The 144,179-nt window shown below is 38.2% G+C and overlaps 4 protein-coding genes across 8 annotated transcripts in view; 2 read left to right on the plus strand and 2 right to left on the minus strand.

The window, feature by feature from the left end:
* Positions 1-9,297: 9,297 nt before the first annotated feature.
* Positions 9,298-11,577, minus strand: MARS2 (methionyl-tRNA synthetase 2, mitochondrial). The gene has a single exon (XM_057745904.1). It carries the CDS (start codon positions 11,545-11,547, stop codon positions 9,766-9,768), a length of 1,782 nt encoding a protein of 593 aa, XP_057601887.1. The 5' UTR covers positions 11,548-11,577; the 3' UTR covers positions 9,298-9,765.
* Positions 11,578-19,946: 8,369 nt separating this feature from the next.
* On the plus strand, positions 19,947-83,384 carry RFTN2 (raftlin family member 2). 2 transcript variants are annotated; one of them, XM_057747110.1, is made up of 9 exons: positions 19,947-20,536; positions 34,515-34,698; positions 36,297-36,411; positions 40,512-40,791; positions 43,372-43,575; positions 50,789-50,910; positions 52,108-52,211; positions 70,602-70,680; positions 81,942-83,384. In XM_057747110.1, the coding sequence occupies exons 1-9, from the start codon at positions 20,398-20,400 to the stop codon at positions 82,212-82,214; spliced, it is 1,500 nt and encodes a 499-aa protein (XP_057603093.1). In that variant the 5' UTR covers positions 19,947-20,397; the 3' UTR covers positions 82,215-83,384. The 2 variants fall into 2 exon arrangements, with proteins under 2 accessions (XP_057603093.1, XP_057603094.1); XM_057747111.1 differs by lacking the exon at positions 52,108-52,211 and having other exon boundaries at positions 81,942-82,198.
* Positions 83,385-100,704: 17,320 nt separating this feature from the next.
* Positions 100,705-140,590, minus strand: LOC130858171 (MOB-like protein phocein). Of its 3 annotated transcripts, XM_057744157.1 has the most exons (9): positions 140,298-140,590; positions 139,533-139,697; positions 123,668-123,730; positions 117,502-117,602; positions 114,206-114,248; positions 113,927-114,013; positions 104,364-104,443; positions 102,891-103,002; positions 100,705-102,758 (listed from the first exon to the last, which is right to left on the minus strand). In XM_057744157.1, exons 1-9 carry the CDS (start codon positions 140,298-140,300, stop codon positions 102,627-102,629), a joined length of 786 nt encoding a protein of 261 aa, XP_057600140.1. In that variant the 5' UTR covers positions 140,301-140,590; the 3' UTR covers positions 100,705-102,626. The 3 variants fall into 3 exon arrangements, with proteins under 3 accessions (XP_057600140.1, XP_057600138.1, XP_057600139.1); XM_057744155.1 differs by lacking the exons at positions 139,533-139,697; positions 140,298-140,590 and adding an exon at positions 127,906-128,043; XM_057744156.1 differs by lacking the exons at positions 100,705-102,758; positions 102,891-103,002; positions 104,364-104,443; ... (2 more) ...; positions 117,502-117,602; positions 123,668-123,730 and adding exons at positions 138,270-138,518; positions 138,598-138,687 and having other exon boundaries at positions 140,298-140,538.
* Positions 140,563-144,179, plus strand: part of HSPD1 (heat shock protein family D (Hsp60) member 1) — a 10,097-nt gene continuing 6,480 nt past the window's right edge. The window contains exons 1-4 of one of the 2 annotated variants that reach the window (XM_057744154.1): positions 140,563-140,577; positions 141,888-142,063; positions 142,930-143,182; positions 143,684-143,766. In XM_057744154.1, the coding sequence (XP_057600137.1) occupies positions 141,890-142,063; positions 142,930-143,182; positions 143,684-143,766 (510 nt within the window). In that variant the 5' untranslated portion in view covers positions 140,563-140,577; positions 141,888-141,889. Of the gene's footprint in view, positions 140,578-140,819; positions 140,958-141,887; positions 142,064-142,929; positions 143,183-143,683; positions 143,767-144,179 lie in introns of those variants that run through there. The other variant, XM_057744153.1, reaches the window with a different exon arrangement.

A 144,179-nucleotide genomic window follows, 5' to 3' on the forward strand; every position in this document is an offset into this window, starting at 1 on the left:
ACTTTGACTAAATAAAACTTAACCATAACGTATATTTCACCTTTTAAATACAAAGCTTGATTGTCTGCTCTTACAGAACTGGAAAAGTTTATCATTAAAAAAAACACCACATGAGTAGAACTTTTTAAATTAAAAATGACCATGCCAACTTTTCTTTAAATGCTGCCTGTTTAATATATATCCCAACTTTCTTCTGCAAAACCATTATATACATAAGATTGGGCTAATAATAAAGAATAAAAATTGTTACATAAATAAGCAATATTTAAATTGACTACATGGAAATTTATTATAGCATTTATTAAAATTTGATTGCACAATGCTAGGAGTCTTATTTTTTTCACTGTTTTAATTTCATGTCCACTCAAAGAACTAGAGTTGGTTTGCACTTCTGTTAGGAAAGAATAAGAATTATATATTTTTAAAAATTATATACTAAAACTTTCTTATAATATTAGAAAGATAACCCAATTATAACTTGAGTTAATTTTTTTTAACCCTGTCTCATAAAGAATAATGAACTATCCACTGATGTATATATTTTCGAAGTATATCACCAAAATGTTTCTGGGCTAAAATATTTATATTGAGGAATAAAATGTAACAGCACAATTATATAATAAATAATATAAAGAATATTCTGGCACATCCAAAGGCTAATCCATCTATTCAGAATATTTTATTTTGCTATATTAATTTTGAAAGTAGCATGCTGTATGTCATGGTCCAATGTTCTATAATTAGAACCCTAGTCAAAAAGATCATGAAACAATCTTAACACTTCACCTGTCTGGTGTTTTCAGTATACATTTTAATCCCATATTTATAATTCAAGCTTATTCAGTATATACTATGGCATTTTTGTTCTAAAACTTTTACAAATTTCTAGAGTCCAAGAATAATTGCATTTTGCTTCAAAAAGAATTTACACTGATGTTTTCCTTAGCTAATATATTGTAGGCAATTGTGCTCTTTACCAAAATGTTTTGATGTACTTCCACAGTACATTCATTCAATTCTGTAGAGATTATATTACTTCATTTTTCTCTCTAGATATAAAATACAGAAAAAATGGAGGGAGTATGAAAGTTAATTAACATACCCAAAAAAACCTGTTCTGCTTACATTGTGATGTTTTCCTCTTATTGTATTGCTAATATATCCATGATAGCAAAAACAGCTTTAATGACTATAAGAGATCAATGTTTTAGCTTTTAATTATCAAGGTCTTTAATATTACAAGTCATGATATAAAAATGAACAAAGATGAGACTAAACCCTCATGCTTAGCCTCATATAGTTCTGAAACAACCAAAGGAAATGTTTAATTAATATAAAAAGCATTACCTAAAAAAAGCATATCTTTTCTTTTCCTTTGGTGTTTTGGAGAAAACATCTAAAGGAAAATAATTTTAAAGTATGTATACACTAAAAATTTGAGATTATTTTTAATACTTTCAACGTGATCCTTGCTAATCATATTTAGGATCTTTGTTTTTAACATATCTAACTATGGTACCAAAGCAAAGAAAGCTACACAATATCCACTTATATAACATATTTTTAGCAACACATAAAAGAAACTTCCTAAAATCCTTACTAGTATCTGAGCTATTGTGTAAACTATTTTTTAAAAGATACTAATAGAAAGAAGATACTAATAGATATAAATTTTTCCTGCCCTATACATACCCATATACTGACTAGTAAAGTCAACCTTAGGATTATTTTATTCAGACAGTATCCAATTGTTTGTGAGAACAGCTCTCAATAAAATAACACATTTAATATCCTAATGTCTGTGCTAAAGGAAAAATGAAAATAAACTCAGCAACAATCCTGTGTTTACCAAATACATTTTTATGCCTGTGCCCTAGCTATGTGTCTATCTTTAAAGAATGACTTGTTTAAAACTCAAGCTCAGATTCACCTACCCTCACATATTGAATATTTATAACATCTACCTCTACAAACTTACCAATAATGGGTTTTGATAACTTGGTTGAACTTGGCTAGCCCCCTTCACACTACACTAGATGTTAAACAATAAGTTTTCACTATTTTCCTTTGCTTTTCTGTCTGAGATTAGGTTGATTTCCTAAACACTTAGCTACACAGTTATATATTTATATTGGTTTTTGTGCCCCAGAACTGATAGCTTCACTTTTAGATGGTCTCCATGGATTATGGAAAAAGGAGGAAGCACTGTATATACTCTCCTTAGGCTAGAAAACTAATTTTATGACATTAGTTACATCCAAAAATGTTTTATTAAAAATTTGTTATGAATTAACTACCTTCTAGAAGCTGATTTTTATGTGGACAACATTTTAATAAGAAAAAACTTTATTCTTTGAGGATTATTAACTAATAGACTTTTTTAAAATTGGGTCAATGTCATAACGAACATTAAAAATACTTCCTTTATATTCAGCAAAAAACACTCCTTACAAATATTAAAATGGTGTAAAAATCCAACCATCAGCTTTCATGCAATTAACCACACACATTTTCAATAATACATTTTATTTTAGTACTTAACAGTTTTCTTCTATAATACCAAAATGGGCTTCTTACACATTGTAACTTGATTTATTTAATTACATTCCAGTAATGAGTTGTAAAATGAAACTGAACTCAGGACTAAAAACTTTTGCTTTTTAAAAATGTAGGGAGTTTCCATAAAGTAATTTTTATAGAAATTTAAATATAAAAAGTTAATGCAATAATTTCAATTTACCAGGATTGAAGATTCTTTGTTTTAGTTAAGCCTTTATAAATTCCTTTAGTAAGTGATTTTTAAAGGTAATCTTTAAAATGCTATAGGTACGATATTTTTTATAATACATCAGTCTGATTCTATTAGCAAGTCCTAATCTACCATGCAAAAAATACTGGAAACATACCCATCATGCCTTGCTAACTATGGGATTGTATAGCTTGAATTTAAACAGTTCTGAAGAAATTATTTACAACACAAAGATGTAGATGTTCTTAGCTTCGAAGTTAGCAAGGACTTTAATACTTCTGATATATTTTTTAAAATACAATTTAGATGATAGCTAAGAGACCTATATACACATAGGTTTCATCCTGAACTTCTTCAAGTGTAGAAGAAGTCATATCTGATATATGTCATATGTGAATTATCCAATTATCCAATTGTGGCATTTTAGCTAACAAGGTGGTACTTGCTTTGGTAATAACTGGAGTCAAGGGCATTTAAACTGGTTCCTGCAAGCTTGTTAGGAAAGAGGTCATAAGAATATAGTAATAAATGTTCAGTAAACTCATAGAACTTAAACTGTGAGTCTTTTTATAAGTTTATTTGTATTAAAACTGTATGTATGAAATGAAAAAGTTTCAGTATTTACGACCTCTAATAAAATTCTCTGGCTTTGTTACTATAATAGTTAATTCAAATAAAACTTTTGAATATTGGTATGTTTTCATGTTTTGAGATAAATGTATAAAGTATTAATTAGTAAAATGTTATTTTTAAATACTTAGATTCATGAATTTATGACAACATACCTTCACTTAGAGAATTGTTGGATTCAAAAATTTGGAACATTTCTGAAAATAAGAAAAAAAATCTTAAGAAAAAAGAAAAATAGAGACTATAGAGTTATTAAAATTTTTAACAATTTACACTAACACATAAGCAAGCTCAGTTATAAAGGAAACTACTGAAAGCAAAAAAAATATATTTCATGATATGGTAAGTATTTTTTCTAAGTTTCTTTTTGGGCACTCATATGTTTCATAATCTAGCTATCAAGAACTAACTCCTTGTCTTGAAACACTCAGTAATGTATTTGAATTAAGTGTTCTTATTTAGACTTTTCATTTTCCGATCTTTGGATCTGATTTTACTACTTCCTCTTCCCCACAACACAGTGCCCTCAGTATACACTCAGGGATTGTCGTGGTGTTGGTGGTAAGGATGCTGCTGAGGCTCTGGCACTAAAACAAGTTTGAGTCTGGGCTCTCCTGTTTTATAAGCTGTATAATCTTAGCCAAGTTACTTAATCTCTCTGTGTCTCAATTTCTTATCAGTTAAACAGAGTTAGAAGAATACTTCATAGGGTTGATGGAAAAAGTAAATGAGAGAACACAAATAAGGAACACAGAATTGGTTGTCCTCTCGCTTCACCTTCACCAACTACTGAACTAACAATTAGAAAATCTGGCAAAATTATGGCCTTGGGATCCCTTCCCTGTTAATAATCTAAAGAGGACTCAATGAACAAGTATATTTGCTGACATTTCTATTCAAAAAGCAAGTTATTATTTTCATAGAAGCATGCATGGAAAAAGACAAGGTTTTAAAGTCACAAAATCTTACCTGCTATAAATTTTTCATTTTTTTCTACCCTTGGCAGTGGTGATACACTTGGTAGTAACCTGAAATGCTAATGTCTAGCTTAGTAAGTTAGTAATTTTTACTTTCTCATTGTCTGGTTTCCCTGAACTCACAAATAGCAGTTTCATTTCTTTCCAAACTTGAACATTTCTTGTCATTTTCAATTTTAACTTTTTATATTTTGAGGCTGTTGTTAGATTATACAAGTTTAATTGTTATAACTTATTGATACATTATTCCTTTTATAGTCTCACTTCATCTTTAGTAATGGTTTTCCCCTCAAAATAGATGTCTACTCTTAATATTATGATACCAGCTCTCTTTTGGTTAATATATGCCTAGTGTTTCTTCATGTCTTATTTTCTGTTATGTTTAAGTATAAACCTTTTAACTACATATAGCTAACTTTTAAAATTTAAGCTTGAATGTTGTTATTTTTGACAGAAAGTCCATCCTGTGATATTTTGTTTTACTATAATTACTGATGTATTTAGTTCTGCCATCTTAATATGGGTTTTGTTTTACCATATTTTTCATTTTTCTTTGCCCTTTTTTTTCGCCTTCCTATCTTCTCTTGGATTGAGTTCTTTAACATTTCATCTGGCTAAGAAGAAATACATTCTAGTTGTATTATTTTAGTGATTAATGAAATTGTGTAACATGCTTGTTAACTTTTTATTTTTAATATTTATAGCCTTTTAACCAGTACACATTTCTAGACTAATTCAAAGGAAGTCAGATTACTGAAACTATCGTATTTAATGTTCTCCAGAGTAAAGTTTATTACCCTTTTAAAAATATTTTAATCAGGAAAAAATATGTAATCAGTCATATTTTTATTGATTATACTGAATAGAACAATGATTCCAATCTGAACAGTCAATCATAAACTAGTTTTTGAAGGTTCATCTTTCCATTCAATCCCACAAACCAGTGACTGTCAACCAATGAGGGGTTATATGTACAGGGCATGGCCTTAAGAGTGGTAGCATAGGGAGGTTAGTACCATTTTACCTATACCATACACTAAGAAAACTGGCATCATCCATTTGCAGTTATTCCTAGAACTGTCCTTCCAGCTTACCCAGTGAGTCTTCCAGGCCCTCTGTAGATGTTTCATCCAAAAATCCTTAATGACTTGAAGGCAGAGCTCATCTCTCCTTGGAGTTATTTTCTTCTTGCAGATCGTACATTTGGTTTTCTGAAACATCCTGACATCTCATACCATCCCGTTCTTAAGTGAGGAGCTGTGAACCTGAAAATCTATGGTGAGTAAACTGTGTCATTAGACCAAATGGGAGTGAAATACAGTTCATAGCCAAGGATGGAACTTCTATACTATAGTCTCACCTTACTTTGGTGAAGATCCAAGTAAGCCTGAAGCTCCCAATAGCTATTCGTGAGAAGAGGCACAGTAGAGAGTGTATTATTTGTAGTTGTCAAGGCCACAGGAATATCCTCTGGGTGTACACCTCTTCCCAATCCCCTTTATTCATCATGGAAATTTAAGCAGAAACTGATCAATGTGATATAATCTTAAGCAAGGTATTTTAAATATGGTCAACTATTTCGTTAGATGGTTCCCCTTAATTCAGAGGATCTATACTGGGTAAACCAGGACTGCCTAAAAACTAAGAAGTCAATTTCACCTCTAAGCTGGTTAGTCCCTTCCCCTCAACTCAAAGTAGTTCTTGATGATAGAAGAAAGCAGCTTAGGCTGGGCTTCTCCTATCCTATGTCTCAAAAAAGAATAAGACCCTCTTCTTGAAAGGTTAAAATCCCCACTAATTTACCTTAATTAACTTGGCTATTACTGTTCTGGCCCTTCCAGCAATATTAACCTCCAAATTTAGTGTTTTCCTATTGATAGAAGTTAACCAATCCTATCCAAAGCTCCTCCAAGAAGGGGCAGGGCCAGCTGTGTTGTGCTGAAATGACATATTTCACACTGTCTTAGTTTTTTGCAAGGGGCTCCAAGGCTTTGTTCTAGAACTGATCCCCCCAACTTGTACTCTTGGTTACCTCAACCTGTGCCTTAGCTTCCCCCGAGCTCTCCGAACTAGTTAACTTTTGCAGCAAAAATAAACACATGACTGCCAGTAGGTCCACACCTGATACTATTCATTCTGGCAAAAGATGAGGACAAGGATCCATCAAGGTTTACAGCATCCCAGACCTCACCAGCAAGAACAATTGTACTACATCTGGTAGAACTATGGATAGGGGGAACTGCCTCCAGGAGGCAATTATAGATTTTCATACAGTAGCTTTACGGACCAAGTCTTAGTTTAAGAGGCATGGCTGCTTCCCCACTGTAACTCAAGGTTACACTAATGCAGGCTGACACTGCAGCTACACACTCAGGTGAAGCAGTCACAGAGCCAGGAAACCATCCCTTCTATAATGCCCAAGGAGTAATCTATTGAATGGTTAGTACTGCCACCTGCTACCCAAGCTACTTCATGATTATAAGTTATCCTAGTTGGAGGCCCACAACCTGACCGACTACTCGCTTTACTTCAGTATTAGAACCTCACAGCCCATGTCCCAGCTTAGGCCTTCTTGAGTGCTTCAACTTAATATTTATCAGGCTCTTCTCAGCCCCCACAGAGTCACAGAGGTACTTAAGAAAAATGAGGTCTACTTCCAGAATAAATGTGAGATTTCAATGTAAATGTTTCTTGTTCCTGCCTATTCTTGACCTCCATATAGCCCATAGGTCTTCTCACTTATGAGATGCCTAATCCATGAGTTCACTTGTGGAACAGCCCTCTAATATACCATGGTGCCACATATGCATTGCCCACAACTTCTTGCATGGCTTCACAGTAGACTAGTCTGCCGGGTTGACAGCTTATTATTACTTTAACACGACATTCCATGAACACCTGTTAAGTACTCTAGCACCTCCTGCAGCACTGCCTCCAAGAATACCCAAAAATGAATATTTGACAGCCTTAGGGTAGTATTTGGAAGAAACTTCCTTTCTGGTCAAGGAATCCACAAGATGCCAGATAAGGTGTTATCAGTTCTGGAACAGTGGAATTTTTCCATGTCTACCATCTTCCAAGTTTATCATTTTCTCCCACAAGTGGCTAGGATATCTTCTCTTGGAAGTGCATACCTGCCAGTTTTAAGTTTCATCTATCCTCCACTTGCCATTCTTAAACTGCTGGATCAGACTGAACACATCAGCTCGGTACCCAAAGAATATTTGCTTTACCTGTTTTGCCCCCTACAGAGAATCTATATCACCACAGAATAAGTCATATCCAACTTACCACACTTCTTCACTCAAAATATCCTGTCTTCTGTAATAATTATGCCCTGTCCTCTTTGATTCCCCTGTTTTTCTGTGTCCTCCAGTACCACAAATACTCTGGTAGAAGTTTAGTGCCTACACAAATGACAGACTGCACAAAAGGAACTCCATTAACACCCAGCAAGCCAAGGTCCAGGGTACTGACCAGCATTAGGCCATAGGAAAGATCACTAAAGTGGAAGGCACTGTCCCTCTGTTCATGATAGGAACTGTAAGACTGTTATAATGGCACTTTGAAGGCAGAGGTTATCAACACTGGTTTTCCAAGTGTGTTTTCCTTCATCCATATAAACACATCCCATCTATTTAACTACTCTGCTGTCCAGCCCTAAGAGATAGTACACTCCATCCTAGGTCCCAGTAACCTATCCTAGTAATCCCACCAGGTAACTGGAATATGTCATATGGAAAGCCCAGGATTCCATTATAAAGAATAAGGAGGACCTAAAGGAACACTGGTAGAAATGGTCCTTCCACCTTTAGAATGCCTTCAAGGATTCTTTTCTAAACAATGTTTCCAAGCAACCGGAAACTCTCTCGCCACACAAATTGATAAACAGAAATTGGAGCTGAAGGGTAGCACCCAGAATAAATCTGGGGGAACTACTAGCACAATAGTTTACCTCATAGTGAGTGCTCTCTGCTTGCTACCATGCTTAGAATGGATATCTCAAGGCAAGTTCTCATTTTAAACTTTGCCCTAGGTGTCCAATCACCTATGAGATATAATGCTGGCTTACTATGTTGTGGTTATTGTATAAATTGATATCTTAACGTCTTCTCTGTGATGTTCTCTTATGGAGCCTTGAAGAGATCCCTAAATCCAGTTTGAGATTCCTGGAGCATTGATCATTTCCTCCCTTCACAATCACCTTCAACAAATGCAACAGAACAGATCTGAATAAGGTACTTAGAAACTTTTAAACTTTAATAACTTAAAGGAGCAAAAGAAATAATTAGTAAAAACTACTTGAAAGTAAATGGATTAACATTTATAATAGCTATTCCACAATTTCTGTATTGTATTATAGATCCTGACTGACCAAAAGAAATCAGATAACTTATGTATGTAGATAACAAAATTAAGACCAAGAAATATAAAGAAAACACTGCCCTTTTGAACTATCTACAGATTTTTTAAGTCACACCTGTAAACCTAATGTTTAATTAAAGTTTAAAAAAATGTTAACATACCAAGTACCCCAATACAGCTTTATAATTATCACAGTCCAAACAAACATGATACCTTTACTTATTAGCTTACTAAACATTTAATAATGTCCTTTTTCAGTAGTCTGAAAAAAACTGAGGATTCTGATCTTTTTATTGCTTACTGTAAAACAGCAGTGGTTGCAGTTATCCTTATTTTAAGAAAAGCAATAAAATTTTTTTCTTTAAATTTAAATTATTTAAAATTAGGAAGCAGAAAACTTACTCTATTCTGAAACCTCAATGTTTAAGTAATTAAATGTATGAGACTAGAGCCATCTACTGGTTAAAGCGTAATGTTACAAACACAACTACTGGACTATTAACTAGCAAAGAAGGGAGTCACAGTTGTTAAGAACTGAAAATCTAAACATGGGCAAAAATCATGTAGTCTGGGACACTGGTTTTTAAAGGTTTAATAAAACAATCTCTTTTTAACAGGAGACCCAACATATATAACAAAGTAAAAGCTGAGGTAGGGGGCCTCCAACCCCCACTCTCATTAATTTGCACAGCAGAGGCCAGGCCAATGAAAAACAAGCCATGAGAGGTAGTATGGGCAAATAACTGTGGTTTGGACCGGAGGCACAATGAGAAGGAATAGTATCAGCAAAGTTGTCTCCTACCCATCTTTTCCCTAGAGACATCTTAGAGACACTGGGGTGCAAAGGACAGTGGTTAATGGACACAGAGGACTGAAGAGTAGAGAGTAGGCTCCTGAAAAGCTTCAGACCTCTTTTCACAGGGACATTACTTATGTGCTCATTTGATGCAACAGTTTAGAAAGCATTAGTATAACTTTCCTGAAAATACAAAATAAGAAAATAACACATTTGCTTTTTACCACAAGCTAATAAGAACTGAGTTTCTAGGTCTTATGGGCTTTTACCAGCCAGGCCCTGGACTGGTCCAGTCTTGGAAACAAGACCCCAGTTTCAGGTCCCAGCCTCCTCCCTTCAAAAGGGCATGGATGTCCATAGAATCGCGGCAAGAAATGGAGCTCTCCAAGGCCCCTCTCTGTGGCAGAGACCCCCAACCTAGATAGCAGCTTGTCAGCTAGGTTTGGGGTGACAGGCTGGAGCAAAGTTCCAAAGACTCGCAAACATTCCAAGGCCACATGAAGCACAGTACCCAGCCAAGGAGCATCCACTGGGCTCTCCCAGTTCAACTTCCATGGTGCATGCCTTTGGACAAAGCCATTAGTTTGCCGGACACAGCTGGACACTGCCTCCAGAGCCTTATAGATCTGAAAGTTATCATAGTGGTCTGCAACCTGCTTGGGCAAAGTGGCCACTGCGCTCACCAGAGCATAGTCCTCTGCCTGAGCACGACCTGATGGCCCCGGCAACCCTGGCTCCCTGGGAAAGCAGGTAGTGCAAAAAGCCGGATAGGTCCCAGAAGGATTTATTCTGTTGGCAGTGCATCGGTTCAAGAGACCTCCCAAAGCATCTGCCAGCTCGGAATCCAATAACTTAACCACCTTTTCATCATAGTAATCACAGTCCCAGTTGGGGACACCCTGCCGAAGAAGAAAGTACCGGAAGCCATCCACAGTATAGCGGTCAAGGCAAGTCCTGGGATCCACCACGTTGCCCAAGCTCTTAGACATCTTTTGACCACAAACCGTCCAGTGGGAATGGACATAGATACGATGTGGTGGGCTCATGCCGGCCCCTAAAAGGAGGGCAGGCCAATAGATAGCATGGAATTTGAGAATGTCCTTGCCTATGATATGAGAGGTGGTCGGCCACCAAGATTTGAACTCAGAGTCTGGGTAGCCAATTACAGTAAGGTAGTTGACCAAGGCATCCAGCCATACGTAGATGGTCTGCGAATCGTCCCCAGGCACCGGAATACCCCAGTGCAAGTGGCTACTCCTTCGAGAGACGGATAAGTCCGGCAACTCCTCCTCCAACCACTGAAGGACTGCATGATGGAATGGCTCCGGGGTGATGACCTGAGGGTCGCCCCGCAGCCACCGCTGGAGCGGCTCCCGGAACTGGGAAAGCCTGAAAATGTAGTTTTCTTCCTTGGTCCAAGAGACGGGATGCCCACTCTCGAGAGACACAGGACACAAATCCCCCGACGGGCCGGGCTGCCTGGTGACCTTGGCTTCAGGCAGGAAGCACTCATCGGAGGCGCAATACCAACCTTCATAGACCCCCTTGTAGAGAAGACCCCGAGCCTCCAGCACTCCCCAGAAATGCTGCACAGCCACCTGGTGCCGGGCCTCGGTGGTGCGGATGAAGTCGGTAGAGGAGATGTCAGCCTCCCGGAAAAGCTGCTGGAACTGGGCAGAGACTCTGTCGCACAGCTCGGACGGTGCCAAGCCCGTAGCGGCTGCTGCCTGCTGAATCTTCAGGCCGTGCTCATCGGTACCAGTGGAGAATCGCGTGGCGGCGGCGCTGGGAACTCGGAGGCGATGGTGTCGGCACAGGGCGTCCGCCAGGAGCGCCGAGTACAGGTGCCCGATGTGCGGCGCCGCGTTCACGTAGAAAATGGGTGTGGTGAAGTAGGCGCGCGCGTCGCGAGTACCGTCGCGGACACCGAGAGAGCCCGAACTGTAGTGGCGTAGGCTAAAGTCCTCCAGGAGCCAGACCCTACTCGCCCCCGTGCGTCCCAGCAGCCGAAAGGCAGGAATTCGCAGCATGGTGCCGGCCCAGCTGAAGCGGCGGAGGGGGCGTTCTGGAAGCACGTGTGAGGGGCGCATGCGCAGCCGGGCCGCACCTCCGCTTCCGGCCGGAAAGCCAATGAAGGCTGGCCCCGAGCGCCGGCCCTCTGCGCCCCGCCCGTGCTCCTCCCTCTGCCTGCTTCGCATACATAGGTCGCGAATTGTGGGAGCATGCGAAAAAGATAGCTTAGAGGAGCTGCGTGCAGGAGAAGTTATGACGTAGATAAATCTTTATGTTTCTGTAACATACTGCGTGTCCTGCTTTGGGTTGTAATTTTATATTTATGGATCTGGTTTTCTTTCTCCAGGCGGAGTTGCTTGTGGGCAAGAATGTTATATTCAGGCATTTTTCAGACACCAATCAGTGGCTGGCACTTTGCAGGACTATGCCCTCTACATGGGCCCTGGTCAGCGTAGGGATCTGAAATAGCACATGCATTTCCTCTCAGAACCTAGTGGGCACAATAAATCCAGAAAGGAGGAGGGAGAAGGGAAGGAAGAAAAATAGTGACCTAAAGCACTTGAGGGAAAGAGAAGAACTGAAAAAGTAAGAGAAATCTTTTTCTCCAAACGCAGTGTTTGTTAAATCAAGGAAGGAAGTAGGCTTGTGATGTGCCCGGTCTTTGCAAAGATTATTGAGATCCAGAAAACTAGAATGCAGTATGTTGTCACTGTGCACCTAAGGAAAAAACCATCTTCAAATTTATTTCTCAACATAGTTGTTAGTAATATTCTTTTAAAAGGGTCTTGAGGTTCTTCTAGAGAAGTGTTTTTCAAGTTTGCCTTTAGTAAGGGAACCCTAGCTCTTTTCAAAAAGGATGCCTCGGGATCCCAGAATTGGATTAATATTAATCCTTGCTTGTTAATATATGCTCATCTTTGGTCTATAACTGGCCTTCCCCCCACCCCCATTTAATTTAATAATAAAATAACTTTATTAATTTAATAATAACGTTTAATAAAATGGAATGGAACACCTGTGAACCCACAAGCCAACCTAAGAGCTAGAAGTGGTTCTCTAAATGTGGTCCCAGAAGAGCAGCGTTAGCAGCACGTGGAACCTTGTTAGAAATGCATATTCTTAGGCCCCACACTCCCTGCCTGAATCAAAAACTCTGCGGGTGGTACTCAGCAGTCTAGGTTTTAATGAGTTTTCTGGATTCTGATACACACTTAAAGTTTGAGAACCTCTGAACTAGGAGATTACCAGTGATTTAAATCTATGTGCTCTTTCTCCTTGTCTTCCTGTCTTCCTCCAAGAGGTAATCATTTTCCTGAGTTTTGTACTTTTGTACTTATGTTATTACATATACTGTATGTCTAAGCAACATGTTCTTTAATTTTGCTTGTATTAAACATTCTAAAAAAGGATATCATGGGAATTTGCTGGCAGTCCAGTGGTTAGGACTTGGCACTTTCAATGCAGTGGCCTGGGTTCAGTCCCTCGTTGGGGAACTAAGATCACAGAAGCCACTTGGTGCAGCAAAATATATATACGTACATATATATATATATCATACTACACGTAGTAGATTCATCATGTTTTTGCCTGTAACTCTAGGTAATTCATTTTGGCTGCCGCATAATAATTTATGAATTGAGACATATAGTAAGTTAGATCTGACTTCTGTGGTGATGCAGAAAGTAGACCAATCAAATGTTCTGTAGGAGTTACAATAGATACAACAAATATCTTTTGGGTGCTTAGTTGATGTGCTGTTTGATCCAGCAGTTCAGGAAGGGCAAGAGAAGGACTGGTAAAACTTGAAACTGGAAGGTATGTACGGTACCTTCCAGGACTAGGAGACAAATCCAGGCTAAGTATCTGAGAAATCCGGTTCTCCAGAAATTTTTTTTGCTCCCCCTATTCTTTTTTCCCCTTGTCCATAGAATCAACTCTTCAACATACAAACATACTATTTTTTCTCCCATCTTAAAAAGAAAAAATTCTCAATCTCCACTACTGCTCCATTCCATTCCTTCTCTTGATAGCAGAGCTCCTTAAAAGAAGCGGCTGATAATGCACATTTGAGTGATTCAAGTTTTTTGCCCTTAGAAACAGTACTGCTATTAACTTTCTCATCTATATATATCTTTGGTACTTAATATGCTAAAGTTTCTCATGGGTATACACCTAGGAGTTCAATCATAGAAGATGTGAAAGTTCAATTTCACAAGATAATGTTGTTTTCCAACATGATTAAACAAATTTACATTCCCATCATGATATACCCTTAAAGAGGTCTCCCTAATTCCTGATATCATCTATTTCTTAATTTTTTGCCAATCAACTAAATATAAAATGAGTTATCTCACTAATGTTCATAGAAACACTGGTCTCAATAGCCAAAAGGTAGAAACAACCCAAACATCTATCATCTGATGACTAGATAAACAAATGTGATGTATCCATGCAGTGGAATATTATTCAGCCATACAAAGTACTGAATGAAATACTGATAAATGCCACCACGTAGATAAATCTTTAAAAGTAATCAGACACAAAACACGTGTTAGATTCCATTTATATGAACTATTCAGAATAGGCAAATGCATGGAAACACAAAGGATATAAGTGGTTGCCAGGGGCTGTAGGAAGGTTGGAATGGAGAGTGAATGCTTGAAGGATATGAGTTTTCTTTTGGGGGTAATAAAATTCTAGAGCTAGATAATGATGATCATTGTACAACATTGTGAATGTACAGTTGACCCTTGAACAACATGGGTTTATCCACTTATATGCAGATTTTTTCAATAAATACACGCTACACAATCCACTGTTGGTTGAATCCGCAGATGCAGAACTACTGTCACAGAGGGCTGACTGTAAAGTTATACTCGAATTTTCCACCTTGTGGAGGGTCTGTGCTCTTAACCCCCACATTGTTCAAGGGTCAACTGTACTTAATGCCACTGAATTGTACACTTTAAAATAGTTAAAATGGTAAATTATATATTATATGTATTTTACTACAATAAAATATTATCTCACTGTCGTCTTGATTTGCATTTCTCTAAATAGAAGTAAACTTGAGCATCTCTTCATATATTTATTAACTACGTATGTTTCTTTACCTGTGAAGTGCCTATTTATATTTTGTGTCTATTTTTCTATTGGCTTGTCTTTTTATTTACTATATAAAGAACTAATCTCTCCTCATTCTTTTTCAGAAATATCTTAGACATTTTTGGTCGTTTTATCTTCCACATAAATATTAAAATCAACTTGACAAACTCCATGCAAAAAAAAAAGCCTGTTGGGGTTAAGGTCACCATTGCATTAAATCTATAGCTCATGACAGGTGTTAAGGGCTGAAGAGGGAGATATACTTAAAATATTAAGTGTTCCTAAAAATGACTATGCATATTGCTCCATATACTTAAGTCTCCCTTAATGCTGTTAAAGTTTTATAATTCTCTAAGTACAAGTCTGGCTTATGTTTTGGTAGATTTATTCCTAGAAACTGCATAGTTTATCAATAATGTAAATGGTGTCCTTTTCTAAAAATTATGATTTCCTTAATTGTCTGTTACTGGTATATGAAACTGATAAAATCTTAAGATATTCTGTTTGAAGAAAGAGTGGCATGAGGACCCAGAGCCCTGCCTGCTCAGCCTCCCCTTGTGATCAAAGCCTACTCTCTTCACCAGAGTTGGCACCTCTTTGGAATCAGAGGGCTCTGTCATATGTAGTTTGAAAACTTCTGATCTAGAAGAATAAATAGTTAAGAATAGTCAATATGTTTTAAAGAATAATAATATTGTGAACTGCTGGACATTGAAAGATTATAAAGCCATAAAAAAATTTTAATATGTAATGCTGAGAAGCCCAACTATAGAACAAAAATGGAAAGACAAAATATAATTCGTAGTCTGTATAACTATTAAGTATGTGATGAGTGTGGCATTTCTAATCATTAAAGAAAGAATGACTTTTTCAATAAGTAGTGCTTTCAATGTCATTAATTACTTAGGAAATTTCACTACATTATGAAACTAACAGTACATTCAATAGTTAAAACTCAGTGTTGGTCTGCTAGCTTGTGAATTCTGGAGAGCATAAACTGGCTTTTTCATCTTTGTGTCCACGTAGTTCCTTACTAGTAGGCACTCCATAAAACTGTTGAATTTATTTTTTTTTTTGGATCAGGGCCACATAAAATAGATTGGATTTAAAAATTACTATTAGGCAAAAATTTTTCTCTGTAGGGAATGGGTTGAATGATACATATTATCTCTTAGAAGCTTTAAGACTTGGGTGAACTCAAGTGTCCCAAACTTGAGTGTTACTGTGAGAATAATTTGCTGCCAATCATGGAGAATGTTTTCATAAGGTTCATTTATTCATTCAAGGACTAAGTGAGCCCATACTAGGATATAGACAAGAACTGATAATACATCTCCATCATATCCAGCCACTGAAGAGTGTGCACTTGGGAAACCCCCTTTACAATACAGAACTGAAAGCTGTCCCTGAAATCTACAACTGGCAGCAAATATAAATCAATACAGAAAAAAATGACCCATGAAAATATTTATTCCAAAAATGTATCCTAATTCCTGTAAGTTCTCAATATATGACAAGCCTGAGGGTACACGATTGGGAAAAGATTATCAATGAAAACAAATGTGGTTGTGACAGTTGGATATGGGGCAGGGGAAGAACTGACTTAGATCCGTTTCTTACCATTTGTATTACAGTTGCCAGATACATCAGAGTTAAGCAAGAAGTAAGGGTGTGATGAACACGTTGAGCACAGATTTTTTTTTATAAATTTGTGTATTTATTTATTTATTGGCTGTGTTGGGTCTTCGTTGCTGCGCACAGGCTTTCTCTAGTTATGGTAAGCGGGAACTACTCTTCGTTGTAGGATGTGCTGGCTTCTCATTGCGGGGTGGCTTCTCTTGTTGCGGAGCACAGACTCTAGGCCCGCAGGCTTCAGTAGTTGTGGCTTGCGGGCTCTAGAGCACAGGCTCAGTAGATGTGATACAGGGGCTTAGTTGCTCCATGGCATGTGGGATCTTCCCAGACCAGGGATTGAACCTGTGTCCCCTGCATTGGCAGGCAGATTCTTAACCACTGCACCAGCAGGGAAGTCCCATGGAGCACAGATTTTTAAGACAGTGACGACTATTCTGTATGATACTATGATGGTGGATATATGTCAAAATATATTTGCCAAAACCCATAGAAGGTACAACACCAGGAATGAATCCTAATGTAAACTATGGACTCTGGGTGATAATGATGTGTTAATGAAGTTTCATTGATCGTAACAAATGCACCACAGTGGTGCTGGATGTTAGTGGAAGGTTGTGGGTGAGTGAGGATAAGGGGCTATATGAGAAATTTCTGTACTTCCCGCTCAATTTTGCTGTAAACCTAATATTATTCTAAAATACCAAGTTTATTTACCTAAAAATGAAATTAAAAAAAACAGAAGACAAAACAAAAAAAAAAACAGAAAACAGATATTTGTTTCAAATGGAGAAATATATTATTGAAGAAATGTAAATTTTTTCTTAAGTACAAGTTGGAGGCACAGAAAATTTTTTGACTAAAAGGATTTGTCTAAAAATGTACAAGCATTAAAGAGGTATGGAGCAAATATATGTGATAACTAAAAAAAGCTTATTGCCCAAAATCCAGTTTTAAAGAAAAAAAAAATCTGAGACTTCCCTGTTGGTCCAGTGGTTAAGACTCCACACTTCCAAGGCAGGGGGCAAGAGTTCTATCCCTGGTAGGGGAGCTAAGATCCCACCTGCCTTGTGGTGCGGACAAAACAAAAAGAAAAACAAAACTAAGGTCAATACCTTAAACAGTTTATGGCCAACCACATATTTATTTAAATAATGTAAATGAGTTATTTACTCATTAGAATACATTTTCTCTGCTTATTACTTTCTGATTTCCTTGTATGTAAACTATTTCCTTTGACCATTTGTGAAGTAGAATCTAAGTATTTAGGAAATAATCCAAAGAGGGGAAAAAAGTAATCTTTACAAAATGCTTCACCATGAAACTTTGAAAATAGCCAAAATGCTGCTTATTAAACATAATATTAATACAATGAAATCCCATATAATTGTTAAAATAGAAGGAATGTGTGCCATATTGACATGGAAATATGTTTCGAAACGTCATTAAGGGTCAAATAAAATTTTATTTTGTTGGACTTTTGGAGAGAAAAGTGATTAAGTGATGGCTCAGTTGTGAACTAAAGGAAATGCATTCCTTTTACTAGAGATGAAAGAAATTCTTTTAGGACATAATGATGCATCCTATTCATTCATTTGTTCAGTCGTCAACCCAACTGGACTACTGCAATACTCTCCTGAATGACTGGTCTCCCCCCATTGTTGCTCCTGTCAAGACCATCTTCCTCAAAGTAGCCATAGGGACCCATCAAAAACACAAACTTCTGTCACTTGCCTATTTCAAACTCCTCCTTTGATTTTCCCGTTTGATTATTTGATTCTCCTTTGTTGCCTACAAAATAAAGTCAAAATTCCCTTTGTGCAGCATATAAAACCCATTACAACTGGCTCTTGCCTCCCTTACAGTTTAGTCTTCTTTCAAATTTTATGTTCTAGTAATTCTCAGCTGTTTCATGTTCCTTCAAGTTTATGCCGTACTGTTTCATGATTCCATAACATTGCTCATGCTTTTCCTTTTTCCTGGCACATGCTCCCCACCTTTATCTATCTTATGTGTATTCATCCCTCAAGACAGCTCAGATATCATCCTCCAAGCTGAGTTAGAGGCCCCTTCCAGGGTTTCTATAGCATCCTATGCATACTTCTATCTTAGCAGATACCAAATCAAGTTGAAATTTGTATAAGTCTATCTTCCCCATTAAGCCTTCAGTTTCTTTAGGGCAGAGGCCATGTTTAGTTAGCTTGTGTACCCAGCCAGCATCTAATTTAGTGCCTGGAATATGGCAGGCACTTAATAAATATAATGAGTATTTAATAAATAATCTTCCAGGCACTGCAGTAAGAACTAGTGAACTTCAAATATTCTATTTCTGCCATCCAGGAGCTCACAGCAAAAGAGGACATGAAAAATGACAGACATGGAAGCACTGGAAATAGTCAAATGAGTCACACTAGGTCAAGAGTCTGCTGTCTTTTTAGCCAAATTTACCTAAAAATTGCTTACCACCAACTGTGTTCATCCTTGAGAATGGACTATGGAATTTTCCTCTGTTAAAAGACACTTCAAAAGTAAACTATTTAAAGACAAGGAGGCAGAAGGAAGAGACAAGAGGTCATGGTGATCTACAAACTAAACAATCCATCCCCTTTTGAGAGTTTTCATGTGTACTCTAATGTAATTGAAAAATCTTTTCAGGCTTGTGTTCTATAAAATCTGAAATGTGAGCAAGGTTTATTTTGTAAACAACGGGAATGGTGGCAGAATCACTTTCTTTCTATTAATATTCTCAGCCCTGTCTTTATAATGTAAGCACATTAACAAATTTATTTTATGCTATTCGCCAGGCATAATGTTAAGATATGAGATAAGATTATCTCATTCAACCTTCATAACAAGCCTATGAGGTAAGTACTATTATTAACTCCATTTTATAGGGGAGGAAATTGAAACTTGAACAGGTCCAGTAACTTGCCCAAGATCATGTCTCTAGTAAGCATTAGAAGCAGTATTTGAACCCAGGCTGTCTGATTCCAGGGCTCACGGCTTTGATGAGTACACCATCCTACCTGACTTGTAAATGGTAAAATACAATAAACACTCATTACAGTTGTTCCATTGTAAATTGTTCCTGACCTCAGGTAAACAGCAACTTATAAGACTGAATGAATCAAGTTGTCAGTTTTGCTGTTGGGTTTTGTTTGTTTGTTTGTTTGTTTGTGTTAGTTAAGGATACTCTGGGACCTGTGGAAGTGTTAGTTGCTATTAACATACGCCTCTAATACTAGAGTATTTTAAACTTTATAAATGGGGAAACTATCCACATTACTCTTTTCTTTGCAATTAAAGTCTTTTTATTATGATATTTAATGTAAACATTTTACATGCGGCAGTTTAACTAGTACATTTTTCCAGCAAAAGAAAAATCATTCATGTGGAAAGAAAAAAGTGCTATCTAAAGACTAAAAGCGGGATTTTTTTTAAACTTTAACTTTCCTCCTTTTAGACTCCAGAAATAGTTTCCTGACTTCCTTTCTGGAAATGATTTTTGTTTCCAACTGTGTTAAGAATCCTTTTTTTTTTCTCATTCTCTCTCTCTCTCTCTCTCTCTCTCTCTCTTCTTTTGCTTTCTTGGTAATAGCAGGGAGGAAGGAGGGGGTGGGCACAGGAAAGAGGGAAAAGAGAAAACAGAAAAAGAGTTGCACGCCACTATGTCTGAATATAGACTCTACTTGTAGATAATTCCATCTGATTTGCAGTTTTGCCTTTTTATTTCCGTTTTTGGACACCTCCTTTATCATCCAGCCAACTGGGATAGACAAAGCACTGTTGGTGCCCTGAGCGACAGAACTCTGGTAGGGGGCTGGCTGTAAATTGACGTGGCATGGAAATTCTCCGCTAAGTTGTAGCAGCTTGCATGTTTCTCCTAAGATCAAGCCCAGCCTTCCGGAGCTGTAGCTTAATCATCATGGGTTCAACGACTTTACAGAAAAATGGATAGAAAAAGTCTTCAGCTCCTTTCTTTGGACTCAAATGTTTTCTTTTGGAGTATCTATGGTTTAGCTGAAAAAATCAAAGCAGTTAAGTCTGTAACTTTCCTTTTGCAGTTTAAACAACAGAATTTGCTGGTCTCCCTCCCCTATCCTGCAATTTAATTCCTTTCAGATTTTGCCATGGGGTGCGGACTTAGAAAGCTAGAAGACCCTGATGATAGCAGCCCTGGAAAAATATTTTCTACCCTGAAGAGACCGCAAGTGGAAACAAAGACAGAATTTGCTTACGAATATGTATTGCTGGATTTTACTTTACAAGGTACCTTTTGCTTCTTTTTTATTTGTTAAATGAAAGATTTCAAAGATAAGGAACTACTAGTTTTTTAAAGTGTTGGTTTGTGGATTTTTAAACTGTTCATAATCAGATTCTACAATCAATCTAACAATAATGCTTTGTTTCTTAATTACATTCTGAAAGATTTTTGTTCTGTTTGTTTTTTGTAAATCTGGCTCATATGTACTTTATAAAATTAGAAAAACTGCTTGGAAATAGTCCTTTCATTTTTAAATCAAATGCTTATTTGTAGGATGAAAAATGAAAAATATTCGCTTTCCAAGCCAAATAGCTGTAGACTTAATGACAGTTTGTGTTTTGAAAAAGATCTGAAAGGCACAAGAAGATAGCATATAGGAAATATTACTTGCATCATGTGGAAGAGTATTTGCTAAGACAATTCTAAGATTTCCAACTGTGTTCAGTGGTGTGGTTGTGCTAGTCATTTGATATTTTTGACCAAACTAATCTTGAATTTTGAAAATACAGTAAAAAGGGGGGAAAAAAAGATAGTCTTCTGTAAGATGCTTCCTTTGCTTGGTGCCCTGTCCCTAACAGAGAAACTCCCTGTTCCAGAAAGTTGGAAACACAAATAAACAAGCCCAGATGGCAGCCCTGTGCAAGGAAAGAGGCAGCTCGACTTCACAAATACTTTACATCACTTCTTTTAGAAACTTTACTGTACAATCACATTAGTAAAACTGAGTTTTTAAAAAGCAGAACTATATCTTTAATTACAGAGTACTAAAAATGAAAATTAGAGTGTGTCTTGCTTGCTGTTAGAATTTCCAGATATCAGTATTTTAAGTTCTTATTACAAAGTTATGCTTTTAATTCTAATAAGCCATGCATTTTATCAGTTAATAGAAAGTTTATACTAAGATTATCATGTTGGATATTAATTTCTTTTCAACTTAAATACAAATTCTCCAGTTTTTGGTTTGCTCTGTGAACAGTGCATCTTTGTGCAAGAAGCAAGAGCAGCCCATTTTTCTTTGTCAAAAACTGAGCTAGTCAGCAAGCAAACTCCCTTCCAGAGACATACGCAAAGTCTATATATATACTTTTAACATATTTACATTTCCATTTTTACCTAAGGCTAAGATTCCCCAAGGGGAAAATGTCAATAGTCTTAATTTTCTTTTTAATTGTGAGAGTTAAAAGTAAATTAAGATAATGGTGATAATCAGAGAAGTAACCACTCAAATGAATTTTTTCTATACTTTCTCAAAAACCATCATTTGAGAAAATATTTGTGATGTGGTGCTATGTTTTCTTCTTTGATTGTCCTTGTCAATTATCTTTTAGGACTAGTTTTTGTAAATCGACAGGATGCAAATACATATTTTCCTTAACCTCAAAAATCTTCTCTATTCATAAAGTTTAGTCCAGAGCCGTTTTGATCTGCACTTTAAGATTTGCTGCACAATCCCCATAGGTTTTAAAGTAACTTGAATTTTTTTTTTCTGATTTATTTCCTCCCAACAATGTTAGCAATCTCAAACAAATTTGTATAAATGCAACCATCCTTGAATCAGAAAGATCTACACCTTTCTTCAGAAGTCATTTTGGTTTTGTTATTATCAGAAGCCCTTCTCTCTGTGAAAGGAGTAAAATTTCTACCTTCCATCTAGGTGTTTGGAGGAGGTCATAGAGTATTACACTAAAAAGTGTAAGTATGGGCCTAGTTTGCAAATGTTAACGTGTTAAGCAGGCACATATTTTAAAGTTGCACCTGGTGCCTATTCCATCCAGGCGCCTAGTCTCCTGGTGTCCCTTTTCTCTCCGATACTTCCACATGTTGTTTGTTTTGTTTTGTTTTTTTCTTTGTCTTTGCCTTTGCCTCTGCCTCAGAAGCCAAGACTCTGTATCAGCTCAGCTCCACAAACCACCTTCCTCTATTCTGTTGTCTCCGACTCCCACCTATTCCTCCAGTATATAGATAAGTGAGTCACATGGGGATTAAAACATGCCAGCCTTTTTCATTTAGCCCTGGCCATTCTCACCTGGGGTTGCTGTGAGGACTACTGAACAGTGGCCTTTCAGAGGCCACGTGCAGTGAACAACCTTTCAGGAAACAAAATGGTCTAGTGACAGCTGTGTATGCTCATGAAGAGTCTGTCTCTTACCTTGTTTTCCTCTGTTTTTCCAAACAGAGGACATGGGACAGAGAGTCAAGTCCCATTGATGCAAGAGAAGACCCTTTGAAATTTCCAGTGCCCTGTGTTATGGCAGCTATAATTATCTTGAACAATTTGTTTATGTTCCATTTAGTTCCATTCTGTGTGTGTGTGTGCACGTGCGCACACGCGCGTGTGCCTTTCCCACACTTTTTTGGGGGGTGGGGGAGCGAGGGGGACTTTGATCCATTATTTATATATCTCTATGGGAGAAATGATAGCCTAATCATTAAGCACATAAGGCTCTGAAGTCAAGTTCCTGCGTTCTGAATCTAGGCTCTTTCTCTCAGTAACTTGGCAAGTTTATAAATTTTGCTGTACCTCAGTTTCCTCATATATAAAATGAGGGTTCTGATGCTGCTTACATAGTAGAGTTATTTTAAGGATTAAAGGAGATTATACAAAATAATCTCCTTGAAAAGGTACCTGGCACTTAGTAAGCACTTAATAAAAGTTAACTATTACCCCTCCTGGCTTTATACCAGGTCTACCAACTGCACTAGTGAGATTTCAGCACAATTTTTGTGGTAAATTTTCTGGATTGTTGTATAGTAATCTATACCTGTGTACTTATGAGAGTGTGTGTCAGTATATGAGTGCGTTATAGAATTTCTTAGTGGAAAGTTAAATTAACTCTGCAAATGATCTGGAAGGGTTGCTTTACCTTCTTGTGCAATCTCAGAAAACAATCTGAATAACCATAGCCTCAAGGGTTTTTAGAGTGTGTATAGCCTTATGATTAAAAAGAAATTTCTACAATATTAAAAACCAAACAGAAGGACAGATGGTAGCTTCCTTATTTGACTTTCTAATAGAATCATATAAAACACATTGAGTAAAATTTTCCTGGCCCCTAGCTTGCTTTCTTATTATGAGAACAAGAAACTCTCATGGTCTTTTATTATCACTGTTACATTAATAAATACATTGATGTATGAATTCTGTAGAAGATGTTGATAAGTAGTGAAAATATAGAAAGGAATAAGACATAGTTTCTACCCTGCAGTATTTCGTATTCTAATTTTCAAACTGGACAAGATCATGAACTCCTCAAGGTCAGGAGCTATGCCACATCCACCTTTGCATTGCTGTGTTTTGTGCAGTGTTTGGCACATGACCGATGGCCAGTAAGTTGTGTTGAAGTAATGAATGAAAAATTACAGTACAAGATACAAGAGGTGTCAGGAAAAGGAAAACTCAATTTTGAATAGGATAAGTTGGAATTCAAATTAGGACTTTAACTGACCCTGAAGAAAAAAATGGGGCTTAGATAATCAAAAAAGATTAAGACATTGAGGTACTTTCAGGGCTTTTGAATAGAGAAGTGAGCTAAGGGGGGATTTAAAGGAGAAAAGCAGAAAATAAGATTGGAAATAAATGGAGTATAGAATGCTCTGACTTGGCTAAGGAATAGCTGTAAAGAATTTTGAACAAGTAATTGATAGATACAGAGAAGTATTTTTAGAAGATTAATGTGAGATTGCAGTGGAGAGAGATGGAAGTGAGGAGAAAAGTTAGAAGACTGCTCGTAGTGGTCAAGGCTGATGACAGTGAGGACCTGCGATAATGACAGGATGCAAGGGGCACATGTAACAGACACTACCAAGGAGGAACTTAGCCTGTGGCTGGCTGGATATGAAGGGACAGAAAGAATGAGGAATCCAGGATGAATTCCCAGTTCTGAGCCTGAGTAACTGTGGAAATAACGATGCCTCTTACAGCAGGAGGGGCATCCCACAGGGAGTCAGTTGGTGAAACAGCAATTCCATCCAAGCACGTTGCATGTGATGTGGCAGTGGAACTTCCTGGCAGAGAGAGTTACAGGTGTACGGCTGGACATGATGACTTCCAGAAGGAATTGAAGTAAAGCCTTAAAGAGGAGAACATGGGCAGAGCATAAGTGTCTTGGGCTGAGTCATCAGACATATTAGGCATATTTAGGACAACTCAACAAAAATGACAAAGAATAAGGACAATTGCAACCGTACAGCATCAGAGAACACAAGGAAAGGGAGGGTTTCAAAAAGCAAGAAATGGTCAATAATTTTTTAATAAGGTGATTTTTTAAATAAATTTATTTATTTATTTATTTATTTATTGACTGTGGTGGGTCTTCGTTGCTGCACTCAGGCTTTCTCTAGTTGCGGCAAGTGGGGCCTACTCTTCATAACTGTACACTGGCTTTTCATTGCGGTGGCTGCTTTTGTTGTGGAGCACAGGCTCTAGGCTCTTGGGCTTCAGTAGTTATGGCACATGGGCTCAGTAGTCGTGGCTCACGGGCTCTAGAGCACAGACTCAGTAGTTGTGGCGCACAGACTTAGTTGCTCTGTGGCATGTGGGATCTCCCCAAACCAGGGCTCGAACCTGTGTTCCCTACATTGGCAGGCGGATTCTTAACACTGAGCCACCAGGGAAGTCTTTGGTCAGTAATTTTAAATACTAGAGAACTTTGAAGAAGAATGAAGATACAGCACTGAAGGGAATGCATTTAAAAATCACCAAGAGATGAATAAAGTATCAGAAATGAGGGAAGGAAGGAAAGAAAAAAGGTCAGTCCAGCTAAATTTTCTATGCCCACCTGAATCTAATAAGTTCTTGAGTATTTCCTCAAGCAGTCAAAAGATTTTCAAATGTAAAGTGCTATATAAAAAGAAATTTATAATAAAGATGACTAAATTTACTCAAGCATTAACATAATCTCTGTCATGGTGCCTGGCCCAAATTCCTACCAGCTGAGAAAGCTAGGACTTCTCTTATGTTTGAAATAGTGAGATATTTTGCTTTAGAAAAATGGTAAAACCTCACAATCTCAGACTGTTGTGGGAGAGAAAGATCCCATTCTGTCCTGGGGGAGGAGGGAATCTCTAATAATAGCATACAGTTGACTTGCTTAAATAAATATTGATGTTGGGAGAAAATACATTTCTGTTGGCAATCTACATTATATTGGTGGCTTTTTTCTTATATCTGGGTGGACATTTGTTTTGTTTTTTTTAATTTTTATTGGAGTATAGTTGCTTTACAATGTGTTAATTTCTACTGTACAGCAAAGTGAATCAGCTATCGTATATATATCCCCTCTTTTTTTGGATTTCCTTCCCACTTAGGTCACTACAGAGCATTGAGTAGAGTTCCCTGTGCTATACAGTAGGTTCTCATTAGTTATCTATTTTACACAGTGTCAATAGTGTATATATGTCTATCACAATCTCCCAATTCAGCTATTTATTCTTTGAACTAACACTTACTTGGGACTTCCCTAGTGGCACAGTGTTTAAGAATCTGCCTGCCAAAATAGAGACACAGATCTAGAGAACAAACATATGGACACCAAATTGGGGGGCGGGGGGGGTTGGGGTGGGATGAATTGAGAGATTGGGATTGCCATATACACATTACTAATAAGAAAAAAAATATCAAATTGTACACTTTAAATATATGCAGTTTATTGTATGTCAGTTGTATCTCAATAAAAGTTCTTAAAAAAAGAGAGAGAGAGAATCTACCTGCCAGTGCAGGGGACACAGCTTCAATCCCTGGTCCAGGAAGCCCACATGCAGTAGAGCAACTAAGCCCGTGCACCACAAATACTGAGCCCGCATGCCACAACTACAGAAACCTGCACACGCTAGGGCTCACGTGCCACAACTACTGAGCCCACGTGCTGTAACTACTGAAGCCCGAGAGCCTAGAGCCTTGCTCTGGAACAAGAGAAGCCACTGCACTGAGAAGCTCGCGCACCACAAAGAAGAGTAGCCCCCACTCACCACAACAAGAGAAAGCCCGCGCACAGCAACGAAGACCTAACATAGCCAAAAATAAAATAAAAACACTTAATGAGCACCTACTGAGCTCAGAATGAGTATACAGAGTTAAGTAAAGCCTAGTCCTTGATTTCTGCAAACCTGCACTCTAGGGAGCATCCTGCTGAGGCGCCCTGATGAGTAATCATCCACTTACAGTGCAGATTCTATGCGGTGATACAGGCTTTGTTAGAAGACTGAGGGTTATAGAAGCAGAAAGAAGATCACCTCCACCTGATTGGCAGGATCCAGAAAGACTCCTTAAAAGAAGTGCCACCTCATCTGACCTAAAGAAGGAGTAGGGGCTTCCTAGGTGGCACAGTGGTTAAGAATCCGCCTGTCAATGCAGAGGACTCTGGTTCGATCCCTGCTCCAGGAAGATCCCACATGCAGCAGAGCAACTAAGCCCACACGCCAAAAAAACAATAAATAAAAAAAATAAAGAAGGAGTGGGACTTAGACAAAGATTTGTATCCAGAATGTATAAAATACAACTGAAAATCAAAAAGGAAACGACAGCCCAATAGAAAAATGGACAAGGAACTTGCACAGGTAGCTGATGAAATAGGAAATCCAAATGGTCAATAAACATATGAAACTGTGCTCAGCCTCATTAGTAATCGGGAAAAAAATGCATGTTAAAACCACAGTGAAAAACCAGTACAAATCATCCAAAATGGTTAAAATGTCAAAAGATTGCTAATACCAGGTGTTGGTAAATTGGTACAACCATTTCAAAAAAAACAAAAAATGCTTTGTCATTATCTAGTTAGCGAAGATACATATACCCAGTGGAAGCGTGTGCTTCCGTGCACCACATACGAGCATGTTGATAGAAGTGCTGTTTGTAATAGCCCCAAAAGTGTGAACAACTCGGAAATCCATGAACAAGAGACTGGGAAAATAAATTGTGGTAAACTCATACAATGCAACACTATACTGCAGAAGTCAGCCAACTTATTCTGAAAAGGGCCGGATAGTAATATTTTAGGCCTTGTGAGCCATGTGGTCTCTATCGCTACCACTGAGCTCTACCAATGTAGAACCAACATACCATATGCACCAAAATAGGCTGTAGGCATTACTTTGCTGTCCTCTACTATACTGCAATGAAGACAAACTACAACTACACAGGCTGCACAAGATGAATCTCATGAGCTTAATGTTCAGCGAAAGAAAATAGACACAAATGTACATACTATATGATTCCGTTCATATAAAGCTCCAAAAATTGGCAAAACTGAACTACAGTGTTTACTTGCATTCTTGCATAGTAAACTAAAAAGAAGAGCAAGAAAGTGAGGACCATAAAAGTCAAGGTGTTAAAAAAAAAAAAAAAGTCAAGGTAGCACAGAGCAGGAGAGGGGGGTTGTGATGGAAAAAGGCAGAAAGGGAGGCTTCTGCAGTGCCCGCCATTTTCTGATTTTTGAATGGATGGTGGTTACCAAATGTTGGCAATTTTAAGTATGTTTTGTGCACTCTTTTTGTATGTTACATTTCCACCCCCACACAAGATTTTTTTAAAGGTTAAAAAAAAGGCTGAGTAAGAAGCGGGGATGAGGCAAACAAGACTGAAAGATGAGATGTACAGACTCAGAAAAGGCTGAAAGGCAAGATGTACAGACTCAGAAAGAAGAGAAAATTTTATGGTTTTTCTGGGGACTACAAGTAAACAGAACAGGTTGAGCACAGCACATGAAGGAAGCAGCAGTGAAACACAGGCTGCAGGAGTTTTTAATGGTCATACTTTGATCTTTTGCATATCTGCCTGTAATTATGACTATGTAGTTCCTTGGAGTTTGAGTGTATTTCAAAACTACAATTGTATTACTTCAATTAAATATATTAATGAGTGACTACAAAGATGGCAGCTTTTATTGAAAACATAAAAGTTATGTAAATTTGGATATTATTTATATAATAATCTTTCTAAGTAATTTAAAACATTTTGATAAATAGAGGAATCCAGATATTCCTTTTAATATCTGTACATTAGATCGCTTAACAATTTATAGTAGTCAAAAGCTTTAGCACAGCTCATGTCTGAAATACCTACCAATCTTCAGAAGTAAATTGGTGGAAAGAACATTCACAAATTCTGAATTAACAATAATGCAAATCAATGAAGTTTTACTTTCCTGTAGGTGCTAGGACGTACTGGCTTTGGAGTCATTCTGTCTGGTTCAACTACAGCCTTACCGCTCACTAACAATTTGGGCAAGTTATCAAATCTCTCTCTTCCTGAGTTTCCTCATCTGAGAATAATGATAATATCTACCTTGTAGAGTTTTTGTAAGGGCTAATTAAGATTAGGCATGTAAAGCACTTCACGTAGTACCTGGCACAGAATATGTACTTGGTATATGTTACTTATTATTCTTTACTATAATTGCTAGATATAATATGGAGTTGACAGTCTGTTCCCGTTTGAAAATGTGGTAAAATTGCTTGCCAGTTTTAGTACAACATTTTTATCTGAGGAAACAATGTTTCATAAATATTTAAAAAATACATACCAATCTTCAGAAGTAAATTGGTGGAAAGAACATATATATGTCTTGGACTATTTTCATAGAGTTACATCATCAGAGCAAAGCTTTTGGCATTGAACAAGTTCTTAGCTTTTTACTAGAATGTGAATTTTTTTTCTGTTTTTAAAATTTGGTCTTTGTCTATGAAGCTTTTAAGCAAAGGACCATAAAAAATTTCTATTGATATTTTATTTCAGAAACTATAAGGATAAATGATAGAATGTTGCTTAACCTTCAGCATGTTTCAATTTTAATCAGAAAAATCCACTCTGCATGTGTAGTTTTCAAAGCAACTACAAAATACTTTCCTTCACCAGTTCTTCACAATAGCCTTGTAAGGTATAACAAAGCTTTTACAAATCATGTAGCATTGATTGAACAGCAACCAACCCCACCCATTAATGCTGTCAACAACACCATTTGTTCCTTCTCCTGAGGAACTGAGAAGGAACTGGCAGTGGCTGGGGAGCTAAGAGGAGCGAGATGGCTTGCAGCTGCTGCTAACTGCCTGTGCTGTTCAATTCTAGCCAAAACGACCACACCTCCCCCTTAATTTCCTGTGTTTAAAAAGTAATAGAGTCTCTGATATTACTGCCCCAGTATAAGGACATCAAATCAAAGGCTTGGCTTCAAACACTAAGCCTATCGTAGAGACATAATTATTCTCTGTGGTGAGCACTGATGAAAATGCCTCACTCTGTGTGCACAGCTCACCCCTTCCTCACATCTCTGAGCTGAATCAGGCTGCCAGTCTCCTTTCAGCACAGTTTAAAACATTATTAAGAGCTGAGGGGATTACATGAAAGGAAGTTCTCAACAAAATTCCCAGATTTATTTCTCCTTTCCTTGCTCCTGGGTTTACCTTTCTTGAATGACACTGGCATGTTTGAAGTAAGTCACAATGTAGGATAAGAAGGACGATTTGTGGATAGAGTTAACCCCAGCCCTCCTATCACCATCATCCTCCTGTCTACACTAATGAGGAAGATGTGGATCACTTTCTGCATGCCAGGATGCTGAACACTGTCTAAGGTGGTTTCGGTGGCCTGGCCTGGACGTGGGCCGGCTCTGGTCTGCAGAATCCCTGGGGTGATCCAGAGGAGAAGTTGAAGACCAACGAGGGCATGGGCCATATTCAGCCTTTAGACAGGTCTCACTTGGTATATGTAGTGTTAAGATATTTGAATTAACTGTCACTTAAAAATTGGTAGATATTACATAAGAATCTGGATTTGAGGATTTTCTTAAAAAATAAAAGATCCAGCAACACCAGGCCCACATGCCCACATGGCAGCATGGGGCCAGGGCTGCTGTACTCTTGGATGAAGTATTAAGTCTTCCCCAGGTCTCTCCTTCAGCACAGCCCCTTTCTTTGTTTTATCAGCCTGATACCTTTGGACATTTGATTCTGGGACTCAGTATAGTAGATCATTGTGAGTTAGGGACCCTGATCTGGAGTGCGACCTGGGGACACCTAATCTACAGGGTGAGTTAGGGACCTGAGATCTAGAGCATGAGTTAGGGGCCTCTAATATCGAATTCTACAGATGGGGAGCCAGGCTGGGCTTTTGGAACAAATCCAGATCTCTACAATGATCTGCCTGGAGATTTTTTTAAGCCAACACTGACTTATCTCTGAGGACAACTTCATTCCAAACTATCTTTTCTGAGCTGGGCCACCAACAAATAGGTACATTGCTGATATTTTAGTGTTTGCTTTGTACCAGGCCCTGGGCTCATGTTTTACAGTTCTATTGAAGCAACTCTATGAAGTTAATACTATTATTTGTCCCTGTGTCAGAGTGGTAACTTGTTCCAGATCTAGTAAATGGCATGAGTTGAGCCCAGGCGATTCGCTTCCAGATCCTAATGCGCTTAGTGAGAACAGTGTGCTGCCTCTCTTTCCAAGGCGGGGGACTTTATTTAACAAAGCAACCAACAGCTGTATAGCACATGCTACATGCCGGATACTTTCTAGGACAAATATAAATTTATTTAATCCTAACAACCCTATAGAGTAGACTCTATTATTATTCTCACCTTGCAGATGAGGAAACCGAGGCACATGGGTGCAAAGTACCTTGCCAGGCTAGTAAGTGACAGAGCTGGAATTTGCATGCAGGCAATCTGGTCCTAGAGTCTTTTTTTTTTTTCTTTTCTTTTTTTTTGGCTTGTGGGATCTTAGTTCCCCAACCAGGGATCGAACCCCAGCCCTCAGCAGTGAAAGCTTGGAGTCCTAACCACTAGATCGGCAGGGAATTCCCCCCCGGAGTCTATTTCCTAAACTACTGCTCCATGAGCACCCTGGAGCTCTGTTTATTGACTATGTTAATGTTACGACCAATTTTTCATTCAGTTGGTCCTTTAACAAGTATTTTTTAAGCACTTACTGTAATTGTCATGTCTATGCTGAGTGCTATTTATCAAAAGACACAGACCTCCAAATAGAAGAATATGCACATTTGAGATAGTTGAATAATTAATGTAAAGCACTGGGCCCAAAATGACATGATCTTTTACAAAAACTTATGTTTAGATATGCTTTTTAGTATTGATGTACAATTTTTTTTCTCCCTTTGTAACTTTCCTGGATTTCTCAGTTTGTCATTCCTCCCAAAACCTGTGTGTGCGTGTGTGTGTATTTGTGTGTTTCATGCATTAACATTTCTTTTGTATTGAACTCAAGACAATAACCTTACTTTATTGAGAGTGCAAGAGGATGCAGATTAGACCAGAAAAGCTGGATTTGTTCCATTGACACAAAATTTCTCTGACATCACCAGAAAACAAAGTGTTCCTTAGAAATACATTCTCTATCTGAACAGGAACCTCTTTAAGCATCAGTGTCATTCTGTTATAGCTATCTTCTTGGTGATTGTATTAACATGTTACAAAATTCTGTCTTTGAAAACCTTGTTCTGAAACAGTGGAATGGAGGCAGTGATCTAATTATCATTATCAACTGGACCAATGAAGTGTAGAAAGTCCTTTAAGTGACCTCAGATTGTAAAGTTTTTACGGTTCTATTATCTAGTTTTATAATTCATTTTATTCCCTCTGATGTCATCTGTCCCCCTTACTACCATTACTGTGTCTCTGCTACTTCTATCCCAGTAGGGGTTTCAAGCCTCTATCAAAAGACTTAGCACCAGACATGAGATGCTTTTAAGTCATACACACGGGTGGGGGGGACTCGAGGGAGGGTGGGGGGGGGAGTTGAGGGAGGGAGGGAATATGGGGATATGTGTATAAAAACAGATGATTGAACTTGGTGTACCCCCCAAAAAATAACAAATAAATTTTAAAAAAAGGTTATACACACAAACACAGAATTAATAACGTTGACTCTTATAGTCAGAAAGCCGTGCCCTTTTCAGTTCTTTTTAAGCCTTCCAATCAATTTGGAGTTATTATGTCTTTAATACCTCTCTGACTAATTCTCCCTTTCAATAAAGAGAGAGCAGAGCTGTGGCTCAGTCCGTGGTAGAAAACAGTATCCAGCTAGAATCCAATAAGTACTTTCTTTTTGTTGTATTTATTCATATGTAAGTTTCTAGTCATGGTTAGTGATTCTGGTTTTATGCTCTTAAGGAATTCTCAGTCTAACAACAGAGACAAACACATAAACAAGTAACTATAGTACAGATTAATAAGGGAACTAGTATAATGCACAGCACAGAGAAAGGAATGATTAACTCAACTTGGGGAGCAGGAAAGGAAATGAAGTTCTGGCAGCATGAAACAGTATGCCAGGTTCAGGGACTCCAGTAGTTCAGTCCTGCCAAAGCAAGACGTACAAGAAAAAGGATGACAAGAGTGAAGCCTGAATAAGTAGACAGAGGCCAGGCTAGGAAGACTCTTTTCTATCCTGCATTTCCATTTTCTACAATAAGCCATGAGATCCATTAAAAGGTGTAAATTTTCTTTAAAATTTTGTAGGATTAGTATATAGTTCTAAAAATAAGTTTAGGCTATGTTTCATTCCTTAGTCTTAACAGTTTATTCTATTTTATAGTTTTTTTAGTTCCTTTATTTGAAAATCAGGGTTTGTAGTTAAGATACTAAAAAAGTAAAACCAAATGAATCACAGAGTGATTGCCACACAACAAGGCAGAACTGGGTCATTTTGCAATGAAATCCAGATGTTTCTTCCAAGCCCAGGATCATTCTCTTTGTTTTTATTCCTATTCATAATGATGAAAATATATTGTAGATTAGTTTAAATCCAAAAGAGGATGAAAATTTGAGTAAATGGATTCATCTTGGTTTATATAACTTTTCTTTGAATGCTTTGTTTTCATTTGAGAAGTTGGCGTGATTCACCACGTGAATCCAAGTGGTGGATTTCTGTTCCATCATGTGGATATTAATGTAAGAGGAGGTGGGGATTTCCTCTGACCCTTCTTCCTTGTCTGCTTCCTGTGTTTGTGCAATTAACAGCAGCTCTTTGCTGGACAGCACTAACCACACTGACAGAAGGCCAACAGCCAGCACTGCCCCTACCTGGAGTTAATTTCATATGTTTCGTTATTCAAGAGATAGCAAAATTGCAGCTCTATTTATGTGTATTAATTCTTGGTTGTTTTCCAGAAAATGAGAAATATTGTCACAGAAAATGAAGCTGTTTTTAAAATTAATACTGCTAGAACATTCATTTTCCCATATAACACACCCTTTTCCTTTTACTGAAAACTGTACAGATTGTACTATACTGTAGTTTCTACAGGTTTGCCCTGATTCAAAGGAATGTTTCAACTGCATATCAATTTTGCATTTAAATTTCCTCTACATTTAGAATTCTTACTTTTACCAAGAAGAACTTCTAGATGCCTTTAATTTTTCAGTTTCTTTACTCAAGTGTTTATATAAGTTCCATAAGAAACCATATTTTTAGTTTCCCAGAGAAACTTAAAACACGATGTTTTTGAAATGTAATTGGAAATAAGAAAGCACTTGGCAATTCTTGCTTAACAAATGTCATTTCTCCCATTTTTAATGTTTAGATTTGTATGAATATCATGCTTAAGAAATTATGCATCTCATCTTGTTCAAACAATTGGCTCTTCAACTTAATATTGTTTCTCTTATGCATGCCTTTAGTATCTATTAATGGAAATATAGTCACTCAATATTTATTAATGGGAATAAAGTCACTTTTAGGACTTTATGAAGTCCTAAAAAATAAAACTGCCTTATTTGAAAAAAATATATATAAGGCATTGTATTTCTACTTTAAGACACATTGGTGATACTATACGTCTGCCAGCTCCTAAGACTACTTTTGGTGTTTCTGAAATTAACTTAGAAAATATATAGTACCTGCTAGTTTAACTTTGAGATTAAATCATATGGATGTTTCTTATTCATTAGTACTATCATATGTAGTTAGAAATAATGTATAATTCAACTTTATGAATGTACAAATGTCTGTTTGCATTTGATATTTCAGCTTCACCAAACCCAGAAGTCATCAAGATAAATTCACTTCTGGATATAGTAACAAAAGTGGAAGACTACTATCTTAAAGGATATATTGTCGGGGCTATTCATCCTGTTATACAACCTGTGGGGCAGCAAAAACACCTGCCTGCAAGTTACCTATACAGGGTGGTACTATCACGCTTGAAATTAAGGTAAGCCTGGTGCTCAAGGAAACTGTCATGCTAAGAAGCTGCTGAGAGAGACAGCTTTCTTTGGCTAAAAGAAAAGAAAGTTTGAACAAAGTGATGGAGAATAAAGGATAATTAGGGGTTTTGGTTTAAGGCACATTTTCTGGAGGTTGAACCTGGATTGGGAGAAGGAAACTTAAATCTCCTCCCTTAAAACTAGTCATAGATTTAGCCCCTTGCAGACAAACAGGTCCTAGGTAAGGATGTCAGTGAACAAAGGGAAAGGAAAATAGACTCAAGAAGCACCTGAAAGCTCCTATAGCAGCTTCAGCAGATGCGGGAGTATCAATTAGCTACATCTTATCACTAGGCTAAAAGAACTGACTGAACAAGTCCACTTTCACTGAGCATTTTTTTTAACCGTCCTATATTGTTTTATTAGTAGTGGCAAGAGAGACTATCTCCAACTTCCAAAACTTTTACAGCAAAAAGGCCTACATGCCAAGTTCTCACAAACTGGATAGATCTCTTATCAGCTTTTTCCAAAAAATAGGATGGAAAATTCATCCATTTTAGGTCTTTCTTAACTTTTTTAATAGCTGCTTTTCCAAACAATACTACAAACATTTTTGCCGACCAAGCTTGTACATTTGAAAGTAATCAAAATCCTGTTGCTTCTTCCAATGAAGAACGAAAATAACCAAAAAAAAAAAGAAAGAAAATAACCAGACCAATGTCTTTGATTAACATATTAAATTTTCTTTACACAGCTCTTCAACTATATCAAAATCATCTCAAAGACCATAGTGAAAACTGTGTTTTATCTTTATAGCAATGGACTAATAATCACTTTAACTGTGAAAGGGCTAAGCAGAGAAGGGAAAATAAAATAAGAGGAAAAGAGAGAAAACAGGAAAATTGCGGGGGCGGGGAGGGGGGAAGAACTTTAAAAAATCCCAGATGTGCTTTTTAGGGACCCTGTCTGCTACTGAGTAACTAACTGCCCACTTATACTCTTATACACGTCTGAGAGGGCATGTACACAAGCAGCTTTCACCATGACAGGGCACCTCATCAGATATTTACTAATTCAAGCATTACTAAGTAAATATGCCATTTACCACACATTTGCAACACATGTCATAATTACAAGTCTTATAAACCATTATAAATTATTTTTCTCTTTACCATTACTTCAAATAGATTTAGCAGTACACTGCCAAGGCTAAGAATAAGCAAGTGGTGAAGATCAGAAAAGAAGAAAAAGAAAAGAGACAGGACAATATTTATCTGCACTTAAATAGGATTGTTACTTGTGCTTTTGTACAATAATGAGTTATAACAGTGATCTAAAATCATTTCTCATAACTTATCAAAACAACAGATGTGGATTTCTTCTTCCATGTTAAATTAGAAATTTAATTAAGGAAATCTAAATAATTTGAAGTTATTGTGTTTTTCTGATATTTTTACATAAGAAGACAGCCATTGGGGTTGAAATAACAAAGAAAAAGGATTGCCTTGACCTTATTCGTGAGTTGCTCACTCATTTTCACATGAGCATATTAGCTAAAAATCAGCAGTTGACTCGCTCCCAACCATAAACATATTTTCTGTTACAGCACGAAGCATTCAACAGCACCCAGTGGACAAAGACGCCCAAGGCTTGTGATTGAGGAATGTCCTCTAACTTATGAGACACAAACAAATGATGTAGCAAAAGAACTGATAGAAAAGGTACTAAAAGTGTACATTTTTTTCACGAGTTATTGACAAATATTTCATATTTCTTTTTCATCAGTTTCCTTTCCTACTTTAAAAAGAACAGGAAAATGATACATGATTTAGTCTACCAGAATTTAAAACAAATTGAAGCACATGTACCAAATTGTAGAGTTAAAAACAGAAATACAGACCAGTGAAACAGAATGAAAATGCCAGAAATAAATATATATACATATAAGAACTTCCATAACAAACCTGATGAAATAAAGTAGGGGAACAACCATTAGTTAGCAAGTGCTGCTGGGCAAATGGGCAATTGTTCTGTAGAAAACAGACTTCATATATTTCACGTGAGATAAAGAGTTAATTTTTTTCAAGTGCAAAAAATCTGAAAGAAAATGAAAGAGTGGACGTATTTAATTATGAATAGATTGAGGAATTTGAGTTTAAATGAAAGTTTAAATATAAATATAAGATATATACTAGGAAAAAAAAAGAATGGGCTGGGGGGGAATCCACAACAAATGTGTCTTACGGAAGTTTCGTTTTCAGAATATACATGAAATGAATGCAAGCGCGTGAAAGTATATTCACTCTTGAATGCACAGACAGAACCCATGGACAGAAAATACAAAAAGAAACACAAATAATGAAGAGACATTTGGCAAAGTGTTCAACCTAATAATTTTTAATGTAAATAAAAACTGAGAAGTAATACCTCACCAGTATTAACTGAGAAAGTAAATGGAACATATTCAGTGTTGGAAAGACCTTTAAGACAACAATCATATACATTCATATACAATGCAATTGGTATTGTCATAAATTAGTACAGTGTTTCTGAATACCAATTTGGTAATAAGAATCATGTCTTGTTTTATTGTCTGACCCAGTAATTTCCTTTTTAGGAATCTATTCGAAGAAATTAATTGAAAAAGAAAAAATCATGTTTATACAAAGATATTTTAATCAACAGTGAGTAGGGGCCAAATTCTCAACAATTGGAAAACTAAGAAGGAAGCAATGGTCTGTCAATAAGACAGGATATTTTATGGGCATTGAACATGACAACTATGTTGACTGTTGAGAGAAAAAATTCTATTCAATATAACTCAATTGAACCTTAGATGTAAAATTGAACACTATATGTATATTGATTAAAACCAAGAAAAAGAATTGTACTTTCATAAGTATTCTAAATTGACAGGATTTGATGGTGAAAGTGAGTTTTTTTTTTAATTTTAGTTGCATTGACATATGTATAATGTTTAGCTTCTGCTTAAATGAATACAGCGAAAAACCTAAGGCATTTCCTGTCAAATAAGAAACTGTGAAATTTGTTCACTGTTTCTATTGTTGTTTCCAAGCTTTAAATGGCTGTGTTTAAGATTATCTGTGGTTTGTGTTTGGTCAGTTATAACTGACGATGATATCTCCCCTTTAGATATAAAGTCACCATTTAGTAAAGTTTTTCAGAAACAGTCTTTGAAAGTAGATTTTTATAAACAAGGTACACATATTATTTACTACTACTATTCTGGGAAAAAAAATTTTTTTCTGGGAATAAATCCACTACAGACACAAAAATGTAACTGCTAATTTAGTCTTAATAGATCATCATGAGGGCCCTTGTTTTGCTTTTGACTTCCTGGACACAGTTAAAGATCTCTTTAAACAGGAAAGTACTGTTATTTCAGCCATTAGAGTAATGGTGTTATTTTATGAAGAGAAAAGCTTCAGGAAAAATAGCACGTGAAATATTTGAACATTGCCCCGTGTATGAACAAGAGCAATAGATGAGTGCCAAATATTATTTTTGAACGACTGCCTTATATAAAGAGTTGATTATTAAACAGCCACACTTTAAGTCATTTTAACATTATATCAATGTTTGCTCTTTTTTAAATTTAGATTTACAAGTGTTTTCCCCAGGATTTTTAAATAAAAATAACATTAAAAGTATCAATCTTCCAACTTAAAAAACAGAAAAGACAATAATACTCTATATGATACCAGACTTTTCCAGATAAAGTAATAAAGTCTTCTGCACTTTTTCACCCAAATCAACAAATAAGACCTAGAGAGAGCAGTGACGATAAATTTACAGGTTTCTACCTGCCTCCTTACCACCTCCTTCTTCTCTCCCATGACACCTGATATAAAGGACAATTTATGGTTATTTTTGAGGCTTCTTGGGGTGTCACAATCTTAATGTGTTTATTGATAGGAGTAAATGACATTGTGTCAGCAGCTTTTGTCCTAGCTCCGTATACCTACACCCTCTGTTTGTCTCAGAGTTCCCTCCTCGTCGGGCCAGAGCTGAGTTACAGTCACCCCCTTCAATTACACATTGCTGTGTGGTTTCACCCTGCTTCTTCCTGGCCTTTTTCTTTCCATTTTATTTCTGACTATAGATGTTTCCACTGGCAACCTCCATCATAACTTTTTCTTCCCCTCCCAGGTAAATTTAAAACACTTAAAATGTTTAAAACAGTGGCAGCTATTTACAATAGCCAGGACATGGAAGCAACCTAAATGCCCATCAACAGATGAACAGATAAAGAAGATGTGGCACATATATACAATGGAATATTACTCAGCCATAAAAAGGAATGAAATGGAGCTATATGTAATGAGATGGATAGACCTAGAGACTGTCATACAGAGTGAAGTAAGCCAGAAAGAGAAAAACAAATACCGTATGTTAATTCATATATACGGAATCTAAAAAAAAAAAAATGGTACTGATGAACCCAGTGACAGGGCAAGAATAAGGATGAAGATGCAGAGAATGGACTGGAGGACATGGGGTGGGGGGAGCTAGGGGCGAAGGGGAATCTGGGACGAAGTGAGAGTAGCATAGACATATATACACTACCAACTGTAAAATAGATAGCTAGTGGGAAATTGCTGTATAACAAAGGGAGGTCAGCTCGATGATGGGTGATGCCTTAGAGGACCAGGACAGGGAGGGAGGGAGGGAGTTACAGGAGGAACAAGATATGGGGATATATGTATAAATACAGCTGATTCACTTTGGTGTACCTCAAAAGCTGGTACAAGAGTGTAAACAATTATATTCCAATAAAGAGCTTAAAAAGAGAAAAAAAAAAAAAGAAATGAGATAATAATGATAATATCTTCCATACTGTTATGAAGGTTGTATAAAATAATAAAAATAAAGTTTATATAAAGAAAAAAAACAATAGCTGTATAAAAGATGTTGCTATTTCTCCATTTTAACTTATTTAACAAGTACTTATAGAGCACCTATAGGTACAAAACACTGCAATACCAAAATGAGTAAGATAGTGCCTGCTCTGAAAAAAACTATCAGTTTAACACAGAAGAAAGACATGGACACAAAAAGAACAAAGAAATGATGCAAAAGCAGAGAAAAAGAAAAATGCTGAGCATGAAAATAACCACTCTTCAGATCTCAAATGATTTCACTGTCATTATGTCATGTGCTTCTGAACCCTATTCTTTAACTAATAGGATTCAATCTAATCATGGGTATTTGGCCCAGAAAGAAGACAATAGCATCAAGATATAGGCAGATCAGAAAGCTTCTTAAGAGTGGTAGTATTAATTGGGCTTATGCATTATACACACACACTTGTCAAGAATTAGTCTTTTAACATTTTTCTTTATCCACATCAAGCAAACAAGGCTGTATGTTTTCTGCTTTTAAATTAATGTCTCTTCTTTTTTAATTAAATGTATTTGATAATGTTATTTTTGAGAATTTCTTAGAATAGTTTTAAATTTTGCTTCAACTGGAGAAACCATTGTTAACAGGGCTGCAAAAATCATGCTGTAGATTATTAGTTCTTCCCAAATAGTAACCTTTCAGAGAAAATATAATTCTTGTTTTCACAATTTCTAAAGTGTATTAGTTCTGTTTGAAGAAATCAGGATAATAGTGTGAGATGGTCTGAGGACTGGTGCTGTATTAGAGGTCATTAATTTGTTTATGAATGGGCCTTTAATTACTGGTCGATTTACACCTTTTCTAATGGATTTCCTTAATAAGCCTAAAGTTTAATTGGTAAAGCAATCAATGCAAATGAAGTTTATGTTTTGTTCTACAATCTCTTTTTAAACCTCAGATTAATGTAGCTGCTAAAAGAGGAATGAAATTTGTTGGATTCATATCACAACACTATCTACCACTTAAATTCTGCAATGGCACCAACCATGATGGAGATACAGAATCAACACTACATGTGAGACACAGTTCAGAGGAAAACTGTAAAAGTTGGAATGAAGGAACGTTAAGTGGGCAATCATCTGAAAGTGGAATTGAGGAAGAACTACATCATGAAAGTGGAAAGTGTCAAATGGAACGAGATGGCAGCCCCAATTCCTCTAAATCAACAAAGGGAGAAGGTAATAGACAAGATGAGTAGAAATGGGATGTCAGTTTAAATTTAGCAAAAAGTATGTTTTTGAGGGTCTTTTAACACATTTGAGGCAAATTAAATCTCTAAAGATTATAAAGATGAATAAAGTATAAACTTGTTATGATTCTTTTTAATTATTACAGCTGGAATAAGGTAGGGCAGCTTTCCAAATAGTTATCCCTGGCGTGGTCATGCAATGCCATCCACATGATGACACTTTGTGTTGAAAATTGGTTCCCATTTAGTCGTACACCAACTCCTCTGTAAAATGGAAACTGTGCATGTGTACCAAAAAAGTGATTCTGTAAAGAAAGCCGTTCTGATTTATGTTTCTTCCTATAAACAGTGTGTGAGAATTTTAGTTTAGGCCTTTCCCACTTCGTGGATGGCTTTCACCTTTGAAGTTAATTGGCTTTCTTTGATCACCAATTAGAATATTAAAATGCACATCACGATGAAACAATTAATATAACAATAGTGCCTGCATTCTTAACTAATTTTAAACAATACTTTTATTCTTCTTTGCAGCTAGCAAGTCTTCCCAAGAAATTGAGAGTATTTTTTAATGTACTTTGGACTGTTCTAAGTTTTATGATACATTTACGGGCATGCTTTAAAAAGCACTAATAGAGAAAATCAAAGACCATGTACACCTTAGAGTTAAGAGTCTACAGCCAGACTGCCTAAGTGTCTTTATAGTAAGGGTGTTGTTGTGAGAAGTAGACACAAGATGTCTACAAAGTGCTTAGGCTGGTGCCCTGCACAGAATAGACTATTAAGTTAGCTACTATTAACTGATTCTTTGATCAGTGTTGGTGCTAAGGCCACACACACTGGTGGCATCAGTTTTCTGGGTTGTGGTGAGATTGCTCAATATTCATGCATGGCAGGGACCCACTGGACCATGGTCAGCACAGCCTCCTTAAGAAAGGACTCAGAGCATTTCCCAACTCATCATCTCACCACCTCACCACCACCAACATCCTTCCATTTTTTTACCAGTTCCCTAGCTAACAACAACCCTGATTTTCCTGCAGCGTGAAAAATTTAGGAATGTTAAGAGTGAACAAGAGTTGTTGGAGCTGTGGTCAGAGAGCTACCCACTATATTCCACCCACAGCTACGTTTAAACTCCTGCTGGTTCCCATCCTGACTCTGATTAGATCAGGTGTCTAGTCCTAATCTTTTAAGTTCCAAATCCAATATTTGACTTAATTATCAGTCTTTAGATTCTGCTTTCTATTTAGTTGATTTTAAGACCCTATGCTTTTTGCAGATTCAGTGCCACTAGAAAAGCAGTGATCTAAAATAGACTAGATCTTTCTATGATATCATGTAATTTCTTTTTTCTTCCTAGTTTCTATATTAAAGAAAAACTGATGCTTACACTGTCGCAATACATGTATTACTATGTTTTACGATGAATGTTACTGATTCCACATTCTGTTGTGAGAAAAAAAATTCTGAGATTTGAAGTAAGGACATTGGAATGAATTACTCTGTGTCCGCTCTAGTTCACCTTTCAGGATATTTCCACTTTTCTTTTCATCTCTTGTATAATTCTATACACTGTAGAAAATTGATAATAATGCAAATGATTCTTGCCCATTAAAATAAAAATGATTTCTGTTAAAAAAAAAAAACCTATGCTTTTTGATAACTTTTCTATGGCAGTGATTGGTTCTTAACTTTTGGTGCAGGGGAGTGGGAGTGAGTGATCGTGGTGGGGGACCGGGGAATACACATACAAAAGACCTCTTGGAGAGTCTGGTGAAATCCATGGAGACTCACCCAAAAAAACACGCATAACACACATACCCCTAATACTCTCTCTGTGATACAAGTGGTGTTAGACTTCCTAAAACACAACCATAGATGTGGGTGCATAGACCCCCAAGTTAAGAATTGCTAACTTATAGTAAAGTATATGATCCAGCAGTTTCATGTCTAAGTATGCAGTCTGGAGTCACTCTCACATATGTGTCCAATGAATGATGTTTATAATAACAAAAATTTGGAAATAATGTATATGTCCATCAACAGGAGGAAAGTAAACTAGAATGCTATGTAGCAGTTAAACTAAATGAATCAGATCTATATGTAGTAATTACACTTCAAAAGCATAATGTTGAACAAGAAAATCAACTTACAGATTGATACATACAGTATAATACCATTTTTAAAAACTTTTTAAACTGCAAAACGTTGTTTTTAAACTGCAAAATATCTTTTATATGTAAAGAAATATGTATTAAAAGAATAAAAGAACTTGCATAAGAATGATAAACACCAAATTCATTACAGTAGCAACTTCTGGAGAATAGGATTAGGGGAGATATAGCATGAACCTCAACTACATCCATTTCTCATTTCCTTGAAAAAAATCTGAACCACACATGGTCCAATGTTAGTTAACATTTGATAAAGCTGAGTGGTGGGTAATTTTATTATGCTTGTTTATATGCTTGAAATAGCTCATGATTAATTTTAAAAAAAGATTTTAGGAATCTTTTCAATAAAATTATAGTTTTCCCCTTTTTTCTTCCTTCTGAACACCTATCCTCAGATAACAAGTTGTATACAGTCTTCAACGTTTTTGATGATGAATCAACCTGCTGGACCTATCAGGAAGGCATCCTGTCAATGAAAGTAACAAGAAAAGGCGCTGTCGTTAGCACACTTGATGCCGATTGGCTGGAATTAACTACATTTTATTATAAACAAGGCTTGTCTTTAATTGATTCTTTTGTATGCTGGGAAACATCTAAAGGTAAGTTTTATATTATGATATGTTGATATCTAAAGAATATGACTTGTGGAAATGTTTTTGCCTCTCAAATTCAGTGGCTAAAAGGTCAGATATTATTCCTAAGAAAATAGATTTTAATTATTACACAACTATGAAGCTTTAATTTAAAAGTTTAACCATCCTGTGTGGTACTATCATAATGTAATGTTTGCTGTTGGGTTGTGACTATCAGGAATAGACAAACCACTGTGATCAACTAGTAGGATTTTCCAAATAAAATGTACTATAGCAGCACAATCAGAAGGCTTATGATGGCATTTGACAATTACTGTCCAAATTTATTACACAAGCCCAATTTTGGACACTACCTAACATGTCCTCCAGTTCAAACCTGACTTCTTCTAAAATTTGTATACAAAAATAAACTTTGGTTCAGAAAATGACATTGACCTACATTTACTCATGCCTTCCCCTTATCTTTCATTTTTAACCATCTTCTTTTAGTTACAATGGGATATATAATCATTTATTTCTATCACAAAAACAAACAAAACTTTCCAAAAATTTTTTCTAAGGAAAGTGTTTCTTGAAAGAGATTAGTGCTAAAAGAAAAGAAAAAAGATAGTAAGGAGACTGGAACGATGCATTAGGAAGGATGGAGGTTATGAAAATCAGGATAGTTAGGGACCATGACTCAATGAGGTTAGAGGAAGGAATAAAAAGCAAATAAGAGGAGATCTCAATAAACCTTATTATTATAAAAACATCCTAGTGATACCTTAACTAATACAACTAAAGACTTTGGATGATTATTTAAAATTATCGAGTCATGTTCCAATAGGTCCCTTTAGCTAGCAACCAAGAGTAAGGATCTAGCTCATTGGAGCATCCAAAAATACAGCACCTCGCGTAGTGCTTGGCACTTAGCAAGTGCTCAGTAAATATTTATTAGTATTTTTGGCTATTGGGAACTTCTTCCAAGTTGATCTTTTATGGAAACAGCCAGACCTGATATGAAGCGCATGGACTTTAGGATCAGACAGACCAAGGTTTAAGTCCTGTGTCCTCTACTCAGAGCTGTGTGACCTGGGCAAGTGAGTTGAGCTCACTGAGCCTCAGTTTCCTAAGAGGGGGATAAAAACGCTCCTACTAACTGTTGTGAGAATTTAATAAGATATAGTATGTACAAAGTGACTCCCACAGTGCCTCACCCAACTGTCAGAGTTCATTTTCTTGGGTTGGTTTTTTTCTCCTGTCACTTGCTAGATGCACTTACAGTACTTTTAGTATCAATCATCTATTTGGAGGTCAGTTTATACTTCATCTCTCTCTCTCTCTCTCTCTTTCTCTCTCTCTCTCACTTTCTCTTCTCTCCAAAGAGTCCAAATTAGAGCCATTCAAAAAAAGGGAGGTGGGGGGTCGGGGTGGGGAATTCCCTGGCGGTCCAGTGGTTAGGACTCTGCACTTTCACTGCTGTGGACCCGGGTTCAGTCCCTGGTCGGGAAACTAGGATCTCACAAGCTGTAAGGCACAGGCAAACAAAAAAGCCATTTCAAATTGTGGATTGTAACTAACTGCTGAAGGAAAGACAAAAAAAAAAAAAAAAATCTTCTTTTCACAATGTCTTTCAGGCATCCCTGCCTTGGGCCTTGCCTAATGAAAATAAAATTAGCCACAGCAGTTGCCAGCCAAAGGCTCTGTAGGGCTTTTGTTCTTAAAGCCTTAGAAGTTATTTAGAGAGCCCGGGGGAAAGTCTCTCCCTCTCAGCAGCTCTGGAATGTCTCATTAGTTGTTTCGCAGTGCAGGCCATGCCAAGCCCTAACGAGCCACGGTCTGTAAGTTCTGGCACTTGGGTGTGTCACTCGGGACTTTCCTGGGAGTACACAGGGAAGCTGTGGAGGGGAAATTGTGACCAATGCCCGTGTCACTGTGAGAAGCAAGTCAGAGGAAGCAGGGCTGAATTGGTGGCTTTGTTCTGGGCTATCTGATGACTGACATCTAAAGCACATCAGGGACAATGGCATATTTTGTTTTGTCTTGCTTCCATCCTCTTCCAAAATATTGTCAAAAGTCAACCCACCATGAGGAATGGAAGTACAAAACCAGACATTGCTCAGAAATTTAAATATATTACTCCACAAATCTCATTCTATAAATCTCATTTTATAAAATTTTCCAGAAACAGAGAGAGAGGGAAAAAAAACTTTGAAAAGTTTTCTCCTTCAGGAAAATCATGGTGGAGAAGTTGTGAGTTCTGTGAAATTCCTCTTCACTGCCCTTTCCCACCCACTTTCAAAGCCTTTTCTGCTTTAAAAGGCACCCAGGGACCCTCTTGTTCCCGTGGACTGAGGGTTCTCACTGCAATGACCTCCTGTTCCTGATTTTCTCCAGCATTGCCCGGCCTTCACCAAAGTGGTCTGCGGCTAGATTCTGTGCACACTTACAAACACCTCCAAGTGAACCCAGGGGAGCCTACAAGAGCTTACCCAATAGAAACAAAATACTTTATTCTGCCAGAACAGGTAGAGATCCAGGGGTCAGATGACATGGATGAGGCAGGCAGTTTTGCCAGCTGATACAAAACACACACACACACACACACACACACACACACACACACACCCCTTGAGGTTCTCACACTTGAGTAGCCTACCAATGCCCCCATCACCCTCAGAGCATAGCCTCTTCCCATCTTTAGTATACCCGCATCTGAAGGCTACATTTTCATTTTTTGTGAGTTCTTTTCAGACTTCGATCGATACTCATTTCCATCTGTTCATCCCTACAGAAGTGCTTGTGTGGAGTTGGCGGGGGAGGTGTATCAGAATGAGGAGTAGGGTAGAGCAATGACACTGGAACATGTATGTATTCATTTCACATACATGTACGCGTATATGCCAGGTCCTAGGCCGGGCACGAGGGGTTTACACTGAGGAGCGAAACGGACGTCTCCCCTACGCTCACAAAGCTAGCCACGGGGTGGTCCACTGCGGGGGGACAGGTCCGACCCCTGGTCAGGGAACTAAGATCCTGCATGCCGCACAGGGCGAGGCCAAAAAAAAAAAGCCACGTGACATCAGGCAGCAACAGGCATCAAAACATATATACCTAATTTTAAAACTGAGAAGTGTGTGTGATATTACCCAGCAGGATACTGTAATGAGAGAAACAAGGAAGAACCAGCGTGGTCAGGAGGTCCCTTCTGACAGGGTGACAATCACACTGAGACTGGAAGGCTGGAGAGGGCTGGTGTTCAGGAGCCAGAGGAAACGCCTCCAAATGTACGAAACCCTAGGACGGGAGAGAGGAACTGGGAAAGGGTCTGTGTCGCTGGAGCAGGGCATACAAGAGAGAATGGCTCCCGACAGGGTGGGAGAGGTGAGCAGTAGCCACGCCGCCTAGATCTTACAATATAAAGTAATGCAACAGGTGCAAACACGTATTGGTACTTACTCTATGCTGGTATTGTTCTAAGCACTTCACATTTATTAACTCATCTAATCCCCGCAGCAACCCCATGAGGTAGGTATGACTATTCCCCTTCTATAGACGGGAAACCAAGGTACAGAGATTTTAAATCATGTGCTCCTGTTCATGCAGCTAGAAGGACTGGGAGGTAGGTGGAGTGTGTGCTCATAACCAGTTTGCCATCCTGCCAGGATTTTTATTCCAAGTCATTCATTGGAGATTTAAAGGAGGAGTTATGACCTGACCTACATTTTAAAAATAACTTATTTGGCCTCACTTTTGGAACTGGATCATGGAGGGCGAGTGTGGAAGTGAGGGGGCTGTTAAGAGGCTGTTGCAGGGATCCAGAGAGATGGTGGTGGATGGGCAGCGATACACAGGCTGAGATGCATTCTGGAGACTGAAAGCTCATGAACGAGATACAGAAAAAGAGTTCCCATATGTGCCTGCCCTCCGTTTCTCAAGGTGGTCCCAGGCCCACCCTCTGGGCAGTTTAATGCCAAAAATGACAGTTGGACACCGAATACTAAAGTGGAATATTTCCTCACATTTACAGAAATGGCAATGTCATATCTAGCTGAAATGACGGTGTAAGATCACACTTCCAGACAAGTAAACAATTCCCTGAAATTCTTTAAGCTTGTGCTTCTCAAACCAGGGTCAGGGTACCCTAGGGGTATGAGGTTTGTGCCAAGGAGTACAAAACTTCACACAATAAACGTCTTCCTAGAGTGTCAATATTACTTTAAGATTGGGAGTAAGGGAGGGCAGAAGAGAGAACATTGCTTTTTCACGTCATATGAACATACTTGAAAAGAATGCAAAATTTGCATGGGGTTTTAAAATATAACATTAGACTTTAAAGGAACCTTATGCTTGCCAAAATTCACTTTGAACTGTATCTGGAACCCATCCTTCAGTGGTACAAGTGTACTTACCTTTGCTATTGATGGTATTTGTCCAAAAAAAAAATTGAGAAGCAGTGGGTCGGACCATTGCTCTGTAACTTTCTCATATTATGCACACACAGAAAATAGTGATATTGTAGGGCACGTGGGTATAAGCGGAAAAGCTGCTCTGGGCAGGAGGGGGCGCCCTGTGCCTTAGCACACCCGTTCTGAGCACACCGGTGGGCCAAGGCACACAGGGTGGGAAGTGGTGAGATATGCGATATTAAGAGATGACTCAGTTCAGGACAGATATTAAGTAATTGTTCAGAATTATCACCTTACCCCAATACCTGGAAGATTTAACATGCCAAGCACCCAAATGGTCACTCCCCATGAAGCCTTCCCTGCCACCCTCCCTAGCTGCCACTTCTGTTAGGGAGAATTTCTCAAGAGATAGAAGTACCCCCTCTTGGGGAAAGTATCATTCTTCTGTGGCTCTGAGGGCTGGCATGGTCCCTAAGAAAGCTAGCCAGGGAACTTGGGGAGCTCTAATGTGGGAAGGAAGGTCTTTTGTTTTTAGCTGAAGTATAAAATAAACATAGTAAGGTGCATTAATCTTATGTGTACAGGTGAATAGAACACAAATGTTCGAGATATAGAACATTTCCTTTTATGTCAATTATATCTCAAAAAAGCTGCGGGGAAAAAAAGAAAGATACAGAACATTTCTAAAATCCCAGAAGGACTCCTCATGGCTCTTCCCAGTCAATATCCTCCCACGCAGACAGAAGCATTATTTTAACTCCCAGCACCATAGATTAACTTTTTAAACTTATTTATTTATTAATTTTTGGCTGTGTTGGGTCTTCTTTGCTGCACATGGGCCTTCTCTAGTTGCGGCGTGGTATGTGGGCTTCTCATTGCAGTGGCTTCTCTTGTTGTGGAGCACGGGCTCTAGGTGCGTGGGCTTCAGTAGTTGTGGCACACGGGCTCAATAGCTGTGGCACATGGGCTTAGTTGCTCCTCGGCATGTGGGATCTTCCTGGAGCAGGGATCAAACCCGTGTCCCCTGCATTGGCAGGCGGATTCTTAGCCACTGCACCACTTAGAAAGTCCCCACCATAGATTAATTTTGCCTGTTTTTGAACTTCATGTAGGTTGACATATACAGTATGTATTCTTTCTCATCTCACTTCTTTTGCTCAACATAACTTCTCTGAAATTCATCCATATTGTTGCATACCAGTGAGTCTTTCTTTTTTATTCTTGGTAGTATTACAGTGTATGAGTCTACCATACTTTCATTCTTTTAAACCAAAAGAAGTTTAGAAGTACTACAGAATCTCAATACTGAGAACAAGAAAACAGACACAAAGCCACAAAACCCACAGTTATCCAATTACATAATCCTAAAGTGAATAAGAAGCAGATTACAAGTAACTACATAATTATCACAGTATATAATTATTTTTAAAATTCATACCCCCTTTCTAAAAAAGGACTTGAAGCAAATATACAATTTTAAAGATGGTCTTGTGATGCTCTAAACTTACAATCAAAAACAGATTTAATTCCACTGGTCACTTTGGTATGACAGTAGACAAGTACATTTAAAGGAAGTGGAACATATGCTGTAATTAGAAAAACAATTCCAACAAGTAAATTAAACTTTAGTGGGTTGTTGGGAACCGCTCTGAAAAATGTAAATTCTTCATGATATTCTGCCCTAACTATAACTGATGTAAAAATAATAATAGTGATTTTCTCCTAAAGATTATAACCCATTAATAAAATAAAAACTAAAGATTACATTTAAATTACTTTTGTCATTTTTATCTTTAAGCTTAATAGATCTTTTGAAAACTTTGTAGGTTATTATTTAGATAACTCTCAACCAGGGAAACGTTGATGTGACATTGTGCTGTATAAAACCAAAATATTTAACCAGCACATGACCATGGGAAAATTGTCTCCTATTGCAAAATAGGAGACAAAAGAACTTCCATAAAATCAGTTTAGTTTTGGCCAGCTGTTATTGTCAGCTATTCAAAAAAACGTCAAAGAGACCCTCCCTTAAAACTTCCTTCCCAGCAGGAATTCTTTTGACAATGACTTCTGTTTAGGATCTTCCTGTTACCATTCTTTCTTTTTTTTTTTTTAAGCATCATTGAAGCAAAGAATTGTTCTGTTTATATTTTTTGAAATAATGTTACCTCACCTTGGTTTTAATATCACACCTGTAATTTCAAGGATTAATATTTTTGATGTTGTTTCTCTTAATGGTATAATTAACATGCATACAACATATAGATCAGAAACCAAAATTTGATTTCAAGGTGAAGGTGATTTCTAGATGCTTTTTAAGCTTAGGAAATCCACTTGCTTCTCACTGTATGATATTAGTTTATCTTGTTTTTGTTATTGTAGTCTTCATGTTTACAGTTTGATTTTAATTCAGTTAAGTATAAAACTGTCTTGACCTTTGAAAAAACAATTACCTTCAAAGAGAAGGGGGATGTCATAGATTCACCTAAAACAAGTGTTTATTTTATTTAAGATTTTTTTTAATATGGACCATTTTCAAAGTCTTTATTGAATTTGTTTCAATATAGCTTCTGTTTTTTTTTTATGTTTTGGTTTTTTGGCGGAGAGACATGAGGGATCCCAGCTCCCAACCAGGGATCAAAACCACACCCCCAGCACTGGAAGGTGAAGTCCCAACCACTGGATCACCAGGGAAGTCCCCTGAAAACAAGTGTTTATTAATTGATATGTTTTTCTTTCAGCTTCCTACAAGGGTCATTTAAGATTTTAGATAATCTTAAGAGGCGCTGAGTATTTACAACTCTTCTTAATTGCATGTTTTTCCTCACAAGGAGACCATTTGCCAAAATCTTTGGAAGGATTCTTTATCTATGAAGAAGAAGGCTGTGGAGTTCCAGGGTTCAGCAAGAAAGGAAATGATGCCATTGTAGTAGAGCAATGGACAGTCATTGAGGTAACTGAAGTTTTCTGATAATTTGGCTTTACTTTTGCATTTAGTTTTACATGTTAAAGATTGCCTAACACATGCAGTATTCTTCAAACACATGTTTATTCAATGTTCAGAATTTCATCAGAAATACTTGAACAAACTCCTTTCAAATTTGTGAAGAGGTAATTTGCTTTACTCAATGTTCAGCTTTGTTGAAAGATAGCAAAATAATCTATACGTAAATAGCAGTAGATTCCCAAAGATTTGACATTCTAGTCCTAAACAAAGTCCCCTGACACTGAGATTCTCTTTACACAATGCCATGACAACTAGCTGAAAGTGAAAAAAAAAAAACAAAAAACAGTCTATTACCTCTAAGTAACCAATGTGACTGACTTTTTTACCTTGTGAATTGCCTTTCAAAGGAAAAAATATCCAAAGGTGTTCTCTCTCTCTCACCAGGCCAAATATGTACACACAGCATTGTCCTTTCTACTCAGAGATGACATTGCTGCCGATGTTGTGCACTTTGAATTCAGAGGTCACCAAACGGACTGCTGTCAAGGTGTACAGACTGAATTCAAGTGTATCATGCTGCGTGTACAAGGCCCTCACTGACGGCCTCTCTCAAGGACACTTTTGCCTTTCTGGCCTTGCAAAGGTTAGAGAGACATAGTCATTTTTAAAGACACTGGAAATCCCACTGAGGGGGAAAAAAGGATTGGGGGTAAGAGGTAAAGGTCCAAGCAAGAATGAATTCCAAGTGAGTAAAGAGCAGTAAAGATTCTCTGCTCCTCTCACCTTTCATTCCCCAATACTCACTCTCTACTCTTACCCTCACTCCTAGCCCCTAGACCAGGGTTTCTGAAAGTGTGGACTCTACTTGGATCCATATCACTCAGGCGGCCTTTTAAAATGCAGATGCCCAGGGCCCCCCATACATTAGAGTTTGATGCCCAAACAAGACTGAGGGAAGGAAGGCCCAAACCTGAGAGAACCACATGTAAATCTCTCTCCGCTCTGATCCCCAGTTGTTTCTAACTTGGTTGAATGGTTTGAAGGCAGCAGGGAGCAGAAAATAAGCCTAGGAAGACGGCAGCTGGTGAAATTGCACTTAATGGATTGTGAACTCCCCTTATCCTAACACCCTCACCCTAGTCATCACTTGTGTAGCTGGCTGTCTTTGTCATCAGACGATGAGCTCTGTGCTTATTCACGCAGGGCTGTGAAATCAAAACGGATTACGGCCCTCTGCTGCACACCCTGGCTGAGTTTGGATGGCTCCTGACAAGCGTGTTGCCTACACCTATACTGAGACATGACAGGTAACACCAAAGTATCCTGGCACACCCTCATCCCCTTGTAAAATGGAGTTCATCTGTTAGGTGATTCCACCTAACCATGCTTGTTTAATGCCTACAGAAAGCATTTCACTGAACTTCTAATCTGATTTCATGGGCCTTGGAGATCAACAAAGGTAACCCCCTCACATTATATACATCCCTCAGTATTCATGAGGGGTTGGTTCCAGGACCCTACGCATACCAAAATCTGGGACGCTCAAGTCCCTTATGTAAAGTATACACGCCTCCTCCCATATACTTTCAATCATCTCTACGTTACTTATAATACCTATACAATGTAAATGCTATGTACATAGTTGCTGGAAAATTCAAGTTTTGCTTTTTGGAACTTTCTGGAACTGTTTTTTCAACTACTTTCCATCAGTGGTTGGTTGACTCTTAACTGCAGATACAGAGGGCTGACTGTGTATGTACAAGCTATTCATTGCATCTCCTTCCCAAGGGCATATAAGTTCCCAATGGCGGAGCCAGAGCAGAGGCAAGGTAGACCAGCTCTAAACTCAGTGCTGCTTCCAGCACTCAGAATGGTGCTCTCCCCTCAAAGACTGCACTACTAGATCTTTTTTTTTTCCAACTCAAGATGCCGATTCTTCTCTAGAGTGAAGATTAAGTCAATATGAATCTGCAAACAGAAAATGCAGCCCCCTCTGTAGGACCCTTTGTGCTGCTCTTCTGCACTGGCTGTGTGAAACTGCCCTCAGGCCAGCACGCAGCTGGGGGTAGGGCTGCAGTGGGGCCCAGAGTGCAGGATGGGAGCCACCAGTGCTTCTGCCTTCATCCCTCCCCTCCAGGGTGGGGGCTAGCTCTCCCCTGCAGCATGGGCTTGTTAGCTGTTTCCACTAAAATAAGCATCTACATTAGAACCAAAATGCCAGTACTTCACAAATACCAATTTTTCCTTTTCTCCTTTTCCTGGGAAAGGAAAAGATTGAGTTGTTTTTTGTTTGTTTGTTTGTTTGGAGAGAGAGAAAGACCAATTAAGCTCTCTGTATAAAGTGCTTTGCTGTCCCTTTGACTCAGAGATGTTCCCTCTGCCCTATTTGGCATCCAGAAACTGATTGACTGCCACGGCTGTTCTGCCTGGGCCGGTACTGCCTGCAGAGGACAGCATAGTATCACCTGGGCCTTCCCTTTAAGCAGAGTCTACCACAGTTTAGCACTGATCCTCAGGTGTAGCTAAGGGAAGCAATTCCCACTCTTTAGTGTAGCACCTTTTCCCCTGCCTGGTAACTCTACCTCCGCACAAATTTTAAACACATTTGATTGACATGGCTTTATAATAAAGCCACACCTTCTTCAGGTGGGGAGAGAGATGAAAGTGGTTACAGAGTAAAGACGCACAAGCTTTAAAAGGCGGGGTTAGAGGTACGCAAAGCAATTAATCTGCTTTTCTTCTCAGAGATTTATTGGTAAATATTCTCAAATTGTAAGTGATAGCTCTCTGAATTATTACCCAACTATTAAAAATCTGTGGCTTACCTGTCAGATCACAATACAGCAGTAATTCTCAAGATTTGGTCTTCAGACCAAGTAATATGAATACTCTGGAGCACCTAGGAACATACACATGCCAGAGGCTCATCCCAATGGGATGGTCAGAAGCTTTGGGGGTGGGGTCCATGAATCTCCACCTTCACAAGCTTCAGAAGCTCATCAACATTTGAGGAACTTTGCAGGAGGTAGTGAGAGAGAAAGAAATTCCATTTCCCTGCCACTCCTCACCTTCCATCCTCCAAGGCATTGGTCTTTCCCACTACTCTCCCCCACTTCCCTCAGAATCACTTGTGTATTTGGCCTCCTCACCTCTTTTTGGTGGTTCTTCTAGGTATACAATTTAGGGTGTCATTGGCCTTTCTTAAAAGTGCTGTGAGTTCTGAACCTTTAATGTTCCTTTTTCCCCAATGAAAAATATGTTTATTATTTCTCCCTCCTATTCACTCAGGGCTTCTGTTTCCATGAGTCTAAATATTTCCTAAAGTGATATGCATGACTGACCAGGCACTAGATCAGACGGCAAGACTAACATGGTGGATGCTGAGCCATAAAACTCAGGCTGGCACTCCTCGAGCATCTCCTGCTTGGGAATGAGAACAGGACTGAGACCAAAGGTGGGAAGGAAAAAGTCTCAAGTATACTGTGATGGGGGAGGGTGGCGGAGCCTGGAGCCAGGCTTAGCTTGACCACCTTGTCCTGCATGTCAGACTGTATAAGATCACAGGCTGGACCAAATGATTAGGAGGATCACTGGAGTGAGGAGTGGCTGTATGTTGTCCTTGGAGCAGAGGTAGCACCGCTGCCTCACCACCACTCCCAGCTTCTTCAGTACCCCTAGTATCCACCAAGACACTGTGGAGGCAGAGTGGACCTTTCAGGCCCTCCTTGTGAAGGCTCGTCTTTATGTGCAACTAAAATAGCAAAGGGGTAGGAATTCACTGGTGTTCCAGTGGTTAGGACTCAGCCCTTTCACTGTGGTGGCCCAGGTTCAATCCCTGGTCAGGGAACTAGGATCCCACAAGCTGTGTGGAGTGCAGCCAAAAAAGAAAAAAAAATAGCAAAGGGGCTACCAGGATTCTCCAGGGCCCTGCAGCCAGCAGCAGCCATGTCACCCAGCCCCACCCACCAGTATCTAGCACAAACCTCCACACAAGGCAGGGCCTTTTCATTCTTGTCCAAATATGCTGTCCCTGTGACAGTCACATGGTGGTCTTAGCTGCTTCAGTACACATAGGATGGTAGTCACCTTCAGCCAGGTCATCTTTAAAAAAATAGTACACACGGTTCATCTTGGTCCACGTGGAGGATAGAGCCTGAAAGTTTTTGGGTTTTGTTGTTGTTTTATTAAACAGTTTGGCAGTTTCTTTTTATATATATATATATATATATTTATTTATTTATTTATTTATTTATTTATTTGGTTACTCTGGGTCTTAGTTGCAGCTCCTGCGCTCCTAAGTTGTAGTATGAGAACTCTCAGTTGCAGCATGCATGTGGGATCTAGTTCCCTGACCAAGGATCAAACCCCGGCCCCCTGCGCCAGGAGCTAGGAGTCTTAACTGCTGCACTACCAGGGAAGTCCCAGTTTTTAGTTTCTGAAACTAGAAGAATGGTCCAGGCTTTGAGCTAAACAGATCCCACTTGAATTACACCTTTACCATTTACCAGCTATATGATTTTGGGAACCTTTTTAAATCTCAATTTCCTCACCTGAGAAATGATACAATAATATCAACTTCACTGGATTATCATGATGATTCAGCTAGAAAATACAGGGCCTGTGCATACTAGGCTAATAAATTAGAGCTATTATATGGGACTTAATCCTCTCGCAGAACGGAAATCCCTAAGAAGTTGAAGCCAGTTGTACAAGCGTGATGGCTTGGCCTGTCCTAAAGCAGGATATTTTGGAAAATGTAAATACTGTAGTTCACGGTATACAAAATCAGCACTGAGTATTACAAGCCAACAAAAGGGACAGAAATAATGACACTATAAAGATACATGCTTACATGTTGTGATCACACCCAGAAAAACGAACGTTATCGTCTTTCTTTTGGGGCCCACGTCTTAAAACGTAACTTAGCAGTTTTCTGGTAGAGTCTTTAGGGTTTTCTATATATAGTATCATGTCATCTGCAAAGAGTGATAATTTTACTTCTTCTTTTCCAATTTGGATTCCTTTAATTTCTTTTTCTTCTCTGATTGCTGTGGCTAACACTTCCAAAACTATGTTGAATAACAGTGGTGAGAGTGGACACCCTTGTCTTGTTCCTGTTCTTAGAGGGAATTCTTCCAGTTTTTCTCCATTGAGAACAATGTTGGCTTTTGGTTTGTCATATATGGCTTTTATGATGTTGAGGTAATTTCCTTCTATGCCCATTTTCTGGAGAGCTTTTATCATAAATGGATGTTGAACTTTGTCAAAAGCTTTTTCTGCATCTATTGAAATGATCATATGGTTTTTATCCTTCAATTTGTTGATATGATGTATCACGTTGATTGATTTGCGTATATTGAAGAATCCTTGCATCCCAGGGATAAACCCCACTTGATCGTGGTGTATGATTTTTTTAATGTGCTGTTGCAGTCTGTTAGCTAGTATTTTGTTGAGGATTTTTGCATCTATATTCATCAGTGATATTGGTCTGTAGTTTTCTTTTTTTGTGACATCTTTGCCTGGTTTTGGTATCAGGGTGATGGTAGCCTCATAGAATGAGTTTGGGAGTGCTCCGCCTTCTGCAATATTTTGGAAGAGTTTGAGAAGGATAGGTGTTAACTCTTCTCGAAATGTTTGATAGAATTCGCCTGTGAATCCACTGCTAGCACTCATTGATGAGTTTAGTAAAGTAGCAGGATACAAAATTAATGCACAGAAATCTCTTGCATTCCTATACACTAACAACGGAAGAGCAGAAAGAGAAATTAAGGAAACTCTCCCATTCACCATTGCAACCAAAAGAATAAAATACCTAGGAATAAACCTGCCTAAGGAGGCAAAAGATCTGTATGCAGAAAACTTTAAGACATTGATGAAAGAAATCAAAGATGACATAAACAGATGGAGGGATATACCATGTTCCTGGATTGGAAGAATCAACATCGTGAAAATGACTGTACTACCCAAAGCAATTTACAGATTTAATGCAATCCCAATCAAATTACCAATGGCATTCTTCACAGAACTAGAGCAAGAAATCTTACGATTTGTATGGAAATGCAAAAGACCCCGAATAGCCAAAGCAATCTTGAGAAGGAAAAATGGAGTTGGTGGAATCAGGCTTCCTGACTTCAAACTATACTACAAGGCCATAGTGATCAAGACAGTATGGTACTGGCACAAAAATAGAAAGGAAGATCAATGGAACAGAATAGAGAACTCAGAAGTAAGCCCAAACACATATGGACACCTTATCTTTGACAAAGGAGGCACAAGTATACAATGGAAAAAAGACAGCCTCTTCAATAAGTGGTGCTGGGAAAATTGGACAGCAACATGTAAAAGAATGAAATTAGAACACTTCCTAACACCATACACAAAAATAAACTCCAAATGGATTAAAGACCTCCATGTAAGGCCAGACACTATCAAACTCCTAGAGGAAAACATAGGCAGAACACTCTTTGACATACATCAAAGCAAGATCCTTTTTGACCCACCTCCTAGAATCATGGAAATAAAATCAAGAATAAACGAATGGGACCTCATGAAACTTAAAAGCTTTTGCACAGCAAAAGAAACCATAAACAAGACTAAAAGGCAACCCTCAGAATGGGAAAAAATAATTGCCTATGAAACAACGGACAAAGGATTAACCTCCAAAATATACAAGCAGCTCATGCAGCTTCATACCAAAAAAGCAAATAACCCAATCCACAAATGGGCAGAAGACCTAAATAGACATTTCTCCAAAGAAGACATACAGATGGCCAACAAACACATGAAAAGATGCTCAACATCACTCATCATCAGAGAAATGCAAGTCAAAGCCACAATGAGGTATCACCTCACACCAATCAGAATGGCCATCATCACAAAGTCTGGAAACAACAAATGTTGGAGAGGGTGTGGAGAAAAGGGAACTCTCCTGCACTGTTGGTGGGACTGTAAGTTGGTACAGCCACTATGGAAAACAATTTGGAGGTTCCTTAAAAAACTACAAATAGAACTACCATATGATCCAGTAATCCCACTCCTGGGCATATACCCAAAGAAAACCATAATCCCAAAAGAAACTTGTACCATCATGTTTATTGCAGCACTCTTTACAATAGCCAGGACATGGAAGCAACCTAAATGCCCATCAACAAATGAATGGATACAGAAGATGTGGCATATATATACAATGGAATATTACTCAGCTATAAAAAGGGATGAGATGGAGCTATATGTAATGAGGTGGATAGAACTACAATCTGTCATACAGAGTGAAGTAAGTCAGAAAGAGAAAGACAAATATTGTATGCTAACTCACATATACGGAATCTAAAAATGGTACTGATGAACTCAGTGACAAGAACAGGGAAGCAGATACAGGGAATGGACTGGAGAACTCGAGGTATGGGAGGGGGTGGGGGGTGAAGGGGAAACTGAGAAGAAGCGGGAGAGTAGTACAGACATATATATACTACCAACTGTAAAATAGTCAGTGGGAAGTTGTTGTATAACAAAGGGAGTCCAACTCGAGGATGGAAGATGCCTTAGAGGACTGGGGCAGGGAGGGTGGGGGGGAATCGAGGAGGGGGCGTCAAGGAAGGGAGGGAATATGGGGATATGTGTATAAAAACAGTTGATTGAACCTGGTGTACCCCCCAAAAAAATAAAATAAAATAATAAAAAAAAAAAAAAAAACGTAACTTAGAACCACTGCCAGTGAAAACTTTCTTCCTTAAATATTTTCGACTCATATACAATAATAGTGTCTTAAACAATTTCAATTTTTTCTACTTTTCTATCACCTAAGCCATAACTTGAATGGTCTCTACATAAGGTATTTTCCTCTTCTTTCTTTCATTTCTCAAATATATCCTATTAGATATAGAAAACAAACTTGTGGTTACCAAAGAGGAGAGAGAAAGGAGAGGAACAAATTAGGCCTATGGGATTAACGGATACAAATTGCTACATTTAAAATAGATAAGCAAGGATACACTGTATAGCACGGGGAATTATTCTTGTTACCGAAAAACTGGGTTCATCTCTTGGTGGGTGTCAAGCCAAAAGATATTGATACAACCAAGCCAAAGACCAGGAGAAGGAAGGACTTATTACTTGCAGTAAGTAAGGAAAACATGAGGGATCTTTCCCAAATCAGTGTCTCCCGGAACAACAAAACTGGGGAAGTTTTAAGCTAAGGGTACATGTGTTTTCATGAAGGGGCTGGAGCAGAGGAGACTTCTGCATAGAATTGGGGGAAAGGTTAACCAGAGTCCAAGCTTTACTGAAGTCATGAGGGTCAGAAAAGGTCAATATCACCATTCCTTAGGTTCTCACCAGGCTGGGGCCATAGCATGTAGTTACCATCCTCCACCTGGGTGGGGCCTTAGTTCCTGCAAAGATCTGTATCAGATTGCTATGGACATCCCTTGAGGAGGACCTAGGACTCGGTTTTTTCACTGAATTCTTGCTTCATGACCACTTTTCCTTTATCCCCTTAAGATCATTATTTACTGAGACCTGTTCAAGGGCAAGCATTGAGTCCAGGCTTAGATCACAAAATGGCTTAGGCCAAAAATGGCTTCTCTTATGTCAAGAAAGTCGTGCCTGGTTCTCTTTCTCTGGGGACCCCCCCACCCACCTATCTGCTCGCATACTCATTAACTTGTAATAACCTATAATGGAATATAATCTGCAAAAATACTAAATCACTGTTCTGTACACGTGAAACTATTATAAAGCAACTATACTTCAATAAAAACAAATATATCCTGTTATCAGATTGCATAAAGTTATTTTCCCAGAGTGTCCTTAGGTTAAGGTTGTTGCTTCGTTACCTTAGGCAAGATCATACCCCTGAGGTTTCAAACTGTGTTACCATGGGAACGTCAAGGTGTGGTCATCTGATACTACTTTATTCAAGGGTTATTGTTATCAGCCCTGAAAACTTGCCAGAATCCCTATTAAATACTTATCACTATATAATTATACAAATAGGCCCAATCCTTTTAAAAAAAAATCAAGGCGAAAGTTTACATTAAATTTTTCAGGACAAATCTGGTAGAGGATCAAATTCGCTGACCAAGCAGCTAACATTGCTGACCTTAAAATAATCTCCAGAAAAAAATGGAAGGAGGAGCCAAAGTTCCCTCTGTTTGGCCACCTCAGATAAATTCCCCTCTCCTCAGTAATAATCTGGGGCAGGCAAGGAAGGGGGGATGTGCATTTTTAACAAGAATCCATGGTGATCCTGATGGACTTGCAGAAATATGGAATTATAACCTAACATTGAAAGAGAAAGCATTTTAGAACACAAGATAGAAGAAAAGTGTACACCCTCAGTTATATCTCAGAAGACAGAATTTAAAGGCGGGGGCTTGTGGTACAATAAATCAAGTTATACTGTATGGTGAATATTAAAAAGTCTAGTCATAAAGGACAAGATACAAATAACAAGAAGAGAAAATGGTCTCTTCACTGTGGTGGCGTCAGGGGCCCTGCCTGCTCTTCCATTTTCTGCAGCCCCTGAAGGAAAAGACTCCAGAGCCCTGTGATCACCACAGCTCAGAAGCACTAGAAGTCTGTGCAGTTATTTGAGACACTTAAGTACACAAATAAGTTCCTCTAAGTCCTCTGGTGGCAGCCAAGGCAGGAGTTGCTTACTTATATACAGTAGAGGGAGAGGCCAAGGTTTCACGTTTGGTCCCTTTTCATGCCAGTCTCTTCCCTCTCTAATTTAAATTCTGTGGAAACAGTGTTGTGTAATTCCATTGTAAGTTAAGCTTGTAGCAATCTTGCAGTGAGCAGCATTTTGACAAGGCCCTCGTTTTTTAAGACATAGTTAATTTGTCTATTATATATACTTCTAGTTACCACCCTTCTTCATCTGAGCTTCAATTTCTAACATTTTTGTCAGGAGGAGGGGTTGGGAGGAGCTAAATTGTGGAAGTGCCTTTTTTTGTCTTTAATGCATGTGCTGATATCTGAGAAAGAAATGAAGGTCATAAGGCAAAGGAACTTTGTGACTAAGGACATAGCTACAAAGGTGCAAGCTAAAATTTTAAATTTAGTTTTATAATTCTGCTTTTAAAAAGAAAAGTTTATGTCCTATTTTAAAAGCAGGAATTTACTCATTTTTTTCTGAATTGTGTTACTGAGCAAGGGCTCATGTGCCTGTGGTGCAGAAAGCCAAACTGACAGCAGATGTTTGCAGCAAAGTAAGGGTTTATTTGCAGGGCGCCAAGCAAGGAGAACATGCTCTGAAGACCTGAACTCCCCGATGACTTTCAGGCAAGGCTTTTAAAGACAGTGTTAGGAGAGAGGGACACAGATGCATGATCAGCTCACAGACCTTCCGATTCGTTAGTGGTGAGTTAACGGGCTGATGTTCTGGGAATCTCAATCTTCTGGTTCCAATCTCCATGCTTGTGGTCAGCATGTGGCCAGCATCCTTCACCTAGGTGGGGGTCTTAGTTTCTGCAAAACAACTCTAGGATATGCATCAGATATCCCTTCTGGAGGAACTAGGAGTCCTATGCCTCTTGTCCTAATCTTTAACTGCTTGAGTCTGATCTTTGGAACTCGGGGAAGACCTAGAAAAGTAAAGCCTTTTGTTCTACAAACAAGAAATGGGGGACACAGAGGGGCATTTGTACCTGGGGAGGCCCCATAGGGTCCTGCTTGGTTTCGACCCCCCTTTTCTCTGATACATCTCAATCGTGAGGGGAACAGGGTTGGGACAAGAAAACAAATTTTAGATAGAGAGATTAATCATAAACTCAGTAAGGAAACTCAGTTTTAAACCATGGCAGTTAATTAATGTATAATATGATGCAAAACTAATCAGAAAATACAAATTAACCTAACAAATTTGTTTTCTCTAGTCTAATGGACTTTGGAGCCATAAATGAAAGCTGTTTATAAGAGTATTTTTGTTTCACAAGTGACTAAGCAGTTGCAAATAAGCCACTCATTTGAAACCAGCTCAGTCTGTATTCAAACTGATTCACATTCTTGCATTTTAATTTTAAACAGAATGTTCTTTCAATTCAACTCAAATATTTATTGAGTGCCTGGTATGTATAAGGCAATATTCTACCCATTCTAGGGGCAGACCCTGGTTTCCAGGAACTCGTAATCTGCTTGGAGAGACAATACAGCCACAAATAACAAATGTGGAACAGATGCTGACAAGTCCTGCAAAGAGATCTAGAATATGTGTTCTCAACAGGGGTGACACTGCCACAAGGGGGTGAAAACTGGTTATGGGGGAGGTGAGAATATCTTAGATATTACAATGGTTTGTGGCTCTCCAAAAGGTTACAGTACATAAACAGATACATGGCATATCTTTGTTATTAAAATTTAACGGGGTTGGGGAGCAGGTAGGAATTCAGGAGAAAATATATGAAAAGTCTCCTTGGGGAAGCAATAATGAAAAGAAAGTTGAGTATAAGGCAGTTAATATGGTGGAGAACATCGGTGAAAGAGGAGAGGCGGTCTGTGAAGACTGAGCAAAGTCTGAGGGGCAGGCGCCATTATGAAAGAATAGAGCTTCCAAAAGCAGTTTTAGAGAAAATAGTCCTGGTGGCGGATAGGGCTAACCAGGAATGGTAAATAGGTGTCATCTCACATAGCAGCACTGGTCTGTTGGGAGTGGCTGCCTGAACATCCTAAAAGCAAGGATTCTAAAACCAGGATCAGCAGAAAAGAATGTGATCAGTTAGTGATGTCTGCTATGAGCATGGAAGGTGGAAAGCAGACGTATGAATACCGCATAGTATTTCCTCTTTCTGGCAACTGTAGCACAAAGCAGAGTCAGCCAAGTGCAGGATATATTCAAGGGAAAATGAGTACAGGTGAATAAATTCCTAAAGACCTCTCCTAGTTTAAAACTCATAAGTCTAACAAAAAAGGACAGACTCACACAGATATAGAGAACAAACTAGTGAATACCAGTAGCGAGAGGGGAGGGGGAAGGGGAAGGGGAGAGGGGGAGAGGGGAGCCGGGAGGGACAGGATAGAGGCAGGGGATTAAGACATACAAGCTACTATATACAAAATAAATAAGTTGCAGGGATATATCGTACAGCACGAGAAATACAGCCAATATTTTATAATAACTATAAATGGAATATAGCCTTTAAAAACTGTGAATCACTGTGTTGTGCACCTGTGATGTACACCTTAATATTGTACATCAACTATACCTCAATTAAAAAAAAAAAACATAGAATTCAAGACTTATTTTACCAAAACAATAAATGTAAAAGGGGAGGGAGCATTTTTATCATGTATAAATCCACACCCATTCTCCTAAATATCAGCATTATATACACTCTTTTATTTATTTATTTATTTATTTATTTATTTATTTATTTATTTATTGCACTGGGTATTAGTTGCGGCAGGCAGGCTCCTTACTTGTGGCATGCAAACACTTAGTTGCGGCATGCATGTAGGATCTAGTTCCCTGACCAGGGATCAAACCCAGGCTCCCTGCATTGGGAGTGTGGAGTCTTAACCACTGTGCCACCAGGGACGTCCCCTACATACACCCTTAAAACAATTTTGTTAATGAGACACACATATAGAAAGTGCATTAAACACAGATGTGCATAATTATGATTATACAAACACCTGTGTAATTAGCACTGGACAAGACACAGAATATTGCTGGCACCCTAGAAGTACCCCGTGTGTTTCCCCAACATACCCATTCCTTTCATGCAGAGATAGCATTACCCCAGCTTTTAGGATAATCAGTTCCTTCTTTTGCATAATAGTCTTACCACTTAACATTGCTATCCCTGAATAATACAATTTAGTTTTGCCTGTTTTCAATGTTATAAAAATGGAACTATACACATTCTTTCACATGTCGCTGCCTTCACTTAACCTTGTGAGTTTTATCCATGTTGTGTGTGGGTATTTATTTATCCGTTCTGCTGCTGATGGTTTGCTTGCCTCCAGGTGTTGGCGATGACAAGCGTGCTGTTCTGAACCTGAGCACAAGTGCCTGAGTTTCTCAAGGGTGTAGACCAGAAGTGGAATTGCTGGGTCATAGGACATTTCTTTAGCTTTATTGGATATAAATGCCAAACTCTTTCCAAGTAGAATGTTGCAGCTTACCCACCAGCAGAATATGAAAGCTCCCATTGCTCCAACAAAAAAAATGTCATTCTGGTATCTGTACACACAATATGACCTCAGTGTGATTTTAGTTTATATTTACCTAATTACTACTAAAATTGAGCACATTTTCATATTTTATTGACCATGGAGATTTTTCTTTTGTCGAGTACTTGTTTAAATCTTTTGCCCACATTTAAAATTGTACTTATAGGAGTTTTTAAATATATGTTGGATGAGACTTTTTATTTGTTACCTGTGTTGCAATGATGTCCCTAATTCCATGCCTTGTCTTTTTACGCTCTTCATGATGTCTTTGAATTAGCAGAAGTTTTTAATTTTAAAATAGAGACACAGATGTAGAGAACAAACATATGGACACCAAGTGGGGAAAGCGGGGAGGGTTGGGGGGGAACGAATTGGGAGACTGGAATACCAAATTGTACACTCTAAATACATGCAGTTTATTGTAAAAAATAAAAAAATAAAAAGTTTAAAAAAAATTTTTTTAAATACGCAAATATATCAATCTTTACCCTTTTCAGTGTATGGTTGAAGAAAGCTCTCCCTTCACTGAAGCAATGAGGGGAGGCAAGGAGTGAATTTTTAAATTTGGGCATAACATGGGACATTTTAATTTTTTTAATTAACATAAAATTCTGTAAGCTGTAGTTATTATAGGCTGATGTGCCTGAGAAATATGTTTTGTGAGGAGATGAAGGAACAGCTAAATCGTAAAGGATTCATACTAAATGTCAGTGAACTTTGAAGATGTAAAAAGACCTAGGAAGCCTTTTATCTCTCCTGCAAGTCTTTGCTCACTTGCTGTGATTTTTTTTTTAACCTCAAAAACTGGTACAAGAGTGTAAAGCAATTATATTCCAATTAAAAAAATTTTTTTAAAGTATGCATATACAGATATCAAATAAATCTGTGGAAATAAAAAATTTTTTTCATTTTTTTTTGGCTTTGTTGAGTCTTCGTTGCTGCACATGGGCTTTCTCTAGTTGTGGCGAGTGGGAGCTGCTCTTGCTTGCGGTGCACAGGCTTCTCAGTGCAGTGGCTTCTCTTCTTATGGAGCACGGGCTCTAGGTACACAGGCTTCAGCAGTTGCAGCACTCGGGCTCAGTAATTGTGATGCACGGGCTTAGCTACTCCCTGGCATGTAGAATCTTCCTGGACCAGGGCGCCAACCTATGTTCCCTGCATTGGCAGTTGGATTCTTAACCACTGTGCCACCAGGAAAGTCCCTGATTTTTTTTTTATGCATGTTCTCTGGAATCAATACATTATCACAGAAACCAAATGACCACTTATTCATAAAGTCTTTGATTCTTCAAATATCTACTGAGCGCTATTTGAAGAGTGGCTTTCTGCTAATTAACATGGAAGATGCAGAGATGAGAAGACTAGCTCTTCAGGGAGCTTAGACCTAGTAGGAAGGAAATGTATATACCAGTGACCACGTGACAAATCCCTGAGAAAGGGATTAACCTCCATAAAAGGGATCCATGGGAGCCCCAAAAAGGGTGTGTGGCTCTTCAGTTGAGGGATCATTGCAGGCTATCAGAGTGAGGTCACAGTTGAAATGAATCTCAGAAGATGGGCAGGCTGGGAAGAGGAGTGACGATGACGAGGGCATTCCAGGTATGAGAATGCCACAACCAGAAACTCAGCAACAAGCAACTGAGTCGAGGCGGCAATTTCCACAGGCCAATCAAACATGACCTTGGTTTTTATGTGTTAAAGAATGTAGACGGCTCTCTCCCACCTACCCATAAACTCTAAGTCTCCAGCTCTGTTTCAAAGATGCTTAAAATTTAAGCAAATATTGGACCAAGCAGAAGTTCAAGTTGTCCTCGTAACTTCCTGGAAAAATAATTTTGAAATTTAAATATCACTAAAGATATCATCAAACCATGATAGAACTGCTTTTTAGTTTTGTTCTTGTTGCTTGTTTGTTTTTATAAGTAGTACTTACACTCTTGTGCAAAACTAAATTCATGGGAACAATATTTTAAGGCAAAGCTTTCAGTGATTCACCTTTTATGTGGCACTTAAGTGCCACAGATCATGAACTTGCTCCTGTCTCTCCTTCCTTTTCTCAATGTTATACTAACACCAGGACCTGTATGTTCTGTTTAAATAGTCTAATTGGCCCAGGAAAAATGAACCCTTGTTTTTATTTCCTTTTTTATTGTCCATTACAACTCCTGAACATTATAAGCTGAAATGCTAAATTGGGAAGACGCTAACATAGAAATCTGGACTTCTGCAAAATAGTCTACACTTATTCATTCATTATAAAGCTGTCCAGTCAGAATGGAATTGAACCAGGCCACTCCTCTCTGTAGTCAGGGCTTCCCCGAGTTCATTCTACACTTGTTGTAAAGATGGTGTGCTGATGTGGAAAGAAGGAAACTAGAGATGATTCATGACGAAACTCTGGGTTTCAATTTCTTTAGTCATAAAATGGCGAAAAAAGTATCTTCTCCGCCCACCTGAAAGGATGTTCATAAGAAACAAATATGTTAATTCACATGGAAAGTACTCAGTACACCGAAAGCATTGCACACATTGAAGTTACTTTTCTCAGTTTAGCCCATGAGATCTGTTATTGGGAAGCTGGTCTTTTTCTCGATTGTTTGTTGATGCCATAGCAAACCCCTTAAAAACATCCAAATAGAGAGTGTTCTTTTTGTTTTCTTATGGAATTTGTAGAAGGCAGGAAAGGGAGAAGGAAACATTTACTGAACATCTGCTATGCCCCAGAGTCTGTGCTAAAAACTTTATATCTACCATCTCACTGGTATTGTTAGAACCATCTCTGTTTTACAGAGGAGAAACAGGAGGCTCAGAAAGATAGGGCGACTCTGTCGGCGTCACATAGCTAGCAAGCAACAGAGCTGGGATGCAAACCCAGGGTCACTGTGACCCTAAAGCCAAATATGCAGTTTCTCCTACACTCCACTGCCTCATTGATAAATACATCACAGAGAAGTGATGTGTCTGAATATTTTGTAGTATAAAGTTGTAGAGCCAGTTGAACGCATTTCTCCTCCATCTGTGGCCTTGCTGCTCTGCTGGTGCTGTCAGTACAATCCCTGGCTCACTCTCCCCAGATCCCACACTCATGTCTGCCTGCATTGAAAGATGAGCTTGCTACCAAGGCAAAGAGTATCCCTCGTTCCAGGGACAGCCACAGTGCTGGGGGCTTCTCTTGCCTCTTGCCGGTCCACACCAGCCCTCTGGTCTTTGCGTAATCCTGGGTGTGACCCAGGAGCTGACTCAGACTTCATTTTTTCACTTTGCTTCAACTGGTTTGGTCTGGTCAGATGCCTGGACGTGACCTTGCTTCTCCCACCAATCTCACTTTTCCAATGGGCCTCACTGATTTGGCCTTTGTTTTTTCTCCTTCAGTTTAGCCCCGTGTCCCAGACCCAGCCTGGGCTTTGGCCTCCGGAGTCATGGTACTTTCCTGGCCCTTCTTCTGCACTAATGACTCTCCTTCCCCTTCTGGGCCCTCATATCCATTCACCCTTCTCTCCATGGTGGCCCACAGGCAACTTAGCCCCAGGCCGCGCTGGCTGACCGGTGCCTCACGCTGCCTGTGTCACCAGGGAGTATCTGCTGCCCTCAGAAAGGAGGGACTAGCGGGGGTTTTCACATCATTTTTGCAGCCTCTTCCCTTGACCAGCTTATACTTGCAGCTTATACTCTTGACAATGCAGGTCAAGAATGTGTGCCAGAACTTTTCCAGAGTTTATGTGTCAATCAAGCATTTTCCAAAAGCTGCATTCATTTTCTATTACATCAGAGCATGACTGCCCATTAATAACATTCTGAAAGAGAATCCAAAGGTTCTTAACTGCCTCTCAGGAAGGTACTAAGTTAACTCAGTTAACTAACAGCACTTTTTGGATAAAAATTTCTGTAGGGAATAGGAGATGTAGGCCCTGTTCTCTCAGAGCTTTCAGGAGAGCATTTGAAGTTCTCTCTGGTCCTGTAATGACTTCACCAGTCAAATCCTTTCAGAAACCTGTGCTACAGGGCAAATATCCTAACCAAGCTCAGTAAATAGAGTTACTTCAGGAGCTACTGGAGACGCTGACGGACTCACTTGCCCTGTCAAAAAGTTGTCCCTCAGACCTCTTTCCCTTTCATTCTACCATGATTAGATTCTCCAAACCAAAAGGCATTCCACATCTCACAGATGTCCTAAAAAGAGCAGGACCTATTTTAAATTAGAATGCCCTTTAGAAAATCAGGGACGAGAGGTCTCAGACATATTTCAAATTGAGTCTGGCTCTAAGGACCTCCTAAGAAATGGGAAGATGCTAACCTTCCAAAGTCTTATCTGGGTATCCAGAGACTGTCCTAAGATAGTCAGCCTTTGAGAAACCCTCTCCACACTTACTGTTTTACCCCATTCATAAAAGTTGAGAAGCCTACTGTCAGCCAAACATCACACCCTAGTGCATTCAGGCTTGCCCCATCCCATAACTGTTTGGGGAGAACTCACTCCAGGGTCAACCCCAGTCCCTACCCTGACATTCTCCTGCTTTCTATTCAAGATGAATAAATCTACCCTGACCCCTCCTCCTCATCTTTGGTTAGTTCTAGGCCTGGTTCCCTCACATAATTCTCCACCTGGGTCACATACCTTCAACATTATTCAGAAACCTCTTCTCTATTCTTGTGTCCCCTTTCCCTTGACTGTTCTCCCTGGAAGATATTCTTGATTCTGAGATATTTTCCTCCCACTTAACCCTACCCCACATTTGATTAATGAATGGAGGAACTGGAAGGAAATCCCATTTGCTGTGCTCTGTCCAGCGGCAGGCACAGAGGAGACTCTTCATACACACTGACTTCTTTATTCGTTGCAAAGGCCCTGACAGGAAATGAAAGAGAATTTTAAAACTTTGCCAAAGTCACCAGGTATTAGGTGGTATCATCTGCTCTTACGATAGTGTCAGCAGGTTTCTCAGTTAATGACTTTAGATCTTTTCTAAGTATAAGAAGATGTAAGAATCCAGGTTCATAAAAAAATTTCTCCTGAAATATTTCTAACTTTGTAAGGGCCTGGTTTTGCAGAGTACCAAGTGCCTTATCCTGCTCTTCACCTAAATTCCTTTCAGGGTGAATTGTAGGTCAGTGGCTGCAGTGGCTAATGACTTGATTCTTGTAGAACAGATGGTGGGCAACATTCTTCGTTTTACAATAGAGTTGAGACTTGAACCCAGGACCCGTCTGGTTCCAAAGCCTCTGCCCTTTCCAGTATCCTCCCTGCCTCCCAAACAAACCAGCCTGTTCTGTACACTGCTGTTCCATTCCAGTATCATAACTGATGTTTCCTGACGATTCAAGCTGTTCCCAAAATTTAGGATATATTTCATACCAAGTCTTTTCTTCCTATCAAAGATAGAGTCAAACTAAAATGAGATTAGATTAGAAGCAGTCTTTTAAAAATAAGAATAAAGAAGAGGCAGTCTCTCATTACCACTTTGTGGGAAGATTTGCTGTTTCTCAAAATTCAACAGTATCAGTGAGTTTAGAATTTTCAAATGGTGTGGGGCTGACCACTAGGGCCAGAGTTTCAATGTTGCATTTGTTTTCCAGAAAAAGAGCTCAGCATAAAATGCAGCTAATAGTGAGGTTTTGTTTGGGTTTTTTGCATAATAAAAGTCGTAACTGAGCAACATTAGCTACAGACACTCCTCCCCATAAATCCATGGAGACTCTGTGAAAGGCATTTCAGAGAAATCCAAACCCCAAGTAGTCTTTGGCAAGGGGTAATTTGCCATGATGGTAATTAAATAAGGAGAATATTGAGTAGCTGACTACGAAGAAGCATCTGAAAATGAAACTAGCTGTGGCTCAAATTCCTCAATGGAAAATGTATATAAAATTTCTCACACATGGTAGCCCAAACTGGTTTGTTCTTTTTATAAGACAGATTTGACAATGCATACCAAGGAGCTTAAATCATACCCTTTTGGCCTAATAATCCCACTCCTGAGAATTTATCTCAAGGAAATAAGTCATAAAGAATAAGGAAGGCTATACATATTTCCATAGCAACATTATTTGCAATTAGCAGAAAACCGGAAACAACCTAATTTTCCGATAACAAAGGAAAGGCTTAGTACATTTTGGTATCTTAATTCTTTGGGCTATCATGCAATTATTAAGAATATGATCACAGTGTACAAACAAGAAAAGGGATAAGCACAGAATACAGAATGCAAACACGCAGTGATTATAAACGTACAGAAATACACGCTGATAAAAGAGTGGGAGGGGACACAGAGATGAAACTAAGTATGTTAGCACAATGAGATTACGAGTTTTAAACATTAACATTTTCTTTTGTAACAACCATATTTAGTTTTTAGGGTTTTTTTTTCCCCTTGTTTTATCTGCTGCAACCTACATAGAATCATATTTCATAGTTATTGCTGGATCAGAAGATTATTTTACAAAGGACACGTGGACCGTCCTAGCCAAGTGTGAAATATAGAGAATTACTAATTTACAAATACTAATGCTATTGTTTTAATTTGCAGCGAAGGGAATTTGGCTACAAAGCAGGTTGTGTTCCTTCAGAGACCAGTTATGTGGAATTCAGCTGCTCAAACACCAGAAGTGAGTAAAACTGATATTGTATGAACTAAACCTTACACTGAAGCATTTAATCCTTAAACTCTCATTGTAATTCTAAATGGTGAACGGATGAGGAAGTGTGGACTTGATAAGGAAACAGTCTTCTGAACCAACATATGACAAGGGAAATGTGCCAGCAAACAGGCACATGAGACAACTCTGAAGGGGATCAGAATATGACCCCAAAATATGCTGCTTCGGCATATTTTGAGCTAAAGGCAATTAAGAAACAGCAGACACAGGAGAAACTCTCTACCATCTCCCTTTCTGACAAAAGCAGGGCATAAATTTCCCTTTTTTAAAAGGTGACAAAAATTTCCACTTGTAAAGTTGCCTCTCTCTCCTGTACCAGAGATGACTCATCACTGGCTACGACACAGACTATAGTCCCCACGAACAAACCTTACTAAAGTATTCCCTTCCATTAGGTCCCCCAGATACTTACCTTTCCACAATCTACTGCCCCTGGAAGCCCAAAACCCCTTTTCCTTTAGTTGCTTCACCACAATGTATCACCCTTTGTAAAATGATATATAATCTTCCAGGTCTAACTGCCTCTTTGAGTTTTCACTTCTCTGTGCAGCCCCCATGTGCATCCAAAATAAACCTTTTCTCCTACTAATGTTTTTTTTCAGTTTAATTTTCCGGCCTGAGATACCAAACACAAGATAATAGAGGAAAAGTTTTTTCCTCTCCTACAGTTATAAGCCTTATAAGTGAATGTGCCTGATGTTACAACAGATCTGTGCGATCTTGTCTATCTTGACTTCAGAGAGCACTTTTGTATTGTCTCAAGGTCATATTTTTTCAGCCCTTTGCTGAAGGGCTATGCTGAGCCTCAAGTCTCCTTATCCTTACTAGACCCCTACTAGATGCACATCTAGAATAGTATCACTGAATGAAGCAATCTGTGCATTAATTAATTAAAGCATAACCTTCAGAACAGGACATTGACAAATAGACCAGAAAATTATTTAAAGTGATTCTTTTTCTGTATATCAAGCAAAGCTAGACTGGCAGTATACGTAATGCAGCCATGCTAAGTTGTCTCACATTAATTTTGGAAAGACTGTCTCTGGCTCTGTAGGTAAGCAGGTAGAGAGGTAGAAAGGTGGATAGGAAGATGCCTCTCGTGGGAGAACAGAGTGATCAAGTACATGGATTTTAGAAAGACTGAATTAGAGCTCACAAGTGAGCAGTGCCTCCCAACCCCAGTAAGAATGGCTCAAGTTCACAAGTTCATTAAGAAATATTCTGTTAAGAAGAAGCAAGGTGGACCTATGTAAAGAATGTCTGGAAAAGGTTTTCATTCTTCTTTCTCCTTCCCCAAAGCAACTTCTCACCATGCTATAGCCTTTTCTTTTCTTTTTCTTTTTCTTTCTTTCTCTTTCTTTCTTTCTAACATTCTGCAAATGGCCATCATTTCTGAGAAAGATCAACCGAATTCACAGCTTCAGGATTTTGACTAACTGAGGGCCATGGAATTGGTGTTTGAAGATATAAGACCCAAATTCAGCTGCTCCACAGTCTCCCCTCTTAAGGTTAGATGTCAGTTCTCTGATTCCCTGAAAATATTTGAGTTCTTTTTGTTTAACTTTAAATACCATTCTGTTGCCTAGTGGTAGCTTTTCTTTGGGTAATCTTTACACTTACAACTATTGTAATATAAAATTTCTGGCTCATTTATTTAATACTAAAGAAGTATATAAATCGTCAGTTTGCATCAATGAGAAGCCCAGGAATATTATATTTTATAGCTTAGAATTCTACTTCTAAATGGATTTACTGTTTCTTCCTTTGGCAAATCTGTAATTTTCCTAGCAGGAAATCTCAGGATATTGAGATTATTTCAGGGGAGAACATGTAGGTGGTTCAGTCTGGAGCTGAAGTATCTAATAGCTATAAGAGATAACCAGTTTGTAAATTCTTTTAGTTTTCTCTAGTGGAAATAATTTGTTATTTTTTTCTCAAGAAGGTAGTAGACTATCAGTATCACCACAGAGTTAATTTAGCTATCTCATATGTATTTTATGAAAGTTATACATTTATAACATGCCTTGGAAAAAATTTTTATGTAGTTGTAAGTCTATAATGGCACTATTCTTTGCTTGTAACTTGAAATCAGTTGTTGTTTGGGAAGGGTTGATGAGGGGATTGCTTCATTTCTAAAAGTTTTCAAAGAATTATTTCAAAGGTGTTTAGTTCTAAAAACCAGTTGGTGGAAATTTGAGACATTACAAACATCGCCCTAGGATTGTCAATGAGTTTTCAATAAAATGATAAATTTCATGGGCTAGTAAAAACTGATCTAGGATTTAACCCTTGAAAAAAAGTTCTCTCTTTTACTGAAATTAATGTCAAGATATATAAGACTTTTTTATTCAATTGCACTGAGCATAGAACAGTACTTTTATGTTAAGCAAAGCCATTTCATGCCTCTGTTATAGGGAAGGGAATTGAGAATTGCATAATGACGAAAGCATACGGTTGGAATTTTTTCCTCTGAAGTTATAAAGACCTGTACTTTTGGAATTTGTTTATATTTCACAGATATGTTTTACACAATATTCTTAGATAGCTTGAAAATTTTTTTAAATATGGAAAATATCAATTCAAAATATTTATACTCCCAATTACTGCCTCAATTTTCTTTAAGCTATTGAAAGGTAGTTTGTTTTAGGAAAATTAGGAAACTTTTAGAAAAAAAATAATAGGAGAAAATCTTCATGAACTGGGACTAAGGAAAGAGTTCTTAGATGTGACACCAAAAGCATAATTCATTTAAGAAATTCATAAATTAGACTTTATGAAAATGTAAAACTTTTGCTCTGTGAATAACACTAAGAAAATAATAGAGAAGCCACAGACTGGGAGAAAAAAAAACTTGCAAATCACATATATGACAAAGGACTTGTATCCAGAAGGTATCAAGAACTCTCAAAACTTAAAAAATGAGAAATAAACAACACAGGTAAAAAATAGTTAAAAGTCTTGGACATCTAACCAATGAGGATATGTAGATGAGAAAGAAGCACATATAAAGACATTTAAGTCATTAATCATTAAGAGAAATGCAAGTGAAAACTCTGATGAGACCATACATCTACTAAAATGACTAAAATTAAACAATATTGACAATACTAGGGACTAGCAGGAATAAGGAGCAGTCGGAACTATCGAACACTGCCAGTGGGAATGCAAAACGGTACAACCGCTCTGGAAAAGTTGGCAGCTTCTTATGGGGTTAAACATACACTTACATATGACCCAGCAATCCCACTCTTGGGCATTTACCCTAGAGAAAAAAACTTTCGTTCACACAAAAAGCTACATATACATGTTTATATGTTCCATTCATAATCTCCAAAAATTGGAAACAACCCAAATGTCTTCAACAGGTGCATGGATAAACAGCTGTAGTACTTCTATACAATAAAATACTACTCAGAAATGAAAACAAATCCACTCTTGATATGCACAATGACATGGATTAATCTCAAAAAAACATGCTGATTAAAAGAAGCCAGTCTCAGAGAGTTCCCTGGAGGTCCAGTGGTTAGGACTTGGAGATTTCACTGCCAGGGCCCAGATTCAATCCCTGGTTGGGGAGCTAAACTTTTGCAAGCTGTGTGGTGCAACCAAAAAAAAAAAAAAAAAAGCCAGTCTCAAAAGGTTATAGACTGTACTATTCTATTTATATGACAACCTCAAAAAGACAGAACTGTATTTTGGATAACAGATCAATGGTTGCCAGGGATTAGGGGTTTGGGGAAAGATGTGATAAAGGGATAGCATGGAGGGTTTTGAGGGAGATAATAGAACTGTTCTGTGTCCTGATTGTGATTTATACACAAATTTATACACGTGTTAAAATTCATAGAACTTTACACTTTTACATATTTACTTTTAAATTTAAATTTTAAATTTTAAAGATTATATGCTTTATAATTTTTTTTTAATTTTCATAAAAGATTGTATGCTTTATAAATTACATAGACTGTGTTTTATACCTTTGTCCTTCAGTAAACACTCTCCTTGGGTAATGGAATTTTTAAGAAGTGTAATGAGGTTGTTAACCTCCCTTTTCTCCACATGAGGCTGTGTAGTTTGAATAAAGCAAGGTTCGTTTTATCTTGCTCTTCCTTTTATCTATTTTTAAAATTTTTTCTTTATTTTGGGGGGGAGGCCTCTAGATAGATTTAAGGAAGCGATAGCTATGCTGAGTAGGGTAAGAGACTATGACCAAGAGTTTACCTCCGTCTATTTAATGGTCTCAATTTTTCTTCCAAGATCTTTTCTTAGCTTTTCTGTTTCTTTGGAGACTCAAGTAAAAATTCATCAGATTTTTCTATTACCTAAAAGTCTCTATTTCAGTCAAATTCTTCAGCCCATTTCCCTTTGATAATTATTTAAAAGAAACGAAAGATCATTTAAAAGTATTTAGTTTCCACTGACTCAGAGTAGGGTTTCCATCCAGTGGTGTTCTTAGGGGTAGACAACAAAACATGAAAGGGATTCCAGGGAATGGGGTGGGTGGGTGTGTGTGTGTGTGTGTACAAACAGCGTCTGCCGGGTTCTCCAAGCCTCCGTGTCCTCATCTGTAAAATGGACAACATTAGTACCTATCACAGGGTTGGGAGAAGGACTCAGAAAATACGTAGAGGGCTGGGCAAAACACTTAGTCACATGGAATATTGCTTTTGTTTTCATACGAATGTTTTTCTTTCAATACTAGATGATTAAACACTAACTCTGTGGAGAAACTGAAGAAAAAATTCAGTTTTTAATGAAGGTTCTAATGACCCTCCATTTTTCTCCAGCTAAAAATTACCTTCAGCTAATATGTAGGAATGTAGAGCATTGATGCTTTTTGACTTTCAAAAACACACACATGAACATATATATATATATAGCAAATATGGCAAAATATTAACAAGTTTTGAACTAGGTATTAGGTTCACTGTCGTATCCTTTAAACTTTCTGTATGCTTGAAGCTTTTCATAATTGGAAAGTTGGGAAAAATTAAGCTGAAAAGCGTTAGTTGCCAACAACTTTTTTCTGTTCGTTATTAAGTGGTAACTAATTAGTTACTGAGATGCTATGCCGAAGAGACCAATATAGAATGATTTAAATACAACAGAAGGGTCTCTCTCATAAGAATCTAAAGATGGGCAGACACTCCAGGTGGACAAGGCTCTGCTTCATGACGGGTCATCTCTGCCACCCTCAACATTTGGCTTCTGCCTCTGGACCCAGGGCTGCTTCCACCCTTGTTGCCATGTCCTGCCAGCAAGAAGTAGGGAAGAATGCCAGGCATGTTTCTAAGGCACTGACCCCCAAGTCACAGACGTATTTCTTCTCACATCCCGTTGACCTGAACTTTGTGTCGCCATAAGCATCTGCAAGGGAAGCTGGGAAATGTAACTGGGGCAACCATGTGCTGGTACCAGAGTGAAATACCACACGCCCAGCAGAAAACTGCAAGGCAATGGGGGGTGAGGTCGGTGGAGAGAGCAGACTCTGGGAGACAAGTCACATTTAAATGGTTCCAATTTTACATTTGTTTTTCTTCTTTAGAGCAGTTTTGCATTCAAAGTATTTTCTTGTCATTATTTTTTTAAGCTCTTTATTGGAATATAATTGCTTTACACTCCTGGACCAGCTTATGAGATCCACCAAAGTGAATCAGCTGTATTTATACACATATCCCCATATCCCCTCCCTCCTGCGACTCCCCCTCCCCAACCCAGCCCTCCAAGGCATCACCCATCCTCGAGTTGATCTCCCTTTGTTATATAGCAACTTCCCACTAGCTATCTATTTTACAGTTGGTAGTAAATATATGTCTATGCTACGCTCTCTCTTAGTCCCAGCCTCCCCTTCGCCCCCGCCTCCCCTTCGCCCCCTGCCCCCCCAACCCTGTGTCCTCCAGTCCATTCTCTGCATCTGCATCCCTATCTTGTCTTTAAAATGTATCTCAAAATGAATGATTTCAAGAGGTAAAGACTTCTTGGGCACATCTATTAAATCATTTCTCTAATACAAACCAAGACGTGAAGGAGCAGCAGTCACAGAAATGTTCTGAATTAGATCTTTTCCAAGGTAACTATAAATAAAATCATATGAATACTAAGAAATATTTAATGTATACATTAACTTCTTTCCTTACTGCACGGTAAGATAATTATTTAATCAAACTTTGCTCTTACTTTTTCAGTCATTTGAAGTTCATTTGAAATTATTTGGAAGTCATAGGGCCATATTTCATTCACTAGCTGTTAGTATCCTCAACTGAAGTCCATGTGAAATCTAATCTGGTGCCAGTGTAAACAGAGTATGTCAGCTACCTCAAAGAATATCATGTAAAAATTAAAATGAAAGCAGTTTTCTTTTATCATTGATTAAGTTCATCTAGGGAATGCTTTTCTCTCAAAGCAAATGGGCTTCTTACTGGTGTGGGCAGAAGGGAAGATGCCCTCTTCTGGGCCACCCATGCTTGTTTCCATATTACTTATTGATGTCTCTTGGGGTGTAAGGGACAGAAACCCTGCTCAGATTAGCCTATGTCTGTAAGGGAATTTATTGGCTTCTAGGTGGGAAGAATACTGGCATAGCTCATAGTATGAAAAAGAGAGCTACAAAAAACAGGGCCTCAGGGACTGACTGCAGAAATTCAACAGCCCCAGGATGCTCTGTTTGTTTCAGCTTCTATGTGTGTGTGTGCAGAGGGCTTCTTTTTGAGGTGAGTGTGGCCACCTCATCAAAAAGAAAGAACTTCTTAAAATGAGTCAGACAGAGATAGACAAATACTATATGTTATCACTTACATGTGGAATCTAAAAAATAAAATAAACAAATGAATATAGCAAAAAGAAACACACTCACTGATATAGAGAACAAACTAGTGGTAACCAGAGGGGAGAGGAAAGGAGGGGAAAGGCAAGATAGGGGTAGAGGGTTAAGAGGTACAAACTATGTATAAAATAAATAAGCTACAAGGATATATTGTACAGCACAGGAAATATAGCCAATATTCTGTAGTGACTTTAAGTGAAGTATAATCTATAAAAATATTGAATCACTATGTTGTACAGCTGAAACTTATGTAATATTGTAAATCAACTATACTTCAATTTTTAGAAAGAAAGAACTTCTTTATCCTAGAGTCAATATAGCAATCCCAGGGAAGGGACTCTGACTGGATCTGATTGGGCCATGTACCCACACTGCAGTAGAGAAGAAGGTGGATAGGAAAGCTAGCTGGAAAGGTGGTTGTCCATGACATCTTTTTCCCTTCCCAGGTTTGAATGATTTTGACAGCCCCAAGCTTGGATGACTCAGGAACATATTCTGTGCTCAAGTAGGGTTGGGGTTTCTCTGCATGATTCAAAATCTCTGACTCTTCCAACTGGTACTAGAGCTACACTTAGTCTTACAGAGGCTTCCTTTTCCTCCTTCAACCCTGAGACACACAAGGAAGAGAAATCCTAAATGTCTACTCCATGTTTTTATTGCTTTATAAACCGTATTTTTTTTAGTTACTCTTCCACTCTGTCCATCACAACACTGTCCAAGACAGTGCAATGTTATGATTGCTGGTATAATTCTGACTTTGTTCTTTTGCTTTTGTTTCTAAGACATCAGCAGTGGAAAATGAAAGATAAACTGGTAGGACACCCTAAATGTAATTGATTTGTCACTGAGTTTCAGGTATTTGAAATGGGTCACTCATTTTTAGTAAATGAGGATGATTCTCAAAAGTTGATTGATTTTATCAAAGGGTGGCATTAGATCTGTATGCAAATCTTGGTAGAATCTCCCCCAATTTTATAATGAAAATATCAGAAGAAAGTGAGAACCTATGTGAATAAGCCTGGCAATGTTGCATGGAAAATCTCTTTATTGACATAGGGAAATACTTAAAATATAGTAAGTGCTAAGTGCAAAAGTGAGCTGTACACATCTCATCTAAGTGCATATGCAAATACATAGTGAAACATGCCAATTTTTAACAGTGATATCTCTATAAGATGGGATTGTGGGTAGGTTTCGCTTTTTTCTTTGTTTTTGCCAGGTTTTCTACACTGAGCATGTATTATTTTTGTAATTGAAAAGTTTTATTTGAGAAACACACAACTCTTTGACCACAAATCTACTCATATTTTTGCAGAGCAGATAATGTGAAAAGAATAAGGTAAGACACTCAGACTCCAGTTCAAAGCCAGCTACTCCCTGACCTTGAACAAATAACATCTTCTTTCTGGGTCCTACCTCTATAGAATGAGGAATTAAAGTAGATGATCTCTGAGGACTGGTCAGGTTTCAGTCTCTACACTCTAAGTTATAAGAATATTGAAGTTTGATTTGTTGGAAAAGCTATTATTTCATGTGGAGTGAGGGAGGCAACATCATTGCTGAAGATTTATTTATTGAGTCACTTGGGGACTTCCCTGGTGGCATAATGCAACCAATACCTAAATAAATTTTTTTTTTTAAAAAGAGTCACTTGGTAAAAAAAGAAAAGAGTTTGTTCTGAAATCTTTTTTAGAGTTAGGTATTTTGTCATTTTCTAATATTGTAAATTTATATTTGGTGGCTGTTTACTTATTAATACTTATCTAAAAGTGAATTACTATCACTATCTTATTATTCTGAATAATACCCATTTCTTAAAGAAGAAAATTCTCATTGAGTATGTGAGAGCTGGCCTCTATCAGCTACTATACAAGGAATTTACTGCAAAATTCACCTTTGGCCCTGGTGCTGGTGAGGAAGGAAAGGTTTAGGCTGCCAAGTGCTTCCAGGCATCCCCTCCTTCCCATTTCATTCAGTCCACAGAAGAGGCCATTTGGGAGTGAATGCACCCTTTGTGCATGTGGGAAAGGAGCCAGTAGTCAGGCTTGAGAAAGGAGCAGTACCCATCAGCCCTGCCTGCAGCCAAAAGGCTATATCCTCACTGACCAGCGTTCCAATGCCAGGGAGAACATGCCATTCTCAAATCCTGCACCCTGAGAATAAATCGTCAGATTCCACTGCTTGTATTAAATTCAATACATTTGGTGAATGAGGATAAAAAGGAAAAGGATTTGAGATCTGATATTTGCACTTGATGAATGCAGATGAAAATGTCCCCACCATCAAGCTATGTCTGACTTGGGATGTGAGAGCGGGCCTTTATTGAGGTAGGACCGACTGCAGACTTGCTCCTTTAAACTTGTCCGAGGACTCCAGTAACTCAGCCAAAAAAAACATCAGCTGGCAACACACTCCTTTCAATGCAACACAATGAGGCCTGCATCTTCCTATACAAACAATGCTATCAACCATGGTTACATTCCACAGCAGCCTGCAAAATTCAATTTAATACAGCTGTTTGTTTGCATTGTATATTCACCATGAAAACCAGTCATTTCTGGCCACACTGGGTGGCGTGTGGGATCTTAGTTCCCCAACCGGGGATCAGTCTCACGTCACCTGCAATGGAAGCGCAGAATCTTAACCACTGGACTGCCAGGGAAGTTCCTATTTTTGTATTTTATACACTAGTTCAACAAACCTATGAATTAACAAACTTTTGTAAGACTAGCCTAGGCATCTGACGTCTGTATTTTTTCCTAAGGGTTTTTTTGAGTAATTTTAGCTCTCACATTTGAGAAAATGTAATCCTAGTTCTCAACTAACATATAAATGAGCTTTAAGTAAATAAACTTTTTGTAATCTGGGAAATTACTGGGCTTTTTTTTTTTTTTTTTTTTGATGCTCTATTATTTTTTTTATTTTTTTAAATTTTATTTATTTATTATTTTTTGGGGGGTACACCAAGTTCAATCATCTGTTTTTATACACATATCCCCGTATTCCCTCCCTCCCTCGACTCCTCCCCCACCCTCCCTCGAGTCCCCCCCACCCTCCCCGTCCCAGTCCTCTAAGGCATCTCCATCCTCGAGTTGAACTCCCTTTGTTATGGGCTTTTTAAATTTTTTTTATTTTAGCTTTATCTTTTCTCATTTATCCTTATTCGGTTTTTGTGGCTGAGTATATGATCATGATCTAATATCTGTCATGTTATCAGTATTAAAGAAGCTCCTGTAAGGAAATCTTATCAAGAGTCTGAACATCCACAGTTCTCTCCCTGAGCTCTCGTTCTATTGACTTAGATACCTCAGTTTGACTAAAGCTACCTTGGCAGAGACCATGTCTTTTAATTCTGAACTGCACCAAGGACGTGGTCAGGCCTAAGTAATATTTCATAGTGAAAATATCCGCAGCTTCTCTGACAGTCTGCAGAATGTACTGGTCCCACTGCTGAGCAATCCCACTGTGTCAGGCAGAAGCGGTTTGCAGCAGGACAAGGAGAGTCCTCCACCTGGAAAGGCGCCCCTTCTTCCAATATGATCTCATTCTGAATTACCTGTGCAGCCTATTCCTACAGAAATGGGGGTGAGGTGGCCTCCGAGGCACTTTTTCTGCTGCTCAGATCCCAACGAACACCAAGAAGATAAATGGAAGCTTTAGTGTCTCTCTACCTGCTGTGTTCCCCGAAGTATGACCTCAACAGGTCTCTGTCCTCAGAGGTGTCGTTGCAGGCTCAGACAGGGGCACACAACCAACCTGCCAATGAGGAGAATGATGGGCCAGGAAGCTACACAGGGTTGTGAACAGAGAGAGGAGCACAGCTTCACTGGGTGGGGGGCGGGGAGGAGGGAATGTGAAGGGTGGTCCTGAGCTGGTCTTTGAAGAGGAGCAGGATTTGGTAGAGAAGCGCGCAGAGAACTGTGGCACCCTATGGCAAGGACACAGAACAAAAGAAGTCCCTGGACTGAGTCCAATAGCAGCTGTCGGCAAGGGCTCTCTTGACCTTGGCCAAACAGTCTCCAACTCCTTGCTAGGTAAAATATCCAACATCTAGAACCTGACCAATCACCTAAAAACACCCTTTGCCTTATGGCACACTGACCAATCAATTAAATCGCCATTTTCCTAGCAGGAATTTTCCTTGTCTTGGGGTTATAAAAGCTGGCTGCAAGCCCATGAGAAGGTCGGCTCTCCCTGGTCTGCCAGGAAGTCGTCCTGCTCTCTTTACAGCATCCCTTCTCTCTAATAAACTCTATCTTCCTTACACTCTGCCTTGTGTCTAGAAATTCTTTTCCAACCTGTGCTTGGACCACGACAAGAACTAGATCAGAGGGACAGGATGGCACCCATCCTTTTAACTCCTGGCTGCTAATCTCTTGTGTTTCAGAGGAAAGGCAGCCGGCACACGAGAGGCGAAGACAGGAGCAGAGTCACAAGCAGGGGCGCCAGGTCGGACGCCGCCCTGTCACAGCCCGCAGGGGGCAGGGGCCCGCCGGAGGAGCGCCTCCTCGCTCCTTCTAGGGCATGCTGGATGCAGGAGAAGAGGCCAGCTCAGCTCAGCGCCTTCTCCGGGTTCAGCAACAGTGACAGTGTCCTGCGGGAACTAGATGACGGACAGTTTGACCAGGAAGACGGAGTAACTCAGGTCACTTGTATGTGAGCAAAGAAGGAAAGCCACAGAGACCTTGTAAATAATTATTAAAATAATTGCCAAGTTATTGTATTACTTTATCTACATTTATATAATACTTTGAATTTTTCCAGACTCAGGCTTTCCTCTAATCTATGTAAACTTTGGCTCAACCTCCCAGGCAAGGAAGAATAACCAACATATTTATAAATTTAGAATCATGTTTACTGTTTTCTCAACTAAAACATCTGTGTAAACAGATGTCTCCTTAGGTTATTAACTAATAATGTACTTCAGTTTCTCATGAATGTGCAAGGCATACTTTTCTTAAAATTCCTGGTAAGACAACTAAATATCTCAACCAGTATTTTTACCTAATTAGAAAATTCTCAGGAAGTTAGAGTCTTACTTAAGCTGAAAATTCTCTCCCCCTCTCTCTCTTTGTCACACTCACACACACATAAAGGGCTAATTAATAAAGTACCTATTTCCTGAATATGACAATTAATCCAAATTTTGTCTTTAACAATGGCATATATGTACAAAGCAAACCCTTATTTGTTAAAATATCTTTGAAAAAAAATCCTTTTTGTATGTCTTTGGTTTTAAAGGGTCATCATGTTACCAACCTTGTACTGATTCATTGAGCTTAAACTTTCTTGTGTCTAATAGCCTAGAAATAGAGGCAAGCAGCATCCTTTAAAATTCAATATGAAAAGAACCCACAGTCTCAATATTTAAAAACCTCAGTAGATAGAATTAATTTTCTTTCTTTTAAATTGTAAATAGTCTGAAAAGGGAAACATCAACTTTAAACGGAAACTGAAGTCTTTTATATCTGTCTAGATGTGAATTACACTTTTATTTTGATTACTAAAGCACGAAGAACGTGGAAACCCAGAATTTTCAGTCCTACAGGAGTAAAAAGGTGCTCATAGCACATGCGATGTGTATAGTGACTTATCTGTTCCATCTTTGCTTTTCTTGCTCTGCTAGTAGGGATGCCTTTGCCTTGCCCAGCCTTTAACAGGTAAAGATTAAAATTTTACAAAATAGAGGATTTTCATTTATAAAAGGCTTACTTTGAAATGTGGGAAACTTCAAATGAATTACAACTGTGCCATTGATGAGTTCAACCTATTATATATTTTTATTAGCATTGATGTTGACATTATAAGATCATTTGAATAAAAAAAGTCATTTGTTCTTGGACTATGGTTTTATTGAACACAAATGCTCATAATATGTCTTACACATATGACATATATGTATTATATGTTATCAGATATATAGTGTAACTACAGTCTTCCCTGGTGGTCCAGTGGTTAAGACCCTGCATTCCCAATGCAGGTGGCACAGGTTCGATCCCTGGTTGGAGAATTAAGATCCCACGTGCTGCACGGTGTGGTCAAAAAATAAGTAAATAAAACAGTGGCTATGTAAATCAACCATACGTCAAAAAAAAATTTATAGTGTGACTAAACTAGGCTGATCTCCATGAATTGTTGGTAAGATTGACATGGAATTATTCCACTTTTACCATGCAGAAGCATTACCTTTATAGGTATAAAGGAACTTAAGAATATTCTGCTCAGTATTATTCTATGGAAATAACTATCAACAGTATTTGCAGGAATGTTTTTTGTTTTGATTTTTAGATGAACCTGAGTTCCATATTCAAGAGTTGGTGAATTTTTTGTAGAAATAAATACTACTTCTGGAGCCCACAAAGTGCCATGAGATATGAAACAGTTAATAAACTCAGAAAGATCAGACAGTTTCCCCAATATCAGGGTCTACAACAGGCAGAGATTCTGGCATATTCTGTCAGTATACAGGAGGGATTTGAAGTATTAAAAACAGAGATAGAAATTTATATTGACTAAAGGAAAATTCAGAAATCTTACTTTTAATTTTTTTTAATTTGTATAAGAATACTTTCTTTCCCAATTTGTTTTAAATCTTATTAATTCCCAACTCTTTGTAATTCCTTAGGGGCTCTGGCATGTGAATTTTTAATACCTATGAGTTATGATGATGAAAAGGTATGGAGAACATAGATATGGGTGTGAGGTTCTGCCATTCCCCTTGGTATAGCATCTACAGCACTTCTGTCTTAGGTTTCCATAACCATCTATTAGTTCCATCCCATTTGGATTGAATGTCATCCTGTTATCTCCAGGGGCAGCATTTAATACCTAATCACCAGAGAAACTGCTACTGAGCTGAGGAGCAGCTCTCTCAATGTCACTTATAGACAAGAGAGGGACTTCCCTGCCATGCAGGGGACATGGGTTCAATCCCTGGGTCCGGGAAGATCCCACATGCCATGGAGCAACTAAGCCTGTGCACCACAACGACTAAGCATGTGTTCTAGAGCACACAAGCCACAACTACTGAGCCCACATGCTGCAAGTACTGAAGTCCACGCACCTACAGCCCATGCTCCGCAACAAAGAAGCCACCACACTGAGAAGCCTGAGCACTGCAACGAAGAGTAGCCCCAGCTCACCACAACTAGAGAAAGCCCGTGTGTAGCAACAAAGACCCAATGCAGCCAAAAATAATTAATTTTAAAAAATGTTATTCCTAATATACATGCAACAACAAACAAAACTTAAAAAAAAAAAGACAACAGAAACATCTCTCAGAAACATCAAGGCCTTTCAGGAGCCTTCAGACACCCATAGGAGCAGGAGGCAGAGCTATGGTAAGTCCAGATCACAGCTAATCTCCAAATCATTTGTTTTATCAGGAGCAGGTGTTTGTATATTTGACTATAAATGTACCAGATGCATTTTCATTTCTTTTATTCTGGTAGAGCTAAGGAACCGTCTCTTTTTCTTAGCCTTTCCTCATTACCATTCCCTCTGGGCTAGAAGACAGCATTAAGACTAAAAAGGATTTCCTTCTCTCACCTCCTCATCTCCCTGTGAGGAGGACCCAGCATCTCCCTGTATGGAAAGACTAAATTTCAAGTGAGCATTGAAATGGAGTAGGTGCTAGCAATGGGGAGAGTCTATAACTAAGCATGTTAAATCAAAATACACTGGTAGAGATGTAGGAAAACTAGCTACATGCAAACCATCAGAACCCCATCCATTTAAATAATATTAATTGCGGCAATTTATCATTACGTGAGAGTGAATTTTACTTATGCAATAGCCCAAAGTTTACAGAGCCAGGTCTGACAAATGATTATACATAAAACAAACATAAGATGCCCAGTGGTGAGTTTCTTGGTTTTATTTGATTTTATTTTATTAAATTTATTTATTTATTTCTTGGCTGCATTGGGTCTTCATTGTTGCACACGGGCTTTCTCTAGTTGCAGCGAGTGGGAGCTACTCTTCATTGTGGTCTATGGGCTCCTCATTGCAGTGGCTTCTCTTATTGTGGAGCACGGGCTCAAGGTGTGTGGGCTTCAGTAGTTGCAGCACATGGGCTCAATAGTTGTGGCACACGGGCATTGTTGCTCCGCGGCATGTGGGATCTTCCTGAAGCAGGGCTCGAACCCATGTCCCCTGCATTGGCAGGTGGATTCTTAACCACTGCACCGCCTAGGAAGTCCTCTTGGCTTTATTTTTGCCTCATACATTTCAGACTTGGAAGCTGAAGAAACCAGCAATCTAGAAATGCCAATGCTGCAAACCAAAAAAACCCTAACAAAAGCCTAGCAAGACAGCAAATATTTTTTTTAAATATTTATTTATTTATTGGGACTTCTCTGGTGGTACAGTTGTTGAGAATCTTGTCTGCCAATGCAGGGGACACGAGTTTGATCCCTGGTCTGGGAGGATCCCTCATGCCATGGAGCAACTCAGCCGGTGCACCACAGCAGCTGAGCCTGTGCTCTAGAGCCCACGAGCCATAACTATTGAGTCTGAGTGCCACTGTTGCAGAAAAGAACTGATCCCACGAGAAACCAAGCACAACACTCAGAGAGTTGGAGAACTCAGGTTTATTGAGCCGGCGGACCCAGACGAGCTAACGCTCCAAAATTCTGGGGGCCCCGTTTCAGGGGAGTCTTCTCCTTATATAGGTTAAAACATACAGCTATAATTGGTACAAACTGATTGGCTACAAATTACTATAGGTCACGGGCAGTTACATAGGAGTTGCCATGGGTTACGCACATAGTAGGGGGTCCTAACAGCAACTTGTAGGAGCCGGACATTCCATTCCTATCAGGACTAAGGTCCCAATTTGCATTCTCACATTGGTTGCTGGTTGAAGTTAATGGTCACTTAACAAGTCTATGTGCAAAGGGTCTCAAACAAAGGCTTGGGGGGGGTGGGTGCCTGAGAGCAAGACAGTCTTCCCTTATCTGATCACTCTTAGTAATTCATTTTACTGTTTAACTGAGAGTGGCCAGCAGGCCTTTGCAAGATAGAGGAGAGTAAGCAATTACAAGCATGGAAGTTTCACTTTCCTCATCACCACAACTACTGAAGCCCACAAGCCTAGAGTCCATGTCCCACAACAAGGAGAATCCACTGCAATGAGAAGCCCATGTACCTCAACGAAGAGTAGCCCTGCTTGTCGCCACTAGAGAAAGCCCGTGTGCAGCAGCAAAGACCCAACGTAGCCAACAAATAAATAAATAAATAAATTTACTTACTTTAAAAATTAAACAAATAAAAATAAATATTTATTTATTTTTTCTGCACTGGATCTTAGTTGCAGCACACAGGATCTTCTTTGCGCCATGCACACGGGCTCTAGTTCCCCGACCAGGGATCGAACTGGGTACCTCTACATTAGAAGCACAGAGTCTCACCCACTGGACCACCAGGGAAGTCCCAAGACAGCAAATATTTAGATAATAACTGTTCTACTCCAGTCAAACACCACCGAAAAACCTGTGACCTCTCCTGGACCTACACAGGCACAGACCAACTGGAATGCCTAGATTTCCACCCTCACAAGGCTGTACGAAAGAGGCCCAACACCCCAGCCAGGGTGGTGTCACAGAAAGACAGTGGGGAACCGGGAATTTCATCCTCTGGCCAATCAGAAGCTCCAACCCTCACCACACAGTGTTAGTGGAGATCATGTAAGAAGTTTGGACTTCACCCCCATGCATAGTTATATACCTAGACAGCAGCTTCAAAGGAAAATCAGTTCTGGTAACATGAGAACATTTTTTTTTAACTTCCCTTACCTGTTGAGTCAGTTCCCTGCAAAACATCTCAACTGCTGAAAGTGAAGTTCCAAAGGGTACACTATGGCATAAAAGGCCAATGAAGCAAACCAATAAGAAACGGAAATCAAGTTTTTCTTATTTTCTCATCAAAAATGGAATCACTAAATAAAACAGCTGGGGGAATTAGAAGATTTGCCTACATGGAAAAAAGTTTGAATTGACCCTCCACGTTTCAATCAAGTGTTCACTGTGTCTTCCCAGTTAATTACTGCTGTGCCTGAGCAGGCAGGAGACCTGGCTCTGGGCGGGCTGGCCCAGCACCACCCACACAGCCATCTGGGAAATCTGAAGTCCAGGCTTTCTAATGTAAGAATTTCTCTGGTCGATTACCCAAAAAACTACTAAATACACACATTTCAACTCCTTTTTGTCTTAATAGGGATGTTAAGCCTCAGGGACAGAGTTGTTTTCAAGATGTTAAAGTTTCAAAAATAGAACTACTCACATCACTGTGATAGATGTGGTTAGTAACATGACTTTTTATTTAACACAAGAGAATATAGCATGTCTTCTAATCTCAGTAAATTAATAGAAAACTGAAACACACCAAATTTGGATATTTTACTTACATTTCCTTTTTTCTTTCTCAGACTACAGGCATAATGTTTATACAGCACATACAAAAAGTGGGTTTTAACATTTCAATATTTTTTCCTGCAAACATTAGTTCCTTGGCCGCATGTCATTCTTTTGAATTTGTTCTTTTGGGAAACAAAGTGACTCAAGATTTTTCTCCTTGTTTAAACCCCTCCAAAAGTATTAGGATTCCATTTTTTTTTAAACTTCCAGCTTTATGATATAGCTGCAGACTGACATTCCATGCATGTTTCTCCCTTTTTTTCCCGCCTCTTCATGTAAATAGCTACTGCCACGGACCCAAGTTAAAAATGGGATTCATATCTTATTCCAAAACATCTTCTAGTTGAATTAAAAATTTAAATATAAAAAACAAAACTATAAAGATAGTGTAGTAATGTACAAGCAAATATTTAGAGCATAATTCAAACCCCAGAAGCCATAAAGGAAAAGACTGTGTAAATACCAAGACTTCACATTTAAAACTTCTACAGAGAAAAACACCCCATTAACATCATCAAAAGGTAAACAAAAAATTGGAATCAAGAAATGATCAAATGACAAAGGGCTAATATTCTAAGTATACAAAGGATGTTAATAAAGAAAAAAAATGTATGTACAACTACATAGAAAAAACTGCAAATGATACAAATAGGTAGTTTATTTTAAGTCTTTTTTTTTTTTTTTTTTTGGCTGCCCTGCACTGCTTACAGGATCCTAGTTCCCTGACCAGGGACTGAATCCGGGCCACGGCAGTGAGAGCACAGAGTCCTAACCACTGGTCTGCCAGGGAATTCTCATGTAGTTTATTTGTTTATTTATAAAGAAACATAACAAATAAACATGCCCTAGTTTCAACTCACTAATAAAAAACTTGCATGCAAAACAACAAAAAAAGAAAATGCTTTTTTTTTTTTTTAATCGAGTTAGCAGTTTTAAAAAGATTGCTAATACCCAATGTGGGCCAGTGTGTGCAGCCTGGAAGGAAGCAGCCTTCTTATAACCAAGAAATAGACTTGAGGAAGGAGGCCATGCCTCACGGATGGTGGGATGGAAAGTCAGGAGGAGCCTGGAACACCGATGAAGGCCCCTGGAGCCGCTGCACAAGCCCAGGACTGCTGACCTCTGGCCTTGTTACAAAGAAAAGCAAAACCTTGTTTGGTTAAGCCATTCCATTCCAACACATTCTGCCTAACACAATCCTACTCAATATAAGAAAGTCTTCCGGGGTACAGGTAGCAGCAATGCTCAGAAACATATGAGGTAACAGATCAAAACAGAGAAGCCTAGCTTTGGAGCTGGGACTCAGTTCAGACCCTGGCCCTGCTACTTGCTTCTGTGGACACTGGATAGCTACTTTGAAGCTCAGTTCACTTGTGTGTAAAATGGGAATAGTAACAAACAAATTTAATCATTTCAGGATTCAGTGCGATGATGTGGGAGATGTACCACACTTCCTGACACCTGATTAGGTGCTCAATAAATTGAAACCATTATTTTTTTTCAAAAGGTGGTTTTAAATTTGCAAAGTTCTTTTTAGTGTGGTTAAATTCCACCTGGGGAAGCTCCAGAATAAATACAGGGCATCTTTTAAATATGTATAACAGCTAAACATTTAAATATATTTCTGTGTGGTAAATAAAAAGATTCATCACTGCTTTGCCAGGTATATTAGGTAGCTCATAGGGCCTCCAGAGCCAGAGACCCAAGACCAGATGCTAAGCAGTCAAGAACAAACTATACCTGCGGAAGACGTTGCTGCTGTCTCTACAGGCACAGACAACGTTAAAGGCAGACATCCCAAATAAAAGGTGGAGGAAGGAGGAGATATTTTAAGAATGCTTTTTAGTTTTCAACGTTCAGGCTCTCGTCAGTGATGAAACCCTCCTCCTGAAACAGATTTCCTGTGAGAGGATGCAGGTTCCTTCTCTCACACATTCATTCCTTTAACAAATATTTCTTAACTCTTGGTCAGTCTTGCACTTGTGGAATCAATAGGCTAACGAAAGAGAAAGATAGTGGATGAGCAGTAATAGAAATAATTATGTAATTATAGTTGATGGAAATACGCAAAGGAAGCAAAGTTTGCTAGAAGAGCATATAACAGACAAATCTAATATATTCAAGGTCAGGGAAGGCTTCCCTGAGCAAATGATATTTGATAAATAATAATATTCTAGTAATAGATTGTGTTATAAAATTACAAGCAGATCATTTTAAACATGAGGACCGATGAACTTTTCAGGGCCCCCCTAAAACGTTTGAGACCTGTTAAAAAAATACATTGGCTCTAAAATATAAAAACTGGAAAACTGAAATATTTAAATAGCTGTAAAACATAATTCAAAATATTATTTCCTTTCATATTCATAAAAATGTCTTTAACTTTGAACATAACTTGTAGATTAGCTTTTCTCATTTCCAAGGTTTATGTGATGATTGATGAGAAACCACAGCCAACTGTAAACTAAGGGACTAATGGCAAGCCAAATTCTTAAAATCTATTACAAAAAGCTGTTCAAATTTATATTTTTTTAATATACAAATTATGTCAAATGTGAAATGGGGATACATTTTAATATATTTGGTCTTATGTAGGGTGGACTCTAGTGCCTACAAAGATCTGAAAATTGTCTGGTTTTAAGGTCTTGGGAAGCTCAGGGCAAAGCATCTCAGACCTTGTAGAGCAGCAAATGGTGTGCCAGGACCTGAGATTAGGGGGTAGAGATGGATCCTCATCAATAGATCTAGGGTGTCACAGGCATTGGGAGAGAGTAGGCAACAGAGAACTCACAAAGATGAAAAATTCTTCTCCTGTAGGTTGAGAGAACTTCTGCATCAAGAGAAATCTATCCTATTCGTTGCTGTCCATCTGGCCCTTTGGTGGTCCAGGGATGGTGGACCCTTTCATCATCACTGCATTTCTAGGCCACCATCTTGGCCCCTTTTCACACTCCATTCTGATTCTACACGAGTAATGATTTTTATTTCTCGGTGAGTATATGAACACTTGGAGTGGCAAAGGAAATAATGCCTGGGCTTTGGAGGGCCTTGACAGCCAGAAAGACACATTCAGGGGGCCCCTCCTTCTGATACTTAACACCTCACTTCACAGACTGTGGCCTCTCCTAACACCCCAGAAATGTGACACCAATCAATATGGTCACATTCTAATTGCTACTATTCTGCTAAACCTGATCTTTCCACTCCGTATGGATGGATTCTTCCCACAGCGATTGCTCTATATCTGGGGACGGGCATTAATTAAATTAACAAGGACTTAGTCTCTACCCTTTGTCCTAAAAGTTGCCATCTCATTCAGAAATAGCAAACACCACTTATTCCAACCATAACCCTCTCACCAACAACTAAACTCATTTTGCGACGCACCGTATGAAATCTCCCCATCCAAAGCAATGCTTGAAAAACCTCTCTCCTCCTAATGCCAAGTCATCACCAAGTTATTTTAAATACTCTTGTATTAACACATTTAACTATGTTCAGATAATCAAAATAACTATACATAAATACAGCACTAAACAAAAACCTTCATTAATTACTAAATGGACAGGTTGTGAATATAGCTTAGAAAAAACTTATTAATGTGAATAAGCAAAATGGATGTTTTAATAGAGACCGTTGTCAAGACTTATAGCCTCTCTAACTAGACATGACATTAATATAAGCTATTATTGTAGTATAAAACACAATTTGTAAGTTATCCAGTGAAATTTTTTAACTTTTTAGAGAACAAAGTAACATTAAAATATAGAACTGAAGAACTAAAAATTGTAAGATATTCCAAATTTACTTAGGGAAAAACCAAAAATCTATAGTTAAAGATGTACTTTTCTAAAGCTTATTCCTCTCCTTTTAAGGTCACAAACATCACATTTTCTTTCTTCTCCAGTAGTTTCATGTCTAGCTTCTAGAAAGCAGTGCTTTTTACATAGCTGTTACCTAAAGTTTATTTTCTAATTTGCTTCCAAGATCATAAATGAAGTCCTTAAAATGCTTCAATTACTTACCTAACTAGATACAATAGATGCAAATGTATTTTTATCAGGAGAAAGACTTCTTTTAAGAGAAACCGTCTATGAAATATAATGTCATCTGTATTAATAGCTTATAATTTCTTGAGATTCCCCTGGTGGTCCAGTGGTTAAGACTCCTCACTCCCAATGCAGGCGGCCCAAGTTTGATCCCTGGTCAGGGAACTAGATCCCACACGCATGCCACAACTAAGAGCTCAAGTGCTGCAACTAAGACTTGGTGCAGCCAAATAAATAATAAATAAATAAATATTTTTAAAAGGTAGCTTATCATTTCTTGATTTATTCACGCAACCAGATCTAGATTATCATAGGGTAAATTTTTATAGTATGATAATTTGAAATATCATATTTTATATTAAATCACTTGATGCATAAACAGAGAAGGCTAGGGCCAAGTGACAACAACTGCAATGTGCAATTCTCACTCGAGGAAGCACATTTGGGTCCAACTTGAGAAATCTACCAGGTTAGTACTTGGTTGTATAGGAAGACCTGGGAAAGAATGGGTACACTGTGACGCTTCTGGCATACTTGTAAATTAGCTAGTGAAAGCTAAAGACGAATGGGATTTTAGACAGTTGATGATTGGCCTATTTTTAATTTAGAATTCTAAACAGGAAAAGGGGCTATTTATAATCAGCCAGAATCACAATGGTGATTAAGATATGCCCTGGGAATAAGTCAGGAGTTTTGGAAATTCCTAAATATTCCTACTACTTGGTGTACTATACACTGATGTACCAAATACTCTATTAGATGAAAAGATTCCACACAGCTCCCAAAGTCTAGCCTACTCCCAGAGACTCCGATAATGACTGCAATGTTAGCTCTGGCCCCAAGAATCGCTTTTGAGCCCAACTAGAGAATCCCATCTAAAATGCAACTTAACTTGGGTGTTTTAAGAATGAAGATACCTGATAGTGCATCCTTATACTACTGGTACTAATGAGAAGTCACATGGGAGGGGATGCTTATTTCCTAGGCCCCTTCAGACGAACTTTTCTCCTTCTCTCCTACATTAACTTCCACACCATTCAGCAATCTGAGGCCCCTGTTCCGCACTATCTGTGGGAATTCTGGACATTTACTTTTTGAGGCCGTAGTTTGTTGTCAGGTTTCTGCTTTGTATTTCAATCTGTGAAACAAGAGGACAAGAAAAGGGAGGCTCAACTCAGTGATCCCTAAGGTTCCTTTCCTAGCTCTAAAATATACTTATCCTTTCTTGGGATTTGCTAAATAAAACCATCACAATGTTGCCCTTTTAGACATCCTAAGGAGATGTTGTCAATTCTTGCTTTATATTTGGTTTCCCAAATAAAGCAAACACAAGTGATTCACGAGTGGTGATATAAAGGCTGGATTCAATCTCTATATTGCCCCCACACAGACAAATGTGTTCCTCGGTCTAGAATATGCTAAACAGGACTACACAAACCTGATGGCAAAAATTACTCTCCCTACTAAGTGCCTTTAAGATTCCAGGCAACTGGTATGGGGCATACTCACTTCTTCAGAAAAGAAGTGAGTAGCAATTTCCTCTATACCCATCCATATCCATCTGAGATGTACTTGCAAATTCTGCAATGGCAGCATTCTCACAAAATACTACAGACCTGATAGAATTTACCTGATTTCCCTCAATCAAACCAAACCAAAATACAAAAAAGTTATCCTCAATGCCATAGTTAAAGATCCTCACAAACAGTATTGGTCTCATTATAAAGCAAGGCTTTTATTTTTTTATTTTTTTAAAGCTTTTTTAAACAATTAATTTCTTTATTGGCTGTGTTGGGTCTTCATTGCTGCATGTAGGGTTTCTCTAGTTGAGGCAAGCGGGGGCTACTCTTCATTGCAGTGCTCAGACTTCTCATTGTGGTGGCTTCTCTTGTTGTGGAGCATGGGCTCTAGGTGCACGGGCTTCAGTAGTTGTGGTACGTGGACTCACTAGTTGTGCTCACAGGCTCTAGAGCACAGGCTCAGTAGTTGTGGCACATGGGCTCAATAGTTGTGGCTCATGGGCTTAGTTGCTCCATGGCATGTGGGATCTTCCCGGACCAGGGCTCAAACTTGTGTCCCCTGCATTGGGAGGCGGATTCTTTTTTTTTTTTTTTAGAACTTTTATTGAGATACAGTTAACATACAATAAACTGCATGTGTTTAGAGTGTACAATTTGGTATCCCAATCTCCCAATTCATTCCCCCCCAATCCTCCCAACTTTCCCTACTTGGTGTCCATATGTTTGTTCTCTACATCTGGGTCTCTATTTCTGTGGGAGGCGGATTCTTAACCACTGCGTGACGAGGGAAGTCCCAACAAGGCTTTTATTTATTTTTTTTAAAGAACTTTTATTGAGACAGTTGACATACAATAAACTGCATATATTTAAAGTGTAAAATTTGATATTTTTTTTCTTATTAGTAATGTATATATGGCAATCCCAATCTCCCAATTCATCCCACCCCCAACCCCCCCCACCCCGCTTTCCCCACTTGGTGTCCATGTTTCTTCTCTACATCTGTGTCTCTATTTCTGCCTTGCAAACCAGTTGATTTCTACCATTTTTCTATATTCCACATATATGTGTTAATATATGATATTTGCGTTTCTTTTTCTGACTCACTTCACTCTGTATGACAGTCTCTAGGTCCATCCATGCCTCTACAAATGTCCCAATTTCATTTCTTTTTACAGCTGAGTAATATTCCATTGTATATATGTACATCTTTTTTATCCATTCATCTGTTGATGGACATTTAGGTTGCTTCCATGACCTGGCTATTGTAAATAGTGCTGCAATGAACACTGGGGTGCATGTCTTTTTTTCTTTTAATGTCTTTTATTTATTTATTCTTTCTTTTATTTTATTTTTTAAAGAACTTTTGAGATACAGTTAACATAAAATAAACTGCATATATTTAGAGTGTACAATTTGGTATCCCAATCTCCCAATTCATTCCCCGCCAACCCTCCTCGTTTTCCCCACTTGGTGTCCATATGTTTGCTCTCTACATCTGTGTCTCTATTTCTGCCTTGCAAACCAGTTGATTTCTACCATTTTTCTATATTCCACATGTATGTGTTAATATGTGATATTTATTTTTCTCTTTCTGACTCACTTCACTCGGTATGACAGTCTCTAGGTCCATCCGTGTCTCTACAAATGTCCCAATTTCGTTCCTTTTTACAGCTGAGTAATATCCCATTGTATATATGTACCACATCTTCTTTATCCATTCATCTGTTGATGGACATTTAGGTTGCTTCCATGTCCTGGCTATTGTAAACAGAGCTGCAATGAACAATGGAGTACATGTGTCTTTTTGAATTATGGTGTTCTCTGGGTATATGCCCAGTAGTGGGATTGCTCGGTCTTATGGTAACTCTATTTTTAGTTTTGCAAGGAACCTCCATACTGGCTGTATCAATTTACATTCCCACCAACAGTGCAAGAGGGTTCCCTTTTCTCCACACCCTCTCCAGCATTTACTGTTCGTAGATTTTCTGATGATGCCCATTCTAACTGGTGTGAGGTGATACCTCATAGTTTTGATTTGCATTTCTCTAATAATTAGTGATGTTGAGCAGCTTTTCATGTGCCTCTTGGCCATCCATATATCTTCTTTGGAGAAATGCCTATTTAGGTATTCTGCCCATTTTTTTGATTGGGTTGTTTTTTTGATATTGAGCTGGATGAACTTTATATATTTTGGAGATTAATCCTGTCTATTGATTTGTTTGCAAATATTTTCTCCCATTCTGAGGGTTGTCTTTTCGTCTTGCTTATAGTTTCCTTTGCTGTGCAGAAGCTTGGAAATTTCATTAGGTACCACTTATTTTTATTTCCATTACTCTAGAGGGTGGATCAAAACAGATCTTGCTGTTATTTACGTTGAAGAGTGTTCTTCCTATGTTTTCCTCTAGGAGTTTTATAGTGTCTGGCCTTACATTTAGATCTTCAATCCATTTTGAGTTTATTTTTGTGTATGGTGTTAGGGAGTGTTGTAATTTCATTCTTTTACATGGAGCTGTCCAGTTTTCTCAGCACCACTTATTGAAGAGACTGTCTTTTCTCCATTGTATATCCTTGGCTCCTTTGTCATAGATTAGTTGACCATAGTTTATCTCTGGGCTTTCTATCCTGTTCCATTGATCTATATTTCTGTTTTTGTGCCAGTACCATATTGTCTTGATTATTGTAGCTTTGTAGTATAGTCTGAAGTCAGGGAGTCTGATTCCTCCAGTTCCATTTTTTTCCAAGATTGCTTTGGCAAGGCTTTTAAATTCCATCAAATTGTGGAGTTCAAGACATCTCAATAGGCTACCACTTTTGTTGTTGTGGTGGTTGTGCTGCACGGCTTGTGGGATCTCAGTTCCCCAACCAGGAATCGAACCCATGCCCCCTGCAGTGGAAGCACGGAGTCCTAACCAGTGGACTACCAGGGAAGTCCCTGTAGGCTCCCACATTAAAAAGAGAGAGAGAGAGAAAACTCAGCCAAACTGGTAACAAAGCTGATTGGAGGCAGAGGGCCAATTGAGGAGCCACCCTCAATCCCCATTTAGCTCTATGTACCCTTCATCCTTTGCAACTCTGGGAAGAACAGATGGTATGCCCCAAACACTACTTCTTCTAGGAATGGACCTTAGAGGTGAAAGTTTTTTTCTATTGCCAGATTTATCTCCCCCCTGAGAAAACTTTGGCTACAATTACTGTTTACTGGTTTGAAAGAAGTGTACTTTTAACTCCTCTCTTAATTTTCCAATGGTTTCCAAAACTGATAGCACATCAGTCATCTGTGAAGCTTTTGAAACCCAAACTCAGGCCCTCCCATCCTCAACCAATTAAATCAGTTTCCAAAGGTGGAAGTTATGAATCTGTAGTTATAAACTCTTGTTTTTTAATGTACAAAAAGGTTTGGGGAACATTCTTCCACCCCATTTTCTCCCATCTCTCCGACTCTGTCTTCCACAAACTGGTAAGCAAGGTCTCTGAACCACAGAATGACCAGTTCGATGCATCAACTAAAAGATCATGCCAAGAACTTAGCTATCAATGGATCAATACAAGGAGGATGTAGTAAATGATAATCTACAGAAAATGACAAGTTCAACTTTTTCAGACTTAAATGAAGCATGTGTGACTGTGAGGCATAAAGTAGATAACATGCAGGAAATAAAAAGAACCACTATCAGAGTAAAAATTAAAACCACAGCACAGAGAACTTTTTGAGATTAACAATGTGAATTAGAAAGGACTGCTGTGGTAGGCTGAATAAAGGCCCCTTAAGACGAACATGTTACTTTATATGGCAAAAGGGACTTAGCAAATATGATTAACGATCTTGAGATGGGGAAATTAGCCTGGATTATCCAGGTGGGCATAATGATACAATCACAAGTGTCTTTAGAGAGGTGCAGAGCGATATCATTATAGAAGAGAAGGCAATGAGATGATGGGAGTAGAGATTGATGGTCACAAGCCAAATAATGCCAGCAGCCACCAGCAGCTAAAAGAAGCAAAACACGAATCTCCCCTGGAGCCTCCAAAAAAAAGATGGGAACTTCATTTTAGCCCAGTTAAACTTATTTTGAGCTTCTGACCTCAAGAACTATAAAAGAATAAGGTTGGGGGCTTCCTAGGTGGCGCAGTGGTTAAGAATCTGCCTGCCAATGCAGGGGACACGGGTTCGAGCCCTGCTCCAGGAAGATCCCACATGCCGCGGAGCAACTAAGCCCGTGCGCCACAACTACTGAGCCTGTGCTTTAGAGCCCTTGAGCCACAACTATGGAGCCCTTGTGCTGCAACTACTGAAGCCCACGTGCCTAGGGCCCGTGCTCCACAACAAGAGAAGCCATGGCAATGAGGAGCCCGCGCACCACAATGAAGAGTAGCCCCCATTCGTCGCAACTAAAAGAAAGCCCACTCACAGCAAAAAAGACCCAACACAGCCAATAAAATAAATAAATTAATTAATTAAAAAAAAAAAAGAATAAGGTTGTATTGCTTGAAGTCATTAAATCTGTGGTAATTTACTACAGCAGACACGGAAAACTAATATCACTAACATGGTTCTCATCAGAGTCCAAGATCTGCATGTTTTGTAAAATGTTTAAACATCTAAAAGCACGAAATAGAGTGGTTTAAATATTAATCCAAATCAAGGCAAGAACAATTTCTCTCTATAAATATACACCTGGTTGTAAAACATGATGACATATTTTTAGGGGAGTTAAGGATTTACCCTCAAAAATAAAAGATTCTATTGAATTTCTGGAATTGGGTGAGGGGGGTATCTCATTGCTAGGGCAATAATTACCATATCCAATGTTTCCTCATCTCTGGGGTTGTCTTATTCCTTTGACTCCCCTCAATCTATCTCTGAGAGAGGTAGGGGAATAGGAGCACAAAATCCTATCATTCCTACTTCATTTAACCCCTGACTTTTAGAGCAAGATATAAAGTGCTTTTTTTTTTTTAAAGAAACTAGGAAAACCAAAAATATTAAAATCAGCAAATGCTTGTAAAGATGTAGAAAATTCCTTTACATAAAATACCATATTAAATGAGAAAGTTTCTTTGACATTGTTACCAAAAAAATGGCAGAGAAAATCCTATTATCTGTGACAAACTGCAGTATTTCTAATTGTTACACAAGATAAAGATGGCTTTCATGAGGTCCACTCAAAATAAGTGGTAAATACACTATGGAATTATAAACTGATTTTACCAAGGTTTATAGCAGAAATCCACATCAGGATAAAATGCTGACTTCATTTAAAAATGAATAAATATTTTAGTAATTTTGAGTGTCAATGCTGTAATTAATCACAGAATCAATATTTGACATAACACTTGACATACTATCTTCATGGATGAAAGTTCAGGATGTCAGTTGTATTCCTCTTTTGGAAATTTGGGTTATTATGAAAACTTAGTATTCTCTTTGCTTAATTACAATAGGTTCTCACACTTGATATAGAGTTCTGCGTACTACAAAAAGAAATGTAAATAGCAGAAAAAAATCAAATAAATGAAGTACTGTAATTAAATTCTTAGCCCACAGAAAATATCCATGTATCCCTTTCAAATGTTAAGAGTGATGCTCCTAATTAAATCTTCTAGAGGAGTAATCTAACACTCTAGTGAATTCATTTGGTAGTTATCTGGTTTTATAGTGTACCCTACACTAATAATGAAAATTTTTTCAGAAAATATATTTAGATGTTTTGACCACCTCAAATAAATTGTTAAACATGTTGTACCAATACATTCATAATGTCTCCTTAGTTAACAATTAGCCATATTCAAAAAAATAAAAATCTTTCATTCCTAGCATGGAAGAACTACACCAAGAAACCTTTAGTACATTCAAGAAGTATTTAAAAAATAAAGTATATAAAATGTAGCATTTAACTGTGCAGTAAAATCATAGGAAGCCTTCAGGCAAAAACAGGTCAAAGAACCCAGGGAAAAATTAATTAGTTCTATTACAATGAATTTGACATCAGTCAGTAAATGTGTTTGAGACCATAACACAGTTCTTGCTAACAGTGAAATTAACCACAGATTTTATTCTTTTAGATTTTAAATTTTATTCTGATATTAAAAGTATTAACTTGTTAAAAGTGTAGGGCACTCCCTGGCAGTCCAGTGGTTGGGACTCCACGCTTTCACTGCCGAGGGCCTGGGTTCAGTCCCAGGTCAGGGAACTAGGATCCCACAGGCCATGCAGCAAGGCCAAAAATAAAAAAATTATTTTAAATGTAACTGAGAAACTGTTCCAGAAACATAAATTTAAGGAACTTCCTGGTGGTGCAATGGTTAAGAATCCACCTGCTAATGCAGGAGACACGGGTTCAAGCCCTGGTCCAGGAAGATCCCACATGCCATGGAGCAACTAAGCCTGTGTGCCACAACTACTGAGTCTGCACTCTAGAGCCCAAGAGCCACAACTATCGAGCCCGCGTGCCACAACTACTCAAGCCCGTGTGCCTAGAGCCCATGCTCTGCAAGAGAAGCCACCTCAATGAGAAGCCCTCACACCACAAGGAAGAGTAGACCCCGCTCACCGCAACTAGAAAAAGCCCACGTGCAGCTATGAAGATCCAATGCAGCCAATAAATACTAATTAAAAAACAAAAAAAGAAATACAAATTTAACACAAGTCAGAGAAAAGAAAATATACACACACAAAAGAACTACAATAACCATGGGAACATAAATTATTAAAAATTAGCTATTTCCCATGATAGGAGGAAAAGAATAAGTTGACTACATGGTCAAAATAATTTCATGAAAAGAAAATTTTAACTTTTAGATCTATATTGGATAATCCAAACAAAAAATGTAGCCTAACTTCCTTATTGCACAGAACTGTGAGTTTTCTATTCCCCACTTCTTAGAACACTTATTTTATAAATCAATGTTTTCCCAGGCTCATCAGTGTTTTTAATGTCACCTAAGTACATACATGTTTATTTTCAAACTTCTGTACACAGTATTAAGGAAAAACAGTAACTGTTTCATTTAGGTCTTATCTAATGAAGTGAGTGAACTTAACAGTGCAAGAGTATGAATGAAATATCAATATCAATACAAAAGCAAGACTACAAGCTGATGTTTTCTTTGGGGGATTTTTTTATGATCAATTCCAATGCAGCCAATACAGTACAGGGAAGATGGAATGAGTAAGAAAAAAATCATATTTTATTTCCCCAGTAACACCAAGTTATATTATTCAAAATGTGTTTCAAAATACTTAGCCAGATCACCAATCTCAGCCACTGCCTTAGTTCAAATGTTCACTAATAGCCAAGCAACAGAAATCCATTGTGAGACTTCATCTAGAGAGAACAGCTACATTGCTATATAAAATTTATTAACTTAGTAGTTTAGTCTCTCGATATTTAGCAAGTTTGTGTAAAAATGACTATTCCCATTGGTTCATAGTAACATTAATATGAATGCATAATTTCAAAGTCAATATTCCTTTCAATGTGAACAAAAACTTCTTAAGAGAGTTGTGCATTGGGGTAAAGTAATGACTGGCTGTTGAGACAGCATTCTTCAAAGGCAAATATACTGGCAGGACTGGAAGGCATAAATATACATACAGACTTTCAGGATGCAACTATTTTTCACATTTTTGCTGTACACACTTGTCTCATAATATGGTATAAATTATTTCCTCCAATTTGAAAAAAAATCGAGATGACTACACTTTAATCCTCATTTCAAAATAACCCATTCAAATGAAAAAGTAGTTATTTCTGTTCAAAAGATGGATTTAAATATTTTCTTCACTATATGTACATTTTTTTTTTTTACTCTTAGGGCCCTGTTACAACCAGTTTAGCAATAAGACCTCCAGTGCTTTGTTAAAAATTGCATTCAGTAGGTAAGACTGTAAAATCTACAGCTGAATCCTTAAGATTATGAATTATAACAAAGTCCAAAAAAAAATGTATGAGCATTCAACAATATCTTTGGAACCTATGAATTATTGCAAAAAATCTCACACGTGCATATAATTCAAACATAAGCTTTGTGGGGAAGGGGGTGTAAAATAAATACTACAATATTTTTCAACTTTACTTAAGTGCTGGCTAGATGGTTAAATGAAAAGATTAATATTACTAACAGTAAGAGTCAAACTATTTTAAAGACTGTCTTCCAAGTAGTTAGAGCAATTTCGCAAAGCAAAGATAAACAATAGCCTATTGCCAATACATTTTTTTCCCGTAGTGTAATTGCTAATATGAGGTATAATCTGTAAGCAATTAATACAAATATAAATAGGTATAAGCCACCACCAAATCACAGTCTGGTGAAAAGCTTCTCAGCTAATGCAGTTTGGGGAGGGAGTTGAAGGAAATGAAGAGAAGGGAAGGACAGGGCAGGTTTCCAGTGGGAACATCATTTACACACTTTATCATTATTATCATCTTGTATGTAACAGTCCACTGATGCAGAAAGGTAAGTCCTTTCCAAGTATGCTGGTCTAGAATATACTTTACGTAGCATAGTAAGAATATTTAAGTATCACTAATGCTTCACTTGCATTTATGTTTGGATATACACATAATCATATATGTATATCAAAAACTATAAACAGAATTTAAAAACACTTTTATCTCATTTTGGAAAACTTAACAGTTAAGACTGAACTATGTGCTACAGAATTTTCTAGAATATCTAAACTCAGGTATAAAACCAAAGGAAAACATTACTATCTCTAGTAAGTGTCTTGTGTGAAACCTCAAGTTCACTCATCTTTTTATAGATGCGTTTATTTAATAAGGATTGTGATCCAATGATTGTTTAGCAGCAATTTTACCAAACTGTAAATTCTTTTATTAACGGGCATTATAAACAGATAATACTAATCTTATTTAAAAACCATGAGTGCCACACCAGTGAATATACAGCTCACGAATAACTTAAAAAGTATTTCCCATTTTAAAAGGCAACACTCAGCATACAGAAACCTATACTAAACAAAGAAGCTATAATATGGATACATGGTTGATGTGTCTAAAGTGATATATATACAGTACGTAATTAATGTTAATTATGTGATCAGTACATCTTTTCTATATGATTCCCTTCATGCTTCACTTTCCCCAGAAACTGAATTCTGAACTTCTTCTTCTAAAATTGGTACAATCAGGTTATCCTTGGACATCAAATTGTATTTCATCACAAATTTAGTAAACCGATGACACAAAAATGTTTCATTCTGTAGAGAGGAAAAAAAACATGTTATTTCAATTCACTACTCAAAATCAAATAAATGAGACATTTATATATCAACCTACATTATTGTCATTCTGATAAGAACGTATCAGGACAATTAGTGAAATATACTTACTTCATATTCATCAAATATCTGCCGGTGATGAAAATAAGCATGTGAAAATATTCTGTAAATCCTACGGCATACTGATCCTAGTTTTGCTACAGATGATTCCTTTATGCTAACCCTGGAAAAAGAAAAGAAATCATAGATTTATAGAGCCGGACAGATCTGAGAACAATACAGTCCAATCTTCTCAATTCACAAGTGCTGAAACTGACACCAGAGAAAACAAGTCACCAGCCCAGGTCACAACACTAGTAAGTGGCAAGGGCAGGACTAAAACCCCTCTTCCTCACCCCGGAGCAGTACTCTTCCTACCTAACCACAGTGCCCAAGAAACTCAGGATTAGAGTTCTGAAACTTTGTTAAAGTTTAATGCAATTAAAACAAATTCTGACAAAACAAAATTACTAAAACATGTTTATGATATTAACACTTTGTCCACTAGAGCTAATTAAAACTACTAAAAGGAATTACTGTTTTATTCTACAGAACTCAATTCTTTTTCATGTGTGAGAAATAAAAATTGTCTACATACTTCTGATTTTTTTTTAAAAAATGTATATAGGTACTAAGGCAAAAACCATTATTTTTTACATATTTTATATGAGCTCTTTGAAGTTAACAATATTTAGGGGGAAAAAGTCTCCAAATCTATCCACCTGGTAACAAATATCTTAATAGAATAAAAGGCCAGTCACAAATCTCACTAATAATATATAACAGAATGCACAGGCTTCCTTCCAGATCTTAAAAACCTGAAGGCAAGGATAAGCACTCCTTCAAAAATAAGCAGTCCACTAGAGAAGAGACTGGTGGTTGCCAAGGGAGAGGAGGGTAGGAGAGGGATGGACTGGGAATTTGGTATTAGTAGATGTAAACTGGTATATATAGAATGTATAAACAACAAGGTCTTACTGTATGGCACAGGGAACTATACTCAATGTTCTGTGATAAACCATAATGGAAAAGAATACACATATATGTATAACTGAGTCACTCTGCTGCACAATAGTAATTAACACAACACTATAAGTCAAACTTAAATGAAAAAATACTCTGGAAATACATAGAACATGCTTAGGAAAAAAAAATAGGCAGTCCAACTTAGGAAAGTCTGCTCTTCATGCATGCTGTCTAAGAGGATGCTCACTCTACCACAGAGATTCAAGTAAGCACACATGTAAACATCCCAACTCTAAAGCATGAGAAGGAGAGCCGTGGAAGATGATGCACAGCAGCAAGGACTACACGTGACCGAATTGGCCTGTGAGATTTAGGAGCACAGTCCTCATGCCTTTAGTTTAACCATAATTGTAATTTCAAAACTTGAATAATTCTGAACATGCCAAATATGTAACAGATTAAAAAAAAAAGTTTAAAAAATACAATGCATTAACAAGCAAACTAGTTTTAGTTTTAAAAACATCAATCTTTAAAATTAAATTCAAAAAGTTTAGCACTATGTTTAAAAGTTTTGTTTACCTGCTGGGAAAATATTTATTGCTATTCAGAAGACATGCAGCACCATCAAGTGTGTGTCTAGTATAGTCTATAGCAGGACACTATAAAAGAAAGGATATAAAAATGCATCAACAAAGAGCTCTACCTCTAAAATTAGGTGTATTTATTACATAGGCATCTTAGTCCAAAAACCCTGAGCATATTCTAAGAAAAAGTTCCTTACAATATCAGAATGACTGTAAAAATCAATGTTATGTCAATAAATAAGGGTTTATTATCCCCTTTAACTATAATACCCAGATTCTAGAAAATAAGTGAATTGGTCTCCCAATTTCTCACTCTCCATATTGTACCTAGAGGAAAACAATGCTTAGAGCGGGGAAGAACACCTGATTATCCAATCTAACCCTCTGGCTTTACAAACAAGGAAACAGGCTGGTCAGTCTGCAGAGTATGCACAGGTTTCTTCCCAGATCTTAAAAATCTATAGGCAAGGATAAGGAATACTTCACAAACAAGCAGTCCAATTGGGATTGCCATATATACATTACTAATAAGAAAAAAATATCAAGCTGTACACTTTAAATATATGCAGTATATTGTATGTCAATCATATCTCAATAAAAGTCCTTAAAAGAAAAAAACAAAAACAAGCAGTCCAACTTAGAAAAGTCTGCTCTTTAGGCATGCTGTCTAAGAGGAGGCTAACTTTATAACGACAGAGATTCAAGTAAGCAAACACGCAAGTATCTCAACTGCAACGCATGAGAGGGAGACCCCCTGAAGAATGATGCATAGCAACAGGGACTACCCTTGACAACTGGTCAATGACTTATAAAAGATGATACAGTTAGGAAGAAGGACTTAAAAACCATCACCCAGATACACTGATTCCTAGTCCACTGATTTATACTTTACCAAGTGGCCCAGCAGCCTCCTTCTGTTCACAAATACCTCCAAAGATTACTTCTTTCTTACATCCTAAAAAGCATGCCTTTATTATGTTGCTGGTACATTGTTACCAATCTAACAGCTCTCGTTAAAAAATGTTCTCCCCTTTTGCAATTTAATAGGCAATCTTTATATTTTAATAAACCTGTCTTACCCTATTCCATTTATCAGAAACAATGAAACCTATCTGTCTCAGGGCAAATCAGCAAACCTATTAAAGGAAAAATAAAACTGCAAAGTAATTCTCATTCAGTTCTTCTGAGGGCAGAGAGGGAGAAGCATCAAAAGAAAGGAAGACTGAGAACGAACCAGGGACCCAAGAAGGAAAAAATAAACTAGAGAAAGAAATAAAAAGACTCTAGTTCTACCCAGTAATTAGAATATTTTTCAAGTGTTGAGAATGAAACTGGTATTTAAAAATGTAGTAACTAATAAATACAGCTTAGTATAGTACATGGCAAATACCTAAAGATTATCTAAACCAAAAAAAAAAAAGTATTTTTCTAACCATAGGAATTCTTTCATCCATAGGAATTTATGGCTAGTAGACTCACTGCCTAAAATAGTAACATGGGCAGTATTAACTGAAAAAAGTATCTTTCTCCATATATATGATAATAGGCAATTTGGTCAAAAACAAATATCCCAAAGTCACTGTGTTTCTCACTCATATTGGTCATTTGGGTGTACCATGGGACAGTTTTACAATCTTTAAGTCAGCATGGAAATATAATGTAAGCTATATATTTAAAAATTTCTAGTATCCATATTAAAAAAGTAAAAATAGCTGAAATTAATTTTAATGATGTATTTTTTTAACTCCATATAGCCAAAATGATCATTTTAACATACAATTGATATAAAAATTGCTAATGAGACTTTGTGGGGTATTTTTAAATTAAGATATAATTCACATGACATAAAATTTCTTTTAAAGTGTAAAATTCAGTAGTTTCTAGTATATTCACAAAATTGTGCAACCACTGTCAACTACGTTCTAGGTCATTCTCATCACCCCCAAAAGAAACCTAGTACTAATTAGCAGTCACTTCTTCTCTCTTCCCTCTAATCCTAAAGAACTAATCTACTTTCTGTCTTCTTTGAATTTACCTATTTTGGATATTTCCTAAAAAATGGAATAGAATGTGTGTGGGCTTTTGTGTCACTCAGCATGTTTTCAAGGCTTATCAATAGTGCAGTATAAATCAGTAGGTCATTACTTTCTTTTCTTAATTCAAAACCTTTTTACACTTCATTTTTTTTTTGGGGGGGGGGGTACACCAGGTTCAATCATCTGTTTTTATACACATATCCCCATATTCCCTCCCTTCCTTGACTCCCCCTCCTCAAGTCCCCCCCACCCTCCCTGCCCCAGTCCTCTAAGGCATTTTCCATCCTCGAGTTGGACTCCCTTTGTTATACAACTTCCCACTGACTATTTTACAGTTGGTAGTATATATATGTCTGTGCTACTCTCTCGCTTCATCTCAGTTTCCCCTTCACCCCCCGCCCCCTCCCATACCTCGAGTTCTCCAGTCCATTCTCTGTATCTGCATCTTGTTCTTGTCACTGAGTTCATCAGTACCATTTTTAGATTCCGTATATGTGAGTTAGCATACAATATTTGTCCTTCTCTTTCTGACTTACTTCACTATGTATGACAGATTGTAGTTCTATCCACCTCATTACATATAGCTCCATCTCATCCCTTTTTATAGCTGAGTAATATTCCATTGTATATATATGCCACATCTTCTGTATCCATTCATTTGTTGATGGGCACTTAGGTTGCTTCCATGTCCTGGCTATTGTAAATAGTGCTGCAATAAACATGATGGTACAAGTTTCTTTTGGGATTATGGTTTTCTTTGGGTATATGCCCAGGAGTGGGATTACTGGATCATATGGTAGTTCTATTTGTAGTTTTTTAAGGAACCTCCAAATTGTTTTCCATAGTGGCTGTACCAACTTACAGTCCCACCAACAGTGCAGGAGAGTTCCCTTTTACACTTCATTTTTAATATATATAAAATACCGTAAAATATGTTTCTCCCTGTGTAGACTTCATTCTTTTTTAAGGCTAAATAATATTCCATTGTATGCATATATCACATGTGGTTTAATTACTCATCAGTTGATGGAAATTTGGTTGTTTCCATTTCTGGCTATTGTGAACAATGCGGCTGTGACCATTAGTGCACAAGTTTCGTGTGGATATATGTTTTCATTTCTTTGGGGAATATACCTAGGAGTAGAACTGATAAATCATAAACCAACTGTATACTTATTATTTTGAGGAACTTTCAAACTGTTTTCCAAAATGGCTACAATATTTTTTACAAAACCATAAGCTATGTATAAGGGTTCTACTTTCTCCACATCCTGGCCAACACTTGTTATTATTTGTCTTTTTATATTTTAGTCATTCTAGTGGGTGAAGTGTTTACCATTGTAGGGGGTGTGTCTTTTTTTTCCATTTAAAAAAAATTGTGGTAAAATATAAAATTTGCCATTTTAACCATTTTTTAAATGTACAATTCAGTGGCATTAATTACATTCACTATCATGCAACCATCTACACTACCTGTTTTTAACCAAAGGTTTTTCATCATGCCAAACAGAAACTATAACCATTAAGCAATAATTCCCCACATCCCTGACCCCCAGCCCCTAATGACCTCTAACGTACTTTCAGTCTCTATGAATTTGCCCTTTCTAGATAGTTCATATGAAAAAATACAATAACTATCCTTTTGTGTCTGGCTTATTTCACTTAGCATTAATGTCCGCAAGGCCCATACATGCTGTAGCACGTATCAGAATTTCATTCCCTTTTATGGCTGAATAATATTCCATTGTATATATATATACACCACATTTTTGTTTATCCATTCTCATGTGGTTGGTTTGTTTTTAATTTATTGGCTGCTTTGGGTCTTTGTTCCTGTGTGGGCTTCCTCTAGTTGCGGTGAGTGGGGACTACTCTTTGTTGTGGTGCACGGACTTCAGTAGTTGTGCCACATGGGCTCACTAGTTGTGGCTCTCAGGCTCTAGAGTACAGGCACGGGCTTAGTTGCTCAGCAGCATGTGTGATCCTTCCTGACCAGGGCTCAGACCTGTGTGCCCTGCATTGGCAGGTGGATTCTTAACCACTGCACCACCAGGGAAGTCCCCCTCTCATTGTGATTTTGACATGCATTTAACCTAATGATTAATGATGTTGAGCACCCTTTCATGTGCTTATTGACCATTTGTATATCTTCTTTAGAGAAATATCCATTCAAATCCTTTGCTCATTTTAGGGACTTCCTTGGTGGTCCAGTAGTTAGGACTTGGTGCTTTCATTACCGTGGGCCCAGGTTCAATGCCTAGTCAAGGAACTAAGATCCTGCAGGCCATGCTGCATGGTCAAAAAAAAATCCTTTGCTCATTTTAAAATTAGGTTGTCTTTTGGTTGTTTCATAATAGTTCTAGATACTAGAACCTTATCAGAGATACAATTTACAAAAATATTTTCTCTCATTATTTACACTTTTTGCTCTCTTGACAGTGTCCTTTAAAGCACAATCATTTTTAATTTTGATGAGATCTGACCTATCTATATCTTCTTCCACTGCTGTGCTTTTGGTGTCATAGCTAAGAAATAGTTGCCTAGTCCAAGGTCATGAAAATGCATACCTATGTTTTTTCCCCAAGAGTTTTGTTTTTTTTTTTTATAATTTTAGCTCTTATTATTTAGGTCTTTGATCCACTTTGAGCTAACTTTTGTATATGGTGTGAGGTAGGGATCTAAATTCATTCTTTTGTATGTAGATAGCCAGTTATCTCTCAGTGAGGTATTTTACACTTTTACACTAAGTCTTTGAAATCAGTATGTGTTTTACACTTAGGGCATATCTCAATTTGGACTACCTACATTAAGTGCTCCACAGCCACATGTGTTCCATGGCTACTGTATCAGACAGCATAACTTTAGATATTTAATTGGTTTCTGAATTTTTTTGGAATTAGAGGAAGAGTTTTGCCCTGTTTTAGCTGCTTCCCTCCATCTCCCCCAATTAATTCTCAGTTAACTGATCCTACTCTGCATCATATGTAACAGCAAAAAGTTGGCAAAATATATTACAAAATAGTAATTGTGTTCAAACTTTTATAAATTATATTTTTACCAAACATATATTAATAATGCTACTGCAAGTAACCACACTCTGCATGTAACTGAAAGGGCTGACAGACAATAACAAGTTATAATCTTTATCATTTACAATCACTATTTGCACAGTTAACTCTATTTGCTGCAATGACTCTCTAATTCTCAAGGACCCTGAACAAATCATTACTCTTCCATTTCAGAATCTGCCAGTGCTTTTAATTCATAAGAGCAACTTACTTAGCTACTAATCTTTCAGTTGCTATTATTTCCTAACTATGCACAATTGTTCCAAAAGAATTAAAAAAGTGTCCTTTCAAGATTTTCTTTTGTTTGTATTTTTACAGTAATCCCATCCCATATAACCACCGCTTGGAAATTACACTATCACCCTCCCTTGACACATGGACAATCTAGTGGAGCTGGTCTTCAGCAAGCAATGTTGCACTTTTAAGATTCATTCACAGAATATAATGCTGATGATTATCCTATCTTACATTTACCATTACTCAAGAAAAAAGTGGATGTGGTAATGACAGTATGTATAAATTTCACAATACATCACAAAGTGGATGGCTTTTCCACTCTAAAGTGAAAATAATGCATCTTTACTATCTGCCAAAATGAAACTAGCTTTTTGGATTCAGTTTCCTAATTGGAATTATCAAATAATTTACTATACTATGTAGCCAATTTCAGTGAATTATCAATAAAACTGCTATGATTTTCCCAGATGTATAATGATTCACAACCTTAATACTGCTTCAATTTATTAACTCAAAAAAAGTTACACCATGAGTGAAGTCCATCTTCAAAAATAAGTGCTACTAGGTTAGACAGGCATCAAATACTCCTTATTTTGCAGAATTTGCTTTTTCAAACAAAAGAACATCAAATATTGATCTTCCAACTAGAGAATTATCTCTTTAAGCCTTAGAAGTCTGTCAATATAACAATCACTTAAAAGTCTATAATCCCACAGCACAGGCCTAACAACTATTTTCAATGAGTCAATGTCAAGTAAAAACCAATTACTACAGATTAAAAGGGAATGCAGATCTAGGGAAATGCAATGCAAAGTTTAAACAAACCACTGTAAAGGACATTTTTGAGACAACTAAGGAAAACTGAACGTGTACTAGGTGTCAGATGACATGAAGGAATTATTTAAAGCAAAAAACGTTCTATAAACAATTGCTACTTCCTATACTCTCACCCAGACAAAAACTAAATAAGGAGAAAATAACATGAATAAGTTTTTCAAGGTAAGACCAATTATGAAGGACTTCCCTGGCAATCCAGTGGTTAAGCTTTCAGCTTGCAATGTGGAGGGTGCAGGTTCAATCCCTGGTTGGGGAGCTAAGATCCCACATGCCTCGGGGCCAAAAAAAAAAAACAAAAAATAAAATAGAAGCAATATTGTAACAAATTCAATAAAGACTTTAAAAATGGTCCACATCAAAAAGTCTTAAAAAAAAGTTTACATATATTAAAAAAAAAAAGACCAATTATGGAGAGGAAAATCATTATGGTGGGTTTCAAATAAATAGTAAGAAACATTAATCAAATGTTGAGAAAAAATATTCACCCATGAAGTTCAAACGTAACATTTCTACCTGACAGACTAAGAATCAACTAGTAATCACGAACAGTTACTCCTATCAAAATAAATTACGAGTAAACCAAAAATCTCAACAGATGTTTCTCATCCATTACATATTAGATATCAACACAATATGACAGGTGTTATTCTGTCACAGCCAGTGAATCGTAAGTTCCAGCCCATTCAATTGTTCAGTTATGAAAAATGATACTCTTCAAACAAATGGAAAAATACACTGTGCTCATGGACTGGAAGAATTATTATTGTTAAAATAACTGCACTACCCAAGGCAATCTACTATTCAATGCAATCCTTATCAAAATAACTATGGCATTGTTTCAATAAAACAAATAAAATTTTATTTTAAAATTTGTATGGAAACACAAAAGACCTAGCCAAAACAATCTTAAGAAAGAACAACAAAGATGGAAATATCACACACCTTGATTTGAAACTATACTACGAAGCTACAGTAATCAAAACAGTATGGTACTGGCACCAAAAACAGACACATGGATCAACGGAACAGAATAGGGAATCCACACTTAACATGGTCAATTATCTATAACAAAAGAGGCAATATACAATGGGGGAAAGAGTCTCTTCAATAAATAGTGCTGGGAAAACTGGACAGCTACATATAAAAGAGTCAAACTGGATTACTTTCTCACACCATACACAAAAATAAACTCAAAATGGATTTAAGACTTAAATGTGAGATGGAAAACCATAAAATCCTAGAAGAAAACACAGGCAGTACACTCTTTGACAACCAGATTAAAAAATGGGCAGAAGATCTGAATAGACATTTTCCCAAAGAAGACATATGATGGCCAACAGACACACGAAAAGATGTTCAACATTACTAATCATCAAGGAAACGCAAATCAAACCACGAGATACTACCTCACACTTGTCAAAAAGACTATTATCAAAAAGATAACAAGTACGGATGAGGAGAAATGGTAACCCTCATGTACAGTTGGAGGGAATGTAAATTGGTACAACCACTAAGGAAAACAGTATGGCAGCTCCTCAAAAAATTAAAAATAGAACTGCCATAGGGTTTCTCTGGTGGCACAGTGGTTAAGAATCTGCATGCCAATGCAGGGGACATGGGTTAGATCCCTGGGCCGGGAGGATCCCACATACCACCGAGCAACTAAGCCCGTGCACCACAACTACTGAGCCTGTGCTTTAGAGTCTGTGAGCCACAACTACTGAGCCCACATGCCACAACTACTGAAGCCCATGTGCCTAGAGCCTGTGCTCCGTAATAAGAGAAGCCACTGCAATGAGAAGCCCACGCACCACAACGAAGAGTAGCCCCAATCAGAGAAAGCCTGTGCGCAGCAACAAAGACCCAACACAGCCAAAATAAATAATTCTAGCAGATATATGCACCCCCATGTTCACTGCAGCATTATTTGCAGCAGCCAAGACATCGAAGCAAACTAAGCGTTCATCGATTAGATGAAAAGATAAAGATGATGTTGTATACATAACACACTAGCATAAAAAAGAATGAAATTTTGCCATTTGCAATGACATGGATGGACCTAGAGGGTATTATTCTAAGTGAAATAAGCCAGACAGAGAAAGACAAATACTATATGATTTCACTTACACGTGGAATCTAAAAAGCAAAACAAATGAACAAATAACAAAACAGAAGCAGTCACAGATATACAGAACAAAGGTGGTTGCCAGAGGGAAGGTAGGGATGAGTGAAATAGGTAAGGAAGATTAAGAGGTATAAACTTCTAGTTACAAAATAAATGAGTCACACATGAGGAATATTCTCAATAATACTGTAATAACTTTGTATCATGACAGATGGTAACTAAACTTATCGTGCATGGTGATCATTTTGTAATGTATAGAAATATTGAATCACTATGTCCTACACCTGAAACTAACATAGTATAGGTTAATGAAAATTTCAATTAAAATTTTTTAAAGAGGGCTTCCTAGGTGGCACAATGGTTAAGAATCCGTCTGCCAATGCAGGGGACATGGGTTCGAGCCCTGCTCTGGGAAGAGTCCACATGCCACGGAGCAGCTAAGCCCATGAGCCACAACTATTGAGCCTGTGCTCTAAAGCCCGTGAGCCACAACTATTAAGCCTGTGTGCCATAACTATTGAAGCCCATGCGCCTACAGCCCATGCTCCGCAGCAAGAGAAGCCACTACAATGAGGAGCCCGCGCACCACAATGAAGAGTAGCCCCCGCTCTCAGCAACTAGAGAAAGCCCGTGTGCAGCAACAAAGACCCAACGCAGCCAATATATAAATAACATAAATAAATTAATTAAAAAAAAGTACTTTGAAAATTTTTTAAAGAGATACTAATCATAAGAAAGCCTAAGGTAGCACTGTGGCAATAACCTTGCGGCAAAGAACTCTAAACCAAAGGGCAAAATAAACAATGACCTAAAAACTAGAAAAATTTGTCTACCACTGTCTTGAAGAGATTTAAGTTATGATGTTTTTTAATTAATTAATTTATTTATTTATTTATTGGCTGCATTGGGTCTTCATTGCTGCACATGGGCTTTCTCTGGTTGGAGCTGGGGGTACTCTTCATTGTGGTGCGTGGGCTCCTCATTGCAGTGGCTTCTCTTGTTGCAGAGCATGGGCTCTAGGCATGTGGGCTTCAATAGTTGCGGCACACAGGCTCAACAGCTGTGGCTCATGGGCTCTAGAGCACGGGCTCAATAGTTGTGGTTCATGCGCTCAGTTGCTCTGCAGCACGTGGGATCTTCCCCGCCCAGGGATCGAACCCATGTCCCCTGCACTGGCAGGCAGATTCTTAACCACTGTGCCACCTAGGAAGTCCTATGATGATTTTTTTAGTTATTCTATTTCATAAATTCTCACCTCTTTTGGTGTTTTATGAGCTGCACAAAGAAAAATCCATTGTTCAGTTGCTGTCATCTGAGTGCACGTATCTGGATGGCATTCACTCTGTTAAAAAGTTACATCTATTAATATGCAAAATAATAATGAAAAGGTTTATCATTTGAGTTGCTACATTTCATATAAAATTCTAGAATAGATTAAAAATTTTGGATAAGTCTTTGTAAGCACATTAATTTACAAAAACAGAAAAAAAAATCAGAACTTTCAATTATAACTTTAACTTAAAGAAAATATTACCTGAAGTTTGACAGCAAGTCCATTTAGCTCAAGACAAAATTGCCTAAAAATGAAAATACATAAATGAAGTCATATCTATCCTCCATATTATTTTTACAACATTAACTATGAAAACAGAATCCCATCAGTACTGTCCTTCCTCCCTCATCACCTTTATCAACACTACCTGAATTTACATGGTACATTCCTTACAAAGACACCCATATTAGTAAACAAAACCCCAAACTAACAAGCCTAATAATAATGTTCAATATCAGAGTTCAGGGAGTTGATCAGTGTTACACACTGGAAATTGGTACAATTTTTCTGAGAAATAATTTGAAAATATTTACCAAGACTCTTACAAAGTGTATATTTTTTGAGTAAGTCATTCTCCTAAGAATCTAATGAAATAATTAGAACTGCAATGCAGACATATGTACAAAGATGTTCACTGAAACTATATACATAAAAAGTATCTTTGAAACATTATAAATGATTAGCAATTAGAGAGCAGTAAAATGTTGGTATTACATAAAATTACAAAGGATATATACTTATATTCACAGCAAGATTCCAGTTATGTAAAAATTTATATGTGTGTATACATCTGTATACAGATATAAAGAAAGACTAGACGTTTTATATTCCTATGTATTATACAGATTTTATTCTGATTACAAACATGCTCCTTCTAAAAACTCCAAATATGACCAAATACAAAATGTAAAAGAGGAAAGTCCTCTGTAATTCCACAACCTCTTCCCAAAAGATAGTATTGTTTACATGCATATTTTATTTTCTCTACAGATACAATATATTGGAATCCTATCACACAATTTTGTAACTCGCTTTTTTGTCACTTAATAGATCTTGGGCATTTTTTCATGATTTACTTTCCCTCTAAAATTATCAAACAGAATTAATTATAAAGCCTAGAACAAGGCTTGGATTGTTCTTACAATAGTTAAGTGCTCAAAAAATATTTTTGAATAAATGAAAAATGAAGCAAATTACCGGACATTTAGATCATTTTTAGACAGACGTGCTATTTGATATGAAAAGAAAATTAATCCTTTATGTCATAAAAATAACTTACTTTATGTTGTCAAAGTACTGAATGTGTTCCCTCTAAAAATCTATCAAATTAGTCACTATGTTTCCCCATCAAACAAATGCACACACTTTGGTTCCACAAACTGCAAGGCTAAAACCTACATAATTAAAAGATAAAAAAAGAGAGTTCCAAAAAACCCCAAAATACTGCACATATGTGAAAGAAATTTATTTACTTATTTATTTATAATGTACATTAAAATAGAAGAAAGCAAAAAACAAGGGTCAAATTTTCAGTTGTCTATAACTGTATTTCCTTTCCAGATGCCTAATAATAATGCTGTTCTCAGATTATATAAATAACACTATTTCTGAAGCATCACAAAATCCTCTACGGCCCCATAATCTGTAAGTTGCATGTTATGTGTTTCTGAGTTGTTTTCCACTAAGTAGTAATAAAGACGGGTGGTGATAAACAAGTTTCTCATCTAGTCCAACCTACTTATGGCAAACAGAAAAATTAAGCTAACTGATTTGGCAGTGTTATAGGTACAATCTGTGGCAAACAGTGTAAACCTAACAGCTTCAAGTTAATTCAATATAGGGCTAACATACAAAGTTATGCAACTAAAAAGACAAGCCAGAACTGAAATCTAGTCTACACTCCAGTCAGTAAGCCAAGCACACTAGCATGGGATTGCAGCCGCTCAGAGGAAGGGGCATCTTTTCCTAATTACAAATATTCAGTAAGGAGTAGCGGGAGATTTGACTGAGGATAGGATACAATTCCCACTAACGTCATAATATAATCAACTGCATTAACCAATAACAGCAAGTATTAAGCCTTATATCAGTAACATTAAGCACGTGCAAAAAAAAAATCAAATTACTTTTAAAACACTTCTTGGTCAACTATAAAGATGTATACACTATAATAAAGAGACAAAAGAATATATATGTGATATATAACATATAAATTATACAAAACAAAGTGACTAATATTAAAGAAATAGCAAAAGTAATAACAATAGCACCAGGACAAATGGAATATGCATGAGAAAGAGTTTACAAGTTTTATATAATGCATATTTCATAGTCTAAGTTAAACAGGGAGGAAAGGTTTTTCTTAGATTTAAAATAAAAACCTTGTAAATTAAAATGAACCCTCACTTTTTAGGAATTATGCTTACAGTGACAGAAACACCCTTGCTTATTTTCATCATTAAACCCATAGGTAAGTAAGTAGTTATTTTCAAAGCTGATTAAAATAAGATAGAGGATATAATAATTAAAGTGCTCTCTATACTTTTAAGAATGGTATAATATCTACATACTCATACTTTCAATTATCATGCATCAAGATGTATGTAAAAAAAAAGAAACCTAAACAAGTAGTCAAGTGGTTTGCCCAAGAAACTGGCAGATTACAAAGAAGTCTCAGCATCCTGAAACTGCTAAACTGTTATGACAAGACACTGTCTTAACAATATCTAGACAAGCCTATAGCATCCAAATAAAACAACAGAAAAAGTACCTTGTCTATAAATTGAGGCACTCATCACAGGAAATGTGGTCTAATTTATTCAGGAAAAGTCATATCTCTACTCCACCTTATTATTTAAAAATCAACTCAAAGTAACAAACTCTGATGAACACATATCTCACACTGCATTCTCTATTTTTAATCTATCTTCTCATCCCAGCTCCCATTTACAATGGAAAGTTTATAACTTCAAGAAATAGCCTAGTAACTTCAGAATATAGCTGCTTCTAAAGTTAACTCATGATTCATTAGAAATCAATTTTGTCATTTAAAGGATATTATGAAAAGCTCTGAAACTTCTCACTTCAGGATTACAATTAATCTCCATTTACCAAAGGGAAGACTGGAAGTTCACATTAGTTAATAGGTAACTCATCAGCTACCAAGTCTAGATAGACTAGGATCTCAAGAAAGAAATAAGTAGGTAAGTAGTAGGTAACAGAAATGAGTAGGTACATGGAAATAATGCATCTGAGATTAAAAGATGTAATTAAGGAAAACTGTGTAAAAAGATAATAAGGGCCAAATCCATTAATACGGAAAATAATCAGTAAATAACAATGTTGAAAACTTCATAACATTGAAAACATAAAAGCTTTAGAATTTGGCTTTTTGGTCTGTAATTAAATAATTTATGATTCATAATCATCATTAATATTAAAGGCTATTTTTACTACCAGAAGTATTACTATTATTTTGATATATCGTAAGGACCTACCTTAAATGTTCATACTTCCATACACCTTCATCTTGGCCTTCAGGTGGTTCAAGAATTTTGTCAATATTGGAACAATCTGCTCTTATGTTCTGTTGAATATACTACAAACAAAGAAGTTCTTACAGTTAATTAAAATATTATACTACATGGTAAATCCTATGAGAGTTATTATTGTTTGATGGGTACAGAGTTTCAGTTGGGGAAGATGCAAAAGTTCTGGAGATGGAGGTGGTAATGGTTGCACAGCAATGTGAATTTACTTAATGCCACAGAACCGTACACTTAAAAATGGCAAAAATGACAAATTTTAAATTATACATTTACCACAATAAAAAAAAAGCAGAGTGAACACCAAACAAGAAAACCCAAAGAAATCCATGCCCAGAGGTAACCGAACTGACAAAAACTAAAGATAAAGAAGCCAGCGAAAAAAGAGACATGACCTATAGAATAAGGATTCAAATGAGTGCAGCTTTCTCATCAGAAACCACAGACGACAGGAGGAAATGGCACAACACTTTAATAGTGCTGAAAGAAAGGCACTGTCAACCCAGAATTCTATATCTAGCAAAAATACCCTTCAGGAATTAAGATAAAGATATTTTTCAGATGAAAGAAAACTAAGGCGAACTCCTAGCCAGCAGATGGCTCTAAAAGAACTGCTAAAGGAAGTTCTTCAGCTAAAAGGAAAAAAATAATACCAGAAAGAAACTAAGAAAATCAGGAGCAACAGCAATTATATTAGTATTTAGGTATAAATATATATTAGACCACTCTCCTCTTGATCTTTAAAATATGTCTGGTAGATGAGAGCAAAAAAATCTAATATTGTCTGACGGGCTTTTCAATGTATGTAGATGAAATATAGACAACCATAGCGTACAGGAGGAGGGTAAAGGGGTCTAAATGATGATTGTTTCTACATTTCAATCAAAGCAGTAAACTATTGACTCTAAACAGACTGTGAAAAGTTAAGCATGTACTTAGTAATCTCAAGAGCAATCATCAAAAAAATTATATGAGATACAGTCAAAATTAGAATAAATTAAAATAGAATACTAAAAATGCTCAAATAACCCTTAAAAGGCAGAAAAGGGAAACAAACAAAAAAGAGACAAACTAAGAACAAGTAATGAAATGGTAACTCTAAATCTAAACATATCTATCAATAACTACATTAACAGTAAATGGCCTAGGGACTTCCCTGGGGGTGCAGTGGTTAAGAATCTGCCTGCAACGCAGGGGACATGGTTTCTATTCCTAGTCAGGGAAGATCCCATGTGCTGCAGAGCAACTAAGCCCGTGCACCACAACTACTGAGCCCACACGCTGCAACTACTGAAGCCCAGGAGCTCTACGGGCCCTCGTGCTGAAACCACTGAGCCCTCATGCTGCAACTACTGAAGCCCGCATGCCTAGAGCTCATGCTCCACAACAAGAGAAGCCACCGCAATGAGAAGGCCCTTGCACTCCAAAGAAGAGTAGCCCCCACTCACCTCAACTAGAAAAAATCTGCGCACAACAATGAAGACCCCAATGTAGCCCAAAAAAAAGAAAAGAAGAATCCACCTTCCAATGCAGGGATGCAGGTTCAGTCCCTGCTCAGGGAACAAAGATCCCACATGCTGCAGGGCAACTAAGCCTGCATGCTGCAAGTACTGAGCACTCGAGCCACAACCAGAGAGCCTGTGTGCTGCAACTACAGAGCCCACACGCTCTGGAGCCCAAGCACCGCAACTAGAGAGAAATCTGCATGCCACAAAGAAGATTCCGTGTGCCGCAACTAAGACCTGAGGTAGCCATAAATAAATAAATAAATAAATAATTAAATGGCCTAAATACACTAGTTAAAAGACAAGGATTGTCAGAAAGAACAAAGAAATATGACCCAACTAAGAAACTTACTTTGAATATAATGATATAGGTAGGTTAAAAGTAAAAAAGTGGAAAAAAATATACCATACAAACATGAATCAAAAGAAAGCTGCAAGGAATGAAAGGTAGTTCAACATTAAAAAAAAAAAATTAACCAATGTAATACACTATATTAATATACAAAGGGAAAAAACACAATCATATCAATTAATGCAGAAAAGGCATCTGACAAAATCCAACACCCTTCATGATAAAAACACAGACAACTACGTACAGGAGAGAATTTCCTCAATATGATGAAGCGCATTTATGAAAAACCCACAGGCAACATCATACTTAATGGTGAAAGATTGAAAGGTTTCCCTTAAAATCAGAAATGAAGGAATTCCCTGGTGGCCCAGTGGTTAGGATTCTGCACTTTTACTACTGAGGGCCAGGTTCAATCCTTGGTCAGGGAACTAACATCCCACAAGCCGTGCAGCATGGCCCACCCCCCCACTGCCCAAAAAATAGGAGTGAGACAAGGATGCCTGCTGCTTTCACCATTCCTATTCACACACTGTACTTAAATTCTAGCCAGAACAATTAGAAAAGAAAAAAATAAATAAAAGGCACAGATGACATGATCCTATATGCAGAAACTCCAAAGAATCCACAGAAAAGCTCATAAAGCTAATAAATTAATTCAGTGAAGTAGCAAAATACCAGATCAATACACAAAAATCAGTTGTTTCTATACACCTTCAGTGAACAATTCAAAAAGGAAACTAAGAAAGCAACTCCTATATATTGATATGTCTACATCTATATATAACACATTGCTGTACACCCAAAACATTGTAAATCAAATATACTTCAATTAAAAAATAATAAAAATTAGAAAAAAAAGAAAGCAACTCCATTTACAATAGTATATGAAGGAATAAAATACATAGGAATAAATTTAAATCAGGTGATTAAATACTTGCATACTGAAAACTTCAAAACTTGCATAAGTAGAAAACTTAACATTGTTATCAATACTACCTAAAGCAATCTACAGATTCTGTGCAATCTCTATCAAAATTCCAACAGTCTTTTTTGCAGAAATGGAAAAGCTGATTTTCAAATTTATATGTAATTGTAAGGGGCACCAAATAGCCAAAATAATCTTGAAAAGAAAACCTAAGTTGGAGGATGCACACTTCCCAATTTCAAGACTTACTACAAAGTTATAGTAGTCAAAAAAGTGCAGTACTGGGAATTCCCTGGTGGTCTACTGGTTAGAACTCCCCACTTCCACTGCAGGGGGCATAGGTTCGATTGCTAGTTCAGAGAACTAAGATTCCCCCATGCTGTGCGGTCAAACAACAACAACAAACCATGCAGTACTGACATAAGGATAGACATATAGATCAATGGAATTGAACAGAGGAACCAGAAATAAACCTCACATATACCATCAAATGATTTTTGACAAGGATGTCAAAACCATTCAATGTGGAAATGATAGTTATTTTAACCATTTTAAGCATACAGTTCTGTGGCTTACTTGCATTCACAATGTTGTGCAACCAAAGAAAAGCTCTGGACCTGATAGCTTCACTGGTGAATTTTACTGCATATTTAAAGAACTAATACCAATCCTTTTCAAACTCATCCAAAAAATTGAAGACAAGGGCATACTTCCTAACTCCACTGCAGCAGCACTCCTGATATCAAAGCCAGAAAAAGATACTCTAAGAAAACTAGAAACCAATATCCCTTACGAACCCCGATGCAAAAATCCTAGCAAACTAAACTCAGCAGCAAATTAAAATGACTGTACACCATGATCAAATGGGATTTATTCCCAGAATGCAAGGATAGTTCAACATACAAAAATTGATCAATATAATACACCATGTTAACAGAATGAAGGGAAAAGAATACACAATCATCTCAAATGGTGCAGAAAAAGCATTTGATAAAATTCAACACCTTTTTATGATAAAAACACTCAGCCAATCAGAAATAAGAGAAACTAACTCAACGTAACAAAGGACAAATATGAAAAAGCCACAGCAAATATCACTGTCAATGTGTAAGACTGAAAGCTTTCTGCTAAGATCAGGAACAAGATAAGGATGGCAGCTGTTGCCACTTCTATTCAAAATAGTATTGCAGGGACTTCCCTGGTGGTCCAGTGGCTAAGCTCCCAATGCAGGGGGCCTGGGTTTGATCCCTGGTCAGGGAACTAGATCCCACATGCATGCCACAACTGAAGATCCCATATGCTGCAACAAAGATCCTGCACGCCGCAACTGAGACCTGGCACAGACCAAATAAATAAATAAATAAATAAATATATTTTAAAACAAATCAGTATTGCAAATTCCAGCCAGAACAATTAGGCAAGAAAAAGAAATAAAAGACATCCATACTGGAAAAGAAGTAAATTTAGCTGTTAGTATATGAAATAATTTCACATGTAGAAAACTCAAAAGATTCCACAAAAAAATTGTTAGGACTAATAAACGAATTCCACAAAGTATCATGTCATTTTTAAAGGGAAAAATATCTGCACATTTTTCCTCTTAATTTTTGCCAATTTCCAGGTATAGAGCTCCAGGTTTATATTTCTGTATCCTCCACAAGGCCCATCTGTTTATTAGCCCATTAAATATTTGCTGATTGAACAACACACTCTTAAAAGGCAATGAGTGAGGGCTTCCCTGGTGGCGCAGTGGTTAAGAATCCGCCTGCCAATGCAGGGGTCGTGGGTTTGATCCCTGGGCTGGGAAGATCCCACATGCCATGAAGCAATTAAGCCTGTGCACCACAACTACTGAGTCTACATGCCACAACTACTGAAGCCCATGCGCCTAGAGCCCGTGCTCCGTACCAAGAGAAGCCACCGCAATGAGACATCAGCGCACCGCACCAAAGAGTAGCCCCTGCTCTCCACAACTAGAGAAAAGCCTGTGCACAGCAACGAAGACCCAATGCAGCCAAAAATAAGAAAGGCCAAACTAACACAACACTGTAAAACAACTACACCCCAGTTTAAAAAAAAAAAAAAGGCAATGAGAGAAGCCATTCCTTCATCTATACTCTTCCATTTCCTATGCTAAGTATCTAAATATTACACTGAATCCATTCTAAAGGTTTTTAATGTTTCTGTTAAGATTATAAATTGGAGTTCTTTTGTGTTTGTTTGTTTTTAAAGCTGAACAGCATGACTTGTGGGATGTTAGTTCCCCAACCAGGGATCAAACCCATGCCACCTGCAGTGGGAGTGCAGAGTTCTAACCACTGGACCAGAGTTCTAACCACTGGACCTCGAGGGTATTCCCTAAATTGAGTTTTTAATGCTCAAAGAATTCAACTGTATTTTTGTTTTCCAAGATCTTCAAATAACACAATAAATCCAAATAGCTATCTACTTTAATTATCTAGCTATCAAAATTAAACAGCCTCATCCAATATACTAGCACACACCAATTTCAGCTATCCTTTTATTAACACCTTAATGCAATTTGTAAGAATTAGCTATGGAAACTCTGCCCCCCCCCCCGCCCCGATTCCAGATTTTATTCATTTGGGAAGAACCATCACTTTCTTTCTCTTCTTTTTTTTAAAAAACCCAACAATGTGATTCTCAGTAAGAATGTTTAAGACTCTCCCTAAGGGGCTTTTCAAACCAAACATGCTACAAAAGCTTACCTCCTTGATAATCACTGCCTTAGTGTGCTATCTGATAGTGGCATATATTGGAGAGGGACAAAAATTAAGAAGCAGTAGTTGTAACTATGGGAATTCCCTGGCGTTCCAATGGTTAGGACTTGGTGCTCTCACTTCCAGGGCACCAGGTTCAATACCTGGTCAGGGAACTAAGATCTGCAAGCAGTGCAGCAGGGCCAAAAAAGGGCCAAGGAAAAAAAAAAAAAGTAGTAGTAGTAACTAAAATTATAAAAAAGTGTAAAGCTTAGACACAAGCTCTCAAGTGTTCAATCACCAAATAAGTATGCTATTTCTTTCTACTTACATTATTCTAATTTAGCATTCAATTAATTTTGAATTAAATTCATTCTAAAATCAAATTTGATACCCTAATTTGGTACATATTAACAGATAATAAAATGTTTTCAAGTTTGATTATAGCTTAATATGCCATCTTAAAACAAAATGAAATTTGATAACAGTTTCAAACAGGCATCCCATTAATTCCATGGATTCTGGTTTGTGCTCAAAGACACAGGAATATTTAACTATGTCAAGGGAGATAAAATGCTTAGATTATTGGAGTTGCAAAAGAAACTATTGCTATTACCTGCTGAACAGCTAGTGTACTGTCCATTTCATCAAAGGATTCATCAGGCCAATTATAGAAATCCTATAAAAAAAAATTTCTTGGTTAAAGCACATACAAAGTTACAAAGGAGATGCAATAATATTAAGATTAACTTCAATTCTTAATAAAGATCCAAAGTTATTACCAGAGAAGAAAAGCCCTCATGTGGCAAGCAATGTGATTATTAGTGAATAAGTTAAAGTAAATTTGTTCAATGTTTTAAATGAACACCAAGATTTTATTTAATTGAACTATAAGTTACATTTTTTTCAACTACAAATCCCTCAAATATGGCTCCATAAACCTTTCATGTATTACTTAATTGATAAGTCTATCACTTTTTTGTTTATGGTGGTTAAATATTTTCCTAAAAGTTATAATAAAAAAAAAACAAAAAACAAAAAAAAAAACATAACTCCAGCCAGCAAAACATAACTACTGAGCCTATGTGCCACAACTACTGAAGCCTGTGTGCCTTGATCCTGTGCTCCACAACAAGAGAAGCCACCACAATAAGAAGTCCGTGCATCACAACGAAGAGTAGTCCCCACTAGCTGCAACTAGAGAAATCCCACGCGCAGCAACGAAGATCCCCAACGCAGTCAATAAGTAAAATGAAAAAATAAAAATAAATAAAAGGAAAACTAATAAGCTGACTTTAAGTTCATCTGGTTGAAAAAATTGGACCAGAACAAAAAATTTTTAAGAAAGAAGAGTATTGAGGTTCTTGCCTTACCACATATCAAAACATACTACGAGGCAATATTAATTAAAATAATGTGATGCTTCTGTGGAAACAGGTTATTTGATCAATGAAACAGAAGACAACATTTAGAAACAGAGGCGTATGTCATGGAATTTAACCTATGGTAAAATTATCACTTCAACAGTGTTGGAAAAGAAATTATTAAATATTGATTTGGAAGAAAATAAAAAGTTAGATGATAATTAAAAAACAAAAAACCAAAAAAACTCCAGGCAGTAAAAAAACTGAATCAGTTTCTACCCAAAAAGAATAGCTAGAGTTAGTAGTAGTTACTACTCCAATAAGTATTATTTAAGACAGACATTATAAATTATAATTCCTATTCCAAATGGTGTTTCAAATTTCTAAATTAAAATATGAGCTCCATCAAAAAAGTAGTCATCTAAATAAAAAACCTCCTTTTAATGGGAATATTCAGACCCTTGCACTGGTTCTGAATTTCTCTATAGATAGTTCAGTTCATAGACATTCCCCTAAGTGGTTAAGAACCTTTCCATTTGACTGCTTTTCAGCGGTTTACCTATACGTCCTTTGTAGGTGTGCAATGTCCAGCACATTGTACTCAATAAATGTCTGGAGAAAGGTGGTGGTAAAACAACATTTTATAACCCTGTATCAATCAACATGGGCAAGTCTCCAAAGGCCATGAGCAAAAATTGGAGCAAACTGGAGAATACAGTGTATGACAACACATAAATAAAAGTTTAAGAAAGTACAAAACATACTTATGAATACAATGCATATATAATAAAAGTATAAAGGAAAGAAAAGGAAAGATAATCACTGTTATTGGCTGGAGTGGATAGAAGACAGAAGAATGTGATACAGAGGGATTTAACTATATTAGTAATGTCCTAGTTCTGAGAGTAGGTGATGGGTAACATATACCTTTTTGAGTATCTTAAACATTTCATATCTTTTTTTTAATAGTTGTCTTATCTGAATGAAAATGAACTAACTTTTATTTTAAAATGTCAAGAAATAAAAACAACTTTCTGGAAATTGTTCTAGGATGTCTCTTCCTAGACATCATCTACATATTATTAGAAAGTAGTTTTAAAATTCTTTCTGATTTGTAGTGAAAAATGTTTCTATTAATACTTTGCCTACTCATTCATTTAAAAAAAATCAAGATAGTTTGTAGAATATTTTACTTTTAAAATATTAGAAGACACATACAGTAATACACAGACAAGATATAAAAAAGTTAATTGGGAATTAAATGTTTTGCCTCACCGTAACTGTGATATACTTTCAACACTTAAAAGAGGAGCCAAAACTCCAGCGTAATGAACGTTCTCATCTAATTCAGGTAAATATCTATTGAAAATTAACTATGTGTGCTTATAACCCAATCCAACCAATTAAAAAAAATAAACAGGAAGATACTCTACCTACTTTATTACAGTTCTAAATAAATCAATTTAAAATAGACTCATTTCACTGAAGGAAATCAATGTGACAGACAAGCGATACAACAGAATGCTGCTTAAGTAGTCCTTTTTTTAAAATCCTAATCTTTTCTGTTACATTTTATTTAACAACTTTGATCTACCACAACGTGGAAAAAAGCAAAGGAGTTTTCTTATATGGGACTTACTGATAACAACATAGCAAACAGGTGTGTTATAATACTGAGTTAAAATCTATGATTCGCTAACCTTTCAAAATTAAGAATTTTTAGACTTCCCAGGTGGCAGAGTGGTTAAGAATCCTCCTGCCAAAGCAGGGAACATGGGTTCGATCCCTGGTCCAGGAAGATTCCTCGGAGCAAGTAAGCCCGTGTGCCACAACTACTGAGCCTGCGCTCTAGGGCCCACTAGCCACAATTATTGAGCCCATGTGCCACAACTATCAAAGCCTGCGCACTTATAGCCAGTGCTCTGCAACAAGAGAAACCACCGCAACAAAGATTAGCCCCCACTCGCCGCAGCTAGAGAAGCCCGGAGCAGAGAAATTAAGACCCAATGCAGCCAAAAATAAAAATAAATAAATTTACTTTTTTTAAATTAAGTACTTTTGAATAAGTAAAAATGGATTATTCTCATAATGTGAGTACAAAAGTCCGCTTCTGAATATAAAAATATAAAAGTTGATCATTTAAAAGAATCAGAAACGATGTTTCCACAGAATAAGAATTAAAGGTATCTGAGAAAAGGTCATTTATAAAGAAAAACTTTGGAAACATTAAAAAGAAAGCATAAATAATATATAAATGATATATAAATTCCAAGTAGTATGACCACAAAATTGCCAATAAAACTGATACGTGACTATAAAAAAAAGGCTTTCAAACTAAACTCTCTAAAATTCAGTACTACCAGCAACTTGTTAAAAAGAAAAAGTCACTAGTGAACTAAGAATCTTATCTGGAGACTGTGTAACCTTGAGCAAATGCAGTCTAATCTCTGGGCTTCAGTTTCCTTATCTGTGACATGGATCTGGGAATGTGTCTGGATCTAAAAGTTCCCTTTGAAAGAACACACTTTCCAAAATTGTGTGCAAGACACTAAAATCTGTTCTCTGGCATACGGTCATAGCTCCACAGTTGTTTCTGGTACCCCCTTCCCCAGCTTATCTCTTTATTTAAAATTACATTTTAACACATCTCTTCTGATTTTGGAATATATACTCAATAGTAAGCCACTTCACCTGGCAGATTAATCAGATGAGGTCTGAATGTCTCTGATTTTTATTACGAATGTGAAGCATCCCGTCTTCTGCAAATCCCAAGAATCAATACTGAAATAAGCACCAACTCACCCCAAGTACTGCCCTACTAAAAGCTGATAAAATTATAATCAGTTCACTCCCTATGCTTCACACACAATATCTAGGAAATTCACAAGGAATGACATCTAACAAGTCACAGCCTGAGGATGAAAACTTGCTGGACCAGAGAACAGCTACGGCGAGAAGTGGTCAAAGGCAAACAGCAGGAGGATAAAGTAAATTATCCACTCCTGGATCCGGTTAGACAAGCTGGATGGCAGAACTCGGGCACGTCACAAGCCAGGTAGGAACTGGAAGCCAGGACGAGGGCTGTGCTTACACCCCTCCCACCCTGGCAAGCCCCGACCCTCACGGAACCCCGGGGGTCTCCACCTGGCCGGCCGCGCCCCTCTGATGCTGGTCAGCTGGGGATCAGGAGAGAGGCGAGAACAAGCAGTCGCTGCTGACAGGCTCGCAGCCCCGGGCCTCGGCGGCCCCCACGCGCCCCTCACACCCACCCTCCAGTCGGAGCTCCGCAGGCCTCGCGGGCCGCCGCCGCCGCCGCCGCCTCAGCCAAACCTAGGGGCTCAGGCTCCGGAAGAGCAGGCCGGGCACCAGTGCCCCCACCCGCCTGTCGCTCCGGCCCAGCCTCCTCTCAGAGGCATCCACCTTCCAGGTGCGGCGCGGCTCGGCACCAAGAGTCCCCTCCCCACCTCCACCAAACGTGCAGAGATAGTACCTGAGCCTTGGTGCCCGGCCTGTTCCGCCTCAGCACTGCCGTCCCCTCCGCCATGACCATAGTGCCAGAGTCTGGGCGGCTGGAGACGGTACCCGGATGTAGGAGACGGCTGCCTGCGCGGGGGCGGGGCGGAGCGGCGCTGTTGGCCGGGGCGCCGGGGAGGGGCGGCTGCTGACGGCACAGCCGTAGCTCGCGCGGGGCAGGTTGGGAGGAACCGGAGGAGTCCCAGAAAGGGCCAGCTGGCGGAGGGAGGGGGACAGAAGAAGGAACAGCCGACGACTCTCGGGTGGCAATGCGGAGGAGCGACAGAGCCAGCCACGGAGGACAAGAGTGGCTGTGAGGGAGTCCGCAGGCCAGCGCGGAGAGCCGCTGCGGGAATGTGCAAGCTCGGCGTAACGCGTTGGTGCATCTCCTTGTTACGTTGGTTAACACTGGAAGGACAGAGATTGCACAATGACGACCGTTTCAGTAAACGCTTGTGCAAGCCAATAACTAGAGAAGCGTAATTCTGTTCCGAAATATGCCTAGGCGTGCAAGCCAGCAGTCTGGGAAAATTCCACAGACCATGCATGAAATCGACCCAATTTCAAATCAGACTCGGGCTTAGAGTGTCAAATGGTATTTTCGCCATCTGCTAACTTCAAAGCCAAGGACCTTTCAATGACGAGTTTGTGTAGATAAGAGAGTCAGATGCCAATTATCTGAGATAAGAGTAGACATCTGGTATTGTGCGTTAAGCAGACAGAGTTAGCTTCTATTTTTTGCGAGTCAGAAGCAGAAGGAGAAAAATGAATGCCCCTTATAGACAGTGGGAGTTGTACATCTTACAGGATTTCACATTTCCTTTGTTGCAAGCTTTAAGTGTTCTCTTAAGTCATGAAATCACAGCAGTGTTGGCAAACTTTTTTGTTGTTGTTCCTGTTCGGAAACCTTAATTTTTGATCTGGGATGAGGGAGGCCTTAGGTTACCAAATGGGAAGACAGTTAAAAGAGTAAACAGTGCGTACAGTAGGGTGATTTCCAAGAGAGGAAAACATCAGATATCCCATCAAGTACACCTGAAGGTATGTTGAGACTGCTGAGAGATATAACGGAGCCTCCAAAGATGGAAGCCAGGAGTGGAGGGGAGGTTGATTAAAATGAGTGAGTGCACTATGAATTGAGTTGAAATTGATGGCAGAGACGGAGGGGGAAATGCACTCACATAATACAAAAAAAACACTAAAGAAAGTCTTTGTAGTTACTTAAAAAATGAGAATTGTTATATTTTGCAACCTTCTCACATAAAGTTAACCTATCTATAAAAAAAAAAAATGAGTGAGTGCAAAGCTGAATAACTGTCTTGACTTGGAATTTTGTTCAAGAGCATTTAACAACGGAAACTTTGCCTTTAAGTAAGGTTACTTCTTTCCGGAAGAGGTAGAGACTGGTAACTTTTCAAGAGTAAGGACAATTCCATCACTACCCCGTAGACGGCAAAAAATTTATTCATTCAGCAAATATTTATTAAGCCCCACTATGTGTTTGGCACTGATGTAAAGTATGAAAAGGCCCCATCCTTAACCATAAGTTGCTTAGAGTCTAGCAATGGAAACAGCTGTGCAAATCACCAATTCTCTTACTAAACAGAGTGGAAATCTAAGACAAGCAGCACCCAAATGTTGCCTTCCTAAGAGAGATATGGGTGGGTCTGTAGAGAGCAGAGTCTTAGATCTGTGGATAACCTCACCCCCACTTACTCCAAGGATTCGTTTAAAATTTCCCAGATTGTGTGGTAGTCCCCTGGCTGTAAATAACAGTTACCTATAGCTGAAGGGGCTCATCTTAATGTTCTAAGTCCAGACAATAATATTTAAGTAATATTGTTTCAGCCCATCTGAAAAGAACAAAAGAAAAGTGAATAATAATTAGGTGTTAAATTCAGGAACAAAATACATACTTATCTCTTTGAAAAGTCTAATCAAGTTGCATTGTGATGTCAATTCTGGCCTTGTTCACAGGAAGAACCTTGTTCTTTATGGTTGAAATGTTTCTAGCTCATAACCTTCACATTTTAATTCCTCTGTCAGTCTGCAGATTATGACTTCCAAACAAAAACAATTTTATAACCACAATTAATTTAGGGGGTGAGAGGAAAAGAAGAAGGAAAAAAGAGCATAATCAGTGCAATAAGTTACATATAATAATTGGTTACTTGAATACTTTGGTTAAAGGAGTAGTCTTTTTAAAGGCAATATGGACAAATGAAAATAACTCTGAACTGAGATTCAGGACTTCTAAATTCTCTTGCTTGTTAACTATAAGACTTTGAACAATCCATCAAATAAAAGGTGGTTTTTTTGGAGGGCAGGGGGGTCTTCCCTGGTGGTACAGTGGTTAAGACTCTGTGCTCCCAAAGCAGGGGACCTGGATTCCATCCCTGGTCAGGGAAGTAGATCCTGCAGCCTCAACGAAGATCCTGCATGTGGCAATGAAGATCCCATGTGCTGCAACTGAGACTGGGTGCAGCCAAATAAATTAAGTTTTTAAAAAATAGGGGGTTTTTTTGGTAATGACACTATAGTGCACAGCAGTTCTTTCCCTCTGCCTCTTAAGAGTATGAAAGTATAAAAGTAAATATTCCTGGAAGTCTTAAAGTTTTAGAAGAAAATATTTTGTAAATCCAAAGAATCATAAGTAATTTCAAAACCATCTATCCAATATGAAATTCTCTTTGGGGAGTTTTAAAATCCAAGTAAAGTAGTGAATGCTTATTGTGTGTAAGTCACTGAGCAAGTACTGAGAAACATGAATAAGATGTATAATCTCCTTTCCTCATGAGGCTTAAAAATCATTGGGAAAGGAGGATATGTAGATTACTGTACTACAAAGCAAAGTGTCTTAAGTCTTAAGCAGCCCCGATGGTTGTCTACTTGCTATCCATACCCCTTCATATGTGTTCTTTGCAAACAGATTTTGATCTTGCTCAGTATCTATCTCTAGCTGAGGGATAAATCCTTGTTGGCCTAAGCCAATGTTTAGTTAAAGAGTGAGCATGTGACTCCATTTTAGCCTGAAGAGATGTGAAAAGACATCTGATGGAGCACTTTGGGGAAAGGTTTTCTTGCTCTTGAGGAGATACTAAAAGAGATGATCTCTTTTTTTCTGCCACAAACCTTTTCAAGCCTGGGGCTGCATCAACCATCTTGGCTTAAGAGAACCCAGTCTAAGAGCAAAGCTGATGCACGAATGATGCATGAAGCAGATGAAATATGCCATAAGGTAGCATTTATCTGAGGAGATGAAGATTTCATTCCAGGCCAAGCAAAATTGAAGCAGCAGTAAAGTGTGGCGATGTACGTTCATAGCTGAACAAATTAGTTGTATATGTAGTTTTATACATTTTCAACATATTTGAAAATTAATTTCTCTTTATAAAAGTTGTTATAGACAAAATATTTTGAATTTATAAAGTTCAAACTTAGACATCTTTGACTACAAATGAGTGAGGTACTGAACTCCCACGGCACTTCATTTTTCTCTCTAGAATATTTGACCAATTAGTGATTGCAGCAGCCAGCTGCCAAGATGACCCCCAGTGATTATTATCTCCTGGTATTTACACCTTTGTGAGGTTCTCTCTCACATTGAATAGGGCTGACCTGTTTAACCAGTAGGATACTATGAAAATGATGTTGTGTGACTCCCGATGTTAGGTCATGAAAGACGTGGCTCCTGCCTTGCTCTCTTAACTCACCTGCCCTGGGTGAGAAAGCTGTCATGTGTGAGGACCCTCAAGTAGCCTATGAGGGAGCCAATGGGGTGGAACTGAAGCTCCTGCCAGAAGTAAGCATCAACTTGCCAGCATGAGTGACTATCTTGGAAGTATAATTTCCAACTCCAGTCAAACCTTTGGATGATGGCAACCTCATTGAAAGACCCCAAACTAGGACCACCCAAATAAGCTGCTCCCAAATTTCTGATGTACAGATACTGTGTGAGATGTCCATTGTTTTAAGCCACTAAGTTTGGGATGATTTGTTATGCGCAATAGATAATTAATACAGTAATTCCTGAATTTTCAGGAAGGGAAGATGTGATCAGAAGAGATGAGTCACAATTATCATTTCCTCTCTTCAACAGGGCATCTCATGTCTTTCATGAAGTTAGTGGCATTTTCTACCTTTATTTTCTAGATGACACCAATCTCTATCTAAAATTATTCTATTAATTTAGTTGTTTACTTCTGCCTCCCCCATTTTATTCACTCTGTATCTCCAGTGCCTAAGACAGTGCCTGACATATGTCAAAAAAAAAAAAAAAAAGATTTAAAAATACTATAACAAACTGGCCTTTTGAAATGACAAGCCAGATAAGTACTCGTTGATTGATGTTTTTTCCAAGTCAAGTCTCCAGGCTAAATGAGACTAAAAGGGCATTTTGTAAGAGTTCAGCTAAATTCTTAAAGAACTACACTTAATCTATAAGAAGAAAGGGTTTGGATCCATTCCTTATCTCTTATAGCAGGAAAATCTCCAGATAAGCCAGAAAAAAAAAAACTTAAAACCAAAAGCTATAAAAAGACCTAAAGAAACCATGGAAGAACCTTTAATATTAGAGAAGACTTTTCAGAGTTTGAAATAACCAGAAACTAGAATGGAAAACATTTATTTATTCAGCTATACCAAATGACTTCGTGCAAATTCAAAGCATAAACAAAATCAAACCCAAAATGATAAACTGAAAGAAAAAATTTATCACAAAGAAACAATTTCCCTGATAAAGATCAAATCATAAAAGGCCAGTCACCCAGTGGAAAAACAAGCAATAGATATTAATAATCAATTGGAACAGTTAACAGTAAAGAAAAGAGATGTCTTTTAAAAATATGAGATCCTCGCCCTCATTCATAGTGATAAATTAAAATTATCATCTTGGCAAAATGAAAACTGTATTTCTGAGAGTGGGAAAAAATCAGCAGTCTCATACATTGCTGGTAGGACTATTGACAGAGCTTCTATGAAGGGCAACTTGAAGATGTGTGTGTGTGTGTGTACATAGATAATTAAAGTCCACATACCCTTTGACATAGCAATTACATGCCTAGCAGTTTATGTTACAGATATAAAATTTATGCACAAATTTTATTTATTGCAGAAGTGTTTCTAATAGCATAAGTTTAGAATTTTAAATACCCATAAATAGGAAATGCTTAAATTTTGGTTCATCCATATAATGAAACATCATACCACTATAAAGAGAATGAAACTTTTATGTACTTTATAGATTAATTCCAAAGACAAATTGTTAATCCAAAAAAAAAAAGCAAGGTGCCAAATGGTGTGTATGGAATATTTTATTTTTTATGAGGAAAAACGAATATATATAATACATATATATATTTCATATGCACAAGATACATATGTATACACACACACAAACACATATGTATACCTAAAACTCCCCTGACAGGAAGAATATAAACTGTAACACTAGTGCCTCCAGGGATGGAACTTTGTGGCTAGGGCACAGGGATGGGAAGGACTCTTTTTAGTGTATATCCTTTTGAATTTTTAACTATATACACGTTATCTAGTTTTAAATAAAAGTTTAAGGAAAAAAATAATAGGCTTGACTCAAAATGTTGAGACATCTAGTGCCCTCCTTTTACAGTTAATTCTTAAACTAAGAAGAGTTAGATGATTTGTCAAATGTCACATAACTAGTATGTAAGCAACAGAGGATCCAGAGCCTACATTTTTTGTTTTTTTTTTTTAAATTGGGGTATAGTTGTTTTACAATGTGGTGTTAGTTTCCACTGTACAGCGAAGTGAAGTAGTCCCCTGTGCTATACACAGAGCCTAGGTTTGATTAGCTCTCACACAGATTGCTTAAGGGTAAATAAAAACATTTAACTAGTCTTCACATAAATAAATAAAAAGTTCAAAACTCCATTTTGGTGTGGGTACAGAGAAAACAGCAATGAACTTACCGGATGAGGCATGCCTTGGTATCATGCTGGAGAGCAATCTGGCAGTCCTTACTGAGAAGCTTAAAAATGCTTACAGCCAGGTAAGTGCATTGTTGAGAGTACAGGGAAGAATTGATGTATCAGATATCAAACTTAAATATGAAAGTTTATATTTATATTGAAAACACTGTGATGGAATAGAGAGATCAATGGAAGACTATAAAATCCAGGAATATGTTTATTTAAAACCTTCACGTATGGTAGAAGTGACATCTCAAATTTGGGGGCAAGGAGTGGTGTCCCAATAACATTGACACAGGATAATCACTGGTTAAAAGAAAAAAAAGTCAGATACATATATTATACACTAAAATTATGGGTCAGTGAATTCCATTTCCAACAGAAAAAAATGTACTAGAAGAATGAGATTTGACTAGCTAGAAATAAAAACTGCACATCAAATTAGGCAGCAAATGTGACAAGTTAATACCTCTATTATATAAAACCTTATGATCCATATTAATGGGAAACAGTTTGGAGGATCCTTAAAAAGTTACAAATAAAACTACAGGGGCTTCCCTAGTGGCGCAGTAGTTAAGAATCTGCCTGCCAGCACTATTTACAATAGCCAGGACATGGAAGCAACCTAAATGTCCATCAACAGGTGAATGGATAAAGGAGATGTGGTACACATGTACAAAGGAATATTACTCAGCTGTAAAAAGGAACGGAATTGGGACATTTGTAGAGACATGGATGGACCTAGAGACTGTCATACAGAGTGAAGTTAGTCAGAAAAACAAATATCATATATTAACACATATGCAGAATATAGAAAAATAGCACAAATGAACTGGTTTCCAAGGCAGAAATAGAGACACAGATGCAAAGAACAAACATGGACACCAAGTGGGGAAAGCAGGGGGGTTTGGGGGGGAATGAATTGGGAGATTGGGATTGCCATATATACATTACCAAAAAAAAAATCAAATTGTACACTTTAAATATATGCAGTTTATTGTATGTCAACTGAATCTCAATAAAAGTTCTTAAAGAAAAAAAAAAAAATCCAAAGGAAAAAAAAACCAAAAAAAGAATCCACCAGCCAATGCAAAGGATATGGGTTGGATCCCTGGGCCAGGAAGATCCCACATGTTGCGGAGCAACTAAGCCCATGCATCACAACTACTGAGCCCATGGTCCCGCAACTACTGACGGCTTCACGCCTAGAGCCTGTGCTCCCCAACAAGAGAAGCCACCTCAATGAGAGGCCCGAGCACTGCAACCAAGAGTACCCCCTACTCTCGGCAACTAGAGAAAGCCCATGTGCAGCAATGAAGACCCAATGCAGCCAAATAAACTAACTAAATAAATAAAACTACCATAGTTCTATTCAGCAATCTCACTTCTGAGTATTTATATAAAAGAACTGAAATCAGAATTCCAAAGAGATATTAGTACTTCCATGTTAATTGTAGCAGTATTTACAACAGCCAAGATGTGGAAGCCTAAATATCCATCTACTGGATGAATGAACAGAGAAAATGTGGTATATACATACAATAGAATATTATTCAGCCTTAAAAAAAGAAGGCAATCCTGCAATATTTGACATGGAATGAACCTTGAGGACTTTAAGCTAAGTCAAGTCAATCACAGAAGGACAAAGTACTGCATTCTACTTACATGGAATACCTAAAATAGTCAAACTCATACAAGCAGAGTAGAATGGTGCTAGGGACTAGCGGGAGGGGAAAATTGGGAGCTGCTAGTCAACAGGATAAAGTTTCAGTTAAGTAAGATGAAAAAGCTCTAGAGATCTACTGTATGACATTGTGTCTGTGGATAACAACATTATAGTGTACACTTAAAAATCTGTTAAGAAGGTATATCTCATTCTGAGTTTTTACCACAATAAAATAAAAATGAAAAAAAAAATTATAATCCCAATTTTTAAAAATAACTTTTTTCGTAAAGCATAGTTTCTGGAGCAATAGAGGAAAAAAGTCATAATCTTGATAATGGTAATACTTTCAAAGCTGAGTATCTCCCTGGTAATTTTAATTTTATTCTCAACTTTTCAAAATGTTTAATGTAGAATAGCAAAGGACAAACCTGAGTTCAATTCCAACCTATGACTTAAAATTTATGTCACCTTGGGACGTCCTGGTGGTGTAGTGTTTAAAACTCCAAGCTCCCAATGCAGGGGGCGAAGGTTCAATCCCTGATCAGGGAACATGCCACAACTAAGAGTTCACATGCCACAACTAAAGAGCCTGCAAGCCACAACTAAGACCTGTTGCAACCAAATAAATTCAAAAAAAATTTTTTTATGTCACCTTGAGCAAGTCACTCTACCTCTCTCTGCATCCTTCACCTATGAGGCAAAGAACATATGCCTCAGAGGGTTGCTATGATTACACAGGTAAGTAACAATAAGTTAAGTGCCTAGAACAGTGCCTGGCAAGAGCTCAAAAATGGTAATATTACCATGAAAATCCGTCCCAATTTTACCTCTTTACTATTTTCCTGTTGAACAAAAGGTAAATGACATGTTTTTCTGAAACACATAGGCCCACACCCTCAATACCCTTATTTTTGGCCTGGATCTCTCATGCCAAAATTATTTTCCCTATTAATCCCCAATACAATCTCACAATCTAAAGTTACTTTTTTAAAACTTCTGCTAGACAAGGACAATTTCTGTGGTACAAAAAGAATTCTCCCATCCTTCTGATTTAGTAGGTTATGAATGGAGCCCTGAAATTTTAAGTATAGCAGGTAATTCCAAGAATGAACCAAGGTTTGGAAACTCATCTTAGATCTCAAAACTTACTTGGTTGGGTCTTGGGAAAACAATCAGGAATGGGAAAGCCATAACCTTTCGACTGGATTCCTAATTGCAATTTACCAGCCACGTGGCATTGAACAAGTTTCCTAATCTCATCCATCAGTTTTCTCACTGGTAAAACAGGGAAATCTGTTTACAAGGTTATGTCATGCAAAGCGCATTAGCCATGCCTGGGGCACAGTAGGAAATTGATGACCCACTTGGGTTCTGTAAAAATAGTTTCTAATCTTAATTCTTTTACCTAAATCTCACAAAAGCCTTGGATATACCAAGTGGCACTAACACATACATAAATACACATACATATTACTCTTCTGGTGGGGACATGATCAAAAGTTGAGACCATTATTCCATGTCACCTAAGATTTCATCTAGACTTCAATGCCACAAAATAAACATGGAATACTTTTAAAAGACATCAACATAGACTACCTTTAAGCAACCAAAACTAGAAAACAAATTTGACTGCCAAGGCAAAAATAGCTGGCAGCTGAAGGGTAGTCATTTTAGAGGTTGGGATTCAACCCTGCTGTAGGATTGTTTGGGCTCTAATCTTAACTCTCCTGGCTGCTATAGCTAAGTCAAGCAATTTATCCAGTAGTCACTCAGTTTCCTATCTGTTAAATTCAACAAGTTGTACACTAGATATCTACTAATTGCCAAACACTTTTAGGTACCCCCTCCCCCTTTCCACAGTCATTATCACCAGGACTGAAATATTTATCAAGTGCTTAGAATTGACTGATAAAGTAGCAGAGGCCATAGAAGATGAAGTTTTAGACAGCATTTTAATGTGGACTACCTATGTCCAAATCCTGGCTTTTGCCACTTCCTAGTGTCCCTGGTTATTACTTAACCCTCTGTGCCTCATCTTCCTTACCTGCAAGATGTGAATTATAGTACCTGGCTCATATGTTAAAAGATTAAACCATCTGATATAGGAAAAGTATCTACCACAGTGGCCAGTATCTGGAAGACACTCCTGAAGTGTTATAAATACTGTCACACAGTGCCTACCCTGGCATATAGAAGGCACTCAGCCAGTGTGAGGTATTATACATTGCCTTGCAATTTTGACTAAGTAAAGTAGGTACCAGTGTTGTTTTAAAAACTGGAAATGTTCATTAAGTTTTGCAAAATATAACTTAAGGGGCTTTCTAGGTGGCACAGTGGTTAAGAATCTGCCTGCCAATGCAGGGGACACAGGTTCTATCCCTGCTCCAGGAAGATCCCACATGCCACGGAGCAACTAAGCCTGTGTGCCAAAAAAACAAACAAATAACAACAACAAAAAAACATAACTTAAGAAATGAAGAACTATACTTAAGTGTTTTACATTAACTCAGAATGTTGCTACTTGTCTTTACTGTCTTAAAATGTTAAGTAACAGTAAATCCATGGCTTTGTATCAGCATCGACTGTAATAAAGCTAACCTCAACGTGAAAACTGAAAATCTTGTTTTCCAGAATTCTCTGGTTACTTCTTTAAAAATAACAACAAAAAAAACCCCTTAAACTAAAAACTCTAAAAACCATCTTAAGTCACTAAATAAAGATTAACCATTCATTTATATATTTTTATTTGGAAATGTTTATATCAGTACAGTGAAAACTAAATTCCAGAGACACTGGATGTCATTAGTTTGGATATCATTAGTTTATTATAAAAGAGAAACATGGAAATTATTTACATGATGAAAGATTTCAGAACTTCAGTGGAATGGGCAGCTTCACATGATGCCACTTCAATAGAGACATATTTCAGTCGACATATTTTCCAAGAATGTCACCATCTCTAAATAAGAAATAATCCTGCAAACAGAGAAACCATTAGTTAAGAAAACTAACAACCAATACTTTACCTCCCCTTAATATTATGAAGTTTACACACCTTGTCCTCTAGAACTACTTTGGTGCCTCCATATTCTGGGAGAAGAACTTTATCTCCAACTTTCACGCTAACTGGTTGAATCTCTCCACCCTTTAAAAAACAAGCTTTTATTAGTAAAGACATCTAGTTGATCAACTATTTACACTTTTACTAATAAACTGTGCTCACTCAAATCAAATGTTAAAAAAGGACTTTGGTGGCTGATATAATTTATATTATCAGTTGTTCACTCAAATATATCAAGTGGAGTTACACTTTGAAATAATGCACACACAGTGGCTTAAACTAAAACCTGATTTCAGTGTAAAGGTTCAAAGAGTTATACTGAGAAAACTAACTTTAAGCTTTTTAATAGTTAAATATTAACATAACCTCTCGACTAGGCAAAGTAAACCAGTTTTTAAAACCATATGTACAATGGTAACGTTTAACTTCTTCCACCACACAGAAACTCGAGTTTTCGTGATTTGGAACATATACTTCCTTTGTGACTCCATTTCTGTTCCTCCAAAGCAGATTTGGGGAGAGGGACTTAAGCAGAGTGGCCACAGCCTTCCTATTTCTAACCAGAATAGCTCCTTGCTAGAACTTTCTTAGAGGCCTGAGGTCTAACCCTTAATAGGAGAATGACTGGAAGGATAGTCCAACCAGTTCCTTTTATGCCACCTAAAACCTAAAATGATTAAAGGAGAGATTAGACCAAAAGTTCAAATCTATGCCTACTGATTTTAACACTGGAACTCTCCCTCAATCATATAAAATAAGCGATTTTTTTCCCACAATCACTTTTGCTAAAAGCAGATTAGGTGTGAACCCAACAGGGAATGATCTTTAAAATAACAGGCCGCCTAAAAGGCTACTTCTCAAATAATAACCAACAACTTTTCCCCCTCCGTTTCACATAAAAAATTAGTTCCATTTCAGTCCCCATTTACCTTTCCTTTAGAGCCTGATCCAACAGCTACTACCGTTGCTTGCAATACTTTTCCTTGTGATTTTTCTGGAAGCATAATGCCTCCTTTGGTTACAGTTTCGGCGGCACTTCTTTCAACTAATACTCGGTCAAAGAGGGGAAGAAACTTTCTAAATGCCTGTCCTGCCTGTAGAGGAAAAAAAATGTTAGATTTGAAACACAATGTATCCTAAACAAAGCACATGTGGCTTTCAAAGATAACGCCAAAATTCGTATTTTTCATTCAACGCAAACACCTCTCTGAACGTTCAGCTCTAAACTCCGAGTTTAATTTCCCATTCCCTATCTGCGTTAAGGGTCGTTGTTGCTCCTCTGATCAGCAGCCAGACGAGCTTCAAGGACAACCTTAGTTACTTCCAAGGTCAAGTATTCTCCTTCCTCGGATTTTTCTGTAAATTGTCAGCAAACACTGAAGTCCCTCTGCCCGAAACCATGCATTTTTTCAAGACGATTACACACCCACCGAGGTCCCGCAGGAGCAGCGGCTCCGTAGCCGCGCGCGCGTCCGGATTCCCGCCCCCTGACCCACACGCTGCCTCACACGAGCGTGCAAAGAGCCTTCCACAGAGAAAAGGGTCAGCTCGGCCTCGCCACTCCAGGGTTCGGGCGCGCGCGGGTCTCCGAGTGACCCCTAGCCCTTCCGCCAGGCCCAAAGAGAACCGTCCGGGCTCCCCGTGTGCCCCGGGCCAACCCGGGCCCGCCGGCCTCCAGCCCACGCAGGACCCACCATGACTCCGCCTGCCGCAGTCCGTACTCTACTCTCACGCGGCCGCCGCAGCAACAAGAGACCCGCAGTCCGATCCTCCCGGGCACGTGAACGCTAGAAAAGACCGCTCAGCGCGCAGGCGCGCTCGCCCCCGCCCCCGGCCCCTCCCCGCAAACGGGGGCGGCCGCACCAGCGCGCGCCATGATTCGCTTCCTGGGCTCTGCGCAGGCCGCTGACGCGTGGACCCAGAGGCGGAAGAAAAGAAGAGCTCTTTCTAGGCCTTTCTAGGCCGCCTGCCGAGGTGAAAGTACTCACCCGTCGCCCCTCCCGGAAATGACGCGATTTGACCCTTGACCCACACAGAGCGCGGCTCCTCCCGGAAGGTTCTGGAACGGCGCGCAGCCCGGGAACCAGCCTAAGGCGGCCGGAGAGGGCTGAGCCTGCCGGTCGGGCCCAGCGCGGGCAGGGAAGGGCGGGGCTGGCTCCCGGCGCGTGCAGATTGCAGGGCCCCGGCCGCCGGTGAGGGGGCGGGAGCCGCCCGCACGCGCGCGCTGCGGAGGGGCGGGAGGAGCGGCGGAGGGAGGGGACACGGGTTCATTGCCGTGTGCGCCCTGCGCTCTGTCCCTCACTCGTCGCCGACGGTCCGCCTGGCCAACCGCACGCTGTGCCGTTGCCCCGCAGGTACGCGGTCGCCCGCGCCGCCTCACCTGTGCGCCTCGGACCCCGGAGCCAGCCTTCCACCGCTACCCTCAGCTGGCAGGCCGGCCAGAGCCGGAGCTTCCCCGAGGCGCCGCAGGCCCGGGCCCGCTGAGCCAGGCCTTGCGGGTGCCTGTGGGGGCTCAGCGCGTGCGGCGTGGGTCGCTCGCCCGGGCAGGGCGCGGCAGGGAGGGCTTGCCCGGGGGGTCTGTATGGAGTCTGGGAAGTGTATTCACGCGTGTCCTGCGGTGGAAGCCACTCATGGCCGGGCGTAGAGTCCTGGGGAGGGTGGTCGCAGCGCATGGGAACGGTTTTTGACCTCGCGGATAGCTGGGGTACGGCGCCTCCACCTTTGACCTTGCTTGGGCTTCCTGATGGAAAGACACGTGCGGCAGCCCGGGGTGGGCCTTGCCGCCGCCCCCAGCAGCGCGGCCTTGGCCTGCTGCTCTGATACAGTAACCCCGAGTGGATACATGAAGACACATTTTAGGAATCGGATTTTTGCACGGTCAGGAATATTTTCGTTCCTCTGGTCACTTGGGTGTATAATTTGCACTTTCCCTCTGGACTTGGTTTTTCAGGGGCGGTTTGGAGCTGATTTGCTTTCAAGGCCATTTTAGCGGTGAAATATTAGCTCGTTTTTAGCGTATAGGGTAGGTGGCCTTAGGGAAGAAGGGTGTACTTTTCGCTAGTGCTATAGGTCAGACGTGCGGCGACCTCTTAAAGCTTGTGCTAGTAGCTGGTGTTCTGGGACGGTGGCGGCTTCCGAGGCCGAGGTGCAGTGGCTGGCAGAGGTCAGCCCAGTTCACTTATAACATTTCTTGTTCTGTTGAACGGGTGTCATGTTTGTGTTGTAACACACCACGGGTAGTGCTAGTATCGTACTGATGATCTACTTGTTTCCTCCGCCTCCAGAAATGCTTCGATTACCCGCAGTCCTTCGCCAGATTAGGCCAGTGTCCAGGTCACTGGCTCCTCATCTCACTCGGGCTTATGCCAAAGATGTAAAATTTGGTGCAGATGCCCGAGCCTTGATGCTTCAAGGTGTCGACCTTTTAGCCGATGCTGTAGCCGTTACTATGGGGCCAAAGGTATCAGTATTATTTTGTTGTAATTTAGAATATTGTTAAGGAATAACATTTTGTTGATGGCAGGAGTCACGGCAAGCTTTTGAACAGTGCTTTGGTATTCATAAACTGCTTCTGCCAAATTTGTGAAACTTTATTCTGTACAATGTGTGATATAATCAAGCGGTAATTCCTAGTTCAAGATGGAGTGTTAAACTCAAGGTAGAATTATTCTCGCTTGCCTGCCTGAGTTAAATTTTGGACCCTTTCCCAGTAGTTAGTACGAGGCATAGAAGGAGAAATATGAAGTCCAGAATACCTTAAGTGTGTTCTAGTAGGTGCTAGTTTAACCTAATGTTTTTCTGCTGTTTCTCTGTTCCAAAGCACGTTTAAAGTATCAAAGTGATCCGAACTATATAAGCATACCTCACAAGAAGCAGCTTTGGTTCAAATTCAGAAGCTGCCAATACTGTCTGTACCATAGTTAAGATTTAATGTTGAACAACTCTGGAAGGGTGCACTGTACTTGTCTTGCTGTTAGTATTTTAGAATCTAAATTTTAAAAGAAGTTTAAAAGTAAAATTTCACATTACTGTTACAGCAGGCACTGAACAAAACTTAAATATGAACTCTGAAGACTTCTAGAATTTCATTGTAATCTACCAAAGTGGTATTGGTTTATAAGAAGACATCTTTTAAGTCTCTAGAATTTTTGTCTGTGAACTAAGAATACTGATGAACTTGCCCTTGAGATTCATGCTGCAGATATGATAAAAATTGTCAAATGTTGCATTGAGGCTTTCAAGTAATTGCCTATTTGAAAACTGCTCTATTTTAAGCTAAGTAGTAGAGTGTGTGATTTTCCTATTTTTTTCTCTCTGCAATTATAGGGAAGGACAGTGATTATTGAACAGAGTTGGGGAAGTCCCAAAGTGACAAAAGATGGTGTGACTGTTGCAAAGTCCATTGATTTAAAAGATAAATACAAAAATATTGGCGCTAAACTTGTTCAAGATGTTGCCAATAACACAAATGAAGAGGCTGGGGATGGCACCACCACTGCTACTGTACTGGCTCGCTCTATTGCTAAGGAAGGCTTCGAGAAGATTAGCAAAGGTGCTAATCCAGTGGAAATCAGGAGAGGTAGGAATGTCTCTTGAACTATCTGTTAAAATTATATTAGAAAGTTGACTTTCTTGTTTCTTCTGTCTCCTAAAAAATCTTTTAAAATCTTAAAAAAAAATCACTGAGTAGTGATTGAATTCCTGACCATGTGGTGGGCACTGTGCGAAGTGGCAAAGAGGGAAATTTGACTAAGACATTCCCTGTTGTCCACAGTCATCCATCCCTGTGCCATTGTCCCCTGGCCCACTTGTCCCCCAAACCAAGTTTATTGGAAGTTACAGCATGTACTGTGTACCTTGAAAGTAATAAGTTTAGTGGAGATTCATAGGGCACAGAGAGATAATACAGTTTATTTTCTGTTTCAGTGCATGCCATCCAACTCCATGTGATTAGGAAAAGTACTGGTACAGAAGCAGTGCATAAGCATTAAGGCATTGAAACACTTGAACATGATTCAGAATTTTTACTTGACATGGAGCTGTGAGAGAATAAGCATTTTAATATTTGTTTTTGAACCAGGTGTGATGTTAGCTGTTGATGCTGTAATTACTGAACTTAAGAAGCAGTCTAAACCTGTGACAACCCCTGAGGAGATCGCCCAGGTATAGATTTTGTTTAATAATATTTTACTATAAAGTTAAAAAATTTTTTCAGTAATGTGATTTTATTCCATAGTTACACAGTGTCAGAAAAACAGTATTTCCCAATCACCAACATTGGAAGCATTTTTCTTACTGCTGAATCATTTGAAAAGTCCCCCGACCAGGGATGGAACCTGTGCCCCCGTTAGTGGAAGCTCAGAGTCTTAATCGCTGAACCACCAGGGAAGTCCCCATAGTTAGAGTCTTAATGAGTGAGTTGTCATTTTAGCTCTCTGTGACTCTGAGTAAAAACTCATTTGTTGGTGTAGAAAATCTTCTTTGGCCATTTATCAAAGATGTATAATTTTTGTCATGTTCAAAATTGCCAGTTTGCCAAGGGAAGAAAGGTAATGGGCTCAGCCTCCGTTTTTTTT

Source organism: Hippopotamus amphibius, chromosome 8 (assembly GCF_030028045.1).
Source record: "Hippopotamus amphibius kiboko isolate mHipAmp2 chromosome 8, mHipAmp2.hap2, whole genome shotgun sequence".
Taxonomy (NCBI): Eukaryota; Metazoa; Chordata; class Mammalia; order Artiodactyla; family Hippopotamidae; genus Hippopotamus; species Hippopotamus amphibius.

Bases quoted from the DNA above. Each gene is read 5' to 3' on its own strand.
- MARS2 (XM_057745904.1), bottom strand. From the start codon at position 11,547: ATGCTGCGAATTCCTGCCTTTCGGCTGCTGGGACGCACGGGGGCGAGT.
- LOC130858171 (XM_057744157.1), bottom strand. The intron at 114,014-114,205 runs GTAATATTTTCT...ACTTTTTAACAG, and splicing joins GACTTGCTGTCAAACTTCAG to AGTGAATGCCATCCAGATAC. The intron at 104,444-113,926 runs GTGAGAATTTAT...TTTCTTTTATAG, and splicing joins CTCATAAAACACCAAAAGAG to TGTCCTGCTATAGACTATAC.
- RFTN2 (XM_057747110.1), top strand. From the start codon at position 20,398: ATGGGGTGCGGACTTAGAAAGCTAGAAGACCCTGATGATAGCAGCCCT. The intron at 36,412-40,511 runs GTACTAAAAGTG...TTTAAACCTCAG, and splicing joins CAAAAGAACTGATAGAAAAG to ATTAATGTAGCTGCTAAAAG. The intron at 52,212-70,601 runs GTAACACCAAAG...TTTAATTTGCAG, and splicing joins CCTATACTGAGACATGACAG to CGAAGGGAATTTGGCTACAA.